The 142419-nt window shown below is 36.2% G+C and overlaps 2 pseudogenes; one reads left to right on the top strand and one right to left on the bottom strand.

Annotated features, from left to right (window-relative positions):
* Positions 1–20875: 20875 nt before the first annotated feature.
* Positions 20876–104175, top strand: LOC143671781 (nucleosome assembly protein 1-like 1 pseudogene; annotated as a pseudogene).
* Positions 104176–115893: 11718 nt separating this feature from the next.
* On the bottom strand, positions 115894–121416 carry LOC143671780 (tropomodulin-3-like; annotated as a pseudogene).
* Positions 121417–142419: the final 21003 nt, after the last annotated feature.

Raw genomic sequence — 142419 nt, 5'->3', positions numbered from 1 at the left:
TTTAGTCAATGCATATTTGAAACATTAATATACATTTTTAATAAGGATTGATGGCTTATATAGATATTATATTTGTTTTCTAAATAATTATATCTCCTTAAAGGTTTATGATCATTGCACAATTTTTTAAAAGCTTGAATATAAAGCACCTCATTTCATTTGTGACTTTTTACAAAATGAATTTAATTATAAGATACCATTGAAATTTAAAGTTTCATTTTTCTGCTGTTTTTCATTGATGTTCAATTTATACAATGGCCAGGTACCAATTAGCTTATGTGATCAGGCCCAGCTGGTCCTCTGGCAACTGGCTAGGGACTGAGAGGACCTTCCTGGGACCTAGATAACTTTATGAAAGTACATCTTCTTCTGGGAGGATACCCAGTCTTCCCAGTTGGAGCACACATTTCAACAATTTCTTACCAAGGACATGCAATGGAGTACCCAGGAGCATATCTGCTCCAATAGGAATTTGCTTGTTTTTTTAGGTACAGCCTTTTTGAAATTCTAATTGTAAAGACTATATTAAGCAGAGGTTACAATTGTTTTAATGAGAGTTTTTCAATCCCATGGGCATATTTGATAACTGTGAGCAATAGATTCTACAATTTCTTTTGTAAGGGACCTTTGGAGTCCATTTTTTCAACACTTATTTTTAGTTATTTTAAATACCATATAAAGAAGGGATTCATGCTAAGGTCGCCCATGTTGAATAATCACAGGGAAAGCTTGATTATTCTTTGGGGCAATGGTTTCCTTTAGAAATTTTTCCATGGCTGGTTGTGGCTCTTCTAGATTTTCTAGGAGAGCTGGGAGAAGTGAGGGGGGTTGAATTTTCCTCAATAGGACGTGGAGCAGAGGGTGGCTTTGACTCTGGCACCTCAGGGGAGCCATGGGATAGAATAGAGTGTGTAGAGCATATAAAGCAGTTTTACAAGTCTCCATGTAACAAGAATCAATGTTGTGATTTTCTCACCCTGCTCATAGTTTTCTTTTAAAACTCTGCTTACTTGTTCTCAGAGCTCCAAGTCTAAGGTCCCCTTATCAGGGAACCAGGGACAGTGAATCTGGACTATTTCCAGTAACATTGATGGAAGCTGTCTCCTTTTCATTGAGCATTCTCTGCCTTTAATAACTATTGAAGTGTTATAATAAATAGAGTTTGTTCCTTGGAAAGCCCCATTCCCATCTTGTTATGAAGGGGATGTAAAAGGAAATTCCTTGCTTGAACTAAGTATGTGGGCAGCTATCTCCAGCAAATGCTACTGTCCCTTACCTTGGGATGAATGGCTTCAGTTTCTCTGCTGCAGCTGTGATTCTCCTCCACTACATGTATTGATCTTCCATGCCTGATGCTATGTTCATAGCTGAAGCCTTACTCCGTGTTCTCATCGCACAGGGCACCATTTGTGGGTGACACCACCTATAGCGGTTATTCTTTGTCCCACAAAAAGTTTGTGTGAGAAGAAAACTCTTTGATAAGACATTCAGAAAGCAAGGAAATCTCTGCCTCAAGTGATAGCCAGAACCTGAAATTTATTTTCTGCAAGTTATTTATTGGATAAAAGGGCCACCTGGAATGCATAATAGTTAAGCTATTTTTCTATTATGAGGGAAGTTAAAGAGTACCTTGAGAAAGTATCAGTAATCTAAGAACAAAGCAGGAATTTCTCCAGGTTCAAGAAGAGAATTCCAGGTCAGAGAGTGCCACAAATAAGCAAAGCAGACAAACATTTTGAGCTGTTTTCAGCATGAAGTCATTGTGCAGACGTGTGCAGTGGCTTTCCACTGTTGGAGGACATGCAAACAAAGAGCAAGTTTACAAATGCTTCCACCATGTCTTCCCACAGTGGGAAAGCCTGAAAGTTTTCCTTCTAAATTAGGAATAAGACAAGTACAGTTAGGCAAAAACAGAGAAGAACTAAAAGGTATCTGTGCTGGTTTGAAAGGATGTATGTACCCTAGAAAAGCCATGTTTTAACCCTAATCCCATTTTGTAAAGCCAGCCATTTCTTCTAAACCTTATTCAGTATTGTATGTTTGAAACTGTAATCAGATCATCTCCCTGGAGATGTGATTTAATTAAGAGTGATTGTTAAACTGGATTAGGTGATGACATGTCTCCGCCCATTTGGGTAGGTCTTGATTAGGTTTTGAAGTCCTATAAAAGTGTAAACATTTTGGAGAATGCGAGCAATTCAGGGAGAGCAGAGCAGAACGACATAGCCACAAGAAGCAGAGTCCACCAGCCAGCGACCTTTGGAGATGAAGAAGGAAAATGCCTCCTGGGGAACTTCATGAAACAGGAAGCCAGGAGAAGAAGCTAAGAGATGATGCCGTCTTCACCCTGTGCCCTTCCAGATGAGAGAGGAACTCTGACCATGTTCACCATGTGCCTTTCCAGATGAGAGAGAAACTCTGACTGTGTACACCATGTGCCCTTCCACTTGAGAGAAAAACTGTGAACTTCATCGACCTTCTTGAACCAAGGTATCTTTCCCTGGATGGATGCCTTAGATTGGACATTTCTATGGACTTCTTTTAATTGGGACATTTTCTTGGCCTTAAAACCATAAATTAGCAACTTATTAAATTCCCCTTTTGAAAAGCCCTTCTGTTCCTGGTATATTGCATTCTGGCAGCTAGCAAACTAGAACAGTATCCAATTTGGAAGAGAAGAAGTAAAACTTTCCCCATTTCCATATGACATTATCTTATATACAGAAATCCTGAAAAATCCACAACAAAGTTCCTAGGGCTAATAATGACTTCAGCAAAGTGGCAGGGTGCAAGATCAACACCAAAAAAACAGTGTTTCTCTACAGAAGCAATGACCAATTGGAAAAAGAAATCAGGAAAAAAATTCCATTCACAATAGTAACTAAAGGAATCAAATACCTAGGAATAAATCTAACCAAGATGTGCACAGAAAACTACAAAACATTGCTAAACCAAATGAAAGAAAACCTATATAAATGGAAGGATATTCTGAGTTCATGGATTGGAAGACAAATATAATTAAGATGTCTAATATTACCTGAAGCAATTTATAGATTCAATGCAATCCCAATCAAACTGTCAACCATCTTCTTTGTAGAAATGGAAAAGCCTGTCATTACATTTATATGGAAGTCTAAGAGCCATTGAATAGCTAAAGCCATTTTGCAAAGGAAGAATAAATTTGTAATATTCACACTTCCTGTTCTTAAAGCTCATTACAAAGCCACAAAAATAAAAACAACATGGTTCTGGCACAAGTGCAGACATAAAGAACATTAAAATACAATTAAGCGCTCAGCAATCATACCTCAAATTTATGACCAACTGATTTTTTATAAGATGGAAAAGACCACACATTTGGGAAATAATAGTTTCTTCAACAAATTCTGCTGAGAAAACTAGATCAGCAATTGCAAAAAAAAAAAAAAAAATAGAACAATTACACCTACCTCACACTATATACAAAAATTAACTCAAAATGGATCAAAGACCTTAATGCAAGAGCTAGAACTATCGAACTGCTCAGATAAAACGTATGGAAGCATCTTCAGGATTTTGTGTTAGGCAATGGCTTCTTAGATTTTTACCCAATGTACAAGCAACAAAAGAAAAAATAGATAAATGGGACTTTATCAAACTAAAAGCTTTGGGTCTCAAAACATTTTAACATGAAAATAAAATGGCAACCTATAAATTTAGAGAAAATATTTAGAAACCACATATCCCACAAAGGAAAAAAATCTAGAATGCATAAAGAAATCCTTAAACTTACCAATTATTTTAGTTTTCTAAAGTTGCTGGAATATGATATACATGAAATGGAAGAGCTATTAAAAGGGGAATTTATTAAGTTGCAAGTTTACAGTTCTAAGTCCATGAAAATGTCCAAATTAAGCAAGGCTATAAAAACGTCCACCTTAAGGTTGTCATGTAAAGATAACTTGGTTCAAGAAGGCCAGTGATGTTTGGAGTTTCTCTCTCAAATGGAAAGGCACATGGCAAGCTTCTCCAATGGCTTTCCTGTGGTCATTTTCTTTTCTCATCTCCAGCGGTCTCTGTTTGTGTGGGCTCTGTTGGCTCTGGTGGCATTAAAGCTTTTACCCAAATTGTCCCCCCTTAAAGGACTCTAGTAAGCAACCACACCTTGAATGGATAGAGACATATCCAAGGAAACCATCTAATCAAAAGTTACCACTCACAATTGGTGGGTCGTATCTCCATTGAAACAATCAAGAGATTCCACCTAACAATATTGAATGAGGATTAAAGAATTTAGCTTTTCTGGGGTACATAATAGCTTCAAACCTGTTCATTCCATCCTTTGGACCCCAAAAAGTCATGTTTTTTCAAAATGCAAAATACATTCATTCCATAAAATATCAGAAATCCTTAAACCATCTCAGTACCAATACAAATACAATATAAAGTCAGACACAGTACAGAATCTCATCAATGTCAGCTGCAGGCACAATCTGTCCTAAGGCAAAATTCGTACTGGCTCTGGACCTGTAAAGCTCAGAATAAGTACACAAAGGAGGAACAGTCATAGGCTACATATTCCCATTTCCAATTGGGAAGAATTGGAAGGAACACAGAGGTAATCAGACTCGTACAGTTCTGGAAAACTTCATGGCAGAGGCCATAAGATTTCAAAGTCTGAAAGTCATTTTTCCCTGGGGCTTTAGAAAGCAGCAGTACCACCCTTTCCAATGGCCTATGCAGCCACCTGTCTCTGTCCAAATGCAACCTTGGGGGACATTGGGGAAACCACCTTTTCTCAGCTCCACCTTCTCTAAACATTGGGGCCACATCCAGGCTCTCTGCCATCTCCAGAACATATGCTCAACCCTTCCAGAGCGTTGAGATGGCAGCCTGTTTCTTCCCAATCCCCAGGGAATGTACTCCACCCTCCCCAAGTCCTAAGGTGGCACAACTCTTCCTGAGCAATGAGGTGGAAGGCCTGTCCTTTGCCTTTGGGGTAAACTCACCCTCTCCACATATATGAGTGAGTCCACTTTCCTGGCTTGAGTTATCTTGACTTCAGGCCTCAGCTTCCCTAGTTTTGCCTCAGAAGTTATTTTTCTTACAAATTGTCCCTTTTCTGTCCCTTTTTGTCCAGACTGCAGTAGTTCCATTTATACAGATTCCACAACACTCTTGCTCATTTTCTATGCAGTACACTGGGACAATGGGGTCATGCCTGTCAGACAAAACATATCAGTGGTTTGTTTACCTTCACTAGTTCTACTATGTGTGATTTCAACTCTTCGGAGAACTCATTTTTCACATTTCTCATTATTTCCTGTAAGCCTTTGAGCATATTTACAATGATGGAGTATTCAGTACTAGAGTTAACATGTTTTGATGCCTGGTGTTTTGCAGGGTGAATTTCCATTTTCCTTTTTTTTTCCCCCAGTAGAGAGCACATACTTGACTATTTGTCTGCCTTGTAATTCTTTGTTGAAAGCTGGAAACTTCTGAATATTACAATGGTGCAAACTCTGGAATCAGAGTCTTCCAATTCCTCAGTTTGCTGTTGCTGCCTGTTGTGGTGGCTGCTGTTTGTTTAGTGACTTTTCTGAACTAATATTGTAAAGTCTGTATTCTTCCTTTTGTGTAGCCCTAGAAGTCTCTGTTTGGTTAGCTTAATAGTCAGCTAGTGATTTGACAATTTCCTTTAAACACCTGAAACTAAAAAACAACAGCAATAACAATTAATAAAAAAAAAACCTCCTAAGCTTTACCAGTGGACTTCATGTGTGTTTGTGCATCCTTCAATATCCTTCAATTGCTTAGTTAGGCAGTTTAAATTCCTGCCTCAGCCTTCACTTGCTGCTTTCACAGAGCTGGAAGGTTAGTCAAAGATGATGACTTAGGGGCCTTCCCAGGTCTTTTTGTAGCAATGTGCTCCACTCTGGACATGCATATGCCTTTTAGATTGACTGTAGTTAAGTGGGGAGCTCTTAAAAGCCCTTATCCTTCAAAGCTTTTAAATATCCAACCTTCCTTCCCAGACTTTTTGGTATCTACTGTTTGCCTCAACTCTTATTTCTTGCCCCAGGTGGAAGTGGCTAATTCATTTGCTTTTAAACACTTTTGAAAAGTGCCTCTCAGGCAGTCAACTCTAGCTTGGGAACATTCCAAGTCAGATGACTCCTTCAAGGTGCCACCACTCAGGTTAAAACAACCAATAACAATTCTTTAAGAAAGTCTACTCTGCTCCTTCTGGCACCAGGAATCTACATGGGGAATGTGGGTGCTGTCTTTAGTACTGCTGCCACGTTCTCAAATGCCAACAAACATGTCATTGGGTCATGTGCTCTGCATCCCACATGGGGCAGACACCCTGGCCTTGGTTCCATACAGGCAGTGCCTCGCTTCCCTGAGAGTGGCTTTTCAGGGCTGCAAACAAAAACAGCTGTTGACCACCTCAGCTCACATCACCAAGGGGTTTTTGACCACCTTGCACCCTGAACCTAGAAGGGTGGAGGCTGGTGGTCCAAGGGCTCACCCAAATTCACCCTCTCTAAAGCAGGATTTTGAGTGTGGTTGTTTCATACAGAAAAGTTGTTTAAAGGTGGATCACCTTCTAGTATCTAATGATGCTGTTTCTAATACCTGCCTGTGTGTCTTAGTTTGCCAAGGCTGCTATAATATAGTATCATAGACCAGTTGTCTTAAGCAACAGAAATTTATTGGCCTACAGCTCTGAAGTATAGAAATCTATGTCAGGATTTCATTCTCCCATGCTTTATCTGAGGTTTGCTGGCAGCCTGTAATTTTCCTTGGCTTGTGGCATAACTCAAGCTCTGTCAGTGTCATGTGGCTGTCTTTCTCTTGGTCAGTCTCTCTCTCTCTCTCTCTCTCTCTCTCTCTCTCTCTCTCTCTCTGTCTCTGTCTCTCTGTCTCTCTCTTCCTTTCTGTGTCTAAATTTCTTCTCCTTATAAGAGAGTCAGTCATGTTGGATTTGGCCTTGTCTTACTTCAAAAATTTTATTTACAAATATTTATTTACAAATAAATATTTATTTGTGGGGTAGCTGATGGCTGGGGGTAAGTGGCCGTACTGAGTCAGTCACACAGACACAGAGCACACAGTACATGACTCAGGAGACAACCCTCAGGGAGAATGGAAAGCGTCTGCTTTATTGAGGAAGTGCACAGTCTTATATAGGCTGGCAACATGCAGGGACACATGTTGGGCTGGGATTGGTGGTCATTGTTGCTAGGCTGGAGGGCAGATTTCTGGGATTGGTCACCATTGTTGCTAGGGCGGAGGGCAGATTTCAGGTCAGCCATTTTGTGCTGCCTTGCATCAGCCACGGCAGCCATGTTAGTGATATTTTATGGCTTCTCCAACATTTATTTACAAATGTGAATTCACATTCACAGGGCTGAGAATTAGGGCTTTAACATGTTGGTTTTTTGGGGGGTGGGGGAGGAAAAAGTCCAATTCATTCCATAACAGCAATTGACAGAGAAAGAGGAGGTGGTCATCAGACTATTTTATACCTCTTCCAGATACATACAAACTGTCTAGAAAGGACAGTCATATTCAAACCATATAAAGAAATGGGGGTGAAAACTTGGCATTATATACCTAGTCTAGCTGCCTCTTACCTTTGTATAATGCAAGAATGCTTGGACCTTGTTACCTGGATGTTCAGTGTATCCTATATGGCAGCTCCTTTCTTCTTATGTCATCCCTTCTGCCTTCTTCCTACAGTTCCTGTCCTGACTGATTCCTTCCCTGAAACAAGCTTTTCTGTGTTAATTTTTCTCTAAGATATTCTATTTCTTTTTCAGAGACAAGTATGAAATTCTCTCACATGTCTTGTAAAATGTACACCTATAGGTATTTAATGTGAGTCAGAATTGTCTCTTCAATAAGAATTATGCTGCTAGGTAGAAGAGAAGGCTGAATCTTGGGATGAAGATAAGTCTCCTATTTCAGACAGTAACTTGTAATTTCTTTATATATCTAAAACTTAGACACATTCCCCATGATGAGGATAGTATCTTACCAAAATCCCTCAAAAGGTCTGTAAAAGGGATGAATTTTTCTGATTAATATAACTTCAACCCTATAAGGCCAGAAGAATTTTTCTTCCCATGTGACTCTGGGTTACATTTTAAAAAAAAACAAAAAACCTTCTTTCATTAACTTGATCTTGAAGGGCATTTAGACCAATTGTTTTTCTATAAATTCTGGATCTCTTCTCAGCTCAGTTGAGAGTGTGGAAGAGGATTGCCACCAATATAAAGCATTAATTCCACTGTCAGGTGTGATTCTCCCTAACCCAGCATTTAAAACCATCTATGATCTTCTGCCACTCTGGTTTATAGTCCCTGTTTCAACAATCTTGGTGGCATGGTTCCACAAATAAAATCTTTGCTTTCTTGTTGCTGATACTTTACTTATGCCATTGACCCTATATAAACTACCCTCTCTGTCCCCTACTCTGTCCAAAAATCTTCTTTATGCTTTAGAATCTGCTAGTCTACTATATTTTTATGAAAACTTATCTGATCAGCCCAGCTACCAATCATCTTATCTTCTTAGCTTACATAGTACTGTGTATTCCCTTTATTATTTGTTTTATAAGACCTTTATGATAGTAATGTCTTTAGGAAAAAAAATCAGATTGTATATATCTCATTACTTAGCATAGTAGGTGAAGGAGACATAGTGAGTTCTCAATTAATGCTTTCTAATTGAATATATGAATATATGAATGTTTTATAAAGAAAGAGTAGATGTAAGGAAGCTTGAGAATGCCAGTATTTTTTCTCAAGGCCTAAAGTCTATTTTTTAAAGCTAAGGTAAGTATGGTCTATATATACACAGATGTGCACACACACAAACACACACACCCAGACACATCAATTTCCCATACTATATCTAGCCCTTTTTTCAAAATGATGTTCTGCAAGTATCCTGGATAAGCCTCAGTTCCCTGGGTTTATATAAATTTGTATGATTATATGGTATAGTAGAACAAACATGAATTTTAGATTCATAAAGAATTTAAATTGAATTTGGACTCAATTTCTGTTTGGAATTAAGCAATGTATTTGAAATCTTTAAGCCTTAGTTTCTACATGTGTAAAAATTGGGGAAAACAGGATTATTATGACGCTTACATCACATAGTATACATAACACACAACATAGTGGCTGTCACACAGTAGATGTTCAATAAATGCAGTTTCCATTCCCATTTAAGAATATTGTTTTTGGTATCTTGATAAAGCAGTTTAAAATAAAAAAAGACTCATCCTTCACTAATCTATGACCCACCAATGAACAAAAAAAAATTAAGATGGATGTAGACATTTTGTGGTAGCCATTTACACTGTTTATCAATACCTGGTTATCCTTTACTTCTGGGCACATAAGATTCCATTTTAAGCTTCCTTGAAGTTAGATATGGCCAGTTCACTCTGGCTAATGAAATGTGAGTCAAAGTAGTATATATCACCCCAGGCTGGAAATATTTCATTGCTTGTACTTATCTCTTTAACGCTTCTTTCCCTCCAAGACAATTGAGGAGGAAATCTCAGGAATATATAGCAGGGCCAAATGATTGAAGCAGCCAAGATTGCTGAATATGAAAGATGGCTACCCAGGAGAGTTATGCAGACTTCAAGTAGGTTTTGATTAAACAAAACTGTGGTATTATAAACTGTGTTTAGCAGAATTACAAGCTGGTCCCAAATATTCCTGATATACATGCCCTGTCTAATCCCATCACTTAGAGTATGGGTGGGCCCTGTGACTCTAATGGGATACTTCCTTGATTGGCTTCCTTATATGGCAAAGGTGATAGATTAACTGCATTTGTTACATTATATTACTTTCTTGCAGTAAACTGGAGTGAGATTTTCCTGCTAGCATTGTGAGAGGACCATGTGCTAGGAATTGAAGCCAGCCTCTAGGCACTGAAAGCACCCTCCCAGTTGGTGGCCAGCAAAATTGCTGGTATCTCAGTCACACAACTGCAGAGAACTTCTACCAATTATTTGAATGAGATTGGAAAGCAACCTCAAGCCTTAGATAAGATCACAGATCCAAGTGATACTATGATTTCAGACTATGGGACCCTAAGCAAAGAAACTAGTGTTGTTGTGCCCATTGGCCCATAGAAATTGAGAAATAATAAATGAATATTGTTTAAGTTGTTGAGTTACTGGTAATTTGCTATATGACAATAGAAAGATAATATCATAAACCATTTAAATTTTGGTATTATTTTGCATAATCTATCATACCCTAACTTTAATAACATTCCAGCAAAATATTTTAAGGAGCCTACTCTTAAAAAGGACATAAAAGAAGACTTATTGGCTAGTTCTCCCTTTATAAATGAAGTTATTCTGTTGCATTTTCAATATTACTGCTTAAGTCTTTCCATTCCAATATTTGCTTTTTATTTTACTGTGCCATTACAATGAGATGATCATGAAAATAATCTAAATGTAATATTCTAAGAGGAATGATTTTCATGACTAGAGAAAAGAACCATTCTTGAAATGATGCAGTATATGATTATTTTTGCATTTACACATGAAACATTGAAACAAAATTTCATCATGTTTTCTCTTTAAGTAAGGAAAACAAGTACTAATTAAATTTTGATTCTTGGTGGCACTGATCATAATTTCACACAGAAGAAATTCTATAATAATTCCTAATAAGTAAATACATTCAATGGTACTTAAGCACCAAACATTTAAATGGAAATATTTTTGAGATGAAAAATGCACTAAATGTATCCTTTATACAAAGAAAGCACACTAGAACAATATTAGAGCATAGTTTAATTAATGCAAACTTTTAAATAAAGTAGAGGACAAATCTCTCAAAATAATTAAAAAGCCAAGGTGGCAAAATACTGTCACAGTTATATGTATGAGGGGAAAAAACCCTCATTATAAAGAATTATTCTATCATGTGGCCAGGTTTATATATTAATGAATATTCAAGTTCAAACACGGAAAACTAGAAGGTTCATAGAAGTCTTCCCACTCTAATGCTCACCTCACCTCATAGTTCCCATATGTCTATATTTACTAGTAGAGAAATGTTTACTGGGCTCCATATTCCTTGTCATATGTTAAAAGACAAATATTTCTGAGAAGAATATCTCATTATTCATTTATATTTTAGTAGAAATGATTTATCATATCCTATCTAGAAAACATATTTTGAGAGGAAAATAAAAAATATATATTAAATGAGTTACATAAAAACAATTGTGATATGGAAAAATTCTACCAAAAGTTCTGTTGAAGTGTTTTAAAATTCATGAGTTTAAATATACTAAATAAGATAAAATGTGACACTTTTAATTAAAAGTAATGTATGTGGAAAAATAATTTAAAATATAACAAAAGATTTTTTAAATCTGGTATTGGTTCAATTACAAGTGAATGAAAATACCCAAAATATTTAATTAAACAAGACAGGAGTTTATTTATTTCTCATGTAAACCAAATTTCTAGATGAATAGTTCAGGGCTGCTCAGATTGCCTCCAAATTTTCAAGTACCTAGGCTCTTTTTAAATGATTGCTCTGTCATCTATGACCTTCATCCTGAAATCATATAGAATTCCAACCATCAAATTCACATTCCAAAACTGAGACTCAGCATCAAAGGATTGAGAAAACCCCTAGAATGAGCTGAGGCTCAGCATCAAGGGATTGAGAAAACTTTCTCGACCAAAAGGGGGAAGAACAAAATGAGACAAAATGAAGTGTCAATGGCTGAGAGATTCCAAACAGTGTCGAGAGGTTATCCTGGAGGTTATTCTTACACATTAAATAGGTATCACCTTGTTAGTCAAGGTGTAGTGGAGAGGCTGGAGGGAAGTGCCTAAAAATGTAGAACTGTGTTCCAGTAGCCATGTTTCTTGAAGATGATTGTATAATGATATAGCTTCTACAATGTGACTGTGTGATTGTGAGAACCTTGTGCCTGATGCTCCTTTTATCTACCTTATCAACAGATGAGTAAAACATATGGAATAAAAATAAATAATAGGGGGAACAAGTGTTAAAATAAAAAAAAATTCACATTCCATTCTATAGGAAGGAGGAAAGGCTGAAGAAAATCTTACCCCCTCTCCCTTTAAAGACATTTTCCAAAACAACACAAAACCCTTCTGCTTATACAATAAGGCTAGATAGTAAACCAGTTCTATGGCCACGCCTGGGTTCAAGGAGGCTGAGAAATGGAGTCTATTCTAGGCATGCTAAAAATTAAGAGTGTTACTGCAGAAGGTGAGAATATCTACTAGGAGACAATAAGCAATGTTTGCCACAAAGTGAAAAGTAAAAGGCTCAAGTTCCCATCCTAGTTTCTAGTGTAAACATGGTGTACAAATTCTCATGTGGTCTTCCAGATATATTTTTTCCACAGTTATTTGAAAATGTCCAAAGGGATTCCAGCATACATTCCCGCTTCCTCTTTGAATACTATTTATGAAAACCAACTGCATATTATAACAGTAGAGTTAATAAAATCTACTGATATATTTTCTAGGGTTAGCAAAATTCAATGATCATTTAGCAAATCTAGCATATAAGACCTTTAGCAAAGCCTTTGATATGTATTGTGTCTTAAATATATATTACTATCAGTTATAAAATGGGAAGCTTTAGACACCTATACTTTATTCATGATCTGATATAAATATCATTTCATCTGAAGCTCTCCTCTACTCTTTTAGATGGTATGAATCACTCCTTTCTGTTCCCATTGAACTTGTATGTAAATATACTGAGTCAATAATATTAAAAAATGAATAGTTGAATAGTGTTTTAGCTTACAAAGATTTTGCACGTCATCTCAATTAACCTTTTTAAGTGTCATGTGAAATTGACATATTCTTATCCCCTAAGTTTAGGTGGAAGAAATCAAACTTCTTATCACTGGTATGCATGATGGAGCTAGGATTTGAATCCAACTCTTTTGATAAAATTTCTATGCTATTTAGATTACATATTATGTATTATATTAACCCATTGTGGGAATTTCGGCCACTGTGATCTCCATTCTGTGTTGCTACACCCTGGCTAATTTATACGGCCAAAAGGACTTTGCAGATGTAATTAAGGTTACTAATCAGCTAACCTTAAACTGTTCACCCTTCCACTCATCAGTCAATGCAAGCTTTGGCCACATCCATCAATTGCAAATTATGAATACTGCCACCATAAACACTAGTGTGCCTGTGTCCATTCGGTTCCCTGTTTTCAGTTCTTCCAAGTATATGCCTAGTAACTGGATTGCAGGATCAAAAAACAACCTTATACTTAGCCTCCTGTGGAACCAACAAACTGCCCTCCACAGGCACTGCACCATTCTACTTCCCTACCAACAGTATGTAGGTACATCTCTCAGGCCACATTATCTCCGGCACTTGTAACTTTCTGTATATTTTTTTAAAGTTTTATTCTCATTCCGTACAATCCATCCTAGAAAACAATCAATGATTCCTGGTATAATCAATGATTCTCATGCAGGATGGGGATCACAAGGGCCAAATAGCTATGCATATAATCACATAGTTATGTATTCTCCACTGCAATTTTTATGAGGACATTTCCAATTCTTCTATAAAGAATGAAGAGGGAAAAAATGAAGAATAAAAATTAAACTAAAATAAAAATGAGAAACACCACCACCCAGAATCCCATACCCCTTCTTTATATCCCCTTCTTATTGACATTTAGCTTTGGTATATTGTTTTTGTTAAATTTAAGGAAAGCATATTACAATACTACTGTTAACTGTAGACACTAGCTTGCATCAGTTGCATTTTTTCCATATACCATCGCATGTTCAACACCTAACACTATTGACATTCATTTGCTCTTTCCCCTGTAAAAACAACCTTATATTTGTATATTGAATTACATCATGGTCCACTCTCGGTTTTGCTAAGTTATACAGTCCCAGTTTTTATCCTCTATCTTTTCTTCTGGTATCTATATTCCATTATCCTTCCTTTTCAACCATACTCGCACTCAGCGTTGTTCATTTTACTCACAAGATTGTGTTACCATCACCCAATATTGTGCTATCCATTAGGAATCTTTACACTTGATCCTGTTGAATATTTTGTACTCCTTTAACATCAAATGCCCTGTCTCTAACCTCTTTCTATCTCCTGTTAACCTGTCTTCTCAACTCTAACTCTCAAAATTCACTCATTAATGTTAGTTCATATTAGTGAGAGCCTATAGTATGTGTCCTTTTGTTTCTGGCTAATTTCCCTCAATGTAATGTCCTCAGGGTACTAATTATAATATGCAAACTCTGAGTATTTAATTCGAGAGCATAGGTTATATGAAGAAGGCTTATTATAAAAGTTCCTAGATTTTAATCTCTTAAATCAGTCACATTTTATTCCTAGGTTGTGACTGTTATTTCCAAATTCTGAGATGCTGAGCTCTTTGTGTATAACCTGGTCATTCCCTGGAATTTTGGGTATCTGTACAACAACTGAGACTCAGAGTTAGAGTTCTGCAACTATGGAAGACCACATTACCTGATAGAGCAACTGTTAAAACAGCTGAAAAAGAGATCAGACATCAATTAGAGATATGAATGAAGCAGATCTAGTTGGGACTAAGGTAAATCAGACTAAAGGTAACAGATGATATTGACTGTATATATTAGAACTTCAACTTCTGTGTGAGACCAAAGGAAAAGATGTTTATTTATTGCAAAATTTATATTTTCTGGAGCACACTATCTGACTTAACTTGTATGGTCAGTTTATTTGAACACCATAATACATGGAAGATTGAATAGGGAGTGAGATCTTGTTGGTTTGTGCACGTTAGTGTTGTGCCCTGATACCTCCCAGAGGAATTTTGGCAGAAGATAAAAAAAAAAAAGTATTTGCAAATTCCCCTTGAGGGACTGAGGGAAAATGTGGAAATATTAAACTTTCCCACCTGGGAAAGACCCAAATAAAGTTTCAGTTGCTGGCAGATTTCAAATAAAGACAAGTGTTCATTCTGGTGGTTATTCTTATGCATTACATTGATATCTCTTTTTGGTTTTTACTGTATTGAAGTAGCTAGAAGGAAGTGCTTGAAACTGCTGAAATGTAATCCAGTAACCTTGATTCTTTTTTTAATTTCATATTTTTTATTGTGAAATATAACTATGTACAAAAAAGCAATAAAGTTCAAAATACAATTTTGACAAATACTTATAGAACAGATTTCAAAGTTTGGTATGGGTTACAGTTCTACATTTTCAGGTTTTTCCTTTTAACTGCTCTAAGACACTGGAGACTAAAGGGAAATATCAATATAGTGATTCAGTAGTCATAATCATTTGTTAAATACTAACTTCTCTGTTACAGCTCTGCCCTCTACTTTGATCCTTCTTCCAATATTTAGGGGTATTTGGGCTATGCCCACTCAAACTTTTTTTTATCATCACAATCTACTTTTTTATTCTTTTGTGAAAAAAACATTTATACAAAAAAAGCAGTAAATTTCAAAGCACATAACAACAATTAGTTATAGAACAGATTTCAGAGTTTGGTATGGGTTACAATTCCACAGTTTAAAATTTTTACTTCTAACTGCTCTAAGATGCTGGAGACTAAAAGAAATATCAATGTATTGATTCAGCAAACATACTCATTTGTTAAACACCACTTTCTCTGTATAACTCTACCATCATCTTTGATCTATCTCTGACTTTTTAGGGTTATTTGGGCTATGTTGGAAGGAGCTGTCAATAATATAGGATATGGGGATAGAACTAGTTGCTGTTCTGGAGACATAAGCCTTGATTTTTGAAGATGATTGTATAACTATATAGCTTTTATATAGGAGTGACCCGTGATTGTGAAAAACTTGTGACTGACACATCCCCTCATCCAGTGACAGATGAGTAAGAAGATAAAGACAAAAATTAATGAAATAATAAGGGAGTTGGGGAGGTATGGGAAGTTTTGGGTTTTACTTTTACTTTTATTTTTATTCTTATTTTTATTGTTTTTGGAATAATGAAAATATTCAAAAATTGATTTTGATGATGAATGCAAGACTATATGATGATACTGAGAACCATTGATTATACACTTTGGATGATTATATAGTGTGTGAATATATCTCAATAAAATTGCATTTAAAAAGAACACTGGTTTTCTGGGGGGTACATGAAAGATCCAAAAAAGTACTCAAGATGACAGAGTAGAGATAGGGAATGGGACATTAAGGTTTATAATGTACCAGATTCCTATTTGTAATGCTAGAAATGTTTTGGTAATAGATGATGAACTCAATCAACAACAATGAAATATAAACCTGAATATGATTAAAAGGGGAAATGTTAGATTGTATATATGGTAACAGAATAAAATTAAATAAAAATCCATGGAACTACACTACACAGTGAACCCTAAGTTAAATCATGGACTTAAATTAATAGTACCATTATTAAAATGTGCTAACATCAATTGTAACAAATTATAACACCAGTGCAAGGTGTTTGTAGTGGAGTGGTATATGGGAGTCTTGTACTTTATGCATGGTTGTTCTATAAACCTACAACTTCTCTAATAAAGTAAAAAACAAATAAAAGGATGATTATCATGGATTGTCGGGGGGGCCCAATATAGTCACTCTATCCCTTAAAAGCAGAAGAGAAAGAAAGAACGGGAGGTCAGAGAAATTCTAGGCCTAAGAAGGACAGGGTATTCCATTGCTGGTTTGAAAATGGAAAGAATTACCAGAGAAAGAATACAGGTGGCCTCTAGGAGCAGTAAGCCTGACACCAGTGGGGGAAGTTTCTATATCCTCAAAAAAAATGATTTCTGACAATGACCTGAATGAGCTTGGAAACAGATTCTGTCTCAGAGCTTCCAGAAAAAAAAATTCCAATTGGATCAACAAGTTTACTTTGGTCTTGCAAGACCCTAAGCAGACAAACCAGCTGAGGTACATTGTGCTCGGACTTTTGACCCATGGAAATAATGATCAGATAATAAATGGGTATTTTTTAAGCCAATGCACATCTGCTAATTTGATATGGCAACAATAGATAATTATTACATCTGTTTACTTGTGTGTTTGATTCTGCTAGTAATCTATGAGTTATTAAAGAAATGCTTTTCCTTTTTAGATCTCCTCTAATCACAACACAGCACGTGGCCTATATCAGTAGCCATTAATAGTAGACAAAAATTAATGGTTAGCATTCATTGACTATTTTTGTGCCAGATATTATTTTGCACATAACAACACATTTAATCCTCATACCATGAAGTAAGCAAATTGTTATCCCCATTTTACAAAGGATGAAGATGAGGTTGAAATATCACATGAAAAGGCCAACAACTAGTAAATGGCTAAGGCAGAATTTCAGTCTAGGTAATTTGGTTCCAGATTTTGTGCAACACTGAGAACTATTGTTATACTGTCCATTTAATAGCACTCAATAAATGCTTATTAAATTGTTTGTTGACTTGAATTAAAGGAGCCTATTTGCTCTTTTAGGAGGAAAGCCTGGTATTCAAACTGAAGACCTTTTTGCAGAATAGATTTATCAGAGATTTTTCAAATTTTCTCCAGGCCTAGCTATTTAGATTCAGCATATTTGAGATGGGACCTGGAAAATATTTTAGGATTTTTATACTATCAGACTGAGAAACACTATCATACAAGTATTGATTTTGGAATATTAATTTAGATATTAATAATTAAATATTAAAATATTAACATTTAGTCGATTATTAAATATTAGATATTTAATGTAGTACATATTTCATATTTATATAATAAATATCAGTGTTCAATTAATAACCAAAATATTGAAATGTTAATATCAATTTAAATATATAAAGGAAGGAAATAAGTTATATGGTACAGTTGAAAACGACATTACTCCTTTTAGGTCCCCAAGAAATAAGAGAAAAAGTTATTGGAAGCGATGATTTTTTAAACATTTTCATTGTAAGGACCACCAATGCCAAATAATATTAAATATCAGATTCAGAAATACATGTGGGACTTCAAAATTTTTCACACGATTTTTGAAACTTAAGACATTCTTGTCTTTTGAATGAAAAGAAAAAAGATCATGATGAAGGACTATCAGATTTAGTCTTCTTCATAGTTGTTTAAATTACTGTTGGCAATTTACAAGACTCATTAAAGTGAAGGGGCATTTTAAACAGTGCTAAGGTATTTTTAGGCATGTTTTACAACAAATATTTTATCACAAGCTTTTGGTGAATTGTTTCATTGTATGCAGTTTATCATAACAAATTTTTTATTACATATTCTCTTATTCATGTTGTTACTCTGCTGAGTGAAAAATAATTTATATGCTCATGGCATTTACTTGTTGATAGTACTTTTTTATAACCTTGCATTTTGGTTCATTTTTATCCATGAGGATTTGTGATTTAAAGATTTTACAATAGCCTTCTATGTTTTATGTATAGTGAATCATAATACTGTTAAACTCTCTCCTTGTCTATGAGGTCAATGGTAGAATGAAAATGTGTTCTCATTACCATATTTTAGAGTTACGTATAAATGATGAAAGTTTTAGCCAAATCTTAATTTTTTAAAGAATACGTGTATGTTTATTCATTTTGATAAAAATTTTCTTTTCATTGTTTCATGAATATTGGAAGGAGAGATACTGAGTGTTCAGATGACCAATTAGGATGGATTATTTGCAATAAATTAAGCTCCTATTCATTTGGCTATGTTCCATAAACCAAATAAAATTGTGTAAATAGGGAAGGCCCAACTGGAATGCTCTATTTTCTGGGGAAACTTATATTCATAATATAGACCAAAATATATACACTATATTGAAGTGTTTTCTCAAGGAACAAGGGAAGATTAAATTATACCCAACACATAGCCTGTATTAAATCTATTTTATTTGTAATCTAATTCCATGAATAAGAGTGCTATATATACAGTCTATGATAAATATATACTAAATAGACTTTTTGATTCCTCAAAATACTTCATTCCCTTATTTTGCTGGATAACAATTTATCAAAACATACTCTCAGACATTATCCCACTTCTTTCCAAATTAAATTTTAAGGTTATTCACAGCTGCCAGCTGTTACTCATTCTGGAAGATGTTCCAAAGGAGTTTGGAATTCTTCAAAGTGTCCATTTAAGCCCTGATGAGTTTGGTCCTTTCTAGTAAGATGGGTGGGTAGGATGGGGATAGAATGCCAACTCAGTAGTAAGTGACTCTGGTTTCCTCTTCAAACTTTCCCAGACAGACTGGAACATGCTATTAGTTGGTGTTCCATTTCTGTTAAAAATATACTCTGATAAAAGACAGATCACTCTTATGGGCTTCAATCTTTAGTATCCATCCAGGGTTACTGAGCTGCTAAAGAATGTTTGCTATCATATCGGAACACACAAATCAGAGTTCTATAGTTGTTGATTCTGCTCTCTCTCTCTTTTCCTTCTTTATTGGTCAGTCTTTCAACGTCTAATAATGTACCTTCCCCATAGATGCTGCCTCAAATATATTACAATATTAACTGTACTAAAGCAGTTCACAAAAATAATTAAATCAGCAAACATACTTTTCAAATAATGCTAATTAATTTGGTTGCCCCATGATGGTTTGAGAGAGGTATACTATTTTGGATCAGTCATGATCATTTTCACTCTTCAGTGGAATGTTTGGCTTATTTTGTGTCCTATGATACACTTAGTTGAAATGTGAAATCTGATTAATGGAAACGTTAACTCTACTCATTAATTTGGGGACATCAGTATAATTACTCAACTACAAGGTCTTAAAATTAGAGTTTTAATACCATTCTAATTTTCCACAATTAAAAGATTTATTACTGTTTCCACTAGAAAGTAAAATGCAATAATTGGTTATTATTTCTTCCAGAGCATGATATTAAACAATTCTGAGGATAAAACTCACACATATGCAAAATCCTATATGTATACGTTATGTAATAATAGTAATTGCTTAAGGTATGAATCAGCATTAAGGTGTAGATGATTACTCTATCTTCCTTGACTATGGTTTCCTTGAGGATGAAATTGTTATTTTATTCAATTTTCCATCTGTGATGGCTAATTATGTATTCTACCTTGGCTAGTCACTGGTGCCCAATTTATTGGTCAAAGGTTGTTGCTGTGAAAATATTTTGTCCATGTGATTAGCATCTATATTCAGTTAAATTTAAGTAGAGGAGATTACCATCCAATAATAAGAGTGGACCTTATACAATCAGTTGAAAGCCTTAAGAGTAAAACTTGAGGTTTCCTGGACTGGAGAATAATTCTGCCTCAAAACTACTATATCAGCTGTTGCCTGAGATTCCAGCAGGCAGGCATGCCCTGCAGATTTTTGACTTGGCAATCCCCGCAATTGCTTGAGCCAATTACTTAAAATGAATATATGATATGTTTGTATTTTGCTGGTTCTGTTTTTCTGGAGAACCTGACTGATACAGATTTTTCTTATTTTCTAGAGGAACGGAATCTTAAGTATGAATATTCTAAATTGGTTTTGGGGTTCTTGGAATTGATTTTCCAATTTTATTAGTTTTAAATTAATGACTCCATTTACATTAATAAAGAGAGCACTGATAGTCTATGCCATAGATTATGTGGCAACAGAGCTATGCAAAATATTATCATTGGACAATCCCAATCAAATATTTATAAGAGGTATATGAGAGTAAGCATAGGGCTCTCTGGTCTTTTGTGGCTCCATCTGCTTGTTGCATGGCCTCCTATGCCTCCCAATGCCTCTGCCACACTGAGTCACTTGTGAAGCTTGGGCCTCCTGGCTCCCTGTACTAGCTGCTGATATTTGGAGTTCTTACAACATGGCAGAATGTGACATCAGAGAACAGTCTGAACTTGATCAATGTTTGGGTGATGTTGGAGAAAAAACAGAAATCAAAGTATGTCAGCTAACTGTTCAGATGAAGCAAAATCCTTATTCTTGCATCCCTTCAAGAAAGACTTGATGGTCTGGTAGAAATACCAACAGGAAACATTGAAAGTTTGTCTGTGGTACTTAAAGATGAGTAAATGCCCTAAAAAACCTTCAAGTTGAGTGTACACAGATAGATGCCAAATTCTGTGAAAAAGTTTGCGATCTTGAAAGAAAGTGTGCTGTTCTCTACCAGCCTCTATTTGATAATCAGTGAGATCATTAATGCAATTTATAAATCTACAGAAGAAGAATGTGAATGGAACCCAGAAAAGGAAGATGGAATTTTGGAGGAGCTGAAAGAAAAGTCCAATCTTGAAGATGAGAAAAAGGATAAAGGAAAAGAAGACTCCAAAGGAATTCCTGAGTTTTTTTTTTTTTTTTTTGACTGTTTTTAAGAATGTTGAGTTACTCAGTGATAAGGTTAAGGATAATGATGAATCTGTTTTGAAGCACTTGAAGGATATTAAGGTAGACATTCTCAGATGCTGGTCAGCCTATGAGTTTTTCTCTCAGAATTTCACTGTGAACCCAATGGGTATTTCACAAATGAAGTGTCAACAAAGACATGTAAGATAAAGTTAGAAGCAGATGATTCTGATCCCTTTTCTTTTGATGAACTAGAAATTATGGATTGTCCATGGGTGTCAGATAGATTGGAAAAGAAGAAGAATGTCACACTGAAAACCATCAACAAGAAACAGAAACACAAGGGACATGGGGCAGATGGTACTGTGGCCAAAACTGTTTCCAATGACTTTAATTTTTTGACTCATTCTGAAGTTCCTGAGAGTGGTGATTTGTGTGATGCTGCTGAAGCTATCCTTGCTGCAAACTTTGAAATTGGTCAATTTTTTAAACCATTTTTATTGTGAAATATAACATATATACAAAAAGCAAAAAAATTCAAAGTATATTTTAACAAGTAGTTATAGAAGAGATTTGAGTATTGTTATGGGCTATAGTTCCACAATTTTAGGTTTTTCCTCCTAGCTGCTTCAAAATACTGGAGACTGAAAGAAATATCAATATAATGATCTAGCAGTCTTACTCATTTGCTAAATCCTATCTTCTCTGTTTATTACTCCTCCTCTTCTGATCCTTCTCCCAATCTTTAGTGGTATTTAAACTATACCCATTCTAAGTTTTTCATGTTGGAAGGGGCTGTTGATAATATGGGATGGGGGGGTGGAACTAGATGATGTTCTTGGAAAGGATGGTCCTTCTGGATTTCAGGAGTTATCTGACCTAAGAACCCATCTGGAGGTTGTAAGCTTCTGGAACTAATCTTTGGTGTGAAACTTTTGTAGAATCTCAGATAAAGACCTAGGTGGTCTTTAGGGTTGGCAGGAATGGTTTTGGTTGGGGTTTGGCAAACCCTGGTAATTAGAAATATCTGGCTGAAGTTTGTGTAAGAGTAGCCTCCAGAATAGCCTCTCGATGGTACTTGAAATCTTAGCCACTAATACATTATTTTTTTACATTTATTTTCCCACTTTTGGTCAAGAAGGTGTTGTCAATCCCATGGTGCCAAGGCCGGCTCATCCTTGGGAGTCATGACCTACATTGCCAAGGAGACTTTCACCCCTGAATGTTATGTCCCACATCTGAGAGGGGGTAATTATTTCACTTGCAAAGTTGGGTTTCGAGAGAGAGCAGCAAAAGTGATTTTCTGGAAGTTAGACTTAAGCATAACTATAGGTAGACTTAGTTTCTCTGCTACAAAATTAGGTTTCACAGGGGCAATCCTCAAGATCAAGGACTTGGCCTATTGACTTGGGAGCACCCAGTATTTGAGGCAGTATCAGGTAAAGATTAATAGTTCCATATTTCTTATTCCATCCCTCAAGGGACTTTGCCAATATTTTTAATTATCTCCTCAACATACTCTTGGGTATATCCAGGTACTATATTAAGCTATACAGAATTACAAGCCCTCATTCCCATTCTAGGCTCAGGTGTTTGGGTTGTTTAACTTATCCATCCAGACAGGTTGAGTTAGATTATGTGCTACAGAAAATTTAGGTTTTGGACAACCTAAACCTCTCTTCCTGTGGTCTCATACAGTAGGTGAAATTCTGAAATCTCACTTTCTTAAGTGAATGTATAATCCCAAGATCAGTATTATACTTTACTGAAGAAGCTACTGAGGATGATGGTGATGGTTATGATAAAGAAGGTGAAGAAGTAGATGAAGAAGGGGAAGAAGAAAGAGATGAGGAAAATGATCTAGGTTATGACCCTGGGAAGGAAAAAAATCCAAAGACTGTAAGCAGCACTGAAGCAAGATGTATATGGCCTTGTGGATAGCCTGCACTGGTCTACCTTCTGCTTCCCTGGAAAGGAAGATATGAATTTCCATACAGACAGTGGCAGAATTCGAGCCAGGTCAGCAAATTGCCAGGAAAAAACAGCAATAGCTCTTTTGTGGAAAGAACAGAGGAACTTGTTGGATTACTTTTTCCTCTTTACATCTGTCCCCAAGCCACTGAACTGCCCACAAATGCTGATGATTTTAAAAGCAGGGAGTGTGTACCATTTAGTAGCTTAAATCCTGATTAAAAACAAAAGAAACTTTGTGCATTAGCATCACTGTGTCCAAGGTCGAGAAAGAACAACCTTCTAGTTTAAACCCCTGTGAAGACCCACTATTAGGGATTTGATTTTTTTGTCTTTTTTTTTTTTTTTGCCACCTGGTCAGTTCCAGTTGGACTGTCCCCAGTTGAATGAAAGCACAACAAAAGAGTCTGCAGAGGACAGCTAGCCTGAAGATAATGCTGAGGATGAGTGCATCTGAGGAAAAAAAATGTTTCAGCTGAGCCATTTGTCCTGCCCCCACTTTCTGTGCAAAATACATTAACGGTTCATGAGGCATCCAGTTGGAAAAAGCAGGTGTCTCATGATATTTTGGAGACCAGTTTTAAAGTCTATCAGCCTTTGGACCCTCAGCAGTACATGGCCTTTTTGCCCCAGTACATTATGGTGAAAATCTTCAGGTTATTTCCCACTGAAAGTTGAGTGGCTCTTAAATGTACCTGCTCCTGTGTTAAGTTTATCATTGAACACTACAACATCAGGCCAACAGATTCTCACCAGGTTCAAGATCCACACTATAGAGAGGATCCTTGCAAGCAGTGCAGGAAAAAAATATGTGGAAGGGGATATGCCCCTGTGCTGGTGGCACCCCAAACCCTATTGGCAGGCATTGCCTTATGGGCAGGATACTGATGTGCTCCCCATCAGTTTTGAAGGGCTTCCCTGACTATAAGCTGAGGCTTCATGACAATCACTGGGTCCCTGCCTGCCACAGCTTTAATAAGATAACCTATAAGAAAGCAAAATGGACTGAAACTGAAGAGGAATATTAAACTCTATGTGAGAAACAACCAATAAAGCCTGACTTTTAAAACTCCAAACATGCTAACCAGATATACCATTCAAATGAACATTGCCTCTCAGAGTCATCAAAGTCACTCTAGGAACCTCTTACTCCACTAGGACTACCATTGTTCAGCATCTTTTAAATGCTAATCTATATGCTATACAAGAAAATTGATCTTATTGTTCTATAATGATACTTCACATTTGATCCAGGGTGGTATTCCAGTTTGATTGACTTGGCTGTGAATAACTATGCCTGTCTTCTTAAAAAATCAAATCTGTTCTCAAAGGATGAAGATTTGTGTCCCATCAAGGACAATCAGAAGAGTACACTGCAGACTCAGCAGGCACTCCCCAGAATGGATGCTAGAAATGTTTTCAAACTGTCACCATATTTGAAATAAGCAAATAGTGTCAGTGAAATGCATAGCAGCCCTCTTAAATGAAAAGTTTGCTTGAAGAGGAAAACTCAGGCACCTTACTTTAGACCTTATATGCTTGATTCTGTGAGAATAATGTTTGTGGTCAAAAATGGATTTCATGCCCTGTGCTGTTTACAGTGTATATAGTCGCTGCGTGTTCATCAGACTATGGAAACTGCACATTAAATATGAACACTTTTACATTTAGGTGAGTGCTTTGGGCCCCTCTGTAGATGATATTATTAAAAAATCCAGTTGTATATAATGGATAATTAACTGAACAACATAATCACTACAATGTAGCTAGAATAGCATTGTAGCTATAATTTATTGTCCTGCCTCAAATTTGTATATCCTGTATAATATATGAATTTTCCCAAATAAACTGTGACTGTTTCCTATATAGTATATGAATGTTTCTGAGAAGGAACATAAATTGTTAAGACGTCAACCTCTTCAAAGGATACCAAATAATGGTTTAACTGCACAACCTTAAAATCTGCATAGAGAAAAATCCTTTGTTATGTTTTACTGATCCACCAAGAATGAGAATATTATATATAGTCAGATTATAGCAATCTTATCTATTTTAATCTTTCTGTATTTTTTTGAAAAATTGTTTTAACTTCTATAAAAGCATGCATGCAAAGTGAGAAAAATTTTGTAAAATGTTTGCTCTATGTCATTGATAGCTCAAAAATTTGGATCTATTTAGTATACCTCAGATGATAATTAATCATTTTATTTACACAAGAGCTTGATAATTCTTAACTGGAAAACAAAGGTTATGTACCTCTTTCTGGATCTGGACAGTAACACTCGCAGACCTCTCTTATTTTAATATGAATAAATGGATGAGCAACTATTTCAAAAGTTCAATGAATTTTTCAGATATTTTACATGGCCATGTAGTAAATACTAATTTTAGTTATGGGACTGAAGTAGAAATAAGACCATTTTTGAAAAAAATTGCCATAAAATTTGAAAGTAGAGCCACATTTTAAATACATCAGTCTAATTACTGTTAATTTTTTGTGATGAACTTAAAGCTTTGACTGTGAGGATGGACTAATATAGAGGAAGAAAGGCTAAGATTTCCTGTTTATAGTAAAATTAAAGTGATTAATTCTTAGTGGTTTCCTTTTTTGAATATTTAGTATTGAGGTCTTGTAATTTGAATGTGTGTACTATTGCATAGCATTACTCTTTTCTCTCCTTAGATTTTAATTGATTGCTGGAAATAAATCCTTAACCAATTGCAATAGCTTATCAGAAAAAATGCCATGAAAAACTTTTTTCCCTTTTTATTTTCAAAATGATTTTCGTGCAGATTAGACATCTGTGCTGATTTTTAAGTTGTTTTGTAGCCATAGTTTTCATCATCACAACTTTTACCCTACTTACACGTTTCATCTAATGACAAAATCCTATTTTTAAAAAAATTCCAATTATGAACAAATTTAAGAAGTAGCAAAATCACAACTTTTTTTGTTCTTTTAGAAATAGCTATTTCCAAAGTGAAGGAGTAGATAATATTTCATCTTGTTAAAAAAGGACAGATGGTTTGCAGAAAAATTGTTTTCTTAATAAAGTTAGCTTCAAGGTATGCCAATATTCATCTAAGTCTTTTCTCCAATTCCAAAATTGCTCAATTCATTCTAGAAATTTGAAATATAATTTGAAATTCTTAATAAAATTTGGATTTTATTGTATAAAAAATATTTATAACAGGCAAGTCTCTGGGTGGCCAAGTATTTTATACTTTAGAAGATTTTTGTCAACCTGGAAAGTATAATGAGATTAGATAGTTACTTCTAACTTAATTGGAGGAAGTTCAGAAAGGGAATAATCAGCTCAGCACTTTAAATTCCCAGACTGAATGACATATTAAATATATGAAATATTTTATATCTTTCATAAAGAAAAGCATCCGTAGTCACAGAGTTGATTTCTGGAAAATGAACACAGAGTCTCATACTGTAAGTGACTGAATTACAATGTACATTGAATTCCCAACCTTGCAGGGTGACAGCTGTTAATGGGAGGGCATAGACTGGAGAGGATCCTGATGAAGCCAAGGGCACTGAATCACTAAATTCTGGAGAACATTTTTTTTTTTTTGCATGAGTAGAAGCAACCCTTTCCCCCATGTTTAAGGAGATTAAACTTGCTTTGCCTGAGAGATCTTTAATAGCCTTCTTTAGGTGGTAAGGCACTGATGATTTTCCTTAGGATCCAACTCTAACATCCATCTTGACTTCTATACATATAAAGAGACTCAAGTACCAGCAGGCACCAAAAGATGATGTAGAAATTGTGACCCATAAGTTCACACATTCAAAAAGGCAGGTTAATCTTTTCCATTTTATGCAGTATGCAATACTTTCCAAATACTTCTTATGCAATAGGTTAAGTTATTTTAGCACCTTACTTATACAAGGTGAAAGAACAAATTATTTGTAACAGTTTTTCTCTAAAAGTGAAAAGACTTGTCTTCTGAAATAAAGGATAATTACAACATAAAAATTAATAAGGATATTATTCTGATGTCCAGGTTATTTTAACAGGGAGGAAACTAAACTTTAGTTTTGTATGAATACTCAGCTTAATACAAAGCTTTATTATATTAAATATATGATACAAAGCTTTTGAACCTATATATTTTCATTCAATAAAAGTATTCATGAAGGGTAAAGAGATAGAGATATTATACAATAGTGGAGGAAGGAGAGAAATTTATGCTTGGGTTTAGAACATAGCCAAGCATTTGTATACTTAATACTTAGAACATATAAATGACTATTTTATAATATATCTAGAATCCCTTAGTCCAATTCAGCACTACCTTCAGAGGTCAGGAAAGCCCCAAGTTTGAAATATAATCAGCTTTTTGATATTCAAGGGATTTATACCCAGAAAAAGAAGTTGAATTTTTCTCAGCAATGTTCCCAACTGCTAAACAATGCCAGGAATATGTTAATTCACACAATTAAGTTACAGTTTCTAAAAACTAGTTCAGAGTTCTATTTGTTTAAATGCTACTTTCTTATTTAAAGGTCTTACATGTGTCATCTCTATGAGGACTTCTTAGGTTATTCTTTATCTCTCTGCTTTTTCAATTCTTCCTGCATTTTTATTCTTTCATTATAACTATTTTACACTATGCCCTGGTGTAAGTATATTCTAACTAGTATATAAACTTTTTAAAGCCAAGAATTAGGTTTTCTCTATTTATGGCAGCATTTATTAACATAAATATTCTGATTGATATTAAGAAATCCACTACTAATTCAGATTCTTTCCCATACTGAGGTAACAAATGGTCAAGTAACCAAAAGCCAGATTCTTTGAAATTCAGGTAATCAAAGTTATAAAAATCTGTTTATATTTTTACTAAACTTAATTGATTTTTTTAAATAGAATCTTTGAAGCATTAGCATATTTTCAATTTTATTATAATTTACCTAAGTGTTATTGTTAGCTGGTACATTGCTCTGTTCACCTAACCTAGCCTATCTACTCGGGCTATTTTAAGAGGAATTTCAAGAATGTATTTGCAATACTAGCTTAACTTATCAGTAAGCTTATACAGATTTAGGGAAAACATACCCAAGCAGAATAAAATCGCATTTGTTCAACTCAAAATTTATAATTAAATTCCTTTTATCAGAGGTTGAAAAAATCTGTTTTAATAATATCTGAAAATACAAATAATTTTAAAAGTACGTTGACTATCAAGTTCTAGAAAATACTCTGCAATTGATTAATTTCTCAAAGAGAAAGAGGGAAGGGGCAGAGGGGGTTGGGGAAGACTGTGGAGGGGGAACATATTCAGGAGGGGGATGGTCAGCAGTAGGAGAAGTTATTGGAGGATTCCTCAGCATTAAGGAGGCTTGCTGAAGGGCAGAAAGCTCAGGTTTTTTATGAAGGAGACAAAGTGATAGAGTGGTACAGAGAAGGTTGAAATCTGAGAGTCCAGAAAGCTTGGGAGTAGGGAGCATCAAATCATTTGCCATTGCACTGAATAAAACTATTATGTTTGGTGAGAATTTGCCAATCAAAAGTTCTGGCCATCATTTTTGTTGTTTTACAGAATATTGCAGCCAAGCTGTATTGCAGAAAAAAATATGTTTCTTTGGTTTTATTTCCCCTTCTAGTAGGAGTTTACTGAGATTACAGAGTAAACATCCAAGGGGAAGTAGATTTAGGGGGAAGAGTAGCTTTAGAAGGGAAGGCCTATGGAGGTCTGCTCATGGGAGGTTTACAGAATTTTTCTCATAGGAAGCTTATGGCTTAGTGCTCCCTGGAGACTTATGATTCCCAGCTCCCTCAGAGGCTTACAGTCTCCTTGTGGACATGAGGCTGACATGTGTTGGGGTATTGCTTACAGGAGGCTCATGGAATTCTGCTCATGAGAGGCTTATGAGTTACTGCTTCACTGGAGGCTTATGGTAACCAAGACTTAGAGGCTTATGGGACTACCCAAGACATAGTTCAAATGAGACTAACCATCAGACCTACATTTCTTCACAGAAACAAAGCAGGCATCCCCAGATTGTCATCAGAGACCAGGAAATTGTGCATAGACTTTCACTCAAGCTGTCCCCAAACTACTTTTGACTGTTAACAATGGGGAAAAATGCTACTGGAATGTTGGAGAGTTTTGATTGAGCTCAAACTTTAGGCCAGGCATGCTGGTGCAGGCTGAGGTTTCATTGGGACACTGAATAAAACTCTCAAGGGGAGGGTCTGGTCAGAAAGGCATCACTTACCTATGGCTGAATTAGTTGTAGACATGTGAGTGTTGTGGATGTGAGCCAGCATCATGTCAAGATAGTTTGAGTCAGACTCAAGGCATTGAATGGATAGAAACCTGAATGGCTGTGCAGTTTGGAAAATGGAGTCAACTGGAAAGCTGTCCCATCACCCAAGGGACTGGAGACTCAAACCCTAGTCTAATCTCCAAATGGGGTTGACTGGAAGGCAGTCCCATCACCCTGAGGGTCTGGAAAGCTAAGCCTCAGTGTGACCTCCATTCACAGGTTTTGGCACCATTATGTTGTGTTGGAGTCACTAAAGAATCCATGCAGGACAGCGAGTCAAAGCTTAACAGATTTACTGAAGGGAGAAAGCAGGTGGGAGTCAGTGAAATCTGCCAGTGAAAGGAAAGGAAATGGCTCCTGGGAGTCACTGAAAGGAAAAAAAAAATGGTTCCAGCTGTTTGTTCTGGGAGCTGCATTAAAAAGGAAAACTATGCTGAGAGGGAAAGGTGCCCAATAGGTGGTGTGTCATCCCTTGACTGGATGGGCTTGTTGCCTTATGATCTGATTGGTTGCTAGGGTTCTGATTTGCTGCTCTCCTTTGATGTGCAGCTGTATGTACAGTCAAGGTTTATCAAGCAGGAATAGGCCTTGACCACCTGCAAGTCCCAAGAGCCATTTTCTTTCTTTCTCCTGGAAGGTTTCACTGGCTTCCACCTGCTTTCTTTTTCTCCCACCTGCTTTTTACCTTCAATAAATCTGTGAAGCTTTGACTCACTGTCCTACATGGATTCCTGAATGGCTTGGACTTAACAAGTAGCAGAGACCAACACTCAGTCCCCAACCAACTTGGTGACAAGTTGATTACATTCTACCACTCTTGCCATGGAAAGGGCAGCATTTTGTTCTTACTGGAATAGAAATATATTCCAGAAATGGATCTGCCTTCCCTGAAATGCAATGCTTCTGCCATAACTGCCATCCATGGATTTACGGAGTGCCTTATCCAAGACAGTGCTATTCTACACTGCATTGTTTCTGATCAAGGAACCCACTTCACAGCAAATTAAGTGTGGGAAAGGGCAAATGCTCATGGAATTCACTGGTCATACCATGTTCCTTATGGTCCTGAAGCAGATGGATTGATAGAATGGTGCAATGACCTTTTGGAGATTCACCGATTGGCAGTACCTTGAAGGGCTGGGGCATTGTTCTTCAGGAGGCTGTATATGTTCTAAATCAGTGTCTGCCCTATGGTGTTATTTCTCCCATAGCCAGATTTCACTGGTCCAGGAATCCAGAGGTGGAAATGAGAGTGGCACCACTCACTATTATCCTTAGTTAACCACTAGAAAAAAATTTGCTTTCTGTCCACATGACCTTAAGCTCTGCTGGCCTACATGTCTTAGTTCCAAAAGGGAGAGTGTTTCCACAAGGAGAAAGAATAATGATTCCATTGAAGTGAAAAGTAAGTGCCACTCAGTTTTCTCATGCATCTGAATAAACAGGAGATGAAGGGAATTACTGAATTAGCAAGGGAATCCTAAGTATTAATGGGAGATAGAATTAATAAAACACAATGGAAGTAAGGAAGAGCTTTCTTGGAATACAGGAGATCCCATAGGGCATTTCTTAGCACTATCATGCCTTATGATTAAATTCAATGGAAAACAACAATAACCAATTGAGGCAAGATTGCTAATGACCCAGACTCTTCAGGAATGAACCCATCACTAGGTAAAGAACTAGCACTGAGGACTTGCTGAGGGCAAAAAGAATATGAGATGGGTGGTGGAAGAAGACAGTAACAAATACCAGCTGTGACCACATGACTTGGCCAGTTGCAGAAAGCAGAAATAATATTATGAGTATGTCTTCTTTACTTTGTTAGGAATATGTTTGTGTATGTATATATATATATATGTGTGCAAGCTATTGACCTTGAAAGTAATCAGACAGGAAATACGTAATTTAAAGCCATGGTTGTCAAACTCTGCCCAGGAAAAACTTAAGGATATGTAGATTTTCCTGAAGAAGGAAACTGAAAGGAGAAAGTGGGGCTCTGTGACATTTCTTGAAATGATTTGCTCCATAACATTTCATTTATATAAAGTATTCCTGAAGTTAAAAAACTGAAAACCACTGGTCTAGAGCAACGTATCCTAATGATTGGTAAAACAATTCACCATGAAGCCTTCATAAGGATAAGCGGAATAGATGAGAGTTTGCCATCTAAGTGTAACTGCAAGTTGGATTTCTTAAGTTCTCTCAATATGAGAGGGTTTTCATTCAGTCTGTCAGAAAGACAGGGTAAGTGAAAATTTTGATTTCTTCTTAATTTGAATACAGTTATAAAATAACATAATATCAATGCATTAAACTTTAAAATCTAGAACAATCAAAACAAAAAGTTTTGACTCAAGCAGTTTGAAGTAACAATAATTGCTCTATTATATTATTTAAGTGGCATTAGAATTAAATGCAAACATGAAAGACAAATCAAACAAATATGTCTTCTGTTCCTTTGAGAATTTGGGTAAGTATGAAAGTCAAAATGGTAGATTCATCACAAATGAAAACTTACAGTGAAAAAATTAACTTTTCCCTTTCCTATAACTTTTTTACATTTTTTTTACATGGGCAGGCTCCAGGAGTTGAACCCGGATCTCCAGCACAGCAGGTGAGAATTCTGCCATTGAGCCACTGGTGCACCACCCTTCTATATCTATTTTAAATAGATATTTGGAATAAATATATAATACTTGAAAAATAGTTTTGTGTGGATAGTGGTAAATCAGGAAAAAATGAGCAGTCCTTAGTAAAGAATCCCTTTATTGCAAAAGATTTAAAACTGTGCTTTCTTGGTATCCTGTGCTGTGCTGTTTAAGAAGGTTGCTACTTGCCCTATGCGGCTATTGAGCACTTGAAATGTTGCTAGTCTGACTTGAGATGTGCTGTAATCAAAAAATATACACTGGATTTCTAAAATTTAGTGTAAAATGTACACCTCATTAATTTATATTGATTACATGCTGAAATTATAGTATTTTGGATATATTGATTAAATTAAAGTATTCCACTACAATTAACTGCACCTATTTATTCATACTTTCAAAAATTTGGCTATAAGAATATCTAAAATCATGTATGCAGCTCACACTCGTAGGTCACATTATATTTCCAATGAACAACACCGCTCTAAAAGGTTGTTCCAAAGTAGAAAACTGTTGAGAGGGACCAAATAGGCAAATCTTTGCTCCTACTCTTCAACAAGAGCAGCTCTGATTAAATTTGTTACATACAGTTGGATTCTACTTAAGATTTGTTTGAAAAAAAGGTTATTAAAAATGTAAAGAAAGCTTTATTTTTTATTGAATTGTGTTTGTGGATGAAACAAACTGTATCAGACACCTCTTATTGCATTACTTAAGATCTTTTCAGTTTTTTTATTTCTTGTTCTACTTTGCATGAGATCTGAATAAACAGCCATACATCTTCATTTTCCTGGAAGAGTTCATGGTTTATGTGGTCCTATCTTAATTATTAATATCGCCCTCTTTCACTTTCACAAGTGTTCCGTTTTGGATGATAAAATTTGTCACCTTAACTCTGACGATGTTTTCACAAGTGCAATTTCAGAGTCCCTGCATCCTGCCCTCCAAGCATGGCTCTTGCTTCCTGTCCCAGGGTTCAGTGGGATCAGTGCCTTGGCCCAGATATGGGTAACCTAGAAATAGAGAGTAATTAAAGCCCCATGAGTAAAACTTTGACCAATAGGAAATAAGAACCAGTGGATAAACACTTCTTTCTGCTTATTTCCCAAAACTCTCCCCTCCAAGGAAGGTCTATAAATAGCCTATATAGTATAGGGAAGTGCCAGTGATCAGTTACAAGAATCAAGAAATCAGCCATACTTATTAGCACATTATTCATATTAGTTCTCCCTTTTTCATGTTTTTCTCACCTTGCCCCTCACTCTTGCTCCCTAAGGTTAGAATCTCTAATAAAAGAACAGCACTAAGCCATCTTTATAAATTCTGTTTTCAGGTGAGGCCACTTGGTGCCCAGGTGTAAAGTCACAGATACGGAACTAATCCTAAATTTAAGCAAAATGAATTTAGGGAACTCTATTTTAGAATGAATTAGCCTCAAACCAAAATGCTCTTTGCCAATTTATGCCATATTTCAATTACTGAGATTCTGCCTTGTTTCTTTTTGTAATTTTGTTTAGATTATAATCACCATCTTGTACCTCATTTTAAGGAATCATATCTGTTGAGATGCTGATTTCACCTGCAGCCTCAAGTTCTCCATGGAGATCAATGCTAACACCATATACATTCTGTTGTCATTCTCTCTGGATAATATGTTTTGTGGGCATATTTATTTTTAGTTTGTCTTTTTCATCTTTAATTTTCAGCTGCAGGTACTTCTTTCATTCCTATCTATGCCATAAGATAGAGCAAATAAACTGGCTCAAAACCAGCTAGCAATCTCAAGAGATAAAACTAAATCTCCTTCTCCTCGATCCTAGCTCATTGCTCTTTCTAATTCAGATAGCTGGGAAACACACATGCAAGTGCATACATGCTCTGAACTAATCTTTCAGTAAATCACTGAAGCATTAAGCTGCTGAAGGTATGAGAATACAAAAGATATACACCAAAGGGATATAAAAGAAACAAATCTTAAACATTAAAACACTTGACTTCCCGGCATACAGTGAAAGGGAAAGAAAAAATCATGGGCTTGCAGCCAAGAAGCAGTAAACTTTTATATTCTCTTTATGAAATGTTTCCATACCAAGAAGTTTTAGCCAACCTTAGTGTACATAAAACGTACTCAAAGGTTATGGTAAAATAAAGATTCCCAAATCCTATTCAGAAAAGTTCCACATGCTATAGGTCCCAGGTTAGGCCCAGGAATCTACAGAAACTCTGAATGCAGAAAAACCAAATCTGAAACCCTGTAAGCAGGGCTGGGAATGATAAGTTAAAATAACACCAAAATAGGTCAAAAGTCAACCCAGCTTTAGAATTTGGAAATACATTTTGCAAACAATGTAGTCTGCGAAGCTGAGCTGAATTAATAAGACATTAGGTGATGCATATGCCTGGCCATTTGAAGTAGTGCAAATCTTCTAACTGGAAAGAAAGTAGGAGATGCTTTATGACTTCTCTCAGAGTCAATGCAAAGGAAAAAACTGGACAACAATTTTTTTTTGTTACCTAGTGTGTTCTGCATATGTAGGAGTTGGGATAAGAAGAGAAAAGTGCTGTTCTTACAAGAAAATCTGTAGCTCAGGGTGAAGACTGGAAAAGCCCAGCCTAGAAAGCTAGGGATTGTTATGTGTGTGTGTTTGTGCCTGTATTTGTGTGTATGTAGTGGGGAAAGGGTGAGTATGGCTAGGGAGAGAGGATGAGAAATCTCCTGGTTTAGGATGGTGGTTCACAAAATGTAGCTTACATCAGAACCATCTAGAGCATTTATTACAAGACAGATGACTGGGCCTAACCCTCAGCATTTCTGACTCAGTAGGTTGAGGTTATAGGTGATGCTGATACTGTTTGTTGAAGGCCTACACATTGAGTGCCAGTGATTCAGGATGCCAAAAGTCAACTAATTACAGTTAAGAAATAATCACAATTGAGTAGAGCAGAAAGCGACTAAATTAATGCATGCTGAACCAGAAATTCAGTTAGACACTATACCGTTAATCTCTTTTCCCACAATACATCTGAGAAATGATTCCACTCATCTTCATACTGAAAGCACCCAGGATTAAGGGTGAGCTAAGTATGTTGACTGTTGGCAAACACTGACTTTGAAAAATATTCTGAAGGTCTTAATTTAAAAGAACAAGATACAAGAGTTCATTTGAAAGATACTTATATATTTCAAGGGGGTAGTGGAATACTTTTGATTTGTTCTTTGGTTTTTCCATGGAAAGGAAAAATATTTTCTTTCAAAAATTTGAAATATTTCCTATATACATTATAGCTCCCATAAATTATTATATCATTTTGGAGAAGCATAAAAGCATATCTCTGAAACCATTTCTTAAGGAAACCAAAAAAATATTCTGAAGAAATGTTTGGTAGCATCAACATGTTAATAAAGCATCTGAGAATGAGGTATGAAAAGGCATAAGGGAACATAAAAATGAGATTTTATGAAAAGAAAATGCAGAGATGGTGTAGATAAAAGGATGATGGCCCCCCAAAAAATGTTTCAAGAAAATTAAAATTTCAGCAGAATAATTTAAAACTGCATAGTAAGCAGTAAATAAGATATATGCTGTAGTTCATAAAATATTCTACTGGTGAAAGAATGTATATGGATATCAGTGGAATAGATTAGAAAGAAATGTGGAATATTTCAGTACTTACATCTGTTGAAGGTACACTTCAAATCAGAGAATAAAAGATATTTTAGTAAACAAATGTTCCTCATGCATTTGGCAAATGATTATAAGAAGCTTTATCCATTTCCTCACACAATTTGCCAAAATAAATTACTGATTGAATTAAAAATAGGTAAAAATAAAACTATACAAAGAAAAAGAAGTGCAATTGAAAGATTTGGTCATATTGTGGGGAAGTCTTTCCCAGGATGATAACAAAGAAATATGTCTTAAAAGAAAGATAGAAAAGGGGTAATAGGTTTGAAGATCATTAAATATTAAAATTAAAACCTATGCATGACTAAAATATACAATATAAAGGAATATGTATGTAAACCATGAAATGGGATACATATTTTCTATGTGCTTTAATATCCATATTGTATAAAATTTCTTATAAATCAATACCAAAAAAAGTTTGGGCAAAATGTGTGGATCTGGGGGGTGCAAGGGCAGTTCAGTGGTAGAATTGAATGAAATGTGACTCCCGCCAAACACCATACAAAAAAAAAGTGAATCTGAAATTCATGCAAAAAAATTACAAAAAAATAGTGATGTATATTAAATCATATTCACCATTATTGGAAACTTTTTAATGCAATTAAAACAGTAATATGATGCAAGTTTTGACTGTCAGCTGAACAAGGATTAAAACAACAATAATAACGATAATAAAAATGCTTAAAGTTGAAGTAGTATAGTGAAAAGAAGTACATATAGCACTAACAGGAATGCAAATTAGTATAGCTTTCCTGGAGAACAATTTGTAAATGCATCTTAAAATATTAAAAGTATTCATAATTGTGACCCAGTATTTCCAATATTAGGAATTCATTCTGAAGAAATAATGAGCTGGGTAAAAAGATATATGTTTCAAGAGATTTACAACAATGTTATTCATAGTATTAAAAGTGAAAAACTGCCTAAATATTAAAACAATAGTAGATTTGTTAAGTGAATTGTGGTTTCCTAATATGGTGCAATGATATTTTCTCATATAAAAAGATGTAGAAAATATTGCATGACAAAAACATGTTTAGGTCAAGGTCTTAATTTAAAAGAACAAGATACAAGAGTTCATTTGAAAGATACTTATATATTTGGAAGGGGTAATGGAATATTTTTTATTTGTTCTTTGGTTTTTCCACGGTCTTCAGTCCACAGGGAAAATTTTCCAAAAAATCTATAATTGCAGACTGTTTAGGAAAATGGTTATTACTAACAATGACTACTTTGGTGGCAAGAGTAAAGTGTAGCTAATCAGATCCATCTAGAACACTCCTTTTCAAATTACACATAGACTCTGAACATGCCATTCACCCCATTCCTTTGAAAATCACTGCTCTAGTGTGTCAGTCTTACTGATGTGCCTAAGTCATATCCTTTAGTGTGCTGAGGATTAGAGGGAAACATGCTGGGTCACTGAATTAGAATATGAAAAAAATGGGAACTCCAAGTGTCAAAATTTATAAGATGTGACCAAAGACATACTTAGAGGTAATCAGTGAACATAAATACTTCCACTATTAAGCAGGGAAAATGAAAATTAGTAAATAAGCACTCAAAAAATTTTGCAAATTGAAGAAAAAAGAGAAAAACAGGGGCAAAGAAACAATAAAGATAAAAGTAAAATTGAGTGGAATAATAGCATTACTAAATTTAAGAGCTCTTTTTGAAAAAAAGAAAACCTCTGTAAATATAGCTAAGAACTAGAAAGAAAACGTAAATAAGCAATTGTAAAATAAAAAATTTTAAGTTAATCTAAGAAATGCTAAAGGTGGTTAAATAATAAGCAAGCCATTACTGTTTTATCATTCATGCAGTGGTTTACAGCAAAGCCGTATAATGATCTTTTATTTTAATTTTTTTATGAGAGCAGTTGTAGGTTTGCAGAAAAATCGTGCAGGAAGTACAGTGTACCCATTACCCATATACCCCATCTCACACACACAGCTCCCCCTATTTTTGACATTTTGCATTAGTGTGATGCCTTTGTTACAATTAATGAAGAAATATAATTATAATTATGGTCCATAGCTTACAGTAGACTTCACTCTTTGTGCTGCATAGTTGATTCTAATGTTTTTTTAATTTATTCTGATAACACATATGCACCCTAAAAGTTCCTATTTTAACCACTTTCAAATATACAATTAATTGGCATTAATAACATTCACAACATTATGCTACCATAGTCATCATCCATCACCAAAACTTTGCCATCACCCCATACAAAATCTTTGCACCAATCATGCACCAAATCTCCTCTCCCTACCCCTACCACTTCCCTTGGCAAACTGTATTCTAATCTCTTACTCTTATGAATCAGCACAGTCTAGTTAATTCACATAAGTAAGATCATACCACATTTTCCACCCTGTGCCTAGCTTACTTCACTCAGCCTGAGTTCCCCAAGGTTTTATCCATAGTGCAGCATACATCAGAATCTCATTTTTTTCTCATGTCCAAACAATATCCCACCATGTGCACATACCACGCTTTGCCCATCCATTCCTCCATTAATGAAATATGGATTGCTTCCAATTTTTGGCAATTATGAATAATGTCATTAAACAAATTGGAGTGCAATTATCTGCCTATGTTCCTGATTTAGATCTAGTCCCTAGATCTAGAAGTGAGATTGATAAATCATATGGTAATTATTTGCATACTTTACTTTCTGAGGAACTGCAAAACTGTTTTTCACAGTGATCACACTATTTTACATTCCTACTAACAATGTATGAGGGTTCTTTTTTCTGCACATACTTACCAATACCTGTTATTTTCTGTTGTTGTTGTTGCTATTTTTAATGATAGCCATCCTAGTGGATGTGAAGTGGGATCTCATTGTGGTTTTGATTTGCATCTCCCTAATGGCTAATGGTGTTGACCATCTTTTCATGTATGTCTTTGGAGAAATATCTATTGATGTCCCTTGCCTATTTTTTAATTGGGTTGTTTGTATTTTTTATAATTTCATTTTTATCTCACATAAATGAAAATCTAAATGTAGTGTGGGCAGAATATAGCCATGGTATAATTAGTTACTCAACAATGCCCTTAACCACCACTTAACAAACTGGAATCCATTATAAGCAGAATGAAATTTAGACAGAGAGAAGCCACAGGGAACAGCCAGTAGCTGGAAGTCAACAGAACCTAGAAGAGAAAGAAGATGCTTCCATGCTTACTATTTAAACCAGTTTGAGCTGGGTTTTCCATAACTTGTTCCTTAAATGATACACCTACAATATATTGATTACCACCATTGTATATATGAGTGCCAAGAAACAAATTCTCATCAAAATCAACTGTCATTCATACTATCAATAGAAATGTCTTCCTATCACCTTGATTATTGGACATGATTCCAGAAGTTCTAGCCAACAATTGGTTAGAAAAAAAAAAAATGAAATATCTGAAAATCTCTTAGAATCATGAATGCTCTAAGAAGTGGTAAAAAAATTAACAAAACTCATTATGTTTTATGCATGCAAACAATAGGCAAGTAGAAGCCATAATGGGGGAAATGCTCCTTTAATAATAGTAACAATATCAAATTTATTGAACAAAGCACAATACAAAATGTGTGCAATTAAATTAAACACAAATACAAAAACCATAAAAAATAATATGTTAAAAGGAGGATTTAGTATTCCAATGTAAGTTGTTACAGTAGGTTCCCACAATTTCTGTGGAGAAATTCTATTCTTAATGATTGATTAAGTACAAGGACATCAAGGAGCACAATGCTGGCAGTTGGAGCCTTTTGTATAAGTGAATAGTTTAAAAGCTCAGGCTTCTGTATGGCATTTCCATATTGTTTTGTTCACTTGTCATTTTAGTTTCTTTTTTTGAATCATGTTGTAAGTTCTGGCACCATGAGTCAGGTCTGAGTCTTCCTCTGACTTTAGATGACCCGTACTCTATGAAGGCAAAGTGAAAATAGGGTGAAGTTCAGGGGATAGAAAGCATCTTCTAGGTCACTTAGGACTGCCTAAGGATCTTCTAGATCCTTAGGAAAAGGAATATTCAATTGCTGTTATGTTTTCCATCTCACTGTAGTCCTGTGTTATATGTAGGGAATAAGGGCCAAAGCATTAGAGCACATTCAACCAATATGCTCTGCTGTTATAAATTAAATTGTGCTCCTACAACTAAAAAAGTTGGTGGATTCATAATTCCAAGTAGCTTATAGTGTGACCTTATTTGGAAACAAGGTTGTCGTAGATGTGATTTGTTAAGATTGTCATATGGGAGTAGGGTGGGTCCTTAATCCATTATGACTGATGTCCCCATGAGGAGAAAAGACACAGAGACAGAGACACGAAGAGGAGAGGACCATATAGAAATTAATACAAAGTTTGGAGTTGTGCTGTCATAATCTAAGGAATGCTAGGGGCCACCAAACATTGAAAGAGGCAAGAGAAGATTCTTCCCTATAGCCCTCAGAGGACGTATGCGTAGTTATGCTGACAGCCTGTTTTTGAGTGTCTAGTCTCCAGAATTGCAAGGTAATAAATGTCTAAGTCATCCAGTTTATGATAATTTGTTATGGCAGCCCTAAGAATCTAATACATGTACCAATATTACTGTGTATTTCTTCCTGGGTCTTGGATCTCTTTATTTATTATATTGGTTGCAGCCATTGTAGACAGCTTGTAAAGGATTCATGTATAACAGTGTGACCTTGAATAAAGCAAAAATAGTCAAACCTGGGATATATACCACTGTAATATTTTGTGTTTGTATAGTTTTGATCACGGGAGAAATACCACACCCTGATGAATAAAACGTTCACTTCCTCTAAACAAGATTGGCTAATCCTAGAGGATGAAATAAAATAGGCCATTCAATTGATTGAAGGGAACTCATACCTCCCCAAACTGGGAATCTACAGTAATGGAGATGATCTGCTCCTGATCATGGCAGACATAAGTGTCATTTCTGATCCTATGTTTCTGTTTTTTTTTTCACATGAGCAGGCACTGGGAATCAAACACAGGTCTCCAGCATCGCAGGTAAGAACTCTGCCAGTGAGCCACCGTGGCTCACCCTCTGATCCTATGCTTTTAAATACAAGTGGAAGTGGCAATAGAAGAATCAGTAGCAGCAAAAGCAGTATAAGGGAGTGGACAGTTTCTGAGACAGACAATATCTTGGGGAGCAGTTCTGAAGTATTTTAGCTCCAATGAATCAGATCTGATTTCTGACTGTACTTGGAATCTGTAAAAGGTAGCAATGCTTGAGAAATACTTTTTCTATGTGCATCTGAAATGGGCATTAGAAGTGCTCACTCATAAATATACCTGTGCCCAGTAAAGTAGAGATATATGGGGAACAGTCCAGCAGAAGATGTAAGCAAAAGCAAGATGAGAAAGCCAGGGTAGAAAGGCTCAAGCAGTTGTATTCTGGAACACACCAGCATAAATGCTTTGGAGAAGTGGTGAAGGATGGGGGGTGGCATGCAAATAAAATGGGTAGGACTACCAGTTCATTACACATGAAGATACACAAGCATTCATTTTTCCATTATAATTAACTTTCATTGGATAGAATGAGGTAAGTATAAGTCCAGGGCACTGGAATTTGGGAGGGTAATAAGCTACCTGGAAAAATATATATATAGGCTTTTACACAGGGGAATAATTCAATTTCCATTAAGGAAACTATTTAAAACCGAGAGCACATCTTAAGGTGCTATGGAGTAAAATCTCACATGGAGCCAGTAGATCTGATATTAGTAAGGCCAGGACAGGCAAACTCATTTGTGACTAACCTGTAGACAAAGTCTACAGTGATCAAGGCTCTAGCACTGGGAAAATATTTTGATCAGGGCTTCTTATTAGTGACATTTTGATTTCTGGCAGAATGTATATCACTTTGCAGTGGGTCCCCAAATGCAAAAGCTTGTCAAGCATCAGTGGAAGAGGGTTCCAGGGCTAATGAAATCCTGTAGAGATCCCAGGGATCTCTACAGGATGGAAAAAATCAAGAAAAAAGAACAAAACATTGGAAATTTGGGAAATTCAGTGCCATGAAACATTTCCTTTTTCAAATGACAGGCTCATAATACAGAAATATAGGATATACACTAAATGAAAAATAAAAAGGTATGTGTGGTTTTCTAAAGATAACTCTGGTGATTTCATATCCTTATGTATGTAAGGCTATATAGTAGAGCTTAGAAAAAGTGGAATTCATGAAAGATTAATAGTTTTAATCCAGCTTTAAGAGTGGGAAATGGAAGACAATTTTGACAGCAGCCCTTAATGAATTATCTCATATAAAGAAATTAATGAAAATATTGACAGTTGTTTTCTGTGGATATTGGGATTATGACTGGCAGTTGAGTGGATATGAGTGTAAGCTCTCAAACTAAACTGCTTGAACTTGAATTTTTACTCCACGCTTACAAGTCTAATACCTTAGGAAAGATATTTAAATTCTCTGTACCTTTGTATCCTCACTTGTAAAACAGAAATAACAATAAAATCTTTCTTCTCTACTTATAAGCATTAAATGGCATAATGCATGGAAAGCAATTAGCAAAGTATCTGGTTCACAGTAAGTGCCCAAGCCACTGCCACCTATAAGTTTCTTTGTTTTCTTAGTTTTATGGTCAACATATATTCTTTTATGATCAAAAAACATGTTTTATTAAAAAGATATACACCATTTTTCATTATATGCATATTGTTTTGCAATTTTGAATTTGAATGACGTTTAAGATAAGAATCTACCCTTAACCATTTATTTGTAATCCAGCAAAATTAATCTAGATTCATGACAACGAATGTGAATACAATCTGAAATTTAGTGTGTCTCTTGCATTTTAGTTCTGACATTGACCAGCTGTGGGATCTTGCACATATTATTTCATATAAAATGAGGATAACAATATCGAGCTTGCATAGTCATGGTGGATATTAGGTTAGATAAATGTAAAAGGCTCTAGCACAGTAGCAGGCCCTCGACAGGGACCCTGTCATTCTTAGTTATCACCACCAAACCTTTGGCGGGTTATACCAAGTAGTATGGCATAGACTACATTCTTGTGCAGTATTTTCAATAAAGTTATCAATTTCAGGCCACTAGATTTATATTCTGGACAGTGCTTATGTGCAGACAATTCCCAGTTCTGTGACCAAGACACAATTGTATCAACTTTTATTTACTTTTTAAAATAACCATTGGACCACATGCAAGATATATATTAAATGTAGATTCTGTACATAGATCACAAATGAGTTGATTATGTCAAGAAGTTCTTCTAAAGGACACTCACTTCTTACCAAAATTAAAACCTTGTCCACTTTCAAATTCTATTATTTTACAACTTGATCAGCTGAAAGATGTGAGTTAGAGAGATCTTTTAACAGAAGCACTTCCACAGAAATGACATATCATCATCTGGAATATGCATGACAGTCTTTTCATAGCATGGATTTTTGCCTAAACACTTGGATACTACCTGTATGGTGGCATAACGTTGTAAGCTTATCATAAAGAGTCTCGAAGAGACTTGTGATTAATACACATTGTGAACACACAGTCATTGAGAGCATCATAGAATGTCTTGAGATTTACAATGACAGGAAAGACTTCTTTTGTCAGTTTATTTCTATTTTGTACATGACATTACTGTTCAATAATGCATATCTCCTGCTGATTCTGTTTCTACAGAGAATCCTAGTGAATACAGCTTGGTACCAGGAGTGGTTGTTAAGAAACAGAATCTTAAAAATGTTTTTTTACAATTGGCTTTCCACTCTGACTGGACTGAAAGGCACTAAGGACATTATTTCTCATGATCAGAATGACGCTGCCAATCGATGGGGTGAGTTGGCAAAAGAGTCAAAATATCACCATTGGGTTCTTCTAATGCTTTGCCCATATGAAGCCAGGCCCTGGGGGATAATGTTTTTGACACCTTTACAGACTTTTGTGGAAATAAGAGGTATAGAGATGTTGGCTTGTTGTTGTTAGATATGCTGTATACATTGATGAAGGAAAGGGATGAAATGAAAGCTTCAAATGAGAAGCTTATGCATTGCATGACAGATGTAAAAGTTTCTATGAGTGCCCTAAAGGAAAATCTTATTTCCTGCAGCTGCAGACTTGAGATCTCTGAAAATCGGACTCAGAATCTCATCGTTGGAGTAGCAACTTTACAACATAAACTGAAATCTCAATCTTGCATGCCATTAAAGTGAAGGCACTGATTGGGAAGGAGTGGGACCCTGAAAAATGGGATAGTGACATACAGACTGATAATGATGGAGGTAGAGCAGTTTAAACCCTTGATCTTGCTGAATCTTTTCTAGATAAACCTGTAAGCATCTGCCTTGATGACATAGCCACCCCACCACCAGCCTGCCCTGAGGAATTGGCCACCCAACCACAACCTGAAGGGATTAACCCCAGAGTGATTAATCCTGTTTCACCAGATAGAACTGCAAATGAATGCCCTGAAGCAATTGGCATGCAAGATACTTCTAATTCTTTTCATGACCCGTCCCTACCACCCTTCATTTCTTCCATACCCATAACTAGACTAAAGTGCCAACCAACCCCAAAAGGTGTCACTCACTCATGAGGAGGTACATTTATTCCAAAAGAATTGCATGAGTTTTCCAATTTCTATAGACAGAAATTAGGGGAATATGCACAGCAATGGATGTTAAGAGTGTGAGATAATGGTGGGAGGAATATAAAGCTGGATCATGCTGAATTTATTGATATGGTCCAATAAGGAAAGATTCTGCATTCATTGTTAAAGCTCGAGGGGTTGGAAAAGGCATTAACAGTTTGTTTGGATGGTTGGCTATAATATGGATCAAAAGGTGGCCAACATTACCTAACTTTGCATTGCCAGAACTGCCCTGGTATAATGTGGATGAAGGGATCCAAGGGCTTAGTGAAATTGGAATGTTAGAGTGGATTGATCTTGGAAAGCCTCCTCACACACCCCAGGAATGTCCAAAGGATGAACCTTTAACCAGAACTGTGAGAAATAAATTTATGAGACTAGCTCCATCATCCCTGAAGAGCTCTTTAATTCCCCTTCTCTGTAGGTCAGATATTATGGTGGAAACTGTTGTCACTGAGCTGGAATCCTTAAACACAGTGAGGATGGGCATATCCCGAGTTGGCAGAAGCCAAGTGGCAGCACTTAATCGCCAAGGACAAGGTGGATGTGGATATCATAATGGACAGCAGACTCAAAGCAGGAGTCAAAATAATCTGACTCACGGAGATATGTGGTGTTGGCTCATGGATCACGGGTACCTAGAAGTACAATATATGTGCAGACTACTAAATTCTTGTTTGAGCTGTAAAAGCAAAAATGTTCTAGGTCAAGTGAACAGAAGTCTAACTTGAATTACAAAAAAAGAGTCATGGCCCCTTAATCAATTTCCAGACTGGAGACAGCCTACAGACCCAGAGTCCCTTGAATGAGGGGAGGTCATGTCCCTTTGGTGGAGGACCCTGTTACACTGCCACGAATTTATACTGTTACTCTTCCTCCAAGTCTTCCCCAAGGAGACTGATGGCCTTTTACCAGGGCAACAGTACCTTGGGGAAAAGGAAATGATCAGATATTTGGGGGATTATTAGACACTGGTTCAGAAGTGACATTAATTCCAGGGGACCCAAAATATCACTCTAGTCCACCAGTCAGAGTGGGGGGGCTGATGGAGGTCATGTGATGGAGTTTAGCTCAGATCCATACCACAGTGGGTCCAATGGGACCCTGGACCCATTCTGTAGTTATTTTTCCAGTTCCATAATGTATAATTGGAATACAGATACTGAGCAATTGGCAGAATCCCCACATTGGCTCTCTAAATCATGGAGTAAGAGAAATTATGGTAGGAAAGGTCAAGTGAAAGCCACAAGAACTGACCCTACCTAGAAAAATTGTAAATCAGAAGCAATATCAGATTCCTGGAGGGAGTGCAGAGATTGGTGCCACTCTTAAGTACTTGAAGGAAGCAGGGGTGGTGATTCTCACCACATCCCCATTCAACTCTCCTATTTGATCTGTGCAGAAAACAGATGGGTCTTGGAGGATGACAGTGGATTATTGTAAACTCAACCATATGGTAACTCCAATTGCAACTGCTGTTCTGGATGTGGTATCATTGCTTAAGCAAATCAATTCATCCCCTATTACCTAGTATGCAGCTATTGATGTGACAAACACTTTTTTCTCAATAGCTGCTAATGGGGACCACCAGAAACAGCTTGTTTTCAGCTGGCAAGGTCAGCAGTATATGTTCACTGTCCTACTTCAAGGGTATATCAACTCCTAAGCCCTGTGCCATAATCTTGTCCACAGGGACCTTGATATTTCCTGCCTCCCACAAGACATCACACTGGTCCATTATATTGATGATATCTTGGCTGGACCTAGTGAGCAAGAAGTAGCAACTACTCTAGACTTTTTGGTAAGACATTTGCTTGTCAGTGGATGGAAGATAAATCCAACAAAAGTACAGGGGACTTCCATCTCAGTGAAATTTCTAGGTGTCCAGTGGTGTAGGACATGTCAAGATATCCCTTTTAAGGTGAAGTTGCTGCATCTGGCCCCTCCTATGACCAAAAAAGTGGTACAATATGTAGTAGATTTCTTTGGATTTTGGCAACATATTCCACATCTGGGCATGCTACTCTGGCCCATTTATTGAGTGATCAGAAAAGCAACTAATTTTGAGTGGGGACCTGAACAACAGTAAGCTCTGTGACAGGTTCAGGCTGCTATACCAGCTGCTCTGCCACATGGACCATATGACCCAGCAGATCCAATGGTGCTGGAAGTGTCAGTGGCAAATAGAAACTGCTACTTATATGGCAGGCCCCTATAGGACAATCACAATGCAAACCCTTAGAATTTTGGAGCAAAGCCTTATCATCTGCTACAGATAACTACTCTCCATTTGAGAAATGGCTTTTGGCTTGCTACTGGATCTCAGTAGAGACTGCTTAACCATGGGCCACCAAGTTACCATGAGACTTGAGTTGCCGATCATGAGCTTGGTGTTGTCAGACCCACCAAGCCATAAAGTTGGGCATGTGCAGCAGCACTCCATCATTAAATAGAAATGGTATATATGAGATAGGGCCAGAGCAAGCCCTGAAGGCAAAAGTAAGTTACATGAGGAAGTGGCCCAAATGCCATGGTCTCCACTCCTGCCACATTACCTTTTCTTTCCCAGAACAGAGTTGTGGCCTCTTGGGGAGTTCCTTACAGTGAACTGACAGAGGAAGAGTAATCACAGGCCTGGCTTACAGATGGTTTAGCACAATATGCAGGTACCACCCAAAAGTGGACAGCTGCCACACTACAACCCCTTTCTGGGGTGTCCTTGAAGGGCAGAGGTGAGGGGAAATCCTCCCAGTAGGCAGAATTTTGAGCAGTGCACCTGGTTGTTCATTTTGCTTGGAGGGAGAACTGGCCAGAGGTGTGTTTGTATACTGGCTCGTGGGCTGTTGCTAATGGTTTGGCTGGATGGTCAGGGACTTGGAAAGACCATAATTGGAACATTGGTGACAAAGAGGTCTCAGGAAGAAGTATGTAGATAAACTTTTCTGAGTGGGCTAAAAACATGAAGTTATCTGTGTCCCATGTGAATGCACACCAGAGGATGACTTCAGCAGAGGAAGGTTTTAACAATCATGTGGATAAGATGACCCATTCTGTGGATACTAGTCAGCCTCTTTCCCCAGCGACTCCTGTCATTGCCCAATGGGCTCATGAACAAAGTGGTCATGGTGGTAGGGATGGAGGTTATGCATGGGCTCAGCAACATGGATTTCCACTCACCAAGACTGACCTGGTTACAGTCACTTCTGAGTGCCCAATCTGCCAGCAGCAGAGACCCATACTCAGCCCCTAATATGGCACCATTCTCCAAAGTAATCAGCCAGCTACATGGTGGTGGGTTGAATACATTGGACCACTCCCATCATGAAAGGGGCAGCTATTTGTTCTAACTGGAATAGATACATACTCTGGATATGGGTTTGCTTTCCCTGCATGCAATGCCTCTGCTAAAACTATCATCCATGAACTATAGAATGTCTTATCCATTGTCATGGTATTCCACACAGCATTGCTTCTGATCAATTTAAGACTGCTACTTGGTCACTTTGGGCTTCTCATGTCCCTGGATCAATAAGCCAAGAAGGGGATTACTTTACTGGCTGGGGTGATTGACCCTGGCTATCATGAAGGACTATAATGCATAATATAATCTATAATTATTTATTTCATTTACATGTTTATCAACCGTTTCCTCAAGTAAAATGTGAGTTCTATGAGGGCAAGGATATTGTTTGTTCAGTTAACTGCAGCATCTCCAGAGATCTACAATCACTTTTGTGTCTTAGGAGTACTCAATATATATTTGTGGAATGAATATATATCAATAAATGGTAGCTATTATTATTAAATGAAGATGATGAAGAAAGAGAAAGAAGGCATAGATGAGTAATGGGAAGACAATGGAAGTATAAGGAGAACTGGTTAGAGGTGGTGGGAGTTGGAAGGCAAGGAATTTCTTAAGTTTTTTTGTAAATTTATACTTAGTTGATCCAGTGATGAGCACTTCATACACAGAACTAAACTAATTATTTCCATTAATCTATAAAACATTACAGGGGGAAAATAAATGTTTAACTGACAGATAACACCGGATAACCCTCTCATTGTAAAGGATGCTTGAACTCATCAGTAGAGCCATTCCTCATATTGTTAAGAGGTCACTGACATTATCCACCAAATATCACCTTCTCAATAAGCTGTACAACAAAAACCAATTCGTATTTCTGTAAACTCTTCAGTTTATTTTCTTCTTTGGAGAAAATGGTATATCTCTTGTTGACAAATGAATGGAAAGATTCAAATGAAGTGACGCTAATTCTGCCTTATCAGGTTTCCCTGGGTTTTATTCCAATAATATTCTTGGAAGTATTCCAAAGAATACCTCAGAAATATGCAATTGGGTATGTTTATGAGTTGGTTAGATTATGATTTCAAGTTATTTACCAAATTTTCTACCCAAGCAGATTTCTACATGGGGGGGGGGTGCATGGGCTGGGAAGAATATTCTTGAAAAAATGTCTAATGAAACTTATACCCCACATACTTTAATTCTCTGGTCCCAAAATGTGCTTCATAGAAAAATACTGGATGTCTTATATGAAAAGCTCATTTTCCCTTAAAACTGTACCCAAAACACCCTAAACACAAAAATATATATCAATTCTTAAACTCCACAATGTTAAGATTAAGCTAAAAATCCAAATCAAACTGAAACACTAATAATAAAAAAGTGCTATGAAACCCTAAAGAATACCTAGGGCTCTATCTGACACTCTATAAAAGTTTCATTCACTACATTTATTTTTCAGAAACCTATAAGTTCCAGGTGGTTCCAGGCCAGGTAAGCCCTGAACCTAAGAGTTAATAGTCTCCAAGAGCATTAACTAGTTGTATCTCCCTGCCCCATAATGCGGGCACTGTTTTTAACACGAAGTTTGAATGGCTATTGCCCAAATATATCCAAACAGGGGGAGAAGTATCAAATGAGAAGGAGGGGTTGTATCAGAGAAGACAAAATTTAATAAATGAATATGATACTTAATCATTATATTGATATTTCTTTTTCGTCTCCAGTGTTTTAGAACAGCTAGAAAGAAACACTTGAAATGGTGGAACTGTCATCCATACCATACTTTTAAATGTGTTCTAAAACTCCTTGTTAAAATATACTTTGAAGTGTATTGCTTTTTTGTATATATGTTATATTTCACAATGAAAAAATGCTTTAAAAAGCATTCTACATGATTCCTTTGTGAAGAAGAAAATGCATCTCCCAAGATAACAAATCTGTTCATCAGTATAGAAACAGTGGTCCCAAACCATCAACATGCTGAAGCCCTGGGAAGGAGGACCAGACAGCAAAATGAAATCTTTAATCTCCTTGTGCATCACAGAACATAAATATCACCAACACAGACCTAATAAGTGGACTCACTTTACCCTTTGCTGTCACTTTTAGGAAACCTTTCATCAAATTTATTGCTCGAGCTGCTGCAGGTTATTGTGTTCTTTATTAGGCATTCTTTTCCCTGAAGATTAATTCAAGGCTTTATGAAGCTATGTGTTCCAGGGTAATAGATGATTACAAGTAAGTTAAGAGGTGTCACATTCACATCACTATAGGCACACGGAATTGTCAAATATCTGATGATATTCTTGGCAGAGTATATTGGCTTAAACTCGCTGAGACAATTCTCTATTTTGAGCAGTGCCAAAATGAGAATGCACAGGGACATTCAGATATATGGAAGACAGATAATGGAATATAAGAACAACTGTAATACTTTCCCTCAACCACATTTATAATACAATAATTCAACCTTAAAGAAAGTGAAATATTCTGTCAGAGTACAGGGTCTTGTTTCTTATCTCCCTGATGTCCTCTGTGTCGACAAAACCTGGATTGAACCATTAAAAATCAAGCAGATACATTACATAATTTAACTTATTTGGCCAGTTTAGTTGAACACCCTAAGTACATGGAATCTTGAATAGGGTGTGAGATCTTGTTGATTTGTACAGTTTTGTGTGATGCCCCAATATATCCCAGAGTAATATGATCAGTGAATAAAAAAGTATTTGCAAAGTCCCCTTGGGGGGCTGGGGAGAAAGTAGGAAATATTCAACTTTCCCATTTGAAAAATTCCTAATATTCATTCTTACAAAAGTGGGGACAACCAAATCAATAGACAGAGTCATCGATCTTAGGGTTTGCCCCTATGAAACATATTCCTGCAAAGAAGAAACTTAGCCTACTTATGCCTAAGAGTCACCCCCTGAGAACCTGTTTTGTGGCTTAGATGTGGCCTCTCTTGCTAAGCCAACTCGTCAGATGAACTCACTGTCCTCCCTCTTACATGGGATATGACTCCCAGGGATGTAAATATACCCAACAATGTGGGACAGAACTCTTGGCATGGGCCAAGATTCAGCCTCATAGGATTGAAAAAAAACCTTCTTGACCAAAGAGGGGAAAAGAGAAATGAGATGAGATCAAGTTTCAATGGCTGAGAGATTCAGAGTTGAAAGGTTATCCTTATGCATTATATAGATATCCCTTTTTAGTTTGTGGTGTATTGGAGTAGCTGGAGGGAAATATCTAAAACTGGTAAGCTTTGTTCCAGTAGCCTTGATTCTTGAAGACAATTGTATAACAATATAGCTTTAACAATGTGACCATGTGATTGTGAAAACACTGTCTGGTGTTGCTTTTATCCAGGGTATGGACAGATAAGTGAAAAAATCAGGATAAAAATAAACAAATAATGGGGGGATAAAAGGTAAAAAAAAATTGGATAGATTGAAATATTGGTGGTCAATGAGAGGGAGGGGTAAGGTATATGGGATGTATTTTTTTTCTTTTTCTTTTTTCTCTATTTTTCTGGAGTGATGTAAATGTTCTTAAAGTGATCACAGTGATGAATACACAACTAAATGATATCGTGAGCCACTGATTGTATACCATGTACGAACTATGTGTGTGTGAAGATTTCTTAATAAAAATAGAAGGAAAAAAAACGACTGATGATTTATATATGTGTCATAGACCTAACTTCTATGAGGGTAAATTAGCACAAATTTAACTTGTTCTTTGAAGCCAACTTTGAATTTGCAATCCCATGCTGAGTAAATGAAACTTTGATTTTGCCTGTATATCTTCTAATCATATCTATCCTTATCCATGTATTTAGCAACTAGCTATTGAGTACTTACTATCTTTTATGCACTCTTTTAGGTACTAGGGTATCAGTTCTTTTGATGGAAAAAAAGAAACTAAATATAAGCGCAGTTGGTGGTTTAAACTCTATGTAATAGATTGATGGTTGATTAATTGACCATTTAAACACTGTGTCCTTGCAGACAGAGCTGTGCTTAATCACAAAGCACGTCACATAGATATTTAGTAAATATCCAATTTGCATATTCAGCATAGAGAGCACATCTGTGTTATCTACACCACCTTAAAGTGGACTTTTGATAATGTGGCTTGGTTAAATTTACTGAAAACTCAGCATGCCTCTTCCTTATTTGTTTTGAAAAATACTCCCTGTGTCTTAGCTCAATGTCAGAATGGTGTTTACATATTTTTACTAAGATAATTTTCTATAGGGCATGCTTTACACTTCTTGTACAAATGTCATCACATTAGATAAAATATTTAATAAAACAAACATATACTTGTACATGTACTTATGTGTTTGAAATTTCTCTAAGTGCTTTACTGATATTAACCAATAATTTTATAAATTAGGTACTATTATTTTCATTTTACAAATAAGGAAAACTAAGAATTTCACACAGCAAATGATAAGCTAAGTTAGGATTTTAAAGTAGATAGAGACTGAGCTACCAGCCACTGCGTTATTCTACCTGAAAATAGAGAGAGAGCAAGAGTGAAAGAGAAGGAAAATCTTCTATACTATAGCTTGATACTTGGAATTCAGAACATTAGAAATCTCCTAAATTACCTATTCTCATGTCTGAAAGTTTGTTTGTGGTGTCTCTTGCAATTTAAAAGCACTCACCTTCTTTTGGAATGTAAACAGAATTTTTATTCTTACCATTCTCCAAAAAAGAGATTAATTCACAATTATCAGTTGTATAAAACATACAGTTTTGTGTTTGCTAGCTTTCCTAACTAGACAGATACAGTGATTTCTCTGAAATTCTAAAATTGAATTAATTCATTCCATCACTTTTATACAAATAGCATCAACTAACAAAAGTATGGACATATATATAAAATGGGATTTAAAGTGTCCATAAATTGATTGCTATTATTTAGTCTGAATTAATATCTTCATTGATTTTCTTTATTTGGTTTCACAAATTTTGATATTTGACACAAACTGAGGTTAGTTGTATCTTCTTTTTATAACTCTTAAAAAAAAACTTTCTCCTGCAGACCATTCTCCCCTCCCCACAAAAAGTGTTACAGTAATTTTAGAACAGTTCAAAAAGAAATTTTTAAAAAAATTTCAATGGCTCCCATGTTAAAAAAAAAACTCTGTAGAACTTGGCTATTTCTATGTGGAAATATACTGGAGCAATATCTGAAGTCTAGATAAATCTATTGTTTTTATCTGTACTTCCAGATTTATTTGCAAGCTTCCCTTACACAATCTAATTCTTGGCGTATGCAAAGTTTTCAGGCTAAAATATTCTAATTAGTTCTTAATAAGATTTTCTTGGACAAGCTTACTAACAGAAGCTTCTTGTTAGGCTGCAAATACAGTGGAACTGTTTTAGCTCTATATTAGCATTGTTATGTAGTTAGCATTTTCAACTATTTGTATATCAATGTACAAAAACTGGGAAAAACTTTAAAGAGCCTTGCCTTTTGTAGACCCAATTAGCACATTTTTTGGGTATCAGACATTTCCCCAGCCTGAAGAAACACAGAAAAGAATCAAAACAAACAAATAAGCAAATAAATCTTAGAAAGCTCTGAAAATAAGACATACTAATATAAAAACTTACATAATTATTATGATTGGAAAAAAAATTTTCTTTGAAAATAACATTTTAAAGGTCTGAAATAAGTGTGAAACATCAACAAGATTTTGGAGATTCATGTGCAGATGTGGAGAATATGATATTAGTTGTTATTGTCACCTTTAAGTGATATTACAAGTGATTCAGTTAAATCGTGTCCATTTATTTGAAATAACCATTTAATAATAACTCATTACTTTTGCCCTTCAAAAAGAGCAGTAAGATATAATGGTACTTGGCTTTGGGAATGGTAAAATAAAGAACTCAGCAACATCTTTCCCCTCCAAAAATAATGATTAAATCAGACAGATTTTTGAAAAACAAATATTTCAAAACCCTAGAAATTAACCAAAGGCATACAACAAATTGAGAAATATTGATTCAATAAAAACAACTATACCTAAGTAAGAACAATGGGAGTATGAGACATTTTAGCATGGGGCTAATCCCATGCCCTATCCCCAGCTCCATGATGCATGCAGTTCTACTAAGGGGAGGCAGGACATGAGGACTGACAGCCTTATTGTCAGAAGGATACTGGCTTTAAATGGAGCAGCAGGAAGAAAAACCAATGACAAAGGCAATGTCAAAAACAAGAATGATCTTAATTGCAAAGAACCAGGGAAAGGCATCCCTAGGTGAGCATGAAGCCTTATGTACCCAGAAGTTAATAGCCAGGTGAGATTTGTAAACTGATGGAAATTCGAATGTATTCCTCAATTCAGACGCAGATCCATTAGCAAAAGTGGAAGATTTATTTACTCTAGAAGTTTAAGCACAAACGCTAATCAATAATCTGTTCATCAATAAGCTATGCAGATGCAGAAGCATTTCCTTAAGAGGACACGCTTACATGTAAAAAATAATAAAAATTAATTTTAAAATCGGAACAGATACAACAGTGGCAACATACTATAGGAAGACAAGCTTTAAGTATAATTCTAGGCAAGGCCCCAAAAAACACAAAAAAGAAAAAACAGTAACAACAAAATAATCCATAGATATTAAACTAAATTCTCTAAAATAACCAGTTTTAAACAAAAATTACAAAACATACAAAGAAAGTATGACATATATATAGGGTGAAAAACAATTCATAGGAACTGTCTTTAATGGTGTCAAAAGACTTTTAAGCGTTCCAGGAAGATGGCCAAATAAGATAGATTGAGTTCAGCCCTGATTCAAGGAAAAGTTAGAGAAGGGACTGGGGGGTAACTGAGACAGTGATTCCAGAGTGTAACCCACCTGGGAGAGTATTCTCTACTGAATAGGGCAGCCCTCATCACAAAATCTGAGGAACTTATAAAGAGAACTGGAGCCTAACATGGAAGCCTGGAGCCCACAGTAGTGCATGGATGGAGAGACAGGGACTAGGAAGTAAGCCAAGCTGCATTCCTTGAATGCACTACCCTCACCAGCATAGCCCTGTAAATTGTAACTCACCCCACACCCCATGCACCTGAACCCTGTCATCTGCCCCCATTCCCCATGCTCTAAGCACCCCTGCCTCACCATTCCCTTATGCTCATATCCACCCCACACCCCCATGCCAAGTGCAACCCAACCCACCTCTCCTGCACCCCTCCTGAGCACTACTCCCCCACACACACTCCCTGTAGACTGTTGCCAGCACATAAAGGCTGCAGGAACTTAACTCCATACCCAGGCTATACCCACCCCCAGCCCATACAGTCACACCGCCCCACCCCATTCACTGTGAGCTCTTTGTACAAGTGTACCAGTTTACCACACTCCTAGACCCATGTTTGTGGCACTCCTGCCTGCACATGTGCCTCCATCCATGCCCCCCAGCTCTGGGAAAGTGCTGAGCTGTGCAGCCAGGTCACATCACCCCCAGCCCATTCAGGAATAATGCCTACCCACTCCCATAGCTCTGCACAAGCACACAAAAGGCCTTGTGCCTTAGACCAGTGCACACCAGGGTCACGCACCCAGACCCCCATGTACCTGCACAGCTACATCCTCCGTGGTCACTGTGCACCCATAATCACAGGCACCACCATAGCATCCCCAAACTGTGCTTATACCTGGCCTGCAAAACAATACCACATTGTTGTGCCCTGCACCTGTTACATATCCATCCTACAAACACAAGGCTTTAGATACTGAAGGAAATCAACTTCCAAAGTAAATCAATCAAGATATTTACATGCAATGAAAACAATGGAATATCACTAAGCATATCACAATGCACATAGATATAACCCAACTTAATGACCAAAATAAAACACCAGAGGAGACACAGACATTGGAACAACTAATCAACAATGTTCATATAATGCTGCTAAATAAAATACATGGATGGCTAATGACATAAAGGCAATCAATAAGACAGTAGAAAAGCATAAAGAGGAATTTGAAGGAATAAATAGAAAAGTAGCAGATATCACAGAGAGTAAAGATTCTGTTGACCAAATAAAAAACATACTAAAAGCACACAACAGCAGATTTGAAGAGTCAGAAGAAAGAGTAAGCTAAGTAGAGGATAGGATAACTAATTTCAAATACTCAAAACAATAAACGGTAAAAAAAAGATGGAAAATTTTGAATTGAATCTCTGGGAAATGATGGACAAAGCAAAGTCCAAAAATATAAAAATTATTGGTGTTCCAGAAAGAGAAGAAAGAAGTAAAGGGCTAGGAAGAGTAGTTGAGGATATAATGGGAGAAAAGCTTCCAACCTCTATAAGGACAAAATATACAACCAATGAAATACAATGAACTTCAAATAGAAGAAATCCAAATACGCCTTCCCCAAGACACATACTAATCAGTCTGCCAAATTTTGAAGAGAAGCAAAGAATTCTGAAAGTGGCCAGAGAAAAAGAAACAACACACACACACACACACAAAAACCACATAAGACTGAGTCAGACTACTCAACTGACACCATGGAGGTGAGAAGGGAGTGTTATGATATATTTAAGATCCTGAAAAAGATACTATACATGATACTATATTATATCATGATACTATATTTGGAAGATCCTGAGAAATCTGCAGAAAAGTTACTTAAGGTAATAAACAAATTCAGCAAGGGATATAAAATTAATGTGCAAAAAATCAGTAATGTTTCTATACACAACCAATGACCTAACTGAGGAGTCAGTTAAGGAAAAAATTTCATTCAAAATAGCAACTAAAAGAATCAAGTACTTAAGAATGAATTTAACTAGGGACATAAAGACTTGTACACAGAAAACTACATAGCATTGCTAAAAGAAATCAAAGAAGATCTAAATAGTTGGAAAGATATTCCCTGCTCATGGATAGGATGGCTAAATATACTTAAGATGTCAATTCTATCTAAAATGATTTACAGATTCAACACAGTACCAATCAAAATTCAACAGCCTACTTTGAAGACTTGGAAAAGCTAGTTACCAAATTCATCAGGAAGGAAATTAAACTCTAAATATCTAAAAGCATACCAAAAAGAATGAAATGGGAGGATTAGCACTTCCTGATTCCCTGGTGGGAATGCATAATGGTGCAGCCACCATGGAAGACAGTTCAGTAGTTGCTTAGGAAACTAAATATTGAGTTGCCCTAAGACCCAGCAATAGCAGTGCTTTGTATATACCCAGAAGAGCTGAGAACAATGACACAAATAGACATTTGCAAACCAATGTTCATAGCATTATTTGCAAATGCCAAAAAAATTTGAAACAATCCAAATGCCCATCAGCAGATGAGTAGATTAATAAAATGTGGTATATCCATAAGATGGAATATTATGCCACAGTAAGACAAAATGGAATCCTGAAGCACATGACAATATGGATAAGCCTTGAGGACATAATGCTGAGAGAAATAAGACACACACAAAAGGATAAATACTGTATGATTCCATTTTCATGACTATCATAAAGGTAAAATCAGAGGCTTATAACACAGAATATAGTGGACTTAGAGATACATAGAAGGTAGAGATGAGTGAATGATAGCTAATGAGGTTGAACTCAAATGTAAGGGCATAGAAGTGAAGGTGGTTCTTTAGTGGGTCTAGAAGTAATATTACCATATTGAAGATGAACGAGATTGAAAGGGCTTGCATAGACCTATGTGTGTTAATGATTAACAGCAGAAATATAAATTAGTTCTTGCAAGAACTACTTCAAAGGTATGATTCATGTACAAAGAGTTTTTAAATCCAGGGTACAGGGGGGAAGCTGGTACTGCATGCTGTGGGTTATGTTTAAAAGGAAAACATCAACATTACCACAGCAACATCAAAGATAAATGATGGGAGGAAGGACAAGAGTTAAGGGGAGGTTTAGATTTCCTATTTGGTGAGGGTATGCATGTTGATTGTCTTTCTCTTGGGAACAATGAAATTATCTAAAATTGAGAGTGTTGATGGACTGTGGACTTTCTGCACTGTATATGATGCCTGATAAATACAGGTGGCTGGGGGATGCACTGACTGAGAAGTAGATTGGAGAATGATGGTGTATACATATGATCGAATGTTGTGCTGCTACAAAAAGGAATGAAGTCGTGAGGTATGCAACATGTGAATGAATGTGTGGGACATTTGGTGAGGCAAAATAAGCCAGAAATGAAATGGTCTCCTTTGGAGAATGCTTATAAGAGAATGAGGGTCTAGATTGTAAGCTTTCATGGCAGACACGTTTAGTCTAGGGTGGTAATTATTGTTTCTGGATTTTGAGAGGTTGTTTTATGATATACATATACATCATATATATATATATATATATATATATATATATATATATATATATATATATATATATATATATATATATATATATATATATATATATATATATATATATATATATATATATATGATGGTCAACCACCAGAAATGGTTAAAGGCAGCTGACTGTGAAATAGGGGGTGGGGGGCAATTTAGAAAAGGAGGATCAGGAAAATACTGTTATTATAAATCCTTCTGTAGTATTTTATTTTCTAATCATATGTATATTGGTTACTTTGATAATATTTAAAGAAATAATTCAAATCTATACCTAGAGAGAAAGAAAATAATTGAACATAGGGACATTTAGTCAGTTTGTAATCATGGTGGGATAATGTGGGATTTTGTTTCCTTTTTTTATTTGGTTCAGAAATGCTATAAAACTGGTAATTTGACAAATCAAGCAAAGGGAAAATTTTTGAAAATGCTGTCAGGACAACTGTGACCAAGTAGTTCTTTAAAGAAAAGGAAAAAAATTGCCAAGAATGTCTCATAAAAATGCTCACTTCAACTGGAAGAGAAAATTAAGACACACATATATTACAAATGACAACGCAAACATCTTCATTCATTTGACCTCTCCCAGAAGCAAGGTTACAAAGTACAGGTTAAATATTTCCCATATTTTTATTAGTGGAATTTCCCTTCTCGAATCTTCTGTGTTCACTGCCTATTTGTCTATTGGTTGGTGTGCTTGTTTGAAAAAATTATGTACCTTAGAAAAGCCGTGTTTTAATCCTGATCCATCTTGTGATCTTGTGGAGGCAGCCATTTCTTCTAATCCTTGTTCAGTACTGTAAATCGGAAACTTGATTAGATTATTTCCACAGAGATGTGATGCACCTAGTTTTGTGGGTATTAATTTTTGATTAGAGGGAGATGTGACTTTAACCATTCCAGGTTGGTCTTGATTAGTTTACTGGAATTCTTTAAAAGAGGAAAACTTTTGGAAAAAGCTTCAGAGCCACAAGAACCACAGAGCCCATGCAGCCAGAGACCTGTGGAGATGAAGAAAGAAAATGCCCCCAGGGGAACTCCATGAAACAAGAAGTCTGAATAGAAAGCTAGCAGCCATCACCATGTTTGCTATGTGCCTTTCCAGTTGAGAGAGAAACACTGAACACCATTGGCCTTCTTGAACCAAGGTATCTTTCACTGGATATCTTAGATTGGACATTTCTATCGACTTGCTTTAATTTGGACATGTTCACAGTCTTAGAACTGTAAACTAGCAATTTAATAAATTCCCCTTTTTAAAATTAAAAAAAAGTCTTTTAGTCACCTATTGTCAATGTGTTAAAAGAACTAAAGTAAGCCATGCTTAAATAATTAAGGAAAAGGAGTGGACAGTTACTCATCAAATAGAGAATATCAATATAGACACAGAATTTATACCAAAAAATCTGGAGATGAAAAGTACAATGACAGAAATGATTCACTAGAGAGGCCCAGAAGCAAATTTGAGCTCACAGAAGAAATTTTAGTAGAGTTGAAGATAGATCAATAAAGCTTATACAATCTGAAGAGAAAGAAGAAATTAACATAGCTTCAGAGACCTGTGGGACATCACCCATATTAACATATGTATAATGGTAGTCCCAGAATGAGAGGAGTGAGAGAATGAGACATGAAGAAGATATGAATAAATAATGGCTGAAACATTCACAAATTGAAGAATATTAGTAAATACTCCAAGACACATCTAAGAAGTTCAACAAATTCCAGGTTGGATAACATTAAAAAATGCAGATATAGACACATCATAGAGAAAAGGTTTAAAGACAAAGACAAAAAGAAATCTTGAAAGCAGTTAGATAAAAATGACACCACAATCAAGGGAACCACAGTTAGATTAAGAGCTAACTTATAACCAGGAACAATGGAGACCATGCAGCACTTGGTAGGAATAGTCAATTTGTGGTAATAAAAAACTGCATCTGTCAAGAATTCCATATTCAATAAAATATCGTTTAAAACTTAAATTAAAAAAGACAATCCTACATAAACAAAAAGAGAGGGAATTTATAACTACCAGATCTGCCTCATAAAGAATACTCATAGAAGTCCATCAGACTGAAAGGACTGTGGGTGTGAAGAGTTGTATATGGGAACCCTGTACATTCTGTATGATTTTACACATACCTACAAGTTTTCTAATAGAAAAGGGGCAAGAGACAGTGGGAAAACAAACAGTTTCAAATAAAATAATAATTCAAAAATGAAAAAATAAAATCACCAGCTAACATCTAGGTAATGGAATACAAAGTTCAGTGGCAAGAAACAACACAGAATACAGAATATACAAGATTTGCACAGAAAAGTTTATTAATAGATGTTTAGGTTTGCTAAAACTGCTGGAATTCAATATACCAGAAATGGATATGCTTTTTATAAAGGGAATTTAGTAAGTTACAAGTTACAATTCTAAGGCCATGAAAATGTCAAAATTAGGGCACCAGCAATAGGATACCTTCACTCAAGAAAGGCTGATCAAGTCCTGGGCTTCTCTGTCAAAAGGGAACGCACATGGTAATGCCTGCTATCCTTTTATCTGGGATTCTGGTTTCAAATGGCTTTCCCAGAATCTCCAAGTATCTGTATCTGAGCTGCCTCCAAAATGTTCTCCTCTTAAAGATTCCAGTAAACTAATTAAGGTACACCTTGAATGGGTGGGGTCACATCTCCATGAAAAAAGATCTTATCAAAAGGTCCAGCCCACAACTGGGTGAGTCACACAGCTACAGAAACAAACTAATCAGAAGATCCCATCCACAATGAGTCTGCAATCCCAAGATTGGATTAAAAGAACATGGCTTTTTTGGGCTGCATAACAGTTTCAAATGAGCACATTCAACCTTCTGCACCCTCGAAAGATGCGTTCATTCCAAATACAAAATATGTTCATTTCACCATAATGTCACAAAAGCTTTAAACTTTTTCAATAACAATACAAATGCAACGCTAAGTTAAAAACAGTACAACATTTCATCAAAATCAGTTACATACTTGGTTTGTCCTAAAACAAAAATTGTCCTCTGGCTGTAAACCTGTGAAACTAAGAACAAGTTATCTGCTTCCAATACAAAAATGAGGGACAGTCATAAGATAAATGTTCCCATTGCCATAGGGAAATATTGAAAGGAAAACAAGGGTCACTGGTCCCCCAAAATTGTGAAAACCAGCAGGGCAAACTCCATTAGATTTTAAGTTCTTTGTGTCATTTATCCTCAGGGATTGAGAGAGCAGCATTTCCACTCTTTACATGGGCTGTAGGCGTAGGTCCTGTTCTCTCCAAACACTGGAGTGAGCATTCCAAAATATGTGAGCACTGGGGAGACAACCTTGTTTTGGCCCCACCCTCTTCAAGCATTTGGTTGGCATGTGTACTCTCTGTCATCTCCAGGGTACATGCCCAACCTCTTTGGAACAGTGGGATGGCAACCAGGCTCTCCCAAATCCCCCAAGAATAAGCTCAAACCTTTCTGAGGCCTAGGGGTTAGCACTCCTCCCAAGCAATGAAGAAGAAAGTTTATCCTCTGCTTTGGGACAAACTCACTCTCTCCAACTACATGGGTGGATCCACTCTCCTGGCCTGAGATATCCTGGCTTTAGACATTTGGTCCCAGATTCTTCATTGAAGACATTTTTCCTTCAATCTGTCCCTTTTCTACCCCTTTTCATGCAGAATGGGAGTGGTTCCATTCATACAAATCTCAAAAAGAAACTGTTAACTTAGTGTGCCAGTTTGAAACTTTTGTGTACCTCAGAATAGCCATGTTCTTTAATCCTGATTCAATACTGTTGGGTGGGATCCTTTTGATTAAATTGTTTCCATGGAGATGTGACCCATGCAATGGTGTATGGAATTTTTATTAGGTGGTCTCCATGGAAATATGTCTCCATGCATTCAAGGTGGATTGCTTATGGGACTCCTTTAAGAGGGAATCATATTTTGTGAAAAAATTCAGAGCTGACACAAGAAAGATTTTTTGGAGATGCAGAAATAAAATGCCCATGAGGGAGCTGTGTGAAATGAGAAGCTGGGAGTAAAAGCTGACATAGGTTGCCATTTGCTTTACAAGCTGACAGAGAAACCCAGAACATCATCAGCCCTTTATTGAGTCAAGGTATTTTTCTCTGGATGCTTTAGTTTGTATATTTTTATGGTCTTAGAACTGTAAACTTGTAACTTGATAAATTCCCTTCTAAAAAGCCAACTCATTTCTAGCATATTGTAATTCCAGTGGCATTAAAAAAACAAAACTTATTTTGATACCAGGGAAATGAGGTGCTGTGGTTTGCAAACACCAACCATGTTGGAATGACATTCTCAATGGATAAGGGGTTGATTTTGAAAGAGTTGTGGGGAGCTTGATAGAGAAGGCCTAGAATGCTTTGAAGAGACTGTTTAGAAATGTGAACTCTAAAGATACTTCTGATAAGGCCTTAGACAGATATGATGCATGTGCTATTGTAAACTGGAGGGAAGGCATGCCTTGTTTTTAAGTGGCAGAAAATTTGGCAAAAACGACTACTGGTTTTGGACGGAAGGCAAATTAAAAAACCACAAGCTAGGATACTTAGCTAAAGGGATTTCCAAATGAAATGTGTAAAGTGCAGCCCGGTTTCTCCATGCAGCTTATAGTAAAATGCAACAGGAAAGAGATATATTGAGAACAAACACTTGGGTACAAAGAAACCAGAAATTGATAGTATGGAAAATTCTGGGCTTCTAGAAAGTGTGACCCCAGAGAATAGGGCTCCATATAAGGATTTAACCAGGCATAGAACCAGACAGCCATTTCCATACAAGTGAGAATTGGAGGTGGAGTTATCCAGGAAAGATTACAGGAAAGTCCAACTGTCTGATGGGTATGATCTCAGTATACTGCATAAGAAATCAATAAGGGTGTTGTGGGATCTGTATAAATGGAACCACTGCTAGTCTGGACTAAAAGTGACAGAAAAGGATCAAATTGAAGGAAAAATATCTCCAAAGGCAGAATCATGGAAGCTAAGGTCTGACATCAAGAAAACTTGGGCCAGTAGAAAGGATCCACCATGCACTTTGAGAGGGTGTGTTTGCCCCAAAGGAAGAGGGTGGGCCTTCTGCCTCACTGTCCCAGAATAGATTTGGTGCCCCAGACTTGGAGAAGACAGAGTACATTCCTTGGGGATTGGGAAGGACCTCACTGCCACCCCATTATTCAGAGGGTTTTGAGCATGTGCTCCAGAGATGACAGAGAGGCCCAGTTGCTATTGTAATGCTTGGAGTACATGAAGCCAAGTAAAGGGTGGTACCCTAAATGTCCCCCAAGATTGCAACCCTCACCCCAGTGTTTGCAGAGAGCAAGGTTACTGCATAGGCCTCTGGAAAGGGTAAGAATTCTGTTTTCTGAAGCCATGAGGATTAAATGACTCTCAAATTTTGAGATCTAATGGAGTTTGCCCTGCAGGTTTTCAGACCAGTTTGGGTCAGTGACCCTTGTGTTCCTTCCAATTTCTCCCTATGTAAATATGAACATTTATCCTATGACTGTCCCACCTTTGTATGTTTGCAGCAGATAACCTGTTCTGAGTTTTATATGTCCTGAGCCAGAGAAAAATATTGTCTTAGGACAGACCATATCTACTGCTGACTTTGATGAGATTTTGTACTCTTTTTTAGTTTGGCTTTCATTTAGCTCATCTAGGACAAAACTTTGGGCTCTGGCTTGCTTAGTATTTCATGGGAAGGCACATGGTGATGTTTGCTGGGTTGTGTCTCAACAAACGTCTGTGTCTAGGCATTTGCTCTCTCTCTATTGAAACTCAAAGTATCTCCAAATGTCTGTGTCTCTGTTGGCTTTGAAGCAACTGTGTTTTCTCCATAATGTCTCTCCTTTTAAAACTCAAGTAAATTAATAAAGACCCATGCAGAATTAGCAGAGTCACATGTCCATCTAATCAAAAGGCTACACCCACAATTGGGTATGCCACATTTCCATGGGGGTAATCTAATGAAAAGGTCACAATCATAATTGAGTGGGTCAACCTCCAAGGAAAAAACTCTAATCCAAAGTTTCCACTGTATTATATTAAATCAGTATTAAAAGACATGATTTTCTTGGGTATACAACAATGTCAAACCAAGATGTTCCACCCTTTGAACCTCCAAAAAAGACATGCTGTTTCTATACACAAAATATATCCGTTCTATTACAATACCAAAAGCCTTAAACCATTTCAGTAAAAATACAAATTCAATACAAAGTCAAAATAGTACAAAATCTCATCGAAGTCAGTTACAGACATCATCTCTCCTAAGACAAAATTCTTTTCTAGCTGTGGTCCTGTGAAACTCAAAAAAAGTTATCTGCTGCCAAAGTACAAAGGAAGGACAGTCATACAGTACATGTTCCCATTGACATAGTGAGAAGTCAAAAGGGAAATGAGGTTCACCAAACTGTTCCAGAAACCTGCAGGGTAAACTCCATCAGATTTCAAAGTCTGAGATTCATTTATCCTAAGGACTTTAGACAGTGCAGTCCCATACTGTCAACGTGCTTACATAGGAGCCCTATCCTCTGCAAACATTGGAGTTAGGATTGTTAAAAGGGGGAACATTGAGGGGACCACAGTTTTCTTGGCTCCACTTTCACATTTCAGGAGACTCCTGTGTTCTGCCATCTCTGAGGCACACACTCAATCCCATCAAATGATGTGGCAATCACCAGGCTCCTCCAAATCCCTGGGAAATTTGCTCCACCCTCTCCAAGGTGTGAGGCAGAAAAACAGCTCCTGAACGTTGAAGCAGATGGCCCACCCTCTGCCTTCTGGGCAAGCTCATCTTTTGAATTTGGATAGGTGTGTCTGCTGTCCTTTCAGCTCTCCTGGCCCAAGATTTGTTGGTTTCAGACTTCAGCTTCCATGGTTCTGCTTTTAAAGTCAATTTTTCTTTAATGTGTCCCTTTTCTGTCCCTTTTAGTACAGAATGATATTGGTTCCATTCATACAGATCTCACAAGAATTTGTTTTTTTGTTTTCCATGCAATATACAGGGATCAGGGCCATTAGACAATTGCACTTTATACAAACCCTTTATAGAAAACTCTATCTTCAATTCTTAGTTGTCCTTAATGGCTGACTGTTTCCATGTTTGGTTAAATCCTTATGTGGCGCCCTAACTACAAGAGTCTCCATTTCTGGAAGCTCATAATTTTCCAGACCATCAATTTCTGGTTTCTTTGTACCCAAGAGTTCAGTTCTGAGCTTATATCTCTCCTGTTGCATTTAACCTGCAAAGAGCTACCAGCTACATTTTCCATATTTAGTTTGGAAATTAACTCAGCTATGTATCCTGGGTTGTTGTCTTTAAATTGTGCTTTCCATCCAATACCAGTAGTAAATTTTGCAAAATTTTCTGCCACTTTGAAAGAAGGGTCACCTTCCTTCTGGTTTGCAATAACACATTAATTATCTCTGTGCAGGGCCTTATTGGAAGTATTTTTAGAGTCCGTATTTCTGTAGTCTCTTCAAAACAATTCAGGCCTTTTCTATCAAGATTATCACAATTATTCTTCCAGAATAATCTCCTTGTCATTTTAAAAAGGGATTCTGAAATGTTTGGTATGTGCAAAGAGCAGGGCCCCACTTCTCTGATACCAAAATCTGCTGGAATGCAACATACCAGAAATGGAATGGCTCTTAAAAAGGGAATTTATTAAGTTACAAGTTCACAGTTCTAAGACCCTAAAAATGTCTAAATTAAGGCATCTAGGGAAAGACACCTGGACTCAAGAAAACCTGATATCTGTAACATGGGAAGACATGTTGCTGGCATCTGCTTGTCCTGATTCCTTGTTCTGTTGCTTCCAGCTTCTGATGCCAGTCTTTTCCTCTATAAGCATCTGTGGGCCTTCACTTAGCTCCTCCAGGACACAACTCTGGGTTCTGGCTTACTTACCATTGGGAAGGCACATGATGATATTTACTGGTCTCGGCATCTCCAAACATCCATGTCTATGCATCTGTTCTCTCTTTTGACAATTCAAGCATCTTCAAATTCCTGAGTCTATGTTGGCTCTGAAGCAACTATTTTATTTCCAAAATGTCTTTTCCTTTAAAGGACTCCAGCAAGCTAATCAGGACCCACCCTGAATGGGCAGAGTCACATCACCATTTAATCAAAAGACCACACCAACAATGCATGTGTCACATCTCCATGGAGTAATCTAATAAAAAAGTCACAACTATCATTTAGTTGGTCAATATCCAAGGAAAAACATCTAACCCAAGGTTTCCACCCTAAAACATTGAATCAGAACTAAAAGGCACAGCTTTTGGGGAGTACATTACACTTTCAACCCAGAAGTCCAGCCAAAGCAATTTGGAAAGAAAAATGAATAAAAAGAATCTAAATTGTAAAGAAAGAAGTAAACCTAGCTCTCTTTGCTGATTCATGAGTACCATCACCAATCTTTAGTACTTTAACACAAGAAAATATTCAAGCTAGTAAATGAATTATATGCACAAATCAGTTATATTTCTATGCACTAACTATGAACACTTTGAAAGGAAAAATAAGAAAACAGTTGTATTTACTATATCATAAAAAGGAAAAAACCCACAAGAATTTACTTTACCAATGAGGTAAAAGTCTTGTACACTGAAGCAAAAAAAAATTGCTGAAGGAAATTAAAGAAGACCAAATATAATAAAAAGTTCCATGTCCATGGATTGGAATACTTAATATTGTTAGGATGGCATTAATTCTTGTATTAGTCATGGTGATCTAGAGAAACAGAACCAACAGGAAATATGAGATTTATAAAAGTGTCTCATGAAACTGTGGGGATGCAAGGATCCATAGTCTGTATGGCAGGCTGTGTGGCTGGCAAATTCAATGAAGTTCCTTGATGAACTCTACAGGATGAGGCTGACTGGCTGAAGCACATGTGAAATTTCCCACTTCTTCCTTAAAAGGCTCCAATGGATTGGGCCAAATCTAAATGAAGTGATTCTCTCATTTGCAGAAGACACACCCCTAGTTGATTATAGCTGTAATCAGCCACAGATCCAATCGACTGACTGATAATTTAATAAACTAGCCTTCTGGTTTATCAACCAGCCACAAAATATCTTTCCTGTAATGGTAAGGCTTGCCTGACCGTACAACTGGGCACCATCACCTAGCCAATTTGACACCTGCGCCTAACCATCACAGTTCATTTCTGGTCATTTTGGCAGATGTGCACATCACCTTAAAACATACTTATTCTCTAAACAGAACACAATAACAGACATATGTCTCATCTAAGAGTACTCAACTGTCTTGCATACAATTGGAAATGCACTAAATCTCTGAGAATAGGGTGCAAGTCCTTAAGTAACATTCTGTCTTAAACTTGATATCCTATAACTTAAATACTATAACATCAGGAATATAAATTATGTCATATGATAAGAGGAAAACAAAATGTTTTCTATATGTACAAATATAAACATGTTCACACCAATACAAGGAGGAAATATTCATACCACCACAGTCTTTGTTTCTGTAACTGGTCATGTGGTCATAGTTTCTATTTATCACTACCTTTTTCTACTACCCATTCAATGTTCACTTACCCTCAGCAAGCACTTCAGCTGACTATGGTACTTTGCCTTGTGGGGTGATCCAAACCTTCATTCCTGAAGTTTCTGGAGCATTTGTCATCTTGCCTGGTTTGGATTGCTACAGTTTTCCACTGAGTTCAATCACAGGGCATAGTAGTATTAAAAGATGTCCTAAGGCATCTCCTGTATTCTAGAAAAACTCTTCTTCACTTCTGTTGGGTAGTTTCAGCCATACTTCCCCCTTGATAGTCAGGATTAACAACTCCTGCCATTACAGTAATCCCTTTCCTTATCTGTTTATTCAGGGGCATGAGAAGTCCAAAGTAGCCAAGTGGCAGTCTTAACTTCCAATTCAATGGAAACACTACTATGTGTCCTGGTGGGAGGACTCCTCCATTTGTAACTAAGACCTGTAGATCAGCAGATCTTAAGGGTTCAGGGACAGGAAGCAAATTTTTTTTCTAGTGGATCACTAGGAGTGATAGTGATTAGTGCCACTCCCACTTCCATCTGTTGATTCCTGGGCCCATGTATTCTGGTATTGGGAGAAACAGCACCATAGAGTGGACACTGATTCAAAGCATATATAACCTCCTGTATAATATTTTCTCAGCCCTGCAAGGTATTGCCCCATACTTGGTGCTGTGATTGTATCTTCAAAACACACTTCACTGTTCTTTCAACACAGTTGCCTCTGAATGATGGAGAACGTGGTAATAACAAAGAAGCCCATGAACATGTTGCCATTCCTGCACTTCATTTGCTGTGAAGTGGGTTCCTTGACCAGAAGCAATGCTGTATGGAATACCATAATGGTGAATAAGGCATTCTGTAAGTTCAAGGGTAGTAGTATTTGCAAAACATGACAGGCAGGGAAGGCAACACTATATCCAGAGTATGTGTGTATTCCAGTTAGAACAAATCCCTGCCCTTTCCAAGATGGAAGTGGGTCCAATATAATCAGGTTGCCATCAGGTAGTAGGCTGATCACCTCAGGGAGTGGTGCTATATCAGTTACCATGTGTGGGTCTCTGCTGTTAGAAGATTGAACATTTAGGAGTCGCCATAGGCAGGTCAGCCTTGGTAAGTGGAAGTCCATGTTGCTGATTCCATGTAAAACTTCCATCCCTACCACCATACCCATCTTGTTTAGGAGCCACTTTGGCAATAGCAATAGTGTCTGGGGAAAGAGTATGACTTGTATCCACAGAATGGGTCATCTTATCCATTTGATTACTAAATCCTTCCTCCACTGAGGATAACTTGTAACCACAGAATGGGTCAGCTTATCCACTTGGTTATTAAATGCTTCCTCTGCTGAAGATGACTTGTATCCACCAAATGGGTCATCTTATCCACTTGATTATTAAACCCTTCCTCATGTTTTTTTGCCCACTCATAAAGGCCTATCCACATAGCTCTTCCCCAGACTTCCTTGTCACCTATTCTCTAATTATGTTCCTTCCAAATTTCTGACCATCCAACCAAATAATTGGCAACTGCCCATGAATCAGTACAAACACAATTCTGGCCTGATCTCCTTCCAAAAAAAAATGAACAACCATGTGCCTTTCTCAAATTCTGCCCACTGGGAGGATTTCCCTCTCACCAATGTCTTTCAGAAAGTCCCAGAAGGGGGCTGTAGAATTGGAACTATCCACTCTTGGGTGGTACCTGCATATCAGGCAGAACCACCTGTAAACAAGGCCTGGGTTTTCTTTTCCTCAGTCAACTGACTATAAGGAACTCCCAAGAGTCCATAGCTCTGGGATGGGCAAAAGAAGGTAATGTGGCAATATTGGGAACCATGTGAATTAGGGCCAATTACTCATGTAACTTACTTGTGCGTTCAGGATCTCCTTGAACCCTATCTCTTCTAAACCATTTCCATTATATAATAGAATTCTGCTGTGCACACCCAACTTTACAGCTTGAAAGGTCAGACAACACCCAACTCATGATAGGCAACTTGGTGGACCATGGTTAAAAGATTCAATCCATAATAATGCCCAGCAGCAGACCAAAAGCTGTTTCTCAAAAGGAGAGTAGTTTTTTACAGAGAATTATAAGGCTTTACTCTAAAATCCTCAAGGCTTGCATTGTGATTGTCCTATATGCCCTGACAAAGGCCCCAGACAGCATCTCAATTTGCCATTGATACTTTCAGCATCATTGGTTCAGCTGGATCATATGGCCCAGGTGGTAGAGCCACTAGCACTGCAGCCCGGACCTATTTCAGAGCCTCCTCCTGTTCCAGACCCCACTCAAAACCAGCAGCTTTTCTTGTTACTAAATAAATGGGTCAGAGTAGCAAACTCAGATGAGGGAAATGTTGTCTTCAAAATCCAGAGAGGCCAACTAGGTGTTGTGCCTGATTTTTGGTCATACAGGGGGCCTGATGCAGCAGCTTATCCTTCACCTTAGAAGGGATATCTCAACATGCACAAACCACTGGATGCCTAGAAATTTCACTGAGGCAGAAGGACTCTGTATTTTTGCTGAATTTATCTCCCTTCCTCTGACACATAAATTCCTTACCAATAAGTCTAGAGTAGCTGATACTTCTTGCTTACCAAGTCCAAGCTCCATTATATCATCAACATAATGGACCAGTGTGATGTCTTGTGGGAGGGAAAAATGATCAAGTTCCCTAAGGATAAGATTATGACATAGGGAAGTATGTATATACTGCTGGCTTTGCCATCTGAACACCAAATGTTTCTGAGGGTCCTTAATAACAGCTATTGAATAAAAAGCATTTGTCAGATAAATAGCTGCATACCCAGTCCCAGGGAATGTGTTGATTGGTTCAAGCAATGATTCCACATCTGGAACAGCAGCTGCAATGGGATTCACCACCTGGTTAAGTTTATAATAATCCACTCTCATCCACTTCTCAGTTCCAGGATGCATAATTGGAATCCATATACTCAGCCACTAGCAGAATCCCCACATTGATTCCCTGACTCATGGAGTGAGGGTTATTATGGTAAGAAAGGCCAGGTGGAAGCCATTAGAACTGCCCCTACCTAGCAAAATATTAAATCAGAAGCAATATTTGATTCTTGGAAGGATTGCAGAAATTAGTGCCACCATTAAGGATTTGAAAGATGCAAGTGGGGTGATTTCCACCACATCCCCATTCAACTTTGTGCGGAAAAGAGATGGGTCTTGGAGGATGGTTAATGATGTAAATTTTTGGCAGTACCATGGTCCTTCCCCAAGGGTACCTAGCCTTCCCTTCATTCAAGGGGCTCTGGGTCTGTTAACTGTTTAAAGTCTGGGAATTGATTAGGGGGCTGTGACTCTCTGGTTTTGTTATTCAAGTTAGACTTCTGTTCACTTAATGTAGAAGTCTTCAGCTTATAAAAATCACGCAATAATTTAGTAGCATGTCTATCTGTTTTGGTTCGCTATACTACTGGAATGCAATATATCAGAAATGGAATGCCTTTTAAAAGGAGAATTTATTGAGTTGCAAGTCCACAGTTCTAAGGCCATGAAAATGTCCAAATTAAGGCATCAAAAAGAGGCTGCCTTCACTTAAGGAAGGCTAATGCCATCTGGAACACCTCTGCCAGCTGAGAAGGCACATGGCTCCTGGTTCTATTGCTTCCAGCTTCAGATACCAGTGGTTTCCTCTCTAAGCATTGGGGGGCCTTCACTTAGCTCCTCTGGGGCACAACTCTGGGTTTTGGATTGCTTAATATCCCATAGAAAGGCATATGTCAATGTCTGCTGTGCTCCAAATGTCCCTGTCTAGGCATCTGCCCTCTCTGTCAGCACTCTAAGCATCTCCAAGTGTCTCTTTCAGCTCTGAAGCAACTGTTTACCAAGCATCTCTGTTGGTTCTGAAGTTTCTCCAAAATCTTTCCCCTTTTAAAGGACTCAGTAAACTAATCAAAACCTGCCTTGGATAGGTAGGATCACATCTTCATCTAATCAAAAGGCTATACTCACAATTGGATGAGTTATTTCTCCATGAAGTAATCCAACCAAAAGTTTACACCCACAATTGAGTGGGTCAACCTCCATGGAAATGATACAGTCAAAGGTTTCCACCTCAAAATATTAAATCAGGGTTAAAGGACATGGTTTTTATGAGGAACATAACAGCTTGAAGCTGGCATACCACATATTTTACTTCTATGTAACTCATGATCTACTAAGCAACACCATAAGTCTCTGCAAATCATATTATTTTGACTGCTGCTTTGAGTCTGAGGTCCATTATCGTAGCCATGTCCATCTTGTCTATGGCAATTAACTGTGGCCACATGGTTTCTGCCAATTCAGAATCCGATCATCCTCATTATGTTTAAGGATTCCACCTCAGTGAATGCAGTTTTTACAGTAATATCTGGCTTACAGAGACAGGCAACTACAAATCTCATCAGGGACAATGGAGCTAGTCTCACAAATTTATTCCTCAAAGTCCTGGTAAAAGGTATGTCCTCTGGACATTCCTGGGGTGTGTGAGCAGGTCTTCCCTGATAATCCACTCTAGCATTCCAATCTCTCTAAGCCTTTGGATCTCCTCATCTTCATTATACCAGGGCAGTTCTGGCATTTTAATCTCAGGTAATGTAAGGCACCTTTTGATTCGTGTTTCAGCCAACCATCCAAACAAACTATTAATGCCCCTTCTAACCCTTCAAGCTACAACATTTAAGGCAGAATCTCTGCCTAGTGGGTCCATATCAATAAATTCAGCTTGATTCAACTTTATATTCTTTCGACCAATATTTGGAAAACTCATGCAGTTCTTTTGAAGTATACAACACCTTATCATGGGTCACACTTGTACCTCTCATTTTGGGTACTGTTAGGATTTAGTTATAGGATTTGAAGGAAAGAGGGTGGCGGTGGGGTCATGAAAAGAATTAGACATGTCTTTCACGCCAATTTCTGTGGTCATTCTGTTGTAGTTTCTCTGAGAAAACAGAATTAATTGCTCCAGACAGAGGAGCTCCAGACACCTTCCCCCCCCCCCCCCCGGAGGGGGGCGTGGCTACAGGTTTTTCAGGCACTGGAGGGTTAATTCCTTTAGGTGGAGGTTGGATGACAGACTCCTCAGGGCAGACTTGAGGCCTGTAAGCTGTTTCCTCAAGGCAGGCTAATGACTGGGACTCTCTTTCCTCGGGGTAGGCTGGAGGTAGGGCAAGTGTTTCCTCTGGACAGACCATTACTGGTCTATCTAGCAAAGACTCAGTAGGATCCAGGGCTCCCATGTCCCCACTGCCATCATTATCAACTCATATGTCCTCATCCCAAGTTTTAGGATCTCATTCTTTTCCATCAAATCCCTTACTTTAACAGCAGACACCCTGTGAAATTTGACAATTTAGTTTATGTTGTAAATCTACTACTATCACAATGAGACTCTGAGTCTGGCTTTCAGAGATGCCAAGTCTGCAACCACAGGAAACAAGATTTTCTTTCAGGGTACGCATAGAAACTTTTACATCGTTCATATGGCATTAAGTTGCAAATTTGAAGCCTTCAGCTCATCCCTTTCTCTCATAACTGTTTCCAGTATATCGAAGAACACCCAGCCAACATCACTCAACTCCACAAATCTCATTTAAAGTGTCAAAATCTCTTTCCCAGAGATCTTTCCTTATTTAACCACACAATTAGCAGAAACAAATGGTGATATTTTGTGTATCTCCATTGCCATCATGGCATGGATTGTCAGTGCCATCTTGCTTATTAGTAATAGATTCATTCATGCCCTTGTGTCTGATCAGAGTAGAAAGCCAATTGCAAAAACCTATTTTTAAGATTCTCTTTCTCAAGAACAACACTCCCAGTACCATGCTTTTTTTAGTCAGGGTACTCTAGAGAAACAGAACCAGCAGGAGATATCTGTAAATATGATATTTACAAAAAGTGTCTCATGCAACTGGGGTGATGCAAGAGACCAAAATCTGTAGAGCCAGCTGTGAGGCTGGCAAATCCAATGAAGTTCTACAATGAACTCTACAGGAGAGGCTGGCTAGCTGAAGAGAAGGTGAAACTTCTCACTCCTCCCTTAAAAGTTTTAAACTGTTGTAATCAAATCCAACTGATTCGATTATCTCATTTGTGGAAGACACTCCCTTAGCTGATCTCAGATGTAATCAACCACAGATGCAATCAACTGACTGGTGATCTAATAAACCAGCCTTCTGGTTTATCAACCAGCCACTAAATATGCTTGTTGTAATGGTTGTGTCAGTGGTTGCCTAACCATACAAATGGGCACCATCACATAGCCAAGTTGACACATGAACCTAAACATCACATATCTTATAGCAATCTATAGATTTAATGCAATCTTTGTCAAAGTTCAAATAGGCTTTTTGGACTTTTTTGGAGAAGAAATGGAAAAGATGATCCTATAATCATGTGGAATTCCTAGGGACCCTGTATAGCCAAATTATATTAAAATGGAAGAACTGAATCGAGTGCTCAAATTTCCCTTGTCAAAATTTCCTAAAATAATGAAAACTACAGTAATCAAAACAATGATGTAATGGCATAAGTATAGACAGATCAATGGAATAAAATTGTGAAATGTATAAGAAATTATGTGAATATAATGTAGTGTTATAGAACAGTTATACACTCCTGATCCATGAGGAGTAACAAAGTATCTATGTGCTTATATCTGCATCAATGTATAAGTGTCTTCATTGAAAGCATACTAGCTATTTTGAAAGACAATATTTAACTTATGACTTCACAGTGTCAAACAATCAATTTTTAAAATGATTTTGTTAACTAATGTTGACAATTTGTTTAAATCTGGCTTGATTAAGGGTGGATTTATATAATGCCCCAAATCCAAGCCATTAGTTGATTTGCTCTATTCTGTTTCTTATTAAGTAAAGAGAAAAATTAGACACAGTGGTTCTTTAGTCACCTGTTTAAAATGGTAAATTCAGCAGAACCATATATTCAGCTAAAAATCTGTCATACACTCAGTGCTTTTTGCTTTGGACTTACAGCTTCTGACTATGTCCATATGCCACTGTACTCAAATATTATTGTAATATAATAAAAATGTTTCAGCTATCCATGATGTTAAAGTGAATTTATCATTCATTAGTCTCCTTTGTGTGCTACTCCCAGTTCTGTATTTTAATAGGACCCATCAATTTCTCTATGCTGTTCACACAATTATAAACATCTTATGAATTTTCTGAATTGATAGCAAAGCATTTATTGCAAGTGCTCAAAGAGCAGAATAGTATCTTTTAAAATTTGCTTTGTTGTTCTTAGAATTGTAGTTATTGTCCCTTTGTCTCCTTCATGTAAACCTTGTTACAAACATTAGCCAGCTGGATTCCTGGTGTCCCCAGGAATTCTAGTTTGCAAGTTGCCACAATGCCATAAACCAAAAGTGGAATGGTTTTTAAAAAGGGGAACTCATTAAGTTGCAATTTATAGTTCTAAGGCTGAGAAAATGTCCAAATTAAGGCAAGGCTATGAAAATGTCCAAACTAAGTCACCAACAAGAGGTTACCTTCACTCAAAAAAGACTGATGAATTCTGGGGTTTCTCTTTCAACTGGAAAGGCACAAGGTGAAGTCTGTTAGCTTTCTCTCCTGGCTTCCTGGTTCATGAAGCTCCCCTGAGGGCATTTTCCTTCTTCATCTCCAAAGGTCCCTGGCTGTTTGGGCTTTGTTGACTCTAAAGCTTTCTCCAAAATAGTTTCCTTTTAAAGGGCTCCAGTAAGCAACCCCACCTTGAATGGGTGGAGACACATCTCCCTGGAAACCATCTAATCAAAAGTTACCACCCACAATTGGGTGGGTCACATCTCCATGGGAACAATCAAAAAGCTCCCAGCCAGCAATACTGAATGAAGATTAAAGGACATGGCTTTTGTGCGGTCCACAAAAGCTTAAAACCAGCACACCAGTCTACTCAGTGACCTTCAGAGAGATCAAATGGTAATATTTATGCACTTGATAACAGATATCGATTTAGCCAAATGCTGATATTCTGAGTGACAGTTAAGGATGGCTGTCTGACTTCCCTCTCAACTTTTTAAGTATTGCTTTTTCTACTTGAAATTTCCTTTTTCACTCTTTTTGCTCTTTCCCCCCAGCCACTTGCTTGTTCTTCAAACACATCAAATATGCTCCAGGATCAGGGCACTTGCATTTGCCATTCCCTATGCCTAGGTTCCCCAGCTATCCACGTGGTCAACTTCCTCATTTCATTTAAGTTTCCAATTCATCAGAGTGGTATCCATGCACGTCCTATGGCAGATAGTTCTGCCTTCACCCGTTCACTTTATCTCTTAACCAGGGCAGCTGGTCTGGCCATGGCAAACTGAGCTGAGCTGTAACATTGAGAATTATATGCTGAATTCTCTAATAGGCAGATATACATGCTAGGGGAACCAGTTAAACAGGGTCAATACACACACACACACACACACACACACATATATACAATTTGATAATTCGAAAATATTATCAAAGTAATAACAATGGGACTCCTTTAAACTTATTTTTAATTATATATCAGGGGTAGAGGTAGGACTTTCTCTACTTTTTTAGTGTATAGGATCCTTAAATGTCTTAGTCTTACCCTGGAACTATGTTTTCATTCCTTGGTAAGCCATATTCCATGCAGAGTGCATGTAGATACCATATATCAACATCTTATTTGGCTGCTTCAAAAATGAACATATGCTGATTTCTTTATCTTGTAAGAGGAGGGCCCTATAAATGAAAAGGCATAAAATAGGCTTTTCTCCTCTCACTTCCTTATTTTAAAGACATCATGTCCAGGATCTTGTTTTCTTTTTCAAATTATGGTAGTATGAATCGAGGTTAATCGAGCACTGGTTATCTTTTTCCAGATTGATTTTGAAGGTGACTCATCAGAATGTAGAATACAATAAACCTGAACTGTAAGAGAAGCTAACTAGGCGTTATCATTTGTCTTTTTAAAATGTATTCATGCGTCCTGACATTCCATGGTTGCTGTTTAAGGGTGAAAAGAAGAGGAACAGAACAATTTAGTATTGAATGGACAAAATGGCTACAGAAGACACATAATTGTAGACTCTATGAGGTTACTGCTGCTTATAATTTTTTCCCTATCACAAAGCACTGTTGATCCCACACAAATCAGTCCCTTACATTTCCCTTTTCCATCATCAGTATGTTAATGCTCTTCATCACCATTCTTTAGAATTCTGTCACATATCACATTCTCCATCGTTTGAAACATATGGTCTGGAACTATTCAATAGCTGCCCTATTATGATTCTGGGCTGCTGAGCACAACTGATTGGCACATTAAACTGCTAGGAGACTATTATCTTTGGTAGACAGAATTCTTTCCAGTGTAGTCCTAAGGGGCCCTCAGTAATGAAAAATAGTAATTTGAACTCCTTTCTACCTGTCTGTTGCCAGGCATCTTTAAATGGAATTTCAATGTTTTTCTTCTCCCACAATCTATATTAGAGCAAATCAAGTGTAAGCCAGTAGAAGTTGGAGAGTATTACTAAAGACTCTGCCATTAGAGTTAGCAAATATTTCAAATCCTATCCATTCTCAGAAAATACACTATAAAACAATTGGATGTTTGCAAGAAAGTTATACTTGTCTAAATTTTTATCACTAACCTAACTCAGTTAAAAAAAAATACAAACATGCACATTTACATATAAATTTTAATTTAAAATATATTCAAGCTTTTCTAAACATGAAATTTATTCTTGAATTTAAAGAAACTTTCCACGTTTTCCCACTCACTTTATATCTAGCCTAATCTGAACACATTTTAAAGATGAAGCTCTAGTTTGGTAATATAAAATAAAACCCAATATCAAGATTCTACATTTGAAGACAGACATTTCTGATTTTTATGCATATTTCCATGATGCAGTCTTTACAATTGATGAGTTTTTAGAAGAATAAAGGCATATCAGAAAAGGATAAAACAATGAAATCTATAATTGAATGGTAAATATTTCAATGGCAGTACTTCCTGAAATGAAAAAAAAAAAGATGTTGAGTTGTCTTGTGTGCAACAACTGTAGATTAGTGTGTTCTAATCGCCTATGGTTTTTTTGCTTTGTCTCTGCCTAATTATTATTATAGAGTTGCTTTATATATCTAAAATTCTACCAAATTCTTCCCTAGAGGTAGCTCATGCTATACTGACAAATGACTGATGTATTTGCTTGTGAAACATATGGGAATTATAAGGCATTATTAGCTGGGAAAAACCTATGGAAAAATAGTACAATTCCCTCTTTTTACTTGCTTTACTATCTCACTACCTTAAACATTATTTCCTTCAGTTTCTCTTCTACCATTCTCACCTAATCAATAATAATTGGTTTAATAATAATTTAACCAAGATGGTTCTCCAGGAATATTTGTTTTGTTTTAAAAGTTATTTAATGGGTCTGTGCGATGGTGGCCCAGTGGCAGAATTCTCGCCAGCCACACCGGAGACCTGGGTTCAATTCCCAGTGGCTCCCCATGTTAGAAAAAAAAAATTCTTTAATGGGGAAAACCCAAGAGCTTTGTTTATTGTAAGTATTTCTTTACTGTCCATGAGTTTATGAATCAATGGAAGATTATATCAAATAATTGCTTGGTTAAAATTTAAGATACTTTCTTTAGTTTTTAATCCTGAAAGGGAAACCACTGCCAAAACAACAAAATCTTAAAAATCAAACTGTGACTTACTTTGGCACCACGTTTCTATTTGCAGGCTCACCACAAGAACAACAAATTAATGAGCTGTCTTTAAATTAAAGCTCTACACAGTCTCACATCTGCAAGTCTGAAATTGCAGACAAAGCAATTGTCTGAAATCTTTTTTTATTAGCAATGTATACCCTGTACTCATAGCAGGCCAACCTTCCAAAATTTTCAGCCTGAAACTTAAGATGAAAAAAAGCATGAATGGGACACTAAAAGAATTATCTCTGACTTTCACGAATAAAATTCCGTCTTATTTTATTTTCTATTGCCAGCTTGTCATTGAAATGTTCTTTATTGGTGACAAGAGAAAGCTTTACAAATGTACAATAGTTTGCACTTTCTGAGTTTTAGCAATTAACTGTTTTCAAAGTAAATCTGTAAAAAAAAGGAAACTTTTTTTTTTTAAGGCAAACCTTTAAGTAGTTGCTTGTGAGTCACAAGTATTAGGTTTATTTTCAAACCAACAGTTACGGTCAATAATATGTTTAATAAGATTTTTTAAGCTGTTTCATTAAATTATCTTGTTAGTCATAGGCCTACAATACTATGGCATACCGGGAGCACCAAAATGCAAATTCCTTTATAGTCCTAATTGTGTTCTAATCAGTATACTGAAGCTTTAATTTGTGGATGAATAAAGGGACATTAAGCTTTAAACGGCCTGCCTTACATTTCATTTGGAAACAAAATAAAACCTCAAACTCACAGGAGCAAATGGTAATGGAGAAGCCAGAAAAGTACAGTGAGTCTTATGTCTTTTTAAAAAATAATTCCTTGCTTATTTATCCGCTTTATTTTGTTTAAGTTTGTGTACGTATGTGTGAGGTAGGGAAGGAATATGCATATAGTTGCATGATTGTCTCAATAAGCAAAATTAAACCTGGAAGGTCAAATAACTTGCTCAAAGATCACATTATCATTAAGCAATATTGCTTGGACTCAAACTAGGTTTGTTTATCTTCAATGCTTTTTCTACCGCATCACATTGGTTTGCCCTGTACCATGTGCTATATTATGAGTACATCTTATATATGCTGTGTTTAAATACACGACCATAAAAGAAAACATGATAAAACAATGAGCCTAGGGAGCAAGAGTTGGTTCTACCCCCAACAGTAGCCTTATTATCTAACATCTGTGTGGTTGATTAAAACCATTGCTAATGCTTGAACACACCTGCTGAGTGTTCGTGACCTCCCCTTAGAGGATTTAGAGCCAAGAAAGATCCCTGTGAGGCTTAGGTCAATAAAAATTGAATCAATGAAATGAATTGGAATTGCTTTCATAAGAGAAAAACAGATCCAATCTAATTCTTAGACTGCTCAGAAAAGCCTCAGAAATGCTTTAAGTATAGCCACTGGAATAGAATGTTGAACATAAGAGAATGATGGGTCATGTCAAATTAAAGGCAAAAGTTTAAATTTGTGTTCTGAGAAGAATCATTTTTTAAGGTACCCCCAATCCCATCTGTAGAAAAATTGTTATTGTTCTAGAGGAAAATAACACTTGTTAACATTCAAGAGGAAACATTTCAAACGAAAAAATAGACAATAATTAGAAAACATATCTGAAATCCCAAATATAACTTTAATTTTCTAGAAGGAAAAATTATAGCAAGTAAACTACAAGACCTATCTCTGTAAAAACAAAAAGAAACAAACTAACAAAAAACTATAGACCACCGTCAAACATAGCTAAAAAGATCCATTCATCTCACCGAGGCTGATCTTCCTAAAAATCCCCATGGGTTCTATTATCATGCATTATTCTACACTAAATAAAACCCACAGAGTTGAATCAGAAGGGACAAAAGTTTGGAAAGCTTACCCTTTGTGAACAATCTATTTAGATTATTTTAAAGGTTAAACCTAAGCAGAAATCTAAAGTCCAGTCTGTGTTAGGCCACATTCAGGCATGTGTCTGGTTTAGGGACTTGGTAAATCTTCTTCCTCAGGTCCCCATGTATTTTTCTCATCACACATCAACACAGGTTAAAGGAAAGTACAGTTCCTATTGGAAAGGTGCCTGCAACCTTTGTAGGTCAAATACTGTGATATTTCAAAACCTACTAAATGACTATAAATGGCTTTATAGCTTTTTGCTTCTAGCAAATCTTATCTAGTCTTTGGATGTCAGGTGAGATAAGATCTGATGAATCCACTATTGAAATCTATTTTCTGCAGCATATTTACTATAGAGATGATTTGACTACCTTAATGACTATTTTATTAGTTTTCTGGGGCTGACATAACAAATTGTCACAAGCTGGGAGGCTTAAAACAATAGAAATGTGTTGTCTCACAGATCTGGAGGCTAGAAGTATGAATTTAATGTGTCGGCCATGCTGTCTCTGAGGGCTCTAGGTGAGGATCCTTCTTTGCTTATTCCTAGTTTTTTGTGGTTGTTGGCAATCCTTGGCATTACATGGCTTGTAGACACACTCACGCTAATCTCTGCCTCAGTCTTCACTTGGTGTTCTCCCTGCATAGGTTTATCTCTGCATCCAAAGTTCCCTCTTCTATAAGGAAAATAATCACATTAGATTTAGGACCCACCCTAAACAAGTATGACTTTATCTTGATTGCATCTGCAAAGACTTTATTTCCAAGTAAGGTCATATTCACAGGGTCTAGGTGTACATGACTTTGGGCAGGATGAGGCACTATTCAATACAGTGCTCTTCCAACTGTGTGACTTGAAAATCCAGCCTTCTGTACAGAAGACTTAGAGCTGGCTTGAATATGAGAGACAGTAAGGAGAAGAGAGGAAGCAGACCTCCAAGTTCCCTCATTGCCCTGGTACAATCAGAAGCTTCACTATTTCTTCTTTCCAAATACTGGAGTTCAAAGTAATCATTTGTGTTTTTTTCTGTGTGTGCTTTTCATTTTTTTTAAATACTATTCTGATACAAAAATGTGTTTGACAAACACTGTTACATCCTGTGTATATTGTACCTATTACTTTTGTGAATCATAACTGCTTCCTGATCTTAAATTGGTTCTCTTTGTGGGTACATAGAAAATGTTCAAGCAAGTCATTTTACAATTTACTAGATATTAAAAATCTATACAATTATGCAATGGCTTTGCTTAACTAAAAATATATTATGTTAGTAAATAATCACACTGTGATAGTATATGAGCTTAGCTGAACTGCATAGAACCACTAGTTCACTTTAATATATTAGAATTACAAGATAGGTTTTACAAAGATCTAATATTGGACTGAGCTAAGCAAAGCAATGCAATAATAATAATTTCACCACTTATAACATCTCAGATTCTTTGTTGAGAGTTGCTTTCTCACAATTAAGTGTTATCTAGGTCAGTGAAATTGCAGCTCACATACAAAAGAAAAACAAGCCTCAAGCTTCCAAAGTAAAACATTAAGCCATTTCACCCTTCATTTCACATTAAAGAAAAAAGAAATGCATTATTGTAAAAGTTGAATGAAAAGTAATTGGACAGATTTTTTTTAGCACCACTGGTCATGTATATAAACCAAATAAAGTTTAGAATAATCAGAAATCCAGCAGAACTTTTATTTATTTCACTAAATATATTCTTAAATCATGCTTAATTACAGAACAACAGCTTTAAAATTATTACACTGTATTCCTTACTTCTAAATTAATTTTTAATCATCCACTTACAAAAATATGTATTTCATTACAATGCGATAAACAATCCATTCATTCATTAATTCAATACATATTATTAGCACCTTCTATTTGCCTAACATTATGCTACACTGGATATATATTGGTGAACAAAGAAGACACAATCTTTGCTTTCATGGAGCTTACAGTCTGGTAGGGATGAAAGGTAATGAACAAGTAAACAACATGAATCTTAACTAAATATTCAGAGTGAAGAGAGTAGAGAATAAATTGCTGTACTTAAGGATTCTAAAAAATCTATTAATATTTGCCTCACTCGTCAAGTAAAAATGCACTTAGCTCAAAGACATTAACATAAGGAGAAAACAAAGTATTATCTAATCACTTTATTGCCAAGAATAATGCTGGCCCCTGGCATAAAAGAATATTTAGTTTTAGTGATTTTATCTTTCTGTCTTATACAGAAACTTTCTCTAGGAAGTTTTATTTATGTATACTTTTATTATGCAGGAAAATTACTTTTTTTGCATGATACTGTCTCCTCTGAGGTCACCTCCACCTACTATCATTGAGGGCTATGCCAACAGCAGGCCAATTCTTCACAGATTTGGTGAATAAACTGTAAAGAGGAAAGCGAACCTGAGCAAATCTATGCTACAGCATCACCCAAATCTTAACTGAGTACTCAGTTGTTGGCACTGTAGGGAATAATGAGATGAATCACAAAGGAATATTGTCTTCAAATGCCCCTATTTTCTAGTAGGGACAATAAAAAAGCTACACGAACACAATGCACATAATAAAATGAAAATAGTCCAGAAGGGCGTTTCTGTTTTAGATGCAAAAACTGTACCAGCAACATAAAGGTGAGCACCTGGCTACGTCCACCAATACCAGCACTATATAGTGCACATGCATATCCACATAAAATGCTTTCTGTCCTTCCTCCTTATTTTTATTCTTTTCCATAATACTTAAATTTAGTTTACTTAAATTTTATAAGGCAGTCCTATATTAGCATAAAATTATCTCTTATGCATCAAACATTTAATAAGCAGCCATTATATGCCAAGCTCTGAGTTAGGGGTTGGGGATACAGAGGCAAGTCCTTATGTAGTAACTTTCAAGGATATTTAAGTAGCTCACAGTTTAGTGCTATGCTGTCCAATACAGTAGCCAGTAGCAATTGAAATATGTCTAGTCTGAATTGAGATGTGCTATAAGTTCAAAATTATACCATATTTTGAAGACAATGCAAAAAAAAAACATAAAATATTTCAGTACTAATATTCTATACTGACCACATGCAGACATGATAATAATTTGGATATATTGCATAAAATAAAATATATTAACAAATTAATTCCACTTATTTCTTTTTACTTTTCTATTATATCTACAAGAGAATTTAAAATTACATTTGCAATTTGCATTATATTTCTGTGGGGCAGTACTGGTCTACCAGGAAAGACTGCCGCAGAAACAGATAATTATAATAAAGAATGGTATGAATTGTAACAGGTGTGTATAGAAAAAGTTCCTTGATTACAATTAGGATATCAAACACCCCACTCTATATTGCATTTATCTTTGTTTTCTTTTTATTTCCACACAGAGAGTAGTTTAAGAAAATTGACAAAAGTATAAAATGCCTGAAAGTTACTAATGCTTTGCAGGAAGACCCTTTAAAGAAGGGGAAAATTCCCCTGAAAATGTTTATTTTGCAAGTATCCTCATTTAAGAGGTCCCTTTCTAAAAGTTCTTCTTGAGAAACTAGTGCTTTAACTTATCTATGCACTTGGTTTCCTGTTTTTGTTGAATAAAAAACATAATAATAAATTAAAATTTGTTGTGCAAGTTCTTGAGTTATTACTACTGAACAAAAAATATTATACTATAGTTTATTCTCTCTCTGTTATTTAACTTCTTACAAACATGGTTATATGCATCAATTTTTAAGCCTAGCTTAATATCTCCTTCAACTCCATATCCTCATTTACTTGCAGTGTCTTTCCCTCATCTCCCTTTAGCCAAATATCTTGAGCCTATACTTGCTGGTTCCATTTCATAACTTCCCTGTCATTCCTCACCTTAATCTGGTTTCTGCCCCTGTCATCTTACTAAAAACATTCTCAATAAAAATTACCAATGATTTCAGGTCCTTAAATTCAATTGAAATTTTATGACCTTATTTTACTTAACCTCTCAGCATCATTTAGTATGATCAATCACTACATTCTGGGACAATTTTTAATTTTTTTAATTTTTTTAATTTTTTTGGAACCACTATTTTTATGTTTTCATTTTTGTCTTTAGCTTGATGAAAACTCAGCCTCCCAGTTTCCCTCCTGCCTCTGTAGCTGCTTCATCTTTGTCTCCTTTGTCATATTGCCCACTTATTCCTTTCTACTAAAAACTGGAGTCTCAGTTCTAGGTTCTTTTTTATTTCACTCTATATTCTCTACCTAGTCAGTCACATCTATGCCCATGGCTTTCATTACCACCTATGTGTAAATGATTTGCAAATTTGTATTTACTGCACTGAGAATCAGATTGTTATATCCAACTGCCAGTTTGGTATCTCCACATCAATATATCAAGGACACTTCATTTTCAACATGTCCCAAAACTACATTCATAATAGTCCACCCTCTCCCTAACCTGGTTCTCTTCTAGTATTTCCTAGCACAATGAGTGCTACCATCAGCCATCCAGTTGGGCAAATCAGAAAACAAGGAATCAATCTTATTATACTCTCTTCCTAAATATCTATATTTGTTCTATTTCTAATTTCTCTAAATCATTCTTCCCTATTATGTCTTGAATCCATGCATGTATTTCTATCTCTACTTATAATAGATACTTTAACATGTTTGTTGACTGACTGACTAGATAAGTGAATGTATTAATGATCAAAACAAAGAGGAATGAAGTATATGGTGAGTTTAGAAGAGATAGGATTTGTCTGGGTTGTTTAAGTGAGGTAAATGATAGGAGACAAAACTGGAAAAAAACAGGTGGCATCAAGTCAAGGTCAAGTTCCATGCTATGCTTTTGAGTTTAGATTTTATTCTTTAAGTACTAAGAGGACTGGAGTGTTTTTGTTTTTATCAGGGATGTACTTGATTTGGAAAGGTTATTCTAGAAACAGGGAAACATTATGGAAAAGAAGAAGATTATATGCCAGATTAGAGTTAGAATGTTAGTAAAACATTATAGGTGAGAGGTATTGAGGGCTAGAACTAGGGGCTTCAATGCAAATGGAAATAGAGAACAGATGAAAAAAGACCCTGTGGAGGTAGTTTTTTCTTTAATTTGACATTCATATAGAAGGATAGGAGACAGAGGAGGATTTAAAGATAATTATGGGATTTAAACACAGATGACATAGATGATAACAAAAGAGAAACTCTAGACCCATATATATTATTACCTAAGGGACAGCTCTACCTGGATATTCTACAAACTTCAGAAAGTCAACATATACAATGAATGTTATTTCACTTCCCCCATTTTTTTAAATCATTCTAACTTCTCAAAAGGTCATACTGAATATGTATAATGTAAACATTTCAAATAATCTGACAAATTCAAAATGAAAGGTAAAACTCTCTCTTTTTCTCTCCTCTAAATCTCACTTCAAAATGTCAGATACAGTACATGGTTCTATATCCTGAAGATATGCTTTTGTATCCATTTTAAACAAATAAAATAGCATTATATCCATACTTCCAGATCTTGACTTTTTCACTTAACATATTTTGGTGATCTTTCATTTCCAAACATATAAATTTAGCTTAGTTTTGAAAGCATATGGGTAAAACATTTTTAAACAAATGATACAGATGCAACCTTATCATTTAAACCACCCTCATTCACTTATTAAGAGACATGTAGCTTGTTTCAAATTTTAGCTATTATAAACAATGCTGTAATGAAAATTAACTTTTCAAACTTTTTCCTATTTGGTAAACTTATACTTTAAAAAACAGTATTTTTGTTTTAGTCTTCATCTTTTTTATTATGTGTGAATTTCTATATTTTTCCATATTAATTTGCCTTTTGGTTTCTGTGAACTATAATATAAAATCTTCGGGGCGGACCACGGTGGCTCAGCAGGTAAGAGTGCTTGCCTGCCATGCCCGAGGACACGGGTGCCTGCCCATGTAAAAAAAAAAAAAAAAATCTTCGCTGAGTTTTAAAGATTGGGATTTTGTATTTTACATAAACATTTGTAGAAACTCTTTTCATATAATTAAAATTATGGTTGTTTTTTATTCTGTGAAATAGGTTAAATCAGTGAATGAATAATTACTAGCATTTTTCCCAATTTATTGTTTTGATTTTTTACTTTGTTTATAGTATTTGGCCTGCAAAATATACAGTGTTTCTCCAAAAATATTTTTAAACAAGTGAATTAATAAACTCTTGATTGGGCTAAACTAAACACTAAAATAATCCTTATGAAATCATTTAGGTTATTATCATTTCATTTCTCTAAACTAAAAGCCTATAATACTGAACCTTTAAGGAATTCATTCAAAGTTCTGCAAAGGCTCCATTTCATAGACTTGGCGTCCATATAAAACAAAATGATAATTTTGCTGATAATTTCCCTGTTAATATTTTCTATGTAAATATTCATCAATACCTGATATCTATTTGAAGAGAATTATTTACTGTGAATACTTTTCTTCTTTGACCCTTATTCATGCTTAATGGAGACAATCTGTGAAATCCCTTCTTTTAGTGTTACTAAATACTAAAATTCCTCTGGTGGTTCTGCGTGATTTGCATATGGCTGTAAGCATAAGTCATGCAAGACAATAAAGTCTAAACCACTTACCAGAATGACTCATAGGTTGCCATACTATTTACATATGAATCTTACATGATTCATAAAGAGTGTAACGTAAATGGATTTCAGAGATAAAAATAGACTAACATTAGGCGAGGCTACCACTTTACAGATGAGTGGCACACATGAAAAGACCTTAATACAAAGTGAATCTCAAATGTGGGGACATTTTTATTAAAGCAGACAATTAGGATAGAAAAAAAAAGGGATAAATTCACTAGTACTCTTTCGATTTGCAGAGCAAAGAAAGGCCACACAAGACACACCACACATATTAAGAAATAAAGTTGGTCAAGTATTAGTGCCTGGTTAGATTCAGAGTCGGGAGATTATTACAAAACAAAATACCTTTTTTCAAGAATTCATGTTCTCTTTGAGAAGATAATGATTTATAGTTTGTGTGGTCTTCTTATCCTTAATCTGTAAGACTCCTTATACTATATAAAAGATTTAAAACGGGTTTTAGTTTCACAAGATCAAGAGTGCAGACTTGACAACTTTTAGGTGGTGCCTGTGGGGAAAATGAGTAACAGAATGAACAAAGAATTCTATCCTTATTTAAAGTTGCCAAACCTTAGCCTTCTTAAAGGTAAAGTTCCCAGTTACTGTTTGATGCTACGGAAGTCATTTTCATTCATTCCTAAAATGATTTGACAATGTCTTAAAAACCTCATAATATTCCTTGACAAAGCTGAAAACAATAAACTTGCTAAAAAATGCTTAAGCCGGGTTCGGTTCCTGGTGCCTGCCCATGTAAAAAAAATAAAAAATAAAAAATAAAAAATGCTTAAGAATTGCTACTTTATTCACTAAGCCCTTAGTAGAACAATCTTTGCAACTTTTAGGTCTTGGAAATATATTATTTCTCCAAAGATGGGGCAAAAAGGAAAATAGAATTCGTTTCTTTGGGAATGTCTTTTCTCCTCAATTAGTGTGTTGCTGTCTTCCGGAACCTAATTTGTCACACTGGCAACTGAAAGTTTTATTTTTGAACAGTTTAAGGGTCAAAACTCACTAGCCACTACATCCCTATTTGCCTATAACTATGTCAAATTTTAGCATTAGTGAGAGGAAATTTTGACACTAACATAAATAATTGTAACATTGGGCTTCCCCGAAATGTTCACCTTCTAAGCGGACGTATTACTTTATTTTCAGATTTGATCTTGCATTTGTTCTCAGTAGATCTATTGTCAGTATCAGGCATGGGATACAAGGAGATGAGGATCAGCTGTCTTTAAAGAAACACTTTGAGAGGTCAAGGAAGAAGGAAGATATTTTTGTCTCATGGATCAGACTTTGGGAAGGATGAACCAGAGAATACTGCAGAGACACCACCCTGTGTGGTTACTGGATCAAGCTTTCAATAAAGAGGAAAATATTTTCTATCATCTCCCCCCAAGAAGAAGAATTCAATTACAGACATATTTTGAAATAAAATGAACCTTATTTGGAGAGAAGTTAAAAAAAATAACAGGGGGATGCTGTTTGTCATATTATAGTCATCTCTATCAGGAAAAAAATCATATTAAATATAAACTCTATCTTACAACAGTATCAGTGATGTCAAACTATAAGAAGCAAAAGCTATATAATTAAAATGAAAACTTCAGGTATTTAGAAAATATAATAAACAGCTTTCTTCTTACAATGGTATCATTGAGAATTTTAAATCTGCATCTATTAATTTATCTATGTATCTATGTATCTATCTATCTACCTATTTATCTATCTATCTATCTATCTATCTATCTATCTATCTATTTATCTACCTATTTTTCTATTTTGAGTAAGAGTCCCAAAATTACCAAAATGAAGAAATATGCATCACATTGTAAAACAAACCTTCTGCAACACCCATACAGGTAGAAGATAAGCCACTTCACACTGTGTTTTTCCAAACTGAAAATAAATACAAATATCCCATTCTAGGTATAACTTGACAAGAGGAAGTGAATGGCTGCAGACACACTCTCAAGTCATTCTAAATATAACCTCAGCAGTTAAAGTATTAGAAAATAAATAAACTAATAAGTAATATGCTGATGAATTGTCAAAGGAGGCCATGAGGATGGTGACAAATGTTACCTAGACAATACACTGGTACCTAAGGCAAAAATGTTCAAAAGCAAGAAGGAAAATCAAAGAAACTTGATGACCTATCCAGAGGTTGCTTGACAACTGGGTTCACTTTTGGCACAAAAGGAGAAAACAAAATCAAGGCAGAAATATGAAAATCAAAAAGAAACAAGAAGCATTTTTAAAGGTCCCAAATTCAATATAAAGCCAGAAACAAATCATTTTGCAGTCTTCTGTGAGACTTGCCTCTTGTGGATCAGTGGAACAGCACAGGTTGCTGGATTAGATGGGTGTCAAATCAATCACTACCTCCTAGCTCATCATGTTTTAGGTCCATATGTGTGAGTGTATTGAAAATTGTCTGTATTGGAATAGTTTTGGGTGCTTCTTGCATTTCTCTGACACAAAATATAAGAAAAGATTGGGCTAGAATTAATCATCAATACTTTAGTATGAATAGTTTTATGCACTCAACATTTTAATATGAATATTTTTATGACATTCCCTGGTTAATCAAGAACCAAGGTTCTTTATTAATGAGCACAAAACAGAGGTTTTTGTACACTGTACACACTCCTTTCCTAAATTTTAAATTCAATTCCAAGATTTAAAGAAGTGTCTATAGGCCATGCCTTGATTATGATGGCAGGAGGTGACCCTTAAGAAATATGACCAAAGAAACTGTGAAAAACCAGTAAGAACTGACATGAATCTTATTTCTCAATGCTCCATGAAGGATTGCTGTAACAAGGTAAATGACAAATCAAGGAAAAGATTATTTAGCATTAGGATTTCATCGTGACCTAGTTTGCCCCTCCCCCACTCATCACCAGCTCAACGTATTCCCATTATGGATTCCTGGCTCTGTTTCTGGGGGTCAGAATAACCTTTTTCACATACTGGAGCATGTCTAGCCCAGTCTTTATGGTGGTAGCATCAGGGACTTTCCAGCCCAGAATTTGTCCTGCATGGAAAATACACTTCCGAATTCCTCTCTAGAACTCTGTGGGAGAGCAAGCAAGTATATGTCTGGAGTAAGAGATTGCTGGCTATAGGATATTCTGTGTAGTGCCCGAGACCATGAGGATAGTTTTTCAGGGAAGAAGGAATATCTGTGTAAAATCAAAAGCAGATGAGGAAATAAATATCTCTGCTGAGGTAAATGATAGGATAAATCTAAATGCCAACATTATTTTATTATTGGTTTGAAACTCCACTTTTTACTTCCTATGGGATCTAAAAGGTAAATGCATTAAACGGAATGATAAATTAGTGGCTTAGTACTGTAATATATAAGCATGTAATTTATGACAAATAGTCCAGAAATGTGGATTAATGGAGGGGTAGAGGGCTATAACTTGTATATACCATTGGAGTTCAGTTGGTAACAGAGCAAATGCGATTGTTACAGGTATAGTATGATAAATTTAAATGCCATGGTTACTACAAAGAATATATTGGAGACTATGCAAGTCATAGTGACAGAAATTAGAGTAGAAGTTATCAAAAGTGGGGAGGATCAGAGGGAATGGGAAGTTAATGCATAATGGGTGGAGGGTTTCTGTTTTGGAACTTTTAGTAGTGGAAGGTGGTGAGGGTACCACAGTTTAGTGAATGCAATTAATACCATTGAACTGGGGTACATGGGTAGTTCAGTGGTTAGAATGACTGCCTTTCATGCGGAAGATCCAGGTTCGATTCCCAGACCATGCACCCCCACCAAAAAAAAATACCATTTAATTGTATGCTTAAAAGTGGCTGAGATGGGAAAGCATATGTTCCATATATGTTTCCACAACTACAAAAAAAGGAAAAATAGAAAAGAAAGAAATAGCAATTAAAGGGACAATGGCAGGAATTGTAGGAAAATGGTGGAGTAGGGAGCTCCAGAACTCTCAGTCTTTCCACCAAAACATCTATTAAACAGGAAGGAACTGTCAGAAACAATTATTTTGACTCTCCAGAGGCCAGAAGAATACTGTACAGCATCCAGGAAAAAGTGCGAGAAAAAGACTGACAAATTACACTAAAGAACAGTAAATTGCTCCCTCCCCATGATAGTTACTATTGCTTATCCCACTCTTTTGTGACAGGCCACCATGGTGCTCAGTCCTTTGCTAGCTCACTGATAACAGATAGGGACATAAAACCCTCTTCCCCAAGGCCAGGGTTGCACATAACCAATAAGTGATCACAACATTTGGTTAGCATCTTCAGATCACTGGAGGACTGACTCTGAGGGAATTCATTGTTTCAATTTGTCCCAGACAAAGGCAGCAGCAGACACTGTTTCAACCCAGGAGACTTGAAGGTTGCTATGCTTCCTCAGGATGGTGGGTGTAAGCTAGTTGAAAGGTTGCGTCTGCTGGGAATGCCAAGAAACCTCAGGTTTGGGGAGCAATGTATGAAGTACTCGGTGTTCTTCCTCATTCCTTCCCCATGACACTTTAGAGTGTCCCTTTGGTGAGTCTCTGACCCTGTTTCAGCTGGAAAAGGGGCTTAAAAAAGTCCTTTCTAGCGTGAACCTCCATCCAAAATTTGCCTTCTATGCAAAAGTAACATGAAACCATGAAGGAGTGTGGGAAATTAGAGATGTAGACAGTCTAGGGCAAAGGTTTGTTGGCTTCAAACATCTGGGAGAGAGAAGTCTGTCTCCTGAGAAATGGAGGGGTCATTCAAACTCCTGAAAAGTGTTGGAGAGTATGCTGAGAAACTGGAACACTCATTCATTGCTGGTAGCAATGTAAAATGATGCAGCCAGCATGGAGACAGTTTGGTGGTTCCTCAGAAAGCTAAGTTTAGAACCACGATCTGACCCAGTGATCAAACTATTTGGTATGGACTCAGAAGAACTGAAAGCAAAAACTCAAGCAGATACATACATACTGATATCTATAGCGGCATTATTCACAATTTCCAAAAGAGGGAAGCAACCCAAGTGTCCTACAACCAGTGAACGGATAAAAAATATATGGTATATACATACAATTCAGCCCCATAAAAAGGAATGAAGTCCTTATACAGGAGACCACATGGATGAACCTTGAAGACATCATGTTGAAAGAAATAAGCCAGACACAAAAGAACAAATATTGCATGATCTAACTAATTTGATATAATTGGAATAAGCAAACTCATAGATTCAAAACTTAAAATATAGGTTACCAGGGGATGGGGTAGGGATAGGGAACGGGATGTCAAGGTTTGGAATGTATACAGTTCTTATATGGAGTTATGGAAATGTTTTCGTAATGGATGGTAGAGATGTTAGCACAACATTGTGAACAAAATTAACAGCACTGAAGTATATATCTGAATATGATTAAAAGGAAAATGTTAGATTGTAAATTGGTAACAGAATAAAAATTAAAAAAAACAAACAACAACAAAAGCCATGGGGTGACACTATCAAACACTGAACCCTACATTAAACCATGGTCTATAGTTAATAGTACATTTATAAAAATGTACTGTCATGAAATCTGAAAAATCTAATAAATGTTCCACATCAATGCAAGATGCAATAATATGGTGGTATATGGTAATCCTGTATTTTATTTTTTCCATGATCATTTTGAATATCATAGCTTCTCTAATAAAGAACAAAAAAATAGAGACAATGACAATTAAATGTAATACATGATCCTTGGCAGGATCTAGCAAGGGAGCAGAAAAGGCTCAAAGGGAGATTTTGGGACATAGAAAAATTTGGAATATATACCGCACGCTTATATCATTCTTAAATTTCTTGAACTTGATAACTGCACTTAAGATTATTGCATAAGTGATTATCATTTTTCTTAGTAAGTAGACATGGCAGTTTTAAGTGTTCAAGGGGCATGATGTATATAGCAACTGCTCACTCAAACAATAGATTGATAAATAGATATATGACAGATTGATAAATATATAGATTGATAGGCTGATAGATAAATCAAATGATATGGCAAATGTGACAAAATGTTAAAATTGGCGGTTCTTCATTTCTTGGTGAGGTATGTTGGAATTCTCTACATGGGGTGTGTATTATTTTTGTAACTCTCCCACAAGTTTGAAAGCATTTTAAAATATAAAGTAAAAATAATGAATTCAGAACAAGTGGCCTTATTTGAACAATTTTATAGATGTTCTAATGAAGTTTATCTGTAGACTATCATGCCAGATTAAATTTTATGACAATGAGTTTTAACAGAATAAAGTATGTTAGTGCCTCAAAGACTACTAACCTCTTCATTCTCATACTAAGTCCACCCTTATCCCACTCCAAAAATGTTTTGTTTTCAAACTAGCCTCATAAGGAATAAAATTTTAATCTTAACAAGATGTCTCTTATTTTGCTACTTTTAAAAATGTGTCCTATGCTTTTCTTTTTTGTTTTCTCTTTTGTTTTTCTTCAAAGATTGGGAAGATATATAGGTCTAATTAGTTTACTTTCTGAATTAAGAAAACACAGCAGATATGGTCTTAAAGTTTCTGTGACACTTCCTGATTCGGAGATGATCTAGGAAGTACTGTTTGATTGTTGACCAATTACAATTTTTGTACCATTTAATGTATATTGGAAATACTGTTTGAAATCAAATCCTAACTCTGTAGGACAGGTAGTTACAAGAAATAAATGTCAACTTATGTTCTCATCTGATCAATTTTTTTGTTTGCATTTTGTTTTGTTTTTTGCCTTAGGGAGTTGCATCTGAACACAGAATGAATTAGCATGGATTTAAAGCTCATTCATTTCTATATTCGTGTTTGTTTTAAATACACCAAATACAAGAAACGCATGCCCTTATCTGATTTTGGTCTGTTACTACTTTGTGGTTTCTAGGGGAATCAGAGAAGATCTTTGAGAGCAGGTGGTGAGAGAAGGTAGGTGGTAAATTGGGACACATTCTGGGTTTGAATTCAGTATGACTTTTGCTCAAATCTTGACTGATATGTTTTCTAGCCTATGGCCTTGGGCAACTGTTTCTATTCCTGGGCATGTTCACTCTTCAAAATGGGAAGGGTACTAACATGCAAGTGGTAAAATTTTTATGTGCGTTAAATAGGAAAATATGTGCAATATGTGTGATAGAGTATAATGGGAGTTCAAAATAAATATTTACTGTATATCTCCTCATCTTCATGTCTATGAGTTTATGCAAATTAAGTGCGATTCCCTTGTCAATATGTGAAGGCATTAAGGTCAACTTTTCTTGTTAAGTGTGAAACCTAATTAGTGGTACAATTTAAGTATTTTAACTTTAAGAAAACAAAAAACACAAAAGGATATAATTATTGGAGAAGTTTATTGGAGAAGTTGTGGATTTACAGAAATGTCCTGCATAAAATGCAGGATTCCCATGTAACCTCCTATTAATAATAGCTTACATTGGTGTGTTTCATTGGTACGATTGATGACAGCCCATTATTATAATTGTGCTTTAAGTAAATAGTCCATGGTTTAACTTAGTATTAACTGTGTGTGTAGTACAATTCCACGGATTTTTCAAAAAAATTTTTTTTAATATCATTTGTACAACCTAACATTTCCCTTTTTAACCACATTCAGATATATATTTCAGTGCTGTTAATTAAGTTCAAATTGTTGTGTTACTATAAACACTTTCCATCATCAAAATATTTCTATAGTCTCAAACAGAAACTATATACTTTTAAATGTTCATTCCCTATACGTTATCCCCACCTTTTCCCATGGTAACTTATATTCTAGATTCTGAATCTAAGAGTTTGAGTGCTCTAATGATTTCATACCAGTGAGATAAGACAATATTTGTCCTTTTGTATCTGGCTTATTTCACTCAACATGATGTGTTCAAGGTTCTCCCTTTTGTTGCATTCATCAGGACTTCATTCCTTCTTACAGCTAAATACTATTCTATTGTGTTGTTCCAGTTTGAGTCTGTCGCATACCCCAGAAAAGTCAGATTCTTTAATCCTCATTCAATATGGCTGGGTGGGACCTTTTTGATTGTTTCCATGGAGATGGGACCCTGCAATTGTGGATCGTAACTTTTGATTAGATGGTTTCCATGGAGATATGTCTCCACCCACTCAAGGTGGGGTTTCTTACTGGAGCCCTTTAAGAGGGGATCATTTTGGAAAAAGCTTTAGAGCCACCAGAGCCACCAGAACTAACAGAGCCCATACAGCCAGAGACCTTTGGAGATGAAGAAGGAAAATGCACTGGGGATGCTTCATGAAACAAGAAGCTAGGATAGAAAGCTAGCAGACATTGCCATGTGCCCTTCCAGCTGAGGAGAAATCCCAAACTTCATCGGCTTTTCTCAAGTGAAGGTACCCTCTTGTTGGTGCCTTAATTTGGACTTTTTTTATGGCCTTAGAACTGTCACCTTGCAATTTAACAAATTCCCATTTTAAAAAGCCACTCTATTTCTGGTATATCACACTCTGGCATCTTGCAAACAAAAACATGTATATATCACATTTTGTTTATCCATTCGTCAGTTGATGGACACTTGGGTTGCTTACATCTTTTGGCAATTGTGAATAATGCTGCTCAGTATATTGGTAGATATGGGAGATATTGGAAACCTCTCTCAAATGTTTCCTGGATTTGGTAACATTGCTATTACCTTTAAATTAATGGTCCTTTATTAAACTGACACTGGCTGACCTTAAAGATATGAATCACTTGTCTTAGATGGACAGAATATAATGTATAACAATAATGCTGCCTATTGATAATTTGGGTCAGGATGCTTAAGAAAACATGTTAAGATAGTAATTAATTGAAATCATATTTTAACATTTGCAAAGTAGTTCAGGGTGAGAAAATTAAGTTCACATTTTATTCATAGACTCTTTTTCAGGCCTCTAGTATTTAAAGAAATTTGTCACTTGAAATGAGATTTCAGATTCAGCTTCCCTGACCTACTTTCTTTAGCATTTTCAAAAGAGATATCAGGTTGTATTAGCTTTCCTGTGATCTGGACCAAACTTATATGGAGGTACATTCTCCTTTTCCAAGGGATACTCCAGCCATTACAGAGAAGACACAGCGCAGGAGAAAGTTTATGTAAAATAATAACAAACTCAGATAATCTGGGCCGTAGCTCCAAAGGAATTCCTTATTCTGTGATTGCCATCTATTGACGCCATTTTATGTATTTATATGGATTATTTTTCCCTCTTTCCATAAGGCTACTGTGTATGCTATACTATGGAGACATGAACTATAGGGAGGTGGATTCTAGCCTTGGCTTAAAAAAAATCAGTCTTCTGCTAATATTTGTTATATTCAGATCAATAGTCTACCTAACAGCTGAAGGATTAATAATAATGAAGTTGAAGTTCCCTTATTTCAACTAGCTGCTGACATATCTTAGCATATAAATATAATTATTAAAATCTTAGAAATATGAACATATTAATTTACTATTAATTTTAAGGATAATTTACCATGTGGCTGATGAGTGGATTGCCTATTTAGTTTTTTCATAATCCATGCAAAGAGAGAGTAGGAATAAAGTCCCAGGCTTTAATGGGAATTCAAAAAGTTTATACGTTTCATTCCCTATTCAGGGTCCCATTGCACTTTCAATCTCTGCAGTAATATTAGAAAGATTTACAGGCAATTTTAGACCTCAAAGTGATTCCTAGAAGTTAAAGTTGAGCTTAGTACCTCAATAAACCACTATAATAAGATATTATGGTTCTAAATGTCCTGAAGTACACAGTAATTCAAACATAAAATAATTAAAGCCCCTTATACTAAGGATAACTTTCTGCTACTGATACAAAGATTCTTTGTCTAAAGAAAGAATTTCCTCTAAAGTCATCTAGGAAAGAAGCTGAAGAGGTGGTGGTATCCTACCTTCCTAGGATAAGTAGGAAATGTTTTTTGAATGAATAGTAGGAATTATAATGACAACATCTCAGAACAGGGATAACAATGTTATCCCCAATGTGTTCACCAATGGGGTCTCAATTTTTTTTCACTGATGTTCTGAATTATGTACATTCTGGGTCTAGGGTGAAACAAGCATAATTGAGATTCAGGAAAAAAAATAACTCACAGAAGCTCCTGGATTTAATGTTGACCTTGAGATACTGAAAACTAACTTTCTCAGCCACTCAAGGTGCTGGGGCTATGCCACAGGTAGATAACTTATAGGAATGAATCCATTCATTCTTCAACAAACTTTTATTGAAATCTTACCATACTCTAAGTTCTGTGTTAAAAGCATTATTGAATTTCTTAAGAAGATGAACTCTCCCAAGTTCAATAGTGTAAGTCTAAGTCCAAATTCTGGCCTTCAAGTTGGGGGAGAGATAACAGCAACAATATTAAAAGTAAACTAAGCTTAATAATTTTTCCCTCATATCTCAGTTTCTTAATTTTTTAAATGGAGTTGATAGTAGCACCTCCTGTTCTAGTTTCCTAGCTGCTGGAATTCAACACACCAGAGATGGATTGGCTTTTAATAAAAGGAGATTTGTTTCATTAGTTCTTCAGAGGAAAGGCAGCTAACTTTCAACTGAGGTTCTTTCTTATGTGGGAAGGCACAGGATGATCTCTGCTGGCCTTCTCTCCAGGCCTCTGGGTTCCAACAACTTTCCCTGGGGTGATTTCTTTCTACATCTTCAAAGGCCTGGGCTGAGCTGTGAGTGCTGAGATGAGGTATACTGAGCTACTTGGGCTGCGCTATGTTGAGCTCTCTCATTTAAGCACCAGCCAATTAAATCAAATGTCATTCATTGCAACAGGCACGCCTTTTAGCCAACTGCAGATGTAATCAGCAACAGATGAAGCTCATGTACCACTGGCTCATGTCCACAGCAACAGAACTAAGTACCTTCACCTGGCTAAGTTGACAACTGCCTCTAACTACCACACCTCCTCCATAGGCTTAGTGTGACATTAATTTTAACACATGTAAAGCATTCAGAACAATTCCTGCTATAATTATGTTCTCCATAAATTTTAATTGTAATTAATATTATAACACTATCCAAATACCTATTCCCTTCTTAGGGCCTCAATTGCAGGGACTTGGCTGTTTGAGAGAGTGAAATAAAATACACATTTTTACCTTCTGCAACTTTTCCATCAAGATTCCTTTGTTTAACCACCCAATATTTACTGAGCTCTTACCATGTCCCAAACACTGATATAGGTATAGATGCTGAATATTCAATGATAAGTAAGATAGATGAGGTTTTTGCTCTCATGACTCTTACATTCAAGTTAAGGGAGATATACAATAAAAAAAAAACAATAAATGAATGTGATCATTTCAGTCAATGAAAAGTGCTATGAAATAAAAAATAGGTTAATAGGCTAGAGAATGACCTGGAGGAAGTGGGTTATAATATTAAATTGGGTGGTAAAGAGGATCTATCGTATGTATTTCACTAAATCATTGAAGGCCTACATTGTATAAGGTTCTTTTCTAGGTTCTGGAGATATAGTACATAAGGCAAATGAAATGATTGTGATCACGCAGCTTACATTCTTCTCTTGCACAGACATTAACAAAAATAAAGTAATGAAGAAATTAAAAAAAGAAATTCAGTTACTAATACCAGGACTGTATTTAATTAGGTGACCAAGAAATGATGCTCTGATTAGTTTTCACTTAAGCTGAAATCTTGGACAAGCAGCTATCTTTGCAGAGTTTTGTTATTACAGGCAGAGAGAATACCAAGTGCTTAGGTCCTAAATTTAAAATAAGATTTGCATATTCAAGGAACAGAAATAAGAAGTATATGGAGAATATCACACAAGGGCCATACATGCCATGGTTTAAGGTTTGGACTTTATTCTTGTCATATGGGACAGCCATTGGAAGATGTTTAAGCATAGGAGTAAAAAGATTTTTGAAAAAAAAATCACTCTGGTGGCAGGGTGGAAAATATATTTTAGAAGGTCAAGAGTGGAAGTAGGGAGATTTATTACTAGGCTATTCTAATGGTATAAGTGAAAGATGTTGGTAGCTTGGATTAGGTTGCTGAAAATGGGGATGCAGATAGGTAGATGGATTTAAGATATAATATGAAAGAAAAATCAACAGCATTTAGTGATGAAAGTGGAGAAAGGGAGCTAGGAAAATAAATGAATCGAGGATTTTTCCTGGATTTTTTAGCCTGAGTAATGGGCTATATGGTAGACATGTTAAAATTCAAAGTTCAAATAGTCATCAAATAGGGAAAAGGTAGTTTTGTTTATATATATATAACTGGCACTCAGGAGCAATATTAAAGCTGATGACAGATTTGTGAGTCATTGGCATAAAGGCACTGTTTTTGTCCCTATTTTTAACTTTTAATTTTGAAATATTTTCAAATTTACAGCAAAGTTACAAAAATAAAGCAAACCCCATAAATAGAATCCCAAAATGCCCCTGTCCCCCCAGATACTCAGATCCACCCATTTTAACATTTTACCACTTTCGCCACAGCATTCTGTGTAACTATCCATCAATCTATCAGTTCATCTACCCATCTATGTGTCTGTCTGCCTGCCTGCCTATTTATCAATCTGTTTTATGAACACTTGAGAGTATGTTACATAAATCATGTTTTGAACACTTAATACTACCATGTACATTTCCTAAGAACAAGGATATTCACTTACGTAACCACCTTAAATGAAGTAATCAAGTTCAAGAAATTTAAGTATGATATAAAGCCTTTAGTCTTTATGCCAATAACATGAGCTAAAGCCAAGTAATGGCAAATCTGGGAAAACCACTTCACTGAGGCCAGGATATAGGGCTGGGATATATGAGAAGGATACCAAAAATGATGTTCAGAAGGTCAGAACCAGTACATCTCCATTTCAATTGTCAAAGCATGACCTCTGGTGTAGGCTTCATAGCATCCAATGAACCTAAATAGGAAGAAGAGCTGCCTTGCCATCTGGAAATGACTCCATCTAAGTTGTCTCTATAACTTCAGGAAATGAAAATACATAATGATAAGTCTGAATAAAAATGTATTTCCCAAAATGAAGATGAAAAGCAGCTGTGATCTCTTTCTCAGCAGTCATTAGTCTCCACAGACAGATGGGGACAGAGATGAAAATCAAATGTGCTATTAGCTCTGGCAGATTCAAAATGTTGGCTGACTTTCCATACTTGCATGTAAATCAACTCGATAAAAACACTGCATGTATTCAAAGAATGTTAAAGTACATTTGGCAAAAGTATATTTAATTTTATTCTCCTCAAGCTTTCCTTTATTTCCCTTAGATTACTTTCAGTAAGTCTGTTTTCTCCATGGCATGAAAAAAATGAATCACTTGAAAGGGAAAGACATAGAAATATGACTTTAGAGTAAAAACAAATGTTTTGTTTTTCTTTTCAACTAGCTACCTTTGGAGAAGTTCAGATTTTATTCTAACAGAGAACTCATGTGTTACTTCATTCCAATAGTTAACTGGACTGTACTCTGTCTGCTTTAAAAAAGATAAGTATCTCTGCAAGTAATCTCTATGCATGCTGTTTAATTAGTATGAATGGCTTCCTTTTGAAAACCTGTTTGAAGATGGGCCATTCAGATTATTTACCAGTACTCCTAGCCCCCTACCAATCTGCGACCCATTACTGGGCACATGTGTTTTATGGTCTTATTATAATATTTTCTAAATAATAAAATGCCTTCTGTGTCTGGCAGTTAATAAGTGTGGACAAGATTCAGCAAAACACTGTTTTACTGAAGTTTAGAAACACCAAAATGTAAAGCTTTGCCTGTTAAGACTCTAGGTGTTTGAGTAAAACAGTTACAGCATAGTGATTTTTTAAGCCAGAGAGAATTATTTGTCTTCAATAATACTTATGAGTAATTTTTATTTAATTTTTATGCATCATAGAAAAGAATGCTTTCCTACTCCATGTCCTGTGGTAGGAAATATCACACTGTAGGGTACATTTTCTAAAAGCTGTGCTATAAAGGAAGCACAAGAAGGAAAAAGGATTACTATGTGCCATGAATTAAATATGGACTATTTAATGCATGGAACAGTGCCATTAAAACATGGTGATACCTTTTAGGTCCAAATGCCAAGTGCTTTCAAACTCAGAAAAACATGTTTTGATTTGTAAGCAATGTGCTTCTTTTACCAGACAGGGATCTCCTTATTCATGTAGAATTGGATCGACCAGGTTCTTGCCAATGAAATGTTACAAACACATCTGTCACCTCATTCACTGTGCTGAATCAGCAATCCCTGGGCACAGAGTTTTCTTGAAAGTTTTTTCAAAATATTACACACTGGAGGGGATACTTTCACAAGGTCTGATTCAGCTAGCAGAACAAGAGGGGAAGTGAAAGATTTATAGGGTCCTTTCAATGCTGAATTGAACCCTGCTGATGAATATGGGGATGATTATACAAGTTAGCCTATGTGACCTAAGCTTCCAGAGAATGAAACTCAATCTTTTCACTTTGCTTGAAAGTAACACTCTCTATAGCTTGATTGTATATGTTGCTATTCACAGCACAGGACTTCCATCATCCTTGCATCTGAATGATACTGTTTCCTGTTCAAAACATTTCCACATTTGTCATCTCATTTGTTGTTCTCCATACCACAATTATTTATACACATCAGGTATGATTAGCCAAATTTGACAGATAAAAGAAATGAGGCAGGGGGATAGTAAATAACTTGTCTAAGTTTTCATGGTTAATTATTGGCATAGTTGAGACAAGGAGATCAGAAACCAGATCGTTTGACTTTCATTCTACGAACGTTTCATTGCACTTATTGTCAACAAGTTTGGAAATGTCAATTTCATATTTACAGAGAGCAAGATAATGAAAGAATTTACCACATTCCAGTAGTTGTGCAAGGTGCTTTAGTTACCTTTATGGATCAATCAATCTCTATCCTCAAGTCAGAGTAAAAAAAGACAGTTTAAACTCTAACAACAATTTAAATTTTGTGCCTCCTGTTGACCAGCATATGAGGAAAACACAGTCTCTGATTTGTATATTTGAATTTAGACATTAATTTTTGTAGTGATGTCACCTTATTTCTATAGCTACTGAAAATCTGTCATTGTCTGATGGAAATTCCTTATAACATTCCCTGAAAAAAGTTAAGATTCCAAACACGGACAATTATCTCAAAAGAGAGAATTACATTTCTCAAATTACTGAAATATTGGGTTTACAATATTAAACATTGTTTTGACACTTCTGGTACAGTGTAGTCCAAAATGTTAAATCATAGGATAGGGAATTTTCTGTAAATCATAAATTTTATGAGGCAACCTGATTAATTATGTTCTGTCACCAAGTAAATAATCTTCCATTCCTAACTTGCCACTGACTTACATGAGCATTACATTTTTGTGAATATAATCAGTTTTGCTAAAGTAAAGTGTAAATCTGAACCTTACAGGGAAATTAACACAGTCTAATTAGGGAAAACAAATCCATTCATTCTTACTACAAATAATTATTAAGCACCAACTATGAGCCATGTGATGTGCTGCGTGTTCAGGTCCCTGCCATCAAGAACTATAGTATTAGTAGGAAAAGACAGACATTAATAAAATAATTGAACAAACATAAAATTAAACCTGTTGCAAGTGCTTTGAAGGAAAAATGACATGTGTCATTCAAATTTAAAATAATATAATTGGCATGGCTATGAAAGTCAGGGGAAGTTTCCCCTGAGAAGTGATATCTGAGCCAAGAGATAAAGCATGAGTGCTGCAATAATGAGATACTCACATGGAAAAAAAAAGAGAGAGAGAAAGCATGAGTTAAATAGGTAGAATCTGGGGAAAAGGACTCCGGGCAGAAGGAGCAGAATGTATGAAGATAATTCAGGAGGAAAAATTTACAGACTGGATCAATGGCCCTTAGCACAGTTGAGAAACCAGTGAAACAGCGAATTCAGCAGGTCAAAAATGAGACTTTATTTGAGTAAAGGTCAGAAAAATTTATGTAGATGCTCTCAATAATTTTCTGGACAACGTTCACCCTATATCAATGTCCTTTTCTTAAAGATTGTGCTTCCAATAACCCATTTTGATTATTTATACTATTGTTGCAAGAATTCTCTTTAATCCAACTGCATGAACATGAATAGAAAATATCTCTAATTGTCCATGGGGATTTACCCATGCTATCTCAATCTGTTTAGAGGGTGAGAAATTTTTTTCAGGACAGAAGTCAAAGAAGGAGTCAGATTCTTCAAAACTGGAAAAATGTCTCACAATGTTCTAGAAAATCTGTACAGTCCATTCTTGGCAACAAGAGCTAATTGTCATACAATAAGACTAGACTTATCCTAAATGGTCTTCTAAGTCATCAAAGTGGTTTAAAAGATAAATTAAATATTTGACAAAGATGCAATATATATCTCCATGTTGAAGCAGGATGAAATAGGACAGCTGTAAATCCCTGGTTTCCTATTCAGCTCTGAAAGAGTTAACAGACAACTTCAAGTCCCTTGTTTCTTAATTAGCTCCAAAGGAACTAATACAGAACTGCAAACTTCCTGGGACAAAATTTTCCAAGGCCCCAGAATCTCCCCAAACCATAAAAGCTTGTAAAATTCTGGGTCTAAAGCAAACTCTTAGTTAATAATTGGAAGCATAAGGTCATAAAAATTGTTAACCATTTGCCAAAATACAAATTTTATGTATGTGACAACAAAGCACAATTCTCCTAACTGTCTCCTCCTAAAACAAAGAAGATACCTAGTATTTAAAGGTTACTATAGAGACCTGCTACCTACAAAACTTTCCTGTAAAACATGCTGGCCCACTCCACCCAATGTGCGTCCCTTCCTTGGGCACATCCACGTTAACCTCTCTAACATGTACTCTTTATTTTTAATAAACTTCTCTTTAATGAACTTTATTATTTATATGAACTGACCCTCTCCTCTCTAAATTATTTTAGTTTCAAGACGCTCAAACCTGGATCGGGGCTCAGCTGGCATCATTGCCAGCCAGGCATCGGTTACAATGTTAAATGATGAAATGCTGAAGCAGCAGTTTACTCAGCTTTGAGCCTATGCAGCAGTATCAGAAGATCAGTAAAATCAAATGAAAAAAATGATAAGAGACTAAAAACAGAAGCCCACTAAAGATCTGAAAATAATTGGGTAACAGCCTCTACTGAATGCTTTGGGATGCAGTGAAAAACCCACAAAAGAAAGCTATGTCTGCCCCATCAGCCCACTGAGCCTTTTCAGATGGCCCTGCCTACTTCCTTTGATTCACATGCTACAGCCTTCACAGATCATTTACACTTCACTTATTAAGGCTTCCTTACTATTTATCATCCCTGAATCTTCTTTAGGCAAGGAGATTGTAAAGTCCTTAAAGACAGAAACTGTGCCTTACTTCTACTTTCTTTGTTGCCTCAGGCACTTTCCTCAATACTATCTATACATAACAAAGGTACTAAATATTGCTTGCATTTGTGAAGGGAAGTGAATTATATTGGAGACCATTGTAAAGCATCTTTCAGAAATTGAACCCAGTTCTCTAGCTTGGCAGGTGATACCTGCTGAGCCACCATGGCCTACCCTATTGTAAAACTTTGAGCAAGTTTGAGTAGCTAGCAAATGGTTCAGTCCGTATCTGTACCCTGTCTGGCTGGGTAAAACAAATCCAGATTGAAATCCTGGCTCCTTTACCTATTTAGTTTTAAGAATTTAGGAAAATCATAAACTCATTTATTAAATGAGATTACGAGCTAAACCCTGCTGTATTCTTATTCAGTCTTCAAAACAGCCTTAAGAGGAAGTGCTGTTATTATTCCCATTTTACAGAAAGGTAAAATCAACATGCAGAAAATGTTAAGTAATTTGTCCAAAGTCACACAGATAGTTAGCATGAGGGCTGAGATACAAACCCAAATGCTTTAGCACCAAAGTTCTTCACTGTAGCTGATGTTGCCTCTCTAATCATAATCAAAATTAAATTGAACATGTATTAGATCAGATATATATGGACCCCTGGAAATATATGGAAAGTTTTACTCTGTGTTTATGCATATTTTCCTCTGGAATTTGCATCTCAAAGTTGCCCTTGACACCAAAAAATTTAAAGACCATTGATTAGAATGGGATAGGGAGGAAGATGGGATAAAAAGTAATGTAACACATGTTTCTTGAACAACAGAATCTCACAATTCATGTGAGGAGCTAAAAATAATAAAAGAGATAAATAGAAGATAAAAGAGGAGATACATGTTCAATTCTAAACAAGTGATTTAGAATAGGGAGAGATAATTCTGGCTGAAGCAATAAGGAAAAGCATTACAGAAGAGAGAGAATTGAGTTGCACCTTAAAGAAGGCATAGGATTCTGAGAGATTGAAAAGGGTAAGGCCAGCCTTGCAGGCTATGAGGGTATGGGAGGCAGTGTGAGCAGTGACAATGTCACCCTCTGATGTTGGAACAGTGTGTAGAAGATCCATAATTTCTCCTTATTAGCACAGCATAGCCCCATGCTCTCCTGATTAGTTTCTTGAAGTTGTCCTAGTGACTTAGGGAGGTTTGACAGAAAGTTTTGCGGAGCACCTGTTTTAAGCTAGTGGTTTTCACAACCTTGCATTCAAGCATCCCAAAGCCAAAGTGAAATTAAATTAATTTGACCCTTAAAAATTACATTTCTAATAAGGAGAACTAAAGACCATAAAATGAAGATAGCACAACAAAACAGAAATCAAATTAAGAGTCTGTCCTGAAGACCTTTAAAGTGAGGAGGACCTTTTATGCATTGGGTGTTAAATCATTCAGTTCATTTCACAGTGACTTGCTTTTGATATAGTCTAGGATGAAATGTTCTTCATTGCTCCCATGCATAATTAATATCATTCTGTAGTCTTCATCAAATAGGTCACCTCTGAATGCAAAGTAATTGTGGTTTTTCCTGAGTTTCCTCTAATAATGAATCTTGAATACATAGAAGAGGTACCATAGAGGAGTGACTGAAGAATTGAACTGTCCTTTAATGAACTTGAGCTTACTATCTACCATTCATTTATCCATTCATTCCATCAATTGGTCATATATTCATTCCTCTAACTATCAACTCTTTTATTCAGTCACCTGAGTGCCTATTACTATTAGGTACTGTCTTAGACACTGGGAATATGAAGCTGAATAAGATGTGTTTATACTCAAGTTGCCCACTGTCAAGTGGAAAAATCTAACATGTAAGCAGGTAAACCACAGTGTAATGGCAGTGCTACAAAATAATTTTTCATTTTTAAGAGGTTTGAGTTTTCACATCTTAAACTTCTTTTATCAAAAAAAAGAAAACATGCATGTGATAAAACATATTTTATTTGTATTTTAAATATAAAGGCATTAAAATGAAAAGTAATACTGTCACTCTGAACACTCAGTTCTCCTACCCCAAGATAAACACTATTCACAATTTCTTAAATTTCTTTCCAGATATTTTCCTTACTCATAAATGTGCACAGACATATTGTACTATATACATTAATCTATATCTTGCTTTTTTCATTTAGAACACACTTTGTTGATCTTTACATAATCAATCTCCTTCTGATATACAACTTTAGAGGTTTCCAGGCGATTTCTAAAAAAGCTTATCATTGTGCACATACATTCCTATTGGTAGAAGTTTTGTATCAGATTATGTGGATTTTACCCTTTGACAATTATTTTCCAATTGCTTTTCAAAAATATGGATTGCTTCAATTTTATTGGAGCACTAAGAAAGATTTGAAGTAGGAGCAACTAATTCTTCCTAGGAGACTAGGAGAAACTTTTCTAAGGAGGTTGAATTTCAGCAAGGTACTAAGGATTGAGCTCACCAGATGAAGATGCTGTATATAGGCATGCTTGATAGAAGGAAGAAAGCTGAAGATACTCGAAAGAACACAGTGTCTTCAGAGAAAGTGTTAAGTTCCCTGTAACTGGAGAACATGGTAATTATAGAGTAGGTACAAGAGATAGACATGCAAAGGCAGTTTGGTTCCCAAAAATGAAAAACTATAGCTTTGCTAAGAAGTTTTAGAACTTATCCTATAAATAAATGGACATTCTGGATATTTATAAGGAGGAAGAGTGATAGATCAGTAATTTGCTGAAAGATTATTCAGAGAGCAATGTTAAAATGATTGGGAATGGGGAAAAATGATACTAGGTAAAAAGGCACTACAATAATTAAGGGAATATCTTTGTCACTGTAGACTTACTCACAAATGTTACCCTAAAATAAATGCCCCATTCTAGTCTAGGACTCACTCTGTGCTGGTTATGTACCACAGAAAAGCCATGTTTTAATCCTAATTAATCTTATGGGAGCAAACATTTCTTTAAATTCCTATTCAATAATGTAGGTTGGAAGCATGAATAGGTTGTCTCTGTAGAGATGTGACTTACCCAATTGTGGGTAGGAACTTGAGTAGATGGAGACATGACTCCACCCATTCCACATGGGTCTTGATTAGTATACTGGAATCTTTTAAAAGAGGAAGAATTTTGGAAAGAGTCCCTTTTGAAAATGTCAAGATTCCAAGAAAGCAGAGCCAGAACAGGGTGATGAGAATGACAAGAGCAAGAGCCCATGCAACCAGAGACCCTTGGAGAAGAAGGAATATGCCACCTGCCATATTCAGGAGATAGCTTCATGAAACAAGAAGCTTGGAGGGAAAGCAAGGAGATGCCACTATGTTCGCCATATGCCTTTCCAGTTGTGAGAGAAAAACTGAACTTCATTGGACTTCTTGAACCAAGACATCTTTCCCTGATGCCTTAGATTGGGCATTTTTATAGACTTGCTTTAATTGGGAAATTTTCTTGGTCTTAGAACTGTAAAATAGCAACTTATTGAATTCCTTTTTTAAAAAGTCATTCCTTTCTGGTACATCACATTCCAGCAGCTAGCAAACTAGAACAGATTTTGGTACTGGGAGTGGGGTGCTGCTGTGGTTTGCAAATACCAAATATGTTGGAACCACTTTTTAAATGGATAAGGGGAAGATTCTGGAGGATTTGTGATGAGCTTGATAGAGAAGGCCTAGAATGCTTTAAAGTGACTGTTGGTGGAAATGTGGACTAAAGATTCTTCTGATAATGCCTTAGACAGAAATGAGGCAATTATTACTGAAAACTGGAGGGAAGGTGATCCTTGTTTTAAAATAGCAGACAATCTGGCAAAATTGACTAGTGGCTTTGGCTGGAAGGCAGATTTTAAAAGCCACAAACTTGAATATCTAGTGGAAGAGATTTCCAAACTAAATGTTGAAAGTGCAGCCTGGCTTCTCCTCACAGCTTATAGTGAAATGTGACAGGAAAGAGATAAGCTGAAAACTGAACTCTTGGGTACAAACAAACCAGAAATTGATGTTCTGGAAAATTCTGGGCTTCCAGGAAGGAAGACCCCAGAGAATAGTGCTCCACATGAGGGTTTAACCAAGTGTGGAACCAGTCAGTCACTTCAGAAAAATCCAAAATTGGAAATGGAGTTATCCAGGAAGTATTGGTGGAAACTCCTTCTGTCTGATGGGCATGATCCTTGCATCCTACATAGAAAGCCAACAAGAGTGTTTTGGGACCTATATAAACAAAGCTGCTGCCAGTCTGGAATGGGGGGCTCAGAAAAGGGGCACATTAGAGGAAAAATAACTTCAGGGGCATAACTATGGAATCTGAAGTCTAAAGACAAGAAACTTCGGGCCAGGAGAGTGGACCCACCCAAGCACATGGAGAGGGTGAGTTTGCCCCAAAGGCAGATAATGGGCCTTCTACCTCATTGGAGTGGAAGAGTGGTGCTGCCTCAGGCCTGGGAGTGGGTACAGCACATTTCTTGGGGGTTGGGGAGACCCTGGTTGCCACAATATGGAGGGTTGAGCATGTGCCCCAGGGATGGCAGAGAACCAGGCTGCAGCCTTAATTCTGGGAGTGGGTAGAGTCAAAAAAGGTGGTCTCCCTGATGTCCCCTGAGGTTGCATTCAGAGAAAGGTGGGCCACTGCATAGGCCCTTGGAAAGGGTGGGACTACTGTTTTCTAAAGCCCCAAAGATAAGTGACACTCAGACTCTCAGTGAGAGTTTTACTTCTTCCTTTCCAATTTTGATGTCTTCTATTTCTTTTTCTTGTCTAATTACTCTGGCTAGAACTTCCAATGCAATGTTGAATAACAATGGTGAGAGTGGACATTCTTGTCTTGCTCCTGATAAAAAACTGAACGTTTTCAGTTTTTCCCTATTGAGGATGATGTTAGCTGTGGTTTTTTCATATATTCCCTTTATCATGTTGAGGAAGTTCCCTTCTTTTCCTATCCTTTGAAGTGTTTTCAACAAGAAAGATGTTGAATTTTGTCAAATGCCCTTTCTGCATCAATTGAGATGATTGTGTGGTTTTTCTGCTTTGATTTGTTGATTTGGTATGTTACATTAATTGATTTTCTTATGTTGAACCATCCTTGCATACCTGGGCTCAATCCTACTTGGTCATGGTGTATAATTCGTTTAATGTGCTGCTGGATTCGATTTGCAAGAATTTTATTGAGGATTTTTACATCTATATTCATTAGAGAGATTGGTCTTCTTTTCTTGTAGTATCTTTGTCTGGCTTTGGTTTGAGGGTGATGTTGGCTTCATAGAATGAGTTACGTAGCCTTTGCTCCACTTCAATTTTTTTGAAGAGTTTGAGCAGGATTGGTACTAATTCTTTCTTGAATGTTTGGTAAAGCCATCTGGTCCTGGACTTTTCTTTTTTGGGAGCTTCTTAATGACTAATTAATTTCTTTACTTGTGATTGGTTTCTTGAGGTCATCTATTTCTTCTCAAGTCAATGTTGGTTGTTAACGCCTTTCTAGGAAGTTGTCCATTTCAACTACATTGTCTAGTTTATTAGCATAAAGTTGTTCATAGTATCTTCTCATTACCTCCTTTATTTCTGTGGGGTCCGTGATTACGTCTCCTCTTTCATTTCTGATTTTATTTATTTGAACCCTCTCTCTTCTTTTTGTCAGTCTCATTAAAGGTCCATTAATCTTATTGATTTTCTCATAGAACCAATTACTGGTTTTGTTGATTTTCTTGATTGTTTTTGTGCTCTCAATTTCATTTATTTCTGCTCTACTTTTCATTATTTCTTTCCTTTTGCTTGCTTTAGGGTTAGTTTGCTGTTCTTTCTCTAGTTCTTCCATGTGGACAATTAATTCCTCAATTTTTGCTCTTTCTTCTTTTTTGATATAGACATTTAGAGCAATAATTTTCCCTCTTAGCATTACCTTTGCTGCATCCCATAAATTTTGATATGTTGTGTTTTCATTTTCATTTGTTTTGAAATATTTACTGATTTCTCTCGTAAGTTCTTCCTTGACCCACTGGCTGTTTAAGAATGTGTTGTTGAGCCTCCATACATCTATGGATTTTCTGGCCCTCTGCCTATTGTTGATTTCCAACTTCATTTCTTTATGACTTGAGAAAGTGTTTTGTATGATCTCAATCATTTCAAATTTATTGAGACTTGCTTTGTGACCCAGCATATGGTCTATCTTTGAGAATGATGCATGAGCGCTTGAGAAAATCCTGTATCCTGCTGTTATGGGTATAATGTTCTATAAATGTCTATTAAGTCTAGTCTATTTAATGTACCATTCAAATCCCTGTTTCTTTATTGATCCTCTGTCTAGATGTTCTTTCTACAGCAGGGAAATTAAGTCTCCAACTATTATGGTAGATGTGTCTATTTCTCTTTTCAGTGTTTACCTCATGTATTTTGGGGCACTCTGACTGGGTGTTTAAATATTTATGATTGTTATGTCTTCCTGTTCAATTGTTCCTTTTATAATACATAGTGTCTTTCTTTGTCTCTTTCAATTGTTTTACATTTGAAGTCTAATTTGTTGGATATTAGTATAACTGCTCCTGCTCTTTTCTGATTGTTGTTTGCATGAAATATATTTTCCCAACAGTTCACTTTCAACCTATGTTTATTCTTGGCTCTAAGATGCATCTCCTGTGGACAGTATATAGATGGGTCCTGTTTTTTGATCCATTCTCCCAGTCTATGTCTTTTGATTGGGGACTTTAATCCATTAACATTTAGTGATATTATTGTACAGGTAGTACTTTCTTCTACCATTTTGCCTTTTGGATTTTATATGTCATATCTAATTTTTCTTCTTTTTACCTTTACTGATAGTCTTCAATTCTACACTCTTCTCCACAATGCTCTCTCCTGTCTGTTCCTATCTGTCTCTTGTGCTACCTTTATTATTTCTTGCAGAGCCAGTCTCTTGGTCACAAATTCTCTCTGTGATTTTTGTCTGAAAATATTTTAATTTCCCCCTCATTTTTGAAGGATTTTACTGGATATAGAATTCTTGATCAGCAGTTTTTCTTTTCTAGTATCTTAAATATATCATACCACTTCTCACCTTAATTGTTTCTGCTGAGAAATCTATGCATAGTCTTATTGGGCTTCCCTTGTATGTGATGGATTGATTTTTTTTTCTCTTGCTGCTTTCAAGATTCTCTCTTTCTCTTTGACATCTGACATTCTGATTAGTAAGTGTCTTGGAGTAGGTCTATTTGGATCTATTCTGTTTGGAGTATGCCACACTTCTTAGATCTGTAATTTTAAGTCTTTCATAAGAGTTGAGAAATTTTCAGTGATAATTTCTTCCATTAGTTTTTCTCCTCCTTTTCCCTTCTCTTCTCCTCTGGGACACCCACAACATGTATATTCATGCATTTCATGTTGTCGTTCAATTCCCTGAGTCCCTGCTCATATTTTTCCATTCTTTTCCCTGTATTTTCTTTTGCTTGTTGGATTTCAGATGTCCCATCCTCCAGTTCACTAATCCTATTTTCTGCCTCTTAAAATCTAATATTGTAGGGTTCTTTTTTTCTCTCTCTCTTCTACTGTGCCTTTCATTCCATAAGTTTGTTTTCTTTTTCCAGATTTTGATTTCTTCTTTTTGTTCATTCCTTGACTTTTTTATATCCTCCCTCAATTCATTGATTTGATTTTTGATGAGGTTTTCCATGTCTGTTCAAACATTCTTTATCTCATTTGAATTATTGGTTTATTCCTTTGACTGGGCCATATCTTCAATTTTCCTAGTATCATTAATTATTTTTTGCTGGTGTCTAGGCATTTAATTTCCTTAATTATTTCATTCTGGAGATTGTTTTCACTTTTTTTCCTAGGATTTTCTTGCTGGATGACTTTGTTGTCTATATGTTCTTTGACTTTCAGTTCAGCTTATTCTAGACCTCTAGCTTAAGTTTTGTTTAACAGATTGGAATTTTTCAGTTCTTGCTTCTTGTCCTGCCTGTATGGTGTTTTTTTCCCTTAGGAGGGTCTACTTAGGTATTATAAACTGCAGTCATATTTTCCCAGACCAAACTGGCCTCCTTGCAGGAGGAAAGAATCACCTGCATCAGTTTTCCCTGAGGGTGAGACATCAGGTTGAATGACTTTCCTATGAAGCCTCTGAACTCTGTGTTTTTCCTATCCTGCCAGGTATGTGGTGCTTGTCTGCCTGCAGGTCCCACCAGCATAAGGTGATGAGGTACTTTTAACTTCATCAGACTCTCCTTGCTGGGGGCATGGTTGACACAAGGGAAAGGTTGTAGGCTGGCTTTAACTGCTTCAATTTTCCAGACCCTGGGGTTTGAATTCCTTGAGGGAGGGATTCCACCTGAGCTGGGCCCCACCCCTCTCCTAGAGAAGGGACAGCCTCTAGGCAAACTCCCAATCAAGCTTAATTCTGCCCATGCCTGGGGCAATTGGAGCCTGAGAAGCCCTGCAGTTGTATCCAAAGAGCAGTCAAGCTGTAAAATCACAGCCACTAAAAAGAAAAGAAAAAATCCTTTTCAGATCAGGATCCACGTTCCTCTGGTTTGCCAATCAGGAGCTTAAATTGGTATGTTGCTCTGTGTATCTCCAGGCCTTATGTTCCCCCTCCTTTCCTTCAGGGCCCAGACCCCTTCAAGTATTTTGTGCTGTCCAATCCAAAAAACCTGTTTTTTTTTTTCTTTTTCTGTCAGCCCTGGTCCCTCTACACTGGGGCAAAACCCAGCAAACTCAGCTTTTACTCAAGGTTCAGCTGAGCTGGGGGCCAATTTTAATAGTCAGAATTTGTTAATTAATTCCACAGTTGGAGCTTGGTTATGCTCAGACCCTGCTGCTAGTAAAATCCCTTTCTGTTCCCCTCTGGGAAGCAGCCTGTGGGGGAGGGGCCCCAGCCACTGTGGCTTGGGGAACTCATGGTTCTGAGTGGGCTTGCAGCTGGTCCAGCTTGTCCAGACTGGGGTATGATGTGTGTCCAGTCACTGACGTGGCCTCAGCAGTTGTTCTGTATTGTTCCCAGCTATTTACTAGCTGCTCTGGAGCTAATCCCACACTTCACTAAGCTGCCATCTTGGTTCCTTGAGGATGTTTTTAATTGAGGTGTTTTTTTTCTTTCAGAATCATAGGCGTTCTTACATATTCTAAATTCTAATTGTATATAAGAATGGCTGTGCTCCAAAAACATTTTATTTATGGGGAAAATCTGATTTACTTGTTCTTGAGGGGTTGGGGAATGCTCAGGTACAGAGATATTTTTAATATGATTTTTAATTATAGAAGTTGAAGTTTAGAGAAAAATCATGCTGAAAATATGGAGTTTCCATATACTACTCTATTATTTATTATTACCTTGCATAAATATTAGATAGAGATATGTTTCACACCTATTAGGGAATTTTAACATGGAGACAGAATTGTGAAACACTGCTAGATCTATTCCAGGAAAGTTAACACTTTTAAGACACTGAATCTTCCTATCTTTAGGGTCTTTTAATAAACTTTCATTATTTTCCACACCAAACCATACACACATTTTGTTACTTTCATTCCCAAGACTTAATAATGCTATTCATAATGAAAACAGTATTTTTAAATTTCATTTTCTGTTTTTGCCAATGTATAGAAATGCAATTGAATTTTGTATATAGATATTATATTTGCTTCTTTGCTGGAGCACTTCTTTACAATTTAACAACTTTTCTGCTTATTCTTTTGAGTTTTCTATAGACAATCATGGCATCAAACCACAATGAGTGTTTGTTTCTTTACTTTTAACTTCAATCCTTCTTACATTACCTTTTCCACATGCTAGGGTTGGCAGTACTAAATTGAATTGATGTGGTAATAGGAGTCATACTAACTTATTCCTATTTTTAAAAGGAATTCATTTTACATTTCACCATTGAATATTATTTTGATTGTAGTTTAAAACATTACTGAGATATCATTTATATACCATAAAATTCATCTTTTAAAGTGTACAATTTAGTGCTTTTAATATATGCACAAACTTGTACAATCATCACTGCTAATTTGAGAATAATTTTCATTACCCCAAAAATCAACCCCACACTCATTTGTAGTCAATTGCTATTTCTCCCTTCTCCTGGTTCCTGACAACTACTAATGTACTTTCTGTCTGTGTAGATTTGCCTATTCTAGGCATTTCATATGAAGGGAGTCATATAATAAGTGACCTTTTGTATCTGGCTTCTTTTATGTAATATAATATTTTCAAGGTTCATCCACGTTGCAGCATGTATCAGTGCTTCATTACTTTTTATTGACTAATATCCTATTTATTAATATTCAACTATTTCTTTACTCACTCATTAATTGATGAACACTTGGGTGTTTTCCATTTCTTAGTAATTTTCAATAGTGCTGCTATGAATATTCCTGTACAATTTTTGCATATACATGTATTTTCAGTTCTATTGGGGATATATCTAAAAGTGGAACAGCTAGGTCTTATGGGAACTCTTTTTTTTTTTTTTCTGGAAACTCTTTATTTAACTTTTTGAGGAATGGCCAAACAGTTTTCCAAAGAAGCTGTATTATAGTTTTTGCAAATACATTTTACTAAGTTAGGGAAAATTATTTTCACTTCTCATTTGATAATTTATATTAAAAATTAGGAATGAATGTTGAATTTTACCAAAGGCTTTTTTTCCCCAAATCTTTTGAGGTAATCATGGTTTTTATTTCTTCCTAATTTGTTAATGTGGCAAGTTTCATTAAAATATTTTCATATGTTTACTCAAACTGTTTTGTTTTTTTTTTTGTATGGCATGGCAGGGTCACATTTCATTATTTTTCCATGTGAATATCCCATTATTGCAGCACCATTTGTTGAATTTTTGCTTGTTTTTTGTTCATTTGTTTTGTTTTCGGGGATGTGCATGGACTGCGAATCAAACCTGGGTCTCCTGCATGGCAAGCAAGAATTCTACCACTGGGCTACCTTTGCACCTCTCTAATCAAATTATTCTTGGAATAAATCCAAACAGGCAATAATGGTTTGAAGTATTTGTATATCTCTGGAATTCCATTTGTTATTATCTTATTTGGAATTTTTGCACTAATGTTAATGAACAGGGTACCATAGGCTTTTCTCATTTTATCCTTGTCCAGTGTTGGTAAAAAAATTTATACTAACTAAAATTACTGGAAATAGTATCTCTTTTTATGTTCTTTTAAAAGTTAGCATATTCTATTACTTAAATATTTGGTAGAAAACATTTGTAAAACTGTCTAAGTTTAGTGTTTTCTGGGTGGTAAGAATTTTAATTACTGATTTAATCAATTAGTAATTTTAAGTCAATGAAGGCATTTTATTTCTTATGTCAGTATCAGTCATTTTCTTTCTTCCATTTCAAAAGATTTCCAAAATTATTGGGATATTGTTGTCCATGATATTCTCCATTCATCTTAATATCTGTTGCACTCATTTTTATGTCGCTTCTTATTTTCTAATACCTGTCCAGGAATAGTGATTTCCAGCATATATCCAGATGTAAACATGTTCTGTACTGTAAGGATGTTTGAAATTCAGAAAGAAACAATTCATCACAAAGTCTAATATGACTTCATTCTATTCTGATTCCAAAAATAATTCATGCTTGTTAGAAAAAAAATTAAATGATACGGAAATACATGACTTAGAAAGTGAAATCTCTTATCTTTACCCTAGATATAATCACTTATAGTTTGGACTATGGGCTTCCCAGATATTAATTATTTGTTTGTTTGTTTATTTGTTTATGTATGTATTTTTATAGAAAATAGATCATACTAAATATTCCATTTGAAAATGCTGCTGTTTTAAAATTTAACTTAATATACATTAAATAGATTGTCCTCTTCTAAAACCTCAACTTTAAGAGTAGTTATGGTAGGTTGCATATTAGAAGACCAATCAAATTTTATTATGACCATGTAGTTTCTTTCTTAAATATTCCAGCTGACAGTTACCTCTCCCATCTTTGGTCTCCTTTAACACTTGTTTTATTTTATGATTCCTCTACAATGTAGCCCTTGATTATATTCCATCCTCTATTTTCTTTAATATACTGGCCACTCACTGTTTCATACAAACCAGTCCTCTTTTCTTAGTAAAATTAACTCTTTTTCTCTTGTATCTATCATAACAGTAAAAATACAATGGACACTCACCTACTTGTTAAGTTCCTTTGATCTTATAAATCTGGGCTTCTTGAATTTACACATATAAATGATACTTAATTCAATGACTCCTTAGCTAACCAAAAAAAATATTTTTAGCTCTTATCATTTTTTCCTTTCTTTGCTTATTTATTTATTTTTTGTATGCTGTCTGGTGGGGGTCACATTTCATTCTTTTTCCATGTGAGTATCCCCTTATTGCAGCACCATTTGTTGAATTTTTGTTTGGTTGGTGTTTTGTTTCTTTGTTTGCTTGTTTGTTTGTTTGTTTGGGAAGTGCACGGGCTGGGAATCGAACCCAGGTCTCCCACATGACAGGCAAGAATTCTACCACTGAGCTACTTTGCACCCCCTTTTCATTTTATTTTAATTGCAGCAAGGGTTAAATATAATGTACACTAGAACATGACTGTATTCTGTCAAAATGTGTGTTATTTTTATTTTATCATAGATGCCCCTTTTTAAATGAGAACACATCAGGTAGTTGGTCAATGGGAAAACAGTTTACAAAGTTCTATTTACAGGTAATTTTTCCAGAGGGCACCTCCTGGACAAAACAAGAATGAGGGTTATTTCACTCAAATAACAAGAACTTGCAATTCAATGGCCAAGATAACTCTCCTTAGAAATCTCCAACAATTTACTACTTTATTTAACAAGAAATGTTTAGTTTGTCAAAGACAGGCACCCTTGGAAACCAGATTTCACCTATACTGTAGACTTCTAATAGGCTTTGGCTACAAATATATTGCACCAAAACCATTTTAATAATGCCAATATCAACCATTAATAGAGTTTTAAATACATAGAATTTCATAGACATAGAAAAAATTGAATTTCAGATGAATATGCACATAAACTTATATAAAATGGGTAATTAAAAGCTTTTCAAAAACAGCAATTTAAAAAATAAAAGGCATATTCTTGTACATAACCAGATAAGCTTAAATTGGTTAGGCCACAAAACTTAGTCTTGGAAAATCTTTGGTTTAATAATCAAGGCTATTTCAAGAGCCTGATATATTTATTCTATCATAAAATTTTAGAGCAAGGTAGAAATACTGAAAGTTACTAAAAGGTAAAGTGCGGCCACATTTTGAAAGATCAAAGCAAACACCATTTTTCTCCTTTATAATTGCAATTCTTGATTTTCTATATTCAACTGGATGAATGTTCATCTTCAAAGTTACTTAATGAAGAAATCTTTTCTTTCAATTATATAATGAAGTATGGTAGTTCAGAACTGGGATGGTACAAACAAATTACCAATTGCTTCATACTTTGATAAACAAGTGAAGCTATTTCCATAAGTATGATGCAAAATTCTAGGCAGGATTCTATCTAATTCTATATTTTAAAAACTTCTGGGAGGAAGAAGAAAGAAAAAGCAATGATTTTCAAAGTACACTTCAACAAATAGTTACAGAACAGATTTCAGAGTTTGTGGGTTACCATCCCACTAGTTCGTATTTTTCCATCTAGCTGCCCCCAAACACTGGGGACTAGAAGAAATGGTTTTTTTTTTCCTTTTTTGTGAAACATAAAATGTACTCAAAAAAGCAGCAATTTTGAAAGCATATTTTAAAAGAATGGTTGTAGAACAGATTTCAGAGTTTGGTATGGGTTACAATTTCATCATTTTAGGTTTTTACTTCTAGCTGCTCTAAGATACTGGAGATTAAAAGAAACATCAATATAATGATCCAGCAGTTATATTCATTTGTTAAACCCTACCTTCTCTGTGTTACTCTGCCATCACCTTTTCTATTTCTCCCACTCTTTAGGGGTATTTGGGCTATGTCCATTCTAATATTTTTCATGCTGGAAGGGGCTGTCAGTAATATGGGGTAGGGAGATGGAACTACTTGACGTTCTGGAACTACTTGACATGCTGGCCCCTCTGCATTTCAGGACATATCTAGTCCAGGGACCCACCTGGAGGTTGTAGGTTTCCAGAAAAGTACCCTAGTGCATGGAACCTTTGTAAAATCTTATATAAAGCCCCAGGTGCTCTTTAGGATTATCAGGAATGGTTTTGGTTGGGGTTTGGCAAGTTATGGTAGGTAGCAATGTCTAACGGAAGCTTGCTTGATCTCCAGAGTAGCCTCTCAACTCTATTTGAACTCTCTCAGCCACTGATACCTTATTTATTGCACTTCTTTTCACTCTTTTGGTCAGGATGGCATTCTGGATCCCATGGTACCAGGGTCAAAATGTCAAAATTAAAAAAAGAATGAACAAACTACCTCCCTCTGCTCCCAAACCAGATTATCCCATTAGAAAAGTATCCTAACGAATGATACAACCTGACCTTAATTTTTGAGGTCAGATTACTTAGATTCTTTTCCTTTTTCTTTTGGCAGTAAATACTTCTCCAATATGTGCTCCAAGGGCTGCCCTGGCATGGGGCATGAAAAAAAGTCCAAATCCTCTATAATGTATATCAATTCTAGAGTCTCACATCAGTCTCCCCACCACAGAATACAGTTTAATTTTTCACTTTAATACTTTAGCACCAGGAAGGCTACTTTTGTTATGAGAAATTACTTTTATAAAATATGGATTAAAAATACAAGATGAAATGAAAAATATTAAATTTGACTTAAAGAGAATAGCAGCTTTCTTCAACACCTTGGTTGGAAAATTTGTAGTAGTGATTAAATACTCTTTATCCAATTCTGCATTGCATTTAAGAAATTCTTACTATACTATGCAACACTATGTAATTTATACATGTGCCAGTTTCTAATTTACTCACAGTAACCACCAGTTTAAATAATTGTTTTGCAAGCACCTCGGACTTAGAACTCCGTCATATTTATTATCTGTGATTTGATCTGTTTAATAAAAGCTTGCTTTAAAGGTTTACCCTAAATAACTGAGTTGAGCATATGCTTTTTTATAGGGAAGAAAATAGTTTTTCTACTTAGATGCTTTTTAACTAACAAATTTCATGAAAATTTGATAATGCCCACATTATTAAAATGCAAAACTGTAATCAACATAACAAAGTACATAACCTGTCAAAGCTGATGACTTTGTTTAAAAAAATATCTAGATGTTGCTGAAACACCTCAGACAAATGTAATAACCTGGAATGTGCTGAAGACCATTTTCTCTCTCCTAGACTTGCTTTTGGTCTTAAACAGATGACCAGATTTTAACTTATTTGTTTAAAAATTCTGGCATTTTTTCTTTTGATACAAAGAAAAGAACACAGAACATATGCTTTCCAAGTGCATGTAGTCTAAGAATCTTGAAAAATTTACAAGTCATGGAAAAGGGAAGCTTTTTAAAGCAACTTATACCTAACTGAGAAGTAGCAATTTTGGTATCAGGAACATCTCTTTTTGATTTAGAAGACTGATTCTCAAAATGTTCAAATTATTCTAGACAAAAGACTTCTGCAACTTTTTTACAAATGCATGTTCTTTAACCCAAGACTCATCATAAGCCATTCAATTAAGCTAAATTAAAATTGATTTTAGCAGAAAGTTGAAATAAGGCTTGATAAAACAAAAATTACCCACTATTGATTTTACAATTTGAAACTGGTTACAACTTAAACTAGAAAAAAGATACATAGAATTAAACAAAAAGAATAAGAGAGTTCCGGTCTTCTCTCTTCTACTCAGGCAAATTTTACATCTGATATCAGTGACATGAAGCCCCAGTGATCTTTCAAAATCTTTCAAAGACTATACCTAGAAGACTTACTGGTCGTCTCTTTAGACTTGTTTTTGTGAACTAAGCTGTTGTTTTGTCTTGTTTTTTTGGTAATAGCATTGGCAACCCTGGTTCAAGGTCCCTACTGTGTAAACTGATATCCAAATTAAAGGATATTTGTATTTTCCTCAAGCATCTTGGCTATCTCCAATTCTAAAGCTGTCCCTGACTTCTGCCTCTGATCGTTGGTCTTGAGCTCTGCCAAGGTTTAATGATCTCTTAAAGCAAAAATCAGTGCCAGAATTTCACCTCCTGTAATAAAGTTGGACTCTACATTTAAACTCTTCAAAGTTTTGTTCACTTTCAGCATATGGGCTAAAGCAATAGAATGAGGTCATTGCTCCTGGTAGCTGTAAGACTGAAATATTTCATGCGTGTAGGTTTCCAAAGCCTATGTAAAATCTTTCAGGGTTGGAACTGGAATATTCTTGATTTATTCAAATTAACTTCAAGAAGGTTTTCTTTAATTCTCTTTAAATTCTTTTCAACATCGGGTGGATGTGGTGGCTCATCAAATACTGGAAGAATCTTTTCACTTTTTACCACATTTGAAAAATGCTCTTGGTTGACACCATTACTGCATCCCACTATTTTACAGAATTGGGTATTTGTTATCAAATTGTGTAGCTCAAGAATAGCTGTAAGATCACACAATTCCATATCAGGAGCATTTGTTAAAGCTTCTTCTAATTTTGCATCCAGAGATATCTTTCATTCTGTAAAAGTCTGTGAAGGTTTCTATTTATGCATAAATATTTGTCATTTGTTATTTCCAGTGTAGGGTACATAGTCTTCCCTGTCCTTATGCTCTAGTGCTTTCTTCTCCAGGTATGAAAGGAGGTAGAGTCTATCAAATGGTCCTGTGGCAGACTTTGAAGTCTGGTTCTTCTGTGGGAATCCTGCAGGTAGAAGGGCATTCTCAGGGTCAAGATTGCCCAGAACCATTTCCTTTTGTTTTAGTTCTATTTCCAATAGGTTACTAAGGAGCTCATCTTCATTAAGGTCATTGTGTTTTTGTAAGTCCTTCCATTATTGTAGTGCCATGATTTGCAATGTAGAAAGTCACTTAAGTTTTTGCTATGTTGAGTACAATCAGAAGTGTTTTCTATATTTTTCTTAAAGCTGCCTGGTGCCTGCCAGGGCTACTGACCTCCTTCACAGACCTGCAGGGACTGCAGACTGCTTGGCACTGCTCAGTTCTCAGCATGAACCCATTTGCCTCTGGCTGCATCCACTTTAGCTCTATTATTGAAGAAAAACAATGCTGTCTTCACATTACTAGTACATTGCCTAGTCTCAGTAAATGTTAAACAAGAAAAGCTGAGATGTATTAAACATTGCTCTGCAGCTCATTCCATCTGCAGATGCCAGTAATTATTCTAACCAAAGCCTTCTCTGGCCTAGAGTTGATTTTTATAAAGGGATTCATCTGTTCATCTGTCCTCTCATTTTAGGCCAAATGTGTTCATGGACAGCAGTGGAGCTAATGTAAGGAAATAATGTGATATTCCTGATCATTTTATTTCTTCATTAACAAAAGGAAACCTTCTTATGCCAAATTTGACAACCAAAAAACATAATTTTCTAGTAGATTATGAACATTCCCAATACATCTTCATTTTCTTGTGTTAATCAGTACTGAAATATATACATATATGTGCTGGTTTGAAAGAATGCATGTCCCCTAGAAAAGCCATGTTTTAATCTTAATCCCATTTTGTAAAGGCAGCCATTTCTTCTAATCCCCATTCAGTACTGTATGTTTGAAACTGTAATTAGATCATCTCCGTAGAGGTGTGATGTAATCGAGAGTGGTTGTTAAACTGGATAAGGTGATGACATATCTTCCCCTATTTGGGTGGGCCTTGATTAGTTTCTGAAGTCCTATAAAAGATGAAACATTTTGTAGAATAGGAGATTCGGAAAGAGCAAAGAATGCTGCAGCACCACAAAGCTGAGAGTCCACAAGCCGGTGACCTTTAGAGATGAAGAAGGAAAACGCCTCCTGGGGAGCTTCATGAAACAGGAAGCCAGGAGAGAAAGCTAGCAGATGATGCCTTGCTCACTAAGTGCCGTTTCAGCTGAGAGAGAAACTGTGACTGTGTTTGCCATGTACCTTCTCATTTGAGAGAGAAACCCTGAATTTCGTTGGCCTTCTTGAAGCAAGGTATCTTTCCCTGGATGGATACTTTTGATTGGACATTTCTATAGACTTGTTTTAATTGGGACATTTTATGAGCCTTAGAACTGTAAACTAGCAACTTATTAAATTCCCGTTTTCAAAAGCCATTCTGTTTTCTGGCATATTGCATTCCGGCAGCTAACAAGCTAGAACAATATATAAATATATATATATACACACACACACAATTTATCTATCATCAATCTATTTATTTATTATCCATATATCTAATCTATTGCCTCTATTTTTATGTAACTTTAAGGTGCATTTGCATTTTCTGACATATTTCTGAAGCATTCATTCTTCTAAACCAAACAGAATGGCCTCAAGCATGAAGTATCTCATTTTGAAAATACCTCTGCCTTGCTTCCAAGCCTATGCAATATTAAACTGCATACGTTCTCTTAATATCTTTGTGATTTCCTTATATTTCAAACAATTGTATAATACAATATCTCAGCTACTGGTGACAGGCAAGTATTTTCTGCCATAAGAATGAAGTTCCGCACATGTCATTTTCCCAACATGAATGCCAAGTGCATCTACAAATCCCTCTCCAGTTATATATGACAGAATTTTGTCCAAATCATTTTTGTTGATGTATAAAGTAAACAACTTATAGAAAGAAGATTTATAATTCAACATAACCAGGAGCTATGTGCTCCACTATTTCCAGAGGAGAGATTTGAAACCCCTTGTTCAGAACAGTGCCTGGAATAAATGCCAATACATGGTGATTCTTAGGTTCCTCTGATGTATCAAAGGCATATATTACCATAATAAGTGTATTCATTTGTATACCACAAATGGATTGGCTTTCATAAAGGGAATTTATTAAGTTGCAAGTTTACAGTTCTAAAGCTATAAAAATGTCTGAAATAAGACATCCAGGGAAATATACCTTGACTCAAGAAAGGTCCGTGTGCCTAGAACACCTCTGTCAACTAGAAAGGCAGTGGAAAGCATCCAATGGGGTCTTTGGCTTCTCGTTTCAAACAGCTTCCCTTAGGGCATTTTCACTCTCCATCTCTAAAGATCTCTGGCTGTATGAGCTCTAAGCTGCTTCCAAAATGATCCCCTCTTAAAGGACTCCAATAAGCAGCCCCACCTTGAGTGGGTGGAGACACATCGCCTTGGAAACCACCTAATCAAAAGGTCCCGACCACAATTGGATTCGTCACATCTCCATGGAAACAACTTAATCAAAGGAGCCCACCCAGCAATACTGAATCAGGGTTAAAGAATGTGACTTTTTCTGGGGTACACAAGAGTTTCAAATGAGCAAATTCCAACCTCTGGACCCAAGAAAAATACATGCCATTTCCATATAAAAAATACAATATTTCTATTCCAATATCACAAATTTCTTAAACCATTTCAGTAACAATACAAATGCAATACAAAGTCAGACACAGTACAAAATCTCATCAAAGTTACTTACAGGCATGGTCTATTCTAAGGCAAAAAGTTCCTTGGCTCTAGACCTGTAAAACTCAGAGCAATTTATCTGCTGCCTATATACAAAGGAGACACCATCATAGGAATGTGTCCTGATTCCCACAGGGTGATACTGGAAAGGAAACAGGGGTCAAAGGATGCAAACAGCTCTGAAAACCTTCAGGGAAAACTCCATTAAATTTGAAACTCTGAGAGTCATTTATCCTTGGGACTTTAGAAAGATGTAGTCCTATGTTTTCCAAGGGCTTACTCAGCAGCCTTGCTCTCTCCAAACCCTGGGGTTTGCAACCTGGATGGATATTGGGGAAATCACTGTTTTCTTGTCTCCACCCTCTTCAATCACCAGGGCAACACCCAAGCTCTTTCCCTTCTCTGAGGCACATGCTCAACCTCCTTAGAAAAATGTGGTGGCAGCAAGGCTCTCCCTAATCCTGAGAAATATGATCCATTCTCTCTGAAGCCTGGGGCACTATAACTCTATCAGAACAATAAGGTGGAAGGCCCACTCCTCTGCCTTCTGGGGAAAACTCACCTTCTCCAAGTACATGGGTGGGTCCACTCTCCTGGCCAGAGGTTTCTAGGCTGCAGACCTTAGCTTCCATGGCTTTGCCTCTGAAGATATTTTTCCTTCAATTTCTTTCTTTTCTGTCCCTTTTCTCTTTATACAGGTCCCACAACACTCTTGTTGAATTTCTGTGTAGTGTGGAGGGATCATAACCATCAGACAATAAGACTTTCCGCAAATCCTTCCTGAATAACTCTAACTCCAATCCTGACTTTTTCTGAAATGGTTGCCTGTTTACACATTTGGTTAAATCCTCATGTGGAGTACTATTCTCTGGGGCCTTACTTTCTGGAAACCCATAACTTTTCAAACCATTAATTTCTGGTTTCTTTATGTCCAAGTTCTCAGCTTATCTCTTTCCTTTTGCATTTCACTATAAGCTGCATGGAGAAACCAGGCCAAACTTTACACATTTAATTTGGGAGTAACTTCAGCTCAGTATCCCAGTTCATGGCTTTTAAAATCTGCCTTTCATGCAAAATCTTATTTTTTAGAAGTAGTCAATTTTGCCAGATTATTTTCCACTTTAAAACAAGGATAACCTTGTTTCCAGTTTGCAATAACACATGTATCATTTCTGTCTAAGGCCTTACAAGACGTGTCTTTGGAGTCCACATTCTACCAACAATCTCTTCAAAGCATTCTAGGCTTTCTCTATCAAGCTCCTCATAACTATTCCAGAATCTTCCTTCATCCATTTAAAAAGCCATTCCAACATGTTTTGTATTTGTAAATTGCAACAGCACCCCATTTCTTCAGGGCCAAAATCTGTATTAGTTTGCTAATTTCTGCGAGAATGCAATATACCAGAAATGAGTTGGCTTTTATGGAGGGAATTTATTAAGTTGCAAGTTTTCAGTTCTAAGGCTATAAAAATGTCCAAACTAAGGCATTCAGGGAAAGATACCTTAATGCAATAAGGGGACATGTGTCTAGACCACTTCTGTCAGCTAGGAAGGCTTGTGGTTAGCATCTGCTAGGGTCTTTGGCTTCTTGTTTCAAACAGCTTCCCTTTCTTCACCTCCAAAGGTGCTGAAGAGCCCACTTTAGAGCTCACTGTGTGGCCCTAAAGTTTTTCCAAAATGGTTCTATCTTGAAGGACTCTAGTAAGCAACCCCACCTTGAACAGGTGGAGACACATCTCCGTGGAAACCACCTAATCAAAAGATCCCACACAGCAATACTGAATCAGGGTTAAAGAACATGGGTTTTCTGGGGTGCACAACAGTTTCAAAGCAGCACGGTGATCTTTAAAAGTGAGTCTTAGTATCTGAAACCCTCCGAGTACCATCAAGCTCCTCCATCCAATCTTACTTGAAAACTATGAAGCATTTTGAAAATAGAACATATGCTAGTCTGTATAGCAAGCCTTCTCTGATAGCTTTGTTGTTGGCAAATGTGAAGAGAAAATGCACCTTTTCCTGACATTAGAGGAATATACTAATTTTTGTTTAAGAAAAGCAAAAGTAATGTTAAAAGTCTGTCAGAATTGAGGTTGCTCAGTATTTTCTTTACTTTTCTAAGATTTACATGTTTTCAAAAAATCTAAAGAAAAATAATTACTATAAAGAAGGTAAAATAAAGGTGACTGCTGGTTAAGCATGGAAGATTGAAAACATGCATTTACCTCTGCTTCCTACTATAACTCTAAAAAATAATACAAAATAGATTTTTACAAAATCATAAGATACAAGAAAACAGCAGTGGAGAAAACCAAAAGAGAAGAGTTGCAAATAAGATGGAGTAGCAGTGACAAGTACAATAGATCTCAAAAAACTGAAATCTAAATGTCCCAAAGCAGTGATTAGACAGGATGGGGAGTAGCAATGAATCAAGCACATTTTTGTGTCCAGAACCTAAAAAATTAGGTATAATTTCTTAGAATATATAAGCAATTAGAATAAATTAGAATAACCAGGTAGCTCTGAAGGTCTAAGTGTAGGAGTAGCTAAAAAAAAAAAGAGGGTTATTTGATAGTCTGTGCAATGAGAAAGTTATACCTCCAGATCCACTCCCCACTCTGATATAAAATGGGAGAGATTGAAATGAAGGTATTCTGGACCTGTGAATAATTGGCACAACTAAGAATGGTAGAACCACACATAAATCTAGGATATTATCTGAGGATTTACATCATGAGTGACAGAATACCCCAAGTCCCTTTACCCTCTCAACTTCTAGAATACCGGCAACCCAGATTAACATCCTAAAAAAGGGATTGGTGTATTTCCCTCTGGGGAAGTTGACTGGTCCGGGAAAAATAATTTATAGATATTGAAAGTTGGTGAATTCATTTGGTGAATTCATTCAGTTGGTGGATTCACCATGTGGGTGGGATTCATTTAATTAAATGAATCCCACCCACATGTTGAGATTGCAATCAGCTTTTTAGTACCTCAATCTTAAATAAGAACATACACCCAAGGATAGTCAAATATTTGTGGAAAACTTCTAATATGAAAGTTAGACCAAACAAATAAACAAAAAAGAAGATTCAGAGGAAATAGCGACAATGCACTGAACAAAACAGGATGCTGTTGTCCTCATACTTATCACCCTTGATTATCATCATCATCCACAGAAGAGCACACACAAAAAAATCAATGAAATGTTTGAAATAAAAAGCTGACGAAACTCCACAGAAAGTAGATAAAATATCTGATCTGAAACCAATAGAAAAGATAAGAAAAGAGAATGGATCAGGAGGTCCTATCCCATCCTAATAAATTCCCAGAAAGGGATGACAAGAAATCAAGGACTGGTGGAGGATTGTGGTTATCAACAAAATAATAAAATAGAACTTCTCATAACTGAAGGACATGAGCTTTCAGTAGGAAGATGTCAATCAAATATGATGAATGAAAAAAGACCTACAAAAAGACACATTATTGGGAAGTTTCAGAGGAGTGGGACAAAGAAAAAATCCTAAAAGCTTCCAAAGGAAGAAAGCATACAATCAAACAAAAACACATCATATACAATGGATCTGAAACAAGAATAACATTAGCCTTCTCATCAGGAACAAGGATGTAGATGAAATTGGAGAAATGCCTTTGAAATTCAAAGGGAAATTCATTTCTAATCTAAAAAAATTATATTCAGTTGAAGCATCAAACAAGTAAGAAGGAGAATAAATACCTTTTCAAACATGAAAAAATCACACACATAGTCTCTCTCAGGAAGCTACTGAAATATATATGAATAAAGAGAATGGAGATCTAAGAAACAAGGGTTCTAAAATAGGAGTTTGCAAATGCAACCCTTAAGATGATGCTTAAGAGAGCTCTGCATATCTCAAACTAAAAAATCAACAGACAATATCTAAAATTAAAAACTAAGAAATGTGAGGCTAAGAATGTTATTTAGACATAGCAAAGTAAATATCAAAAGAAGCAGCTAGAAGTGTTGAAACCATTAGCTTAGGAAATGGTTTTTGAGGGTAGAGATGAGTTGGGAAGTAGATTACTGTTTTTCTTTCTTATTTTTTAAGCAATGGGCATGCAATATTTTTAAGTATAGAGCTATGTATAAAAGAAATATGACTTCAAAGGGGATTTAATTTTGAGCTTTACCAACAACTCATCACAATCTTAAGGTAAATATATTGGATATGAAGAACTTAACTACCTTTATTAAGAGAATACAAATATTCTCCAGAATAATTCAGCAGGTTTTCAATGCTTTAGTCACAAAGGTGAGAGTTTCAGCTAATTGAATACCAGTGATATAAAAGTTTCCTGAATAATTCTGAGTTGCAAGAATAAGCACTGGACATGTAACTTCAGAAATGTCCTTTTGAGAAATCTTATTGTGCCTCACTTCTCTTAGCTGGCCCAAATATATTGGCAACACATCCATACCCTGAAATTTAGTAGTTTTCTAAGAAAGACAATATTCTACTAAAAATTATTTGCTTCAGCCAAAGTATTACACAGAGGGGTGTCGAGAACTCTTATGTGTAATAATTTGGATATTCTAAATGTATAAACTGTTTTAGAGGATGCTATAAAAACATTCTAGAGTTAGGAAACTCTGGCATTCTTTGGAATTCAACAGGACATTCTCACATTTGTTTTAACTAAACTGTTTATGTCAAGATTCTGCAGCAAGTGTAGTAGACAAAGCACAGGGTTTGGTATCATACTAGGCCGTGGGTTGAATCCAAGTTCACTAAGAGATTTTATAATCTTGGACGGGTGATTTAACCTTTCTAAGTTAAAGTTTCTTCTGTATAATGGGGGACAATAGTACCCACATTACAGAGTTAGTGTGGGGATTAAATGAGATAATATATATTAGGTGCTCAGTGTACTCTATAACCCCTTAGGACACACTCAAGTTATTTCTTTGTTCCTTCTTAAAATCACTCCCACTTGAAACATCTTCTTATCAACTATGGTTTATTTGCTGTGTTGTTTCAGACCCTGGTGACTACAGGGATGTTATTTCCTAAATCCTATTCCACTCTCCCCCTTTCAAAGTTTAAGAAAATGCTGCTGGTGGTCCAAGGGTATTTCAGTGGGAGAATTCTCACCTGTCATGCAGGAGACCCAGGTTCAATTCCCAACCCACGCACTTCCCAAAAAAAACCAAGCAAACAAACAAATAAAAGGCCAAGCCAAACAAAAATTCAACAAATAGTGCTGCAATAAAGGGATAATTACATGGAAAAAGAATGAAATGTGCCCCCCACCCGCCATACAACATACAACAAAAAAGAAAAAAAAAGAAAATGCTGCTGATAATTCACTATTTTGCATGAAATAACCGCTTCCCTAGGGAGGATATAAGGGGGAAAATACAGTGATTGAAATCCCCCAGTTTTAAACATTATCAAATGCCATACAAGAAAACTCTTTACCACATACAGCAACCTATGTGCAATACACCCTGACATAAACCCATTATTGATAAGAACCTGCAATTACAGCCATTACATTCTTACCCTCATCTGCTTGGGGAATGGCTTTTAAGGACTATTTCCTGGACTGCAGCTTATTATCTAAGTTTGGTTTGGATTTCAGGGTCTTAATATCAGAAACCCTCCAGGTAAGAGAGAATTTCTTAATCAAGCATCTCCAATATCGTTCTATAACTGTAAAATGTTTAAAAATCATGATGTCTAGAGTTGTTATGTGTTCTTTAAATAGTTCTAAAGAAAAAATGTTGATATACTATATAAAAGTCACACACTTACAATGCCTTCCTTTCATCCATCTACAATAATATGTTCTATCCTTACAGAAGACAGGGACTCTTTATGCCTTCTTGTTTCTGTCATGTTTCTCTTTCCGATGCTTTTAATCTGTCTTCTTTCCTCTGTAGTCTATGTGATTCACATTGCCAAGTTCTCTGCTAATCCAATTCAACTGTTATTTATCTGTTTGTACTTGGTTTCTGGCTACATATTATATGAAAATGAAAAGAATTGCCCTTAAAGGACCCACACAAAAAAGAAGAGATGGCTTTTATACAGTGCCACTGGCTGAATCCTGAATTGCTTTTGCTTATAAATACAGAGGCCTGGGACCTGATCTCAGCTCTGTCACTTTCTAGCTATGAGACTTTTGGCAAATTGTATAATGTTTCTAAGCCTCAGTTCTTCAAACTGAGAACATAATAGTAGTTAATTTACCAAGTTGATATAAAGATTAAATGTTACAATTTAGATAAAATATAATAATATATAACCCAGGGCCTTGCCTATATTATGTGTTCAATAAATTTTAGCCATTGTTCCTTCCTGTTATAACTAATTCAGTTTTTCTACCCTATTTAGATTTTTTTTGTCCATTGCTGTTCACCTAGAGCCTCAAAGTATTATGAATTCACACATAAAGGCAAAGCACCCCTGCCTTACTGCATACTTCCTGATGTGAATTTCAGTGTGAAGACTAGGACAGAAAAATTGCTATATAGAACCCTCCTCTTTGGAGACTGAGAGGAGCTTTACCTTTTGTAATCTATCCTTTTCTTCTGTCTGAGTTGTCATTTCCCTTCAGCTGCTCAGTTCCATTTATTTCATTTCTCAGGCCAACCTCATTTGCAGTGAATCTCTTTTTTTCTTTTCTTTAAAGGGAAAGAAGTCAGGAAGGAGAACAAAAGGGTGGGGGAAAACTAGATCTCAAGGATTGAAACCTTTCATTTCATTTTCCATGTCAAACTCAGAAAGACATTGATAGAAAACCTTAATTTTAATTTTCTATTAAGAATACAACACAGAAAAAAGACAACCCCAAGAAATATCTATTTTAGTTAAGACTCAGAGCAACCCAATTTGAGATATAGGAAGGTCAGAAAACTTCTTTTCCTCAGCTTGCCTTTAGTCTATCTGGGACACTAGGATAATTGACATTAATCTCAATAATCTCACTCTTTTGATCTGCATAACAGAGAGGAATATTGTTGAGCTACCTCCTCCATAAAAATATGAAAACTGTTCAGCAGTTCTCATAGTTGACCTATACAAGCCACTGAGGTTTCTAGCCTTTATAGGGCTTAAATGTGGCTAGGAATTTACCAAAATGAAGCACTTCATAGTTGATTTTCCCCCAAAACAGAATATCATTAAAGACAAAAAATGGCAACCTCTTGGACAATGTATATTAATAAAGCCCAAAGCTATCTACAGAAGAGTTTCTGACTGGACTGAGGCACTTTTATCAAGTGGGATGTTATTTGAAAATGCTTGTGGGGGGGGAGGGTGGAACTGCTGGTAATTGGAGAAAAGAGTTTGTACTGTTCCAATTCTTAAGTGGCATGTTTTATTTTAGTACAAGATAGCTAAGAAAGCACTTTATCATCATAATGGGAACTGAAAATACACCATGTAAAAATGGCCTTTGCCTTGAAGCACCTATTGTAATTTAAGTGTTTCAAAGATTAGTTGTAATTCATTAGAAATTCTGCTGGTATGGAGAGGCATGTCCCTGGACCTGAATTTGAAAACAATTCACTGGGCAGAATACCAAGCATAGCTACAACTGTATAATAATATCAGTACAGTTTATGGGGGAATGGAATGGACCATGAAATTCTAGATTTCATTACATCCAGGGTAGAAATAAGCAGAGAGGTGAAGCTGGCCTTTGTACTAACTTCACACTATACTCTGTTGCATATAAATAAAAAGACAAATAAGTAAATCTATATAACATCTACCATGTTGATTCTTCTCAAAATCTTGACTTTTTTTCGGTGCCTTTGTAAAATATCATTTAACCCATTCACTGGCTTTTTTGTCTACCTAAAGAATAATTGTAACTTGAACTTCAATAGTTATATTAAATGTATTATAGAAGCCAAGACTTCCTCAATATTAATTGATCTCGTGGCAAAGTGGAAGCAAGCCATGCAGTGGAGGAAAGTAGACTGGACCACAAATCAGGAGACATATTCTGGTCCTGGCTTTGACATTAACTGAATGTGTGACCTTAAGCAAGGTACTCACACTCTCTCTCTCTCTCTCTCTCTGTCTGTCTGTCTCTCTTTTTGTCTAATAAGGGTAACCAATTGAATTATTTCTAAGAATCCTTCCAGATATAAAGTTCTATGATCCTATGGCCCTGCTAAAAAATACATAGCAAAGGGTAAGCTGTAGTATAAAAAGGCAGCTAAGAAAAGGAACATATATATATATATATATATATATATATATATATATATATATAGTATGCTGTATGGCAAGGGTCACAATTCATTTTTTTCCATGTGAGTATCCTATTATTGCAGCACCATTTATTGAATTTTTGTTTGTTTGTTTTTGTTTGTTTGTTTGTTTGGGGGAAGTGCATGGGCTGGGAAGTAAACCCAGGTCTCCCACATAGCAGGTGAGAATTCTACCACTGAACCACCCTGGCACACCCAGGAACAGATTTTTTAAAGTCAAAAAAGATAACAAAAGTTCTACATTGTTAAGAGAGCAGAATAAAATGCTACTTTGGAGAAATTTGTGCATAAAAAAGAATACAAAAGTAATTCTGTAGTATTAATATTTTTTTAAACAGTGCAGCTCTGTTGTTCCATGCACTAAAAGGCACTGCAGACTGCTATACTGCAGTCAGTTGATAACTGATAACCACAATTAATGGGAAAAGATTGAGCAATTCACTGGTGCAAGATGAAGATAGGAAGGTCATACATAAATAGAATAAAGGTTACACTTAAATAGAAAAAATATTTGGCTATATAAGAAGTTCTACCTTAGTGCTATATATTTGCTGAGCCAAGCACTATGGCTCTGAACATAAAAGGTTTCTAAGGTATATCCTTCGAAAAAAAAACTTTCACTCATTGCATGCACTAATGGCTTTAGTCAAAGTAGATTCTCATGTTGAATCAAGCAGGGTTTGAAAACAAAAATTTAGAAAATCTAGAAAAACTCATGGATTTTCTCTTCATTCTTCCATTATGATAAATATTACTTGGCTTTCCATTTTCAGCTGTAAAACCACTGAGTCATGCAGCATTTGTAACCAGAGGGAGATTTTGCACGTGAAGTCTGTGTTGAAAGATCCATGGTTTGCACATTAGTTATCATGCTTTCACTTCTGGGTCTTGAGCTCTTTGATTATAGAGCCTATATCCTATTTATTACCATGCAGGTCATTTGCAGATGTCTAGTATAGTCTCATAAACTTTAGGCACTAAAGCCATTATGTTAATCAATAAAGAAGTACTTGAATTTTCAAGATTCAAAGGTAATAAAACAATGCTTATTATATATCTTATTGGGCTTAAGTGAATACAGAAGACCTGTTTTTAATTAATGTGTTATATGTCCAAAAACATATTAACATGCCTAAGAAGCTTTGGAAGGATTCTGACTATTTTAAACATATTCAAATAAATGCAGTTTATACAGTTAATTTACTTAGGAAATATTTTACTACACAGGTAGATTAAAAGTTAATCTTTAAAAAAAAGTTAATCTTCTTGGGTGTCCTCAATGCCTAAGAGGGTACCTGGGATTTCCCAGATTGGAGAGTTTAATAGTTTCATGTATGGATGCATTTCCCCTTCAGATCCTCGAGGGACTCGACTAATACTTTTTAATTATCAGCCCACCATAGTCTGAGATCCTGCTATTATAGTAAGCTTTAGAGAATTACATAGCCTCATTCCTGTTCTGAATTCCAAGAGTTGAGGTTGTTTAAATGAGCTATCCAGACAAGTTGATTTAGATTGTGTGTTACAGAAAATTTAGGCCGTAGACACAGAGCCTTTGATCTCATACAGTAACCGAAGGCCTAGAGTACATACACTATCATCTTTTATCCTGCATTTTGATTCATCTTAGACTCAGATCAACTTTGTATTAACTCTAATTGAGGCCTGATCCATTTTTTGATTACTTTAGCTGCTATTATATATAGCCGTGCTAATTTCAGGTCTGTGGCACTCCATTTATAGGACCTGGGTATCACAGAGCTACTCAAAGTTCCAGGGAAATACCACCTAATACACATATAACTCAGTGTCTCAGAACCTAGAAATACATCTACAACTTCAGCCCAAATGTGGCTGCTATAAGGGCCCACAGTCTAGGCTCCCATGTTCTTATAATTATTTTCTGAGAGAGACCTATAGCATTTCTGTTGTTTTGTTTGTGGCTTTTGTTGCATGATACATTATCTCCAGGTCGCTGTGTGCCCCTTGGTGTCCCTTCTTTTTGTAGCCACACCAAATTCCATCAAGCTGTGAATTTTGAGTCTTGCCCTTATAAAACTTATTTCTGTAGGGAAGAAACTAAGACTACCCATCACGAGGCCTAATAGTTGCTTCCAGGAAGCCTCTTCATTGCTCAAATATGGCTTTTCTCTCTCTAAGCCCAACTTTACAAGAAAAACCATTGCCCTCCCTGCTACATGGTACAAGCCCTTCAGGGGTGAAAGTCTCCATGAAAACATGGGGCATGACTCTAGGGGGTAAATCTGCTCCTGGCACTATGGGATTGACAATGCCTTCCTGACCAAAAAGGGGAAAAGAATATAAAAAATAAGGCATCAGTGGCCAAGAGAGATCAAATGGAGTCATGAGACTGTCCCGGAGGCTGCTCTTATGCAAGCTTCAGTTAGGCGGTGCTAATTGTCATCCTTTGCTAAACCCCAATCAACATCATTCCATTTAACTCTTAAAAACACCTAAGGCTTAAACTGAGACTCTATAAAGGTTACACACACTAGGTTTGCCTTCCTGGAACATATAATTCCTGGAGGGTTCTTAGGTCAGATAAATCCTGAAACTCAGAGGAACCAGCCTCTCCAAGATTATTAATTAATTTCATCCCCCTGTTGTTTAGTGTGCGCACCCCTTCTCAACAAGAATAAGTCAGAACAGGCATTGCTCAAAGATCCCTATAGATTGGGAGAAGGATTAAAGGAGAAGAAGGAGGTATGACAGAGAAAATGGGATTTAACAAATGGGTATGGTTGCTAAATTACTACGTTAATATTCCTTCTAGCCTCCAGTGTTTTGGAGCAGCTACAAGAAAAAGTATTAGCTGATGGAATGGTAGCTTATGACAATCTCTGGGATGTGTTCTGTAACTACTTGTTGAAGTGTGCTTGGAAAATTACTGCTTTTTTTCTTTCTTTCCCTTGCCTATATGTTATATTATACAAAAAAAAAAAGACACCTAAAAATTTTTTTAAAAATGTTTATTTTACCACATGTGGTATTAATAACTTATGTTAGATGTATTTGAATTGATGAGATTCTGTAAATATATGGCATCAAATTATCCGTGATAAGGAAAAATTGATTAGATAGTGATGATGAGATGATAGCTGCAGAAGATAATGGTAATCATAAAGATTTCAGAAGTCAAATAACTGTCTGTATATGAATCTTATGGCAAAAGAAATACTAATTTCTTAAAGTTATATGACAGTGTGAGCTAAAAACAATATAATTACTTAGAAGCTTTAGTTAAAATGCATTTTAACAATTGATGATAAATGATGAGAATATCAGTTTTGAAATAGGCATATTTTTCTGGAATCCTCAGTACAGTAATAGTATAAAATTTAGTCATCTTAGTTAGTGCCTGGCATTTTATATTTGTGGAGAGAACTAACAGAAATCATTCAAAAGTTTAAATGCATTAGGAGTTTCTTGGTCAAGAAAGTTTTGACTTATATTCAGTCTTCCTTATTCCATCACTTTGTTTTGACATATATCCTCTTGGACTCTGAATCTATATATCTACCAATAATGTAGGTTATTCAGTTTAATTTGTAGTGAAAAGTGATGTGGGTAATGCTTTTTATGATAGTCAAGGGATAAAAGTTACATGTGTTTGCAACAATATAATTATTCAGAGCTTGAGGTGGGATGGATCATAATAGAATTTTTGGAAGGTTTTAATATTATTTCAGCCACCCTATAGGTTCAAACTTTTCAAATATCTTCCATAGCTATTCCCACATTTCCACAAGCACCCCTTAATTTTTTGCCTCCCCATGTAGGGTATTGGTGAGAGTTGGGAAGGTTTGAAAGTGTAGTAGAGACAGGGATAAATAGCATTTTATGCATAAAGGTATGTTAGTCTTGTTAAATTAGATCTGTCAGTGAGATGATCCATTTGCAAAAACTCCAATTTTTTTAGCAATCTTGTAAACAGTCTGCAAATGAAATGTTCAGTCTCTGACACTAACAGTATACAGGTTAGGATAGTTGTATTGAAACTAGGATGCATAAAATCAGGTGAGCAATAGGTTGGTGGAAGAAAAAAAACAAAAAAACAAAATGAAACAAACCACTTCATGTGCAAATATTCATTTCAACACTATCTGAATTGTCTCACAAATATGAAGTTATACTTCTAATGAAAATAACAAAGAAATTACTAAAATCCATTAGAAAGCACTTGTGAGACAGTCAGGCTTTGAGGGCTTGGTTTTGATGATTTGAAAGGCAGAGAAAGAGAGCAAAACTAATTTCCACCTGGATAAGGATTCATTTTTCCTGCTCATCTGAAATCAGAGACAAGAATAATAATATTTTAGTGTGACCCTCAAGGTTCATTTAGACTGGACTGATTAGCAAGTGTATGAACAATAGGTCTTTTTTTATAGAAGAAATGTGATAAAGGCATTTTCTGTTGCCAGATCTGAAACATCTCTTATTTTAGTTGAGCTACTATCTTTACATACTGCCTACTCAAGCACATCCTATGACTGTGGGTTAGTGCTGGTGGTTACTGAAAGTAATTATTCATTGTAATTAATGATAACAGGAGAGTTTAGGCCTGCTTTATTTGGCATATGATGCAAGGTTTGAAAGGTACTCTTACGCTCAGCCCTGCGCATTACAAAAGACTTATTTGCTGCCTTTGTTTCCAGCACTGGATGATGCAGAGAGAGAAAACAATTTGCCAAAAGTAAAACAGGCATCAGGGAAAGGCTTGGGAATAAAACTCTGGCTTACTAATGACCAGGCATCTAGGTTCATTACCTGAAATTCTCATGCATAGTACTCTGATATGTGTCCTACAAGAAGCACTGCTATTTTTATTTCATCTCATGTAACTGCTCTTTGGATTAGAACCTACAAGAAGCAACACCACAATGTCAGGAATGAAACTGTTTTATCATGGAAATTTGTGAAAACAGAGTTTAATTATGACTCAAACATACAGAAGATGAGTCAAGTTCTATGAAACATTATTCCACCATTTCTCTTTAAATTTACCTTGAGAAATCACATCTCATGTTTCTCTTGGAAAAATCGTATCTTATTTTAGCACATGACCAATCTTGCTGCTAAATGGTTATAAGGAGACACTAAAGTAAAAAGTGAAACACAAAGGAAGATTATAGAAACTTAATTGATCATACCTCTATCTAAAATGTATAACCACAAATGATTGTATTAATATAATTAAGATTAGGGTTATATACAAAAAGATATTCAGATTTATGTAACATTTACTGATTAAAAGTAGATCTCTTATCAAAAATCCAGTCACAGAAGACTGCACAGAATCCTAAATCCATTCTTACAGTTCTCACATAATCTACATTTCATTTCTGACCCTCTGAAAGACAACAAGCATCTAAAACATGTGCTCCTGGATAATTTTAAAATCACAGAATAAACATGGTGGATCTTCCTAGGGTATGACTTATACTAATAATAAGTAATTAAAGCAGTACTTTTATTGTAAACCAACATGTATTTGGTATGGACTAGATGGAAATTGCACAAAACTTTTAAATAAAACTCAATGTTTCAAAGAAATGTTAAGCTTGCCTTAGAGATGGTTCTAACTATGCTACCATATAACCAAATGTTTAATTCTTTTCTTCAATTCTGCTGGTAGAGGAGGTCATGGTGTAAGAAAGAGAGTATTTTAATTGTCACAAAAATTTTTTTTTAAATAATAAATTGTCACTTTTTCAAGCTGTCTCTATATTGGGTTTCTAAACTGATACTTTTTTTTTTTTTTTTTTTTTAAATTTTATTTTATTTTTTTTTATACATGGGCAGGCACCGGGAATCGAACCCGGGTTCTCGGGCATGGCAGGCAAGCACTCTTACCTGCTGAGCCACCGTGGCCCACCCTAAACTGATACTTTTTACTAAAGTATAAAATTAATTAGCTTGTGGCAATAAATGTTTCTCCAACTGGTTTAATAGATGTTTTAATTGAATATTTCTTAAAATGTAAGACATTGAATTGGTTGGTCATTTCAAAACATTAAAAACATTTGTGTATAGTGTGAGTGTTACAATAATACAGCATTAAACACTTATTGGCATCACAGTAGTTCAAATGTTGTTTGTTATAATTAGTTCTCTCGTTGGCATTACTATGCATATTCCTTATACAGGGAACAATAGGACCTGGTTGGTTCAGGGGTCTCAGTTCTGCATTTCGCTGCCTTTTTAATCTAGATACCAATCGGGAGAATAAGTCATGCCAATTCAAAGTTGGAAATCAGACCTATTTTAAGACCACAGTATTGTATTTTCATAGCAAAAATTTTTACTTGCCTTTCCTCATTCAAGTTTAAATACTCTAACTTTAAATATTTCATAAGGCAGCACTGTAGTTCTTACCTTGATAGACCTGATTTCATTTTTAATTACATTTTATAAAAGCTCAGATCTGAAAAGCAATCTGTTGTTCCCCTGTCATAATTAGAGAGAACTGACGTGTCCAAGTGAATGCTTCCTGGTCCATACCAAATTGATGACTATGTCTAAAGGAAACCAACATACAGTAAGATTGAGCCTGTTTCATAATTCAGTAAAATCATCCAATCTGATTATTTAGGGACAGAATGAACAAAAATTAGTTGTTTGAAATAGATATCATTAGATGTTTTGCAAGTACATCATACATTAAAGGGGGAAATTATCAAATTCTTTTCACATTATTTGAATCAACTTAACATACAATTTTTGGGCAATTTATATTTTGCTTCAGTGATAGTAGTAGAAACTTGTACTCTATTCTGTCACTTCAGATAATAACTGCATTTCTATTTTCTTTTAATTACAAATCTATAATGAAATTAATAAAGTATCTCCAAATATATTTATGTGATTATTGTTTTTACAAAGAAAAGAATAGCTGCATAAGATACAGCTTGAAACAAAATCATAAAACAAATTATAGAAACCACTCCCCAGAAAACCAAAATAGTGTACCTTTTATGTAAGCTTATTTTTTCTCTCATTAAGATTTTTTAAAGACTAAAGACCAAATTCAGGAACTCTATTCACTAAAAGAATCAATGCAATCCAATTTCAGTTCCCTAATGAAAATGTGCTTCCATGCAGTTTTTTAGATGTTATTTTAGATGATATTTTAATTTTTTTTTAAGTTATGGACAGGCAACTTTGCTAAATGAAAAGAAACTAAAAAGTTTGATCATATATATATGATATGATATATATATACCACTTAGCAATCAAATAAAACACATAACCAACTTAATCTGATATTCAATGCCATTCATGAATTGTTTGCAGTAAAATTAGGCATAAGTGGTAAGCAGTTAGCATACATTACCTAACTAATTAGTATTACATTTACGTAGACACATCCTACTTTCACACGCACACACATTTCTCTTGTCTCACTTTTGGAGCTCCCATTTATTTATTTATAATAATAAATATATATTAAAGCTCCCATTATTGTTTATTTTATACCTCCCCATTAAAATATCAATTCCATGAATACAGAACTTTTGTGTGGCACTGCTATTAGCATAAACTGTGAATTAAAAACTAGTGAGAGGGCAGGCCACAGTGGCTCAGCAGGCAGAGCTGTCACCTGCCATGCTGGAAACCCGGGTTCTATTCCCAGTGCCTGCCCATTCAAAAAAACAAAAACAAAACAAAAAAACTAGTGAGAGGCAGTGATAAGGATACTTACAGTTAGATAACTGTGGGAGATGCAAGATCAGGATGTAGAATGAAATCCACTTACATGGATAATCAGTGTTGAAAGATCTTGGCACAATGATACCCAAGAAAGTTCAATGTGATATGGCACCAGGAATGAAGGTTCAAATCTACTTTAGACTCTCAGTGTAATACAAGGTCCAAGATTAATGCATGGTGGCAACTGGAGGAGGACGGGGCAACATGGGTAGTCTGACATCTGGGAAGAAACTATGTTTTTAGGTGGGTCATGAAGGGAAGGGACTCTGAGTGCGAAGACTGAAGGGCTTCTAGGAGGGAATATAGGGATCATTATTTCAGAAGTAATATTTGAAGGCTTATCAGAACTTATACCAAAAAGCAGCCAGATTGATTCTTCCAAATATAAATCAGGGTATTTCACTCCTGTGATTAAGACATCAAGAGGCTCTTCATAACATTGATAATGAAATCAAAACTTTACAATGGCTTACAAGGTTCACCATGACTTGTCCCACTCCTATCCCACCTTTATGATATTCCCTGGAATATGCCAAACCCACTCTCGTCTCTGGGTTTTTACCCCTTTTCTTCTCTCTGCCCTGAATGTTCTTCTTCCAGAGAGTACACAACTAACTCCATCTCATTCAGGTTTTTGTTCAAATGTGACCTGATTAGAGATGCCTGAAGAGCCCCATTTAAAAATACATGTGCACCACTTTCTATCCCCTTACCACACTTTAGTTTTCTTCCCACATTCATGATATTGGATATATTTACTTGTTTATTTTATACGTCCCCATTAAAATATCAATTCCATGAATACAGAACTTTTTGTGTGGCACTGCTATTAGCACCTGAGTTTGAATTACTGCTATGAAGTTAATGAAGCTTAAACTTCAGGTATTCTTACTTGTCCTGCATGTAATCTTGCATTTATAATTTTGTAGCCTTCTTTATAGAATGGGCCTCACAATATCGTGTAAGCTTCAGTGCCCACTAAAACTCTGTCTTGTATTTTGCAGACTCTCAATAAATATTTGTTGAATGAAATTTTAAAATGAATGAACACCTTAAATATATCAGGATAAAGATATTTGTTAGATCATTCAGTGAGAGCAGGCTTTCTTTTGGTTTAAAAAATGTAAATATGTTATGTTACAGTTTTGTAAGTCAGAAGTCTGACACAGGTCTCACTAGGATAAATTCAAGGGGTCGCAGGGCTATTTCACTATAAGGGAGAATCTGTTTCCTTGCCTTTTCCCGTTTTCAGAGGCTTCTGCATTCCTAGGCTCATGGCCTCCCTTCTTCCATAATCAAAGCCAGCAAGAGCTGGTTGAGTCCTCACATGACATTATTCTGACCTCAGTTTCTAGCATCCTCATGCATGTTTTTTTTTAGTTAGAGAAGTTGTAAGTTTACAGAAAAAAGTGCAGAAATCACAGAGTTCTCATATACCACCCCCCCGCAGTTTTCCCTATTATTAACACTTTACATAAGCGTCGTATCCCTTTTAACCACATTCAAATATACAATTGAGGGGTGTTAGTGACATTCACAATTTTATGTTACCATCACCACCAACCATTGCAAGAACTTCTCTATCATCTCAAACAGAAACTCTGGGAACCAGTGAAACATTAACTTCCCATTCCCTAATGACCTGTATTCTAGTTTCTGGCTCAATGAATTTGTTTATAGTAATTATTTCATCTAGCTTTTTTTTTTTTTTTAGGAAAGATCCTTTTATTGGGTTGGACACGGAGCCTGCACTAGTCCATGATCAAACGACGTGGGAAGGAACCCGAAGGGCTGAACCGGTCCCCTCGCGCACGCCGGAGGGGGTCTGGGCGTGGAAGTTTCCTCACAAAGTGAGGCCAGGCCAAGGTCAGGGCTCCCAGCTCAGTGCAAGGAGGAGGGTGTCCGCGCAGGCCAGGCCCGTGGCCCCCGCCTGCCCTACCACCCAGGGCCCCTGTCCCGACCCGCAGCCACCGCCTGGTCTGCAAGGAGGGGAGGGACGGGCGGAGACGGACACAGCGGTGTGGGTTCCTTTAAAAAGCATCTACCGACATGTCAGCACTGGGCCAGACGTCCACTTAGCCCTTCCTCGGTACACTTTACAGCATAAATAAAACCTCAAGGAAAATAAATACGTGGCTCCTGGGGAAGGGACAGCGCAGGAGGGGCGGGCAGGCTTACACGCAGGGAGGGCGGACACACGACAGGAGGCACCGCGAGGGGTCTATGTATCCTCATGCATATCCTGGCTGTCGGCCGGGCCACCTTGCGGGGCGGGCCGAGCTCTCGCCCTCCAGGTCCACGTGCTCCTAGTCTCTCTTCTTGGCGGCGTTCTTTTTGTCCCATTGCTGATGTAAGTAGCGCAGAAGAATATTTCATATAAGTGAGATCATACAGTATTTGTCCTTTTGTCCCTGACTTATTTCACTCAACATGATATTTTCTA

Source organism: Tamandua tetradactyla, chromosome X, assembly GCF_023851605.1.
Source record: "Tamandua tetradactyla isolate mTamTet1 chromosome X, mTamTet1.pri, whole genome shotgun sequence".
Taxonomy (NCBI): Eukaryota; Metazoa; Chordata; class Mammalia; order Pilosa; family Myrmecophagidae; genus Tamandua; species Tamandua tetradactyla.
This window is presented reverse-complemented; position numbering and strand designations above follow the sequence as displayed.